The sequence below is a fragment of the Cryptomeria japonica genome, chromosome 2 (assembly GCF_030272615.1).
Source record: "Cryptomeria japonica chromosome 2, Sugi_1.0, whole genome shotgun sequence".
In the NCBI taxonomy this organism is placed as follows: domain Eukaryota; kingdom Viridiplantae; phylum Streptophyta; class Pinopsida; order Cupressales; family Cupressaceae; genus Cryptomeria; species Cryptomeria japonica.
Window position 1 is genome coordinate 377113297 of NC_081406.1, and position 144179 is coordinate 377257475.

The following is a 144179-nucleotide window of genomic DNA, read 5'->3' on the forward strand; positions in this document are numbered from 1 at the left end:
TGATTGGAATGCCTTATAGGTCGTGGACATGCAACTTTCTTTGGAGCCTGTGCGCATTGTTGAATGTAGAGAGATGTCCCTCAAAGGTTGAGGAATAGAGCATGTAAGGGTCCAGTGGGACCCGAATGATGACACATCAGCTGCTTGGGAGGATGCAACATAGATGAGAGAGTTGTACTCCTACTTGTTCTCAGGCTTCTAGGAGTAATCCTAGGCAAGGGGGGGGGGGCGATGTAGTGCCCACTCTTCAACAAACTTATTTTATTTTGGATTTACTTGATCAGACCTTTATTTTGTGTGATGTATATGATGGATATGATTTGATTTATGAGATGCATGGATATTGTGTATGACTATTATGCTCTTAGTCAATGATTTTGATGATAGACATTACATGACCTTATAGTATTGATTTTATTGACTGTGCTCGTGACTAGTTATGATTTCTAGATGGTTAGTAATGGTATTTTGGTTATCACGTGCTTTGATAGATTTTATGGATCATGCCTCATTTTGGAATGGATATACTAACCCTAGTTTGATTTACTTATGATGCGATGTTTCATGATTTATATGTTCACTGTATGGATACTGTTTATCTATCTTTGTGGGGTGATCAACGTCACATCACTCATTATGAGTGGGATGTGTCATTGCAATGTCCCTCCACTTGCCTATCTTCTTTGTATTTATGTATATGTATATGCACATGTATCTTTGTTGTGGTTGCAGGGTTGTAGATAATAAGACATTCATTCCTCTCAGGCAACTAGGTGCGAGCTCCTCTAGCTTTATAGGTACAAGGGTGTCTCTTCCCGATGGAAAATATGTTGTTTGAAGATGTTGTTAGTTACCTACCCACACCCTAGGTCTAGGTTGTCATTGAGTACTTGTCGTCACTCTTGGCAAATTTTGCCATGTCGAGTCGATAGTCATGATTTGTTAGTATGCAGCAAGGTGAGTTTGATTATTTAGCTCATTTAATTTATTTAAATTATGATTTATTGACTATAGTAATAGATTAATTATTTAATCTATTTAATCGTGATTTATTGATTTAGAACGGATTGAGTGTTTAATTTATTTAATTATTGGTGATAAATGAATTTTTGTGAGTTAGTATTTATTTAATAAGAATTTATGATTTAATTAGTGGCAGTGTTATTTTAATTCATTATGATTTAACATTTTTTGATTATATGATTATTCTCGCGATTGAATTTAAATTCATGTTTAATTGAGATTTTATTTAATAATTAATGTCTTTACTGAGTTGATTTATTAAATTATTTAACTATTTCGCGTTATTGATTTTATTTAATTATTTATTTGTTTATTTTAATTACTTTATTTATTTAATATTAAAATTTAATCTTTATTTAATTATTATGGGTTGATTATTTAGATGATTTTAATAATAGTGATATTTTGAGAAATCGGAAATAATAGAAATAATAAGGGTAAGTAATAAATAATTACCCTACTCGTTAGATTATAATGTTTTGATTATTTTGATATATATATATATATATATAGATAGATAGATATATATATGCCATAGTTGTAGAGGGAAATGAAATATTTTCATTGGTGGATTGGAAGGCTAGGGTTTTTCATTTTTCTCTTTAGCTTTTATATGCATGTCGTGAATTTCATTTGTCTTCTTCTGCACTTTATTTCTGCTGGCATTTTTGGCAATTTTTGGGGGTTTTTGTTTGCAAGCTCGATTGTGGATTTGGTGGAAGTTGTTGCTGGAAGGAGTGAGCAGGATTCTTCTACCAGAGGTTCTCTTCTATCACTCAAGGAAGAGGTTGGTTTAATTTTTCCATTCTTTCATTTTTGCTTCAGATTTAAAACTTATGTTCTTTCTTCGTGTTTGGCTCTATTTGAAGGAAATGTAGAAATTGATTCCTGTAATATGATTTGGAATTCAATAAGGGTTTTGGGAATTTTTTTTTTAGCTGTGTATTTTCAGTTACTTCAATGTAATTAGAATGGGAAATCTGTTTGTGAAATTGTGAATTGTTCATTGTCAATATGATATTTCTCTATGTAATTGGGGGCATTTTGTATGCAAAAATCATATTTGGTTGGGGTTGTTGGCTGGAATTATCGCCCCCATACCTTATCTTTTTTCTAGCAATCATGTTTTTTATTGTCACTCTCCTTATTATTTTGTTCGCTAGTATATTTTATTTTTAGCCACACCACAATGGAGGTTATAAGCACCATGATGTTAATGTCGTGACCTACAACATATAACCTCTTTTTGCTAGGTGATATGCTTTCCCAGTATGCAGTGTCCATATTATTTGGTATTCGCCATATGATGGGTAACCATGAAAAAAGGGTTTTCCCATTTGAAGAGTTTGTTATTGCAGTGTCATAAAATTGCAACCCTAGCAATTCACAACTACATTAGGGTCCTCATGCATGCAAACTCAAATCCTCTAGCCTGATCGGAGACCAGAGAGTGCTCAGCTTGTGAAAACTACTTCTTCCTTGGCCTCTGTATCACTTTGTCCACACTCTACCCTAGAGATAGGGATATAATAGGAGTGTGGCCCCCTTTTCCTCCTAGGATAGGGGTGTGGTGCCCCTGTCCCTACCCTATTTTGGGGAAGGACCTTTATAGAACAAGCATTGTGGGTTGTGCATTGAGTGGGAAATATCCCCAATGTCAGCCCATGATGAAATTCAAATCCTTCAAACATGTATTTAAGGGGTATTCATCCTCTCATTTGCATAAGTTTGATAAGTTGGATAGGTTGAAGTTGGATATGTTCAAGTGATCAAGTATTCAAGCATTCAAGCATTCAATCATTCAAGCATTCAAGCATTCTTTTCCACCATTGAGCATTCTCAAGTCTCCCTTCAAGGCTAGGTGTTGCATACAATTCAAGGATTAAACCATTGAAGAGGAGATTTATTTCAACATACAATTCCATACAAACATTTCTATCAACATTGCTACTACAACCTCCCTTGAGGTGATTTGCAATTCAGTCTTTCATTTACATATACTTACAAGTAGTTTCTTTCATTACTTGGTTAATTCCAAAACTAGGGTTTGACCTAAAGGCAAACCCCAAATCCCATCACATTTCCTTCTCTTTTCTATGTGTAGGTTGCAGGTACCCAACTATACTTTTGGATTCGAGCTTCATTTGTAGAGGCGGAAAAACTCTTTTAATTTCACAGATTTTTCAGAGGATCGTGTACATTCCCACCACGGTCCAGACAAATTTTCATCAAATTTGCAGGGCAACTTCATCTCGACATTTTACTGCCAAATCTAGGTGCACAACTTCATCCCATATTCAGATCTCAAGTTATAATTGATTCTTTGTTAGTTTTGCACTACATAATTCAATCAACTTCCTTTCTAAATCAAACAAAGGAATACGAAGATCAACTTAACATTCTTAATTCATTCAGAATTCAATCTATGATCTTTGTGTGGAGATTGAATCTAGTGAATTACCCTTTATCTCCCTAATGTAATGGTGAAAAGTTCTTGAAGGGTAATCAATAGTGAAACTTTCATCTCTCTTTGAGGGAAAGGGTTAGTTATCCTCTTGATCTATCGCTCATCATTTTCCCACCATTACATTTTGGTGAACCCGGCATCTTGCATGTTATCCTTTGAACAACATTGCATATTTTTCATTTGCAAGTTTAAATTTTCTGCAAACTTAGAGGTTAAATCATTAAAACCCCTAGTTTTTAAAATTAAAATTGAACTTGTGACTTGTAAAAATTGCTTGTGGTTATCTTAGATCTGAAAAATGTTTTGTTTTTCAAATTCAATTTCCTCATTGTCTTGTTCAATTTGTAGATTAAAATTTACAAAATTAAGAGGTTATTTGTTTAAACCATAATTTTCAAAAATCATCTTGAACTTGTGCAAAACTTAGATTTCCATTTAATTTTCAGATTTTTTATTGTTCTTAGATTTGTTTTCAGTTCTACAATTCAAAATTTTAATTTCCCCCCTTTTTTCCAAAATTCACATTTCAAAATTAAATGGTTAGGTCATCAAACCCTAATTTTTAAAAATAATTGGATTTTGTGTGAATTTCAAATCAATTTCATTTACATTCAGATTCTTAAATATTTTTGAAGGTGTCCCCATCCATTATGTTTCACCCTTTTCCAAATTGCAATTCAATTCCTCATTTTTCTTCAAAACCCTAATAGGATCCTATTTTCACCTTTGTGCCTTTATTTGCCCATCTAGAAATCATAAAATTCGCCAATTTTGGGGGGTTAGCTTTAAAATCATTGTAATATCCATCCCTAAAAATTTTGAAAAATGTTGGTCAGACCATGTGCATTCCCGCTATGGTCCTCGACTTTTTTTTCAAAATTTTGAGAGACTATTATGACTTTATTTATTAGCTGAAATCTGAAAGATTGGCTGATTTTATCGATTTTTGAACCCTCTAGAATCAGAAATACCTTCAAAAATCAACATTTCAACTTCCAAGAAAATTTTTAAAATTAAGAGGTTAATTATTATCTGCCTTGATTTTAAAAATTTTGATTTTAAAATTAAGTGGTATTCCCTTGGCCCTAATTTTAAAATTCCAATTTCCTTTCCTTTTTTGAAATTGTGTCATTTCCTTCCTCCAACAAAGTTCAAATTCTGTAATCATTATTTTTTTTAATTTTGCATTACTCAATTTTTGCAAGCTTTGTTCTACAATTCAAAATTCAAATTTTCCCTCTAGTGCAAGAGTTTTACCACTATTAGTCCTACCTATCCTATCCATGTTAGATGAAGCATTAGAATTAAGGCTTCCCAAGGTTTAATTACCAAGGAGATGGAGCCTAATTTGGGTGACTTCTTTAATGAGGATCATGCTAATTCTTCCCATCCTAATCATGTGCCTATCCACCCCATTGATGGATCTCATGATGAAGAAGAAGATTTAACTAGGGTTTCTTTAGATCAACTTTCTATATTGGATAATCAATTTGATAGCTTTCAACAATGGATGTCCCAAGAATACCCTAATATTGAAGCTCTTCCATTAATTGAAGGTCTTAAGCGCATGCTTCAAAGTGATAAGAATGGAATTGATATATTGTGGGGCATTGCACATATTGTTGATTCTAATGTCATGCCTATCAAGAGTTGTGCCGAAACCCTAGGTTACTCGCAACCTTCAACACAAGTCAATTCCTCTATTCCTTTGACCAATCCTATGACTAGCATTTCTACTTTCACATCTAACATCATGGCTACTTCAACTCAAAATATCATTCCTACAACCATAGGTCATGGGGGAAATACCTCTTCTTCATTTAATCCTCCATCATTACCTATATCTTCCATGAGTATTCCTCCTATTCCTCAACCAATCAGTGTGACAAAAGGGGGAAATTCCTTCAACAACTTTATTTCTCCTTTAAGTGTCCATATTGCTACCCAATCATCACCAATGCCTACTTATCATAGTGTCCCGCCACCTTATTCTCAGCCCATGCCTCCTTTCAACAACATCACACCACCTTCTCAATCACCTATGTCTAACCTGAATTCTTCTACTGAAATGACAATCAACAATCTTTCCCAAACTGTGTCTTCCTTACAACAACAAATTGCTTACATGAGTCAATCCAAGTTTAGTGTGCCCACCTTTGATGTTGCAAGCCCACTTTCTCTTGATATTTTTAAATTCATGTCACCTAAACATGTTGAGATCCCTCAATTGGAACTCTATAATGGAAAAGGTGATCCTCTTATGCATGTCAAAACATTTCAAACCTTGTGTACTAGTTTTGCTTATGATCAACAATTTCTTGCAAAACTGTTTACAAGAACATTAAGAGATAAGGATTTACAATGGTATTGCTCTCTACCTTCTTATTCTATCATTTCTTTTCAACAACTAGAAAATTCTTTCATCCAAAATTTCAAAATAATATTGGTCCTAATATCACTTTGACTGATTTAATGTATTGTAAACAAGGCGTTAAAGAGAAAGTGACTGATTTCATTGGTAGAAATAAGAATTTGTGTGCTCAAATTTCTTTTCATGTGCCTGATAATGATATTCAAATAATTTTTATTTCTAATTTATAAAAAGATATCAGGGAAAAGAATCTTTTGTTTGAGTTTACTTCCTTTCCGCAGTTGTGCGCAACACTTCACAATTATCAACTAGCTGTGAGTCAAATGGAGCAATCCACTCCTATGGCTCCGAGTGATATGGAAGAGAGTGTTCAACAACTGTTTGCAAAGTTCAAACCAACAAAAAGATTCATCAATTGTAGTGATCCAATCAACAACAACCATGCGAATGCGACAATAGGTGTGCCTCCTATTTCTAAATTTTTCCAAAGAGAAAGACAATTTACTCCTTTTAATGAATCTTTGTATAGTATTATGTCTCAATTATTGCATAGAAATGTCATCAAACTTACTCCTATAAAATAAGTCAATCCTTCCAAACTTGCATCTCCTCATTTTGATAAAAATTACTTTTGCCAATTTTATCGTCAACCTAGTCATGATACTGAGAAATGTTTTGCATTAAAACATAAGGTTCAAGACTTGATTGATATTAATACTATATCTATGGAGGGTGTGAATGATAAAGGGAATAAATCACTTGCTCCTCCTAATCAAAATCTTAAGATTTTTACTGATCCCTTGCCATCTCATACCTCTAACATTATTGAGATTGTGCCTAATTCTCTCTCTTTTGAAACACTCATTTGTCTTGCTCCAAACTTGGTTAATATGGAAGAAACACAAGATATGCCTAAGGATCCTTGTATTATATTTGACCCTAGTGAGACCATTAGAGCACCTGATGGCCCTTTATACATAGTGGTGAAGGTTAAGGATATCCCTTGTCGTGGTGCCCTGATTGATCCCTCTTGCATGGTTAATGTCATAATTGAAGAGTATATTTTCACTTTACAATTTCATAAGCCATTATATGATGCATCTAATGTAGTTGTGAAGTTATTTGATGGTATCTCTTATCCTACCCTTGGTTCTATCACTCTTCTTGTTGAGGTTCATACTAAATCCATGGATGTTGACTTTGTTATCATACCTTCCTCTGAGCAATTCCATGTGAAGTTGGGCTATCCCTGGCTATATTCCATGAAGGCTATTGCTTCTCTAATCCACTAGTGTCTAAAATTTCCTCACAATGGATAAATCATAACTGTGAACCATAGCTTATTTTGTCCATCTGAAAGAATGCCTTGTGTTCCTATTGATCTCTTTTGGCATAGACAATTTCAATCTCTTCCATCAAGGAGCGATGCTCTTTTTCAATCTTATAAAAAATGGAAGAACGATATGATATAATCCTTAAGTCAACCTAGATTTCCAACACTTGGGATTCCTATTATTCTTCAAGATGAGGTTCTTCCCCTCTTGGATAGAACTAATCTCCCTCCTATGGAAAATTGTCCACCTACTCCTATGGATGTGACTTTACCTTCTCTTAAGGAGAACACCAATATTCTTCCTAAGGTTAGACCTATACCTCCTCCTCATGATGGAATTGGTCTCCTCCCTACACCTAATATTCCTCCTTTCTATGGCGCAGTTCCACCTCCTTCCTCTTTTCAAGAGAAGAGGTTGTCTTCTCATATTGTTTAACCAAAAAGACCTCAACCTAAACCTTCCACTATAAAGGAGCAAGCCATTCCTCCTTCTTCAAATGTTCTTCCTCATTCTTAGACTTCCACTAAGACACGATGAAATCATTATGTGAGAGAACACTGATGAAGATGTCGCGATTGAGCTCATGAAGCCATCCCTCAAAATACTCAATCTCCTCAGACTTCGACAATTGACATGATTCCCTTTTCTCCTAAGTGAGATTTTCAACCAACATCTCCAAATCATAAGTTGCATAAAACATGTGATGGTTTTACTCCTATTTGTGTTCTTGCTCCTCTTGCTTTAAACTTTGATGAAGAAATGGGTGAAAAAGTTATTCATAATGGAAATACAACTCCTAATGCTTCTGACAATGAGCATGAATATATTGATGTAGACAAAAATTTATTGGATGAGTTTTCACAAACTTTAATCCTAGCTCCTCAAATCGAACAAAGTGATTTACAACATGAGCATAGTCCTTGTTTGGATATTGTGATAGTTCCATCTGCTGTGCTCGATATCACTCCTCTGGTATGTTGCTCGCCTTCCTGAAATAGTGATAAACAAGATCGAGAGGCGGATGTCGTGCTAGATCAGCAATATTAGCACTGCAAATCTTCTCTCTCTCTCTCTCTCCTTTCTTTCTCTTTTGTGACCATTCTTCTATATGTATCCCTATTCTTCTATTGTTCCCTTAATGTCTACTTGGGGATGATGAAAAGCATTGAGATCTTTTCTTGGTCTCTTTCATGTTGACTCAAAAGACATCCTCTCTTCCCTTTATTCTAAGGTAGTGTCCTTATTTAGGGAATGAAGATTATTATATGCATATACATACATGATATACATGAGTTATCCTACAACATACTAACCCAGAGGAAAGCGACACTACCTCATGTTTTGTGTTGATTATCCTTGGGTTTATACCTTGATTGGGGGCTAAATTCTTGCGATAACATTTTCCCTCTCTTCTCTCTCTCTTGGGTGTATCCTACCTTAAAGCAATTGCTTTTGATAAGCTATGTGTGATCACTTTAATGTGGGGGCATACACTCTGCTCATACTTTCCTTCTTGTGATACTTAGAATTACCTAGTGAACTTTTCTTTGTAATCTTTTTATCCTTGTTTTCATGACTCATAGTGAAGGGAAATTTTCTACTTGCAGTCATGGTTCTCCCCTTCTTGATCTTCCCTTTTACTTTGTCAATCGAATTCGTAAGATCCTATGTCCGCTGGGGGCTTGGTACATCTTACCTCCTTGATGCAGTAAAAGTCTTTCAATCTTGTTTCCTTGTACTTTACTAGCAATATTGGCATGCACTTATACTCCCGCTAAAGTGGGGGCTAAATGTAGTGTCATAAAATTGTGACCCTAGCAATTCACGACTACATTAGGGTCCTCCCGCATGCGAACTCAAATTTTCTAGCCTGATCAAAGACTGGAGAGTGCTCATCTTGTGAAAACTACTTCTTCCTTGGCCTCCGCATCACTCTGTCCACACTCTGCCCTGGAGAGAGGGGTAGGATAGGGGCATGGCGCCCGTGTCCCTACCCTATTTTGGGGTAGGACCTTTCTAGAGAAAGCATTGTGGGTTGTGTAGTGAGCGGGAAATCTCCCCGATGTCAGTCCATGACAAAATTCAAATTCTTCAAACATGTATTTAAGGGGAATTCGTCCTCTCATTTGCATAAGTTTGACAAGTTTGATAAGTTGGATAGGTCAAAGTTGGATATGCTCAAGTGATCAAGTATTCAAGCATTCAAGCATTCTTTTCCAGCATTGAGAATTCTCAAGTCTCCATTCAAGGCTACATGTTGCATTCAAGTCAAGGATTCAACCATTGAAGAGGAGATTGATTTTAGAATACAATTCCATACAAAGATTTCTATCAACATTGCTACTATAACCTCCCTTGAGGTGATTTACAATTCAGTCTTTCATTTACATCTACTTGCAACTACTTTCTTTCATTACTTTGTTAATTCCAAAACTAGGGTTTGACCTAAAGGCAAACCCCCAATCCCAACACATTTCCCTCTCTTTTATGTGTGTAGGTTGTAGGTGCACAGATGTAGTTTCATATTTGGGCTTCATTTGCAAAGGCAAAAAAACCCTTTTCATTTCATGGATTTTTCGGAGGACTGTGTACATTCCCGCCATGGTCCGAAGAACTTTTCTTGAAATTTGCAGGGCAACTTCATCTCAACATTTAACTGCCAAGTGCACAATTTCATCCCATTTTCATATCTCAAGTTATAATCAATTCTTTGTCATTTTTGTACTACATAATTCAATCAATTTCCTTTCTAAATCAAACAAAGGAATAAGGGGATCAACTTAACATTCTTAATTCATTTAGAATTCAATGTATTCTCTTTGTGTGGATATTGAATCTAGTGAATTACCCCTTATCTCCCTAATGTAATGGTGAAAAGTTCTTGAAGGGTATTCAATAGTGAAACTCTCATCTCTCTTTGAGGGAAAGGGTTAGTTTTCCTCTTGATCTATCACTCATCATTTTCCCACCATTACAGTTATTATACCGATGTTTAGCATATCCCAATTTTATTAGGGAATTGTTGAACCAAAACACCCATTTCGATGGGTCTGGAAATAAATTTATACAATTGGGACTATGTTGTTAGTGTAGGGTTCTATCTGGTTTAGTATGTGTTTCAGATTTTCCTTAATGTGAATCCCTATTTCTGGGCGATAGAAAGTTAAGTGTATAAAGTGTTGTAGCTATTTGGTAATTATATTTGTTGTGTGAGTCTACACATTGTGTTGTCCATGAGTCTTAGATGTTAAATGTAAAGTCCACTTGAGGTTTCAAATGAATCATGTGAGTTATAGCACGGGCCAAGTGTATTGCAAATGCTGCCCCAACTTAATTTATTGTCTTCTTTTGTGGATGTCATATTGAGTAATGTGTTATGTTTCATTTGGGTACCAGAGGCTGTTTTGTGTGTGTCATGTTTCAGATTGATTTTAATTTCAGTTTTGACATCATTTCTTGGATGCAAGATTTGTATTGTTATTTGGATATGTATCATGATGTTTTTCCATGGTTAGCTTATTTATGTTGCTGATTTTAAGGACAACAAATGTGTAGACCTTGCTAGGTTTATATTTAATTAGTTGCAGCTGTATTATGATTTGATTTGCACACTTCATTGGTCAAGAGGCTCATTTCTCTTGTTTATTGGTGTTAAATTTCATGAGTATGTGTTATGAATGGTTTGGTACTGCATGATGTTTCATTCAGATTTACTTGTTTAATTTAGAGCCTCTTGTAATGTTGATTTTGGGTCCATGTAAGGGAGTGGGCTCCTTTGTGACACCCGGGGTCACGAGAGATGGACTATCATGAGGTTCCTTGTAAGGATGAATGAAGTCTAGACCTCTTGGGTGTAAGGGAGTTTACCTTGTTTTAATTAAGTGATAACTAATAAATAAAAGGGAATGGGTAGTTAAATAATTAAAAAAGATAATAATTGATAGTGCCTCATGACTCAGTCATAGGGAGGATGTTTTAGGCTGAGCATGAGAAGACCGTGGAGATAGTAAGCTAATATCCCTTGGTCTCTCATAGGTTGAGGTGGATTTGCATGCCCATAGGCTAGTGCCTTGTTTTTGGTTTGGCATGTAATAATACTCCCTTGTACATGTGTTTCCTTGTGTTTTAAATTTGCATTTATGCCTTGATGTTTTGTCGGCCTCTGGGAGTTATCTTGGTTGTTGATTTCTTTGGTGTTTGGTCCATGTGTATTGAAGTATTTCTTGGTGTTAGTCCCTTTGGTCTTAAGAGTCAATCTATGTGTAGTGTGTGTGTTGGGACCTAGCGACATCTCCTAGCTTGAGGGATGGTTCCTTGTAGGTTCCATATTGGTCGGGTGGTCGGAGCATTTTTCCATTGGAGTTTTCCCCTTCTTATTGTTGTGCTTCTTGTGCATGGACTTGGATCTTTGTATGTGATGGCTATGGATTCTATGGAGAAGATTTATGTACTGAATCTTCATGTCATTTGAGATGTACTTGTTATGTAATAGTGTATGAACCATTTGAAAGGATGAGTAAACCTCATGTAAATATGATTATGTAATAGTAGCATGTAGTTTATTCATGATTATACATTAGACTTAGGAATTTAATGGATCTCATCTTTTGGTTTGTTATGTAATGGTTCATATTTATCATTATTTTGGAAATGGTTATGCCACCTTTTGGGCAGCACTATAAACCATGTGTAAAGACACAAACACTTATGTGTAAATTGCCATATGTTGTAATGTACTCAATAAGTTGTATCTTATGTGTTTATAATGGAAATAGCTTTGGGTAGCAAGTTAAACATTTATGTGATATTATCATGACATTTAATGGATATTTATACATATAGATAGATCCATGTTGTAATGTAGAAAGATGTAATTTTTTACTCTCATCATGTTATATTCAAAACTATGTAAGGAACCTTGTATGGAAATGATGTACTTTCATGTATATGTGAATGCGATATACTTAGATGTTAGATCATGTTTATGGGATGCTAAAACTTATATAGTTACTATTATCAAAGACCTTGTCAAACCATCAATGTTAGAGCAATGAAACTCGACATACACAATACTAGAATTAGATAGCATCATAGAAACTAAATCAGCCATGAGATTGTAATCTATTATAAAACATAGAAGTCTGAATATGTATAGAAGCACAATTGATTATGAACTCATTAGTAACATGGCTACAAAGAAACATTTGATGCATGGATGATTCAATAATCATTAAGGAGCATAAGTGGTTATGTATGAATTAGTAAGGTGGTAGTGTTTAAATAATCATTGTGTAGACAATGCCAATCTTCATAATGAAGTATAAATAAGTTAGTATGCATGCATTTTATGACAACAGTAGCTAGAATGGCTTATAGGTAATGCATTATGTGTATGGGTAGCAATAGCATAGTTGTCATCATAGTAACATTAGGTTTTATTTCATTTAAGTGTTTCATTTTTCTTGAGGGTGGAGATAAGAATATTATGATCATAGTGGAAGTATCTTGTAACATGTATGTCGTTGATTGAGAGTTGATGGTTTTGCATTGCATTGTGTGATAGATCATCTAGTTGAGTACATTATAATCATGTAAGCATAAGGATATGTAATCATAAGGATGGTGCATATGATAGAAGCTCTCATTCAAATTCATGCACTTTTAAGAGTATGAAGTGCCAAGGAATTAGATAGGATAAGGCATGTAAACTTGTAGGATTGATGGTTTGGGCTCTTAGAAGGAGCTAGTGCATAGAGAGGTTTACTTCTTGGTGCAGGAGCACCTCATGAATAAGATAATAAGAGAAATAAAGGCTAAAGGATACACATGAGAATGTGACCTTTCAATCTATGTAATAGGGTAGTCTTGTTTTTCTGATGTTTGATTTGTTTGTAATAAACCCCACCTTGTTTCCCAATGACATGGATTTGGCAGATTGATAAGCCATCATGGGAATATGGGCCTAGAGGTATTTGGTTGAGTATTTTTATAGGTGTTTATGTGTTGGATATTTCTTAGGAAGGTGTAGGACATGTTGAAGTACCTCTAGGTAGTCGGATTTAACATATGTCAAAAGTTGCTCAAACTTGACAACTTTGTTGGCAACTTTTAATAATAACTTTTGGTTGCAAATAGAAACTTCCTTCCAATGGTCACCTCAGTTCAAAGGTGGTTGATAATAATTGAGGAAGGTATAAATGTCATCCCCAGTCACCATTCAAGAGAGGAGAGAATGACTTTGTAAACCTTTGGCATCATTGAAGTAATATATTTATGAGAATTTCCTGTAATTCTGTTATCCTACATGGTGTGTCATACTGTACTATCATTTTTTAATTAGGAAATTAGTGAGATGTGTTAGAGTGGCCAATCACTTTTCAGATGCATCAAGTCTGAGGTCCTAATTTGCTAAGATAAGGAAGAAATTGATATATTTCTGGAAGTGTTCTAGATTTGATAGTTTTGTCTAGGGTTTTGCAAAGAAATGGCCTTACCTTGCTGATCCTTCATTGGTGGTTCATGGCTATGGAGGGGATGCAAGTATGGCCAATTTATTTTAGGATTTTAAAGGCCTTTTTCAGGTTAGGACTAGTTGGAGGTGAGGGTTTGATGCATTAAGTTGGGCAACTCCATGTGGCCACCGACAAGTGTAAGCAAACATGTCTCACATGAGGGGTTAAAGGGTCCTATCATGGCCTAAGACTTAGGAATTGGTGTCTCGGCAATGGATTAAGAGTATTCCTTGAATTTTTTTGGTGATTTAAGGTCTGTGTCTACATAGTCCTTTGTAAAATAGGCCTAATTGGGTTATACCGGTCTCCTAACCAAAATAGGGTTTGGATTCTTGTGTTCCCTATCAGTAAGAACTCTTAGGATATATTTTGTAACTCCCAAAAGGGTACCCAAATCCAGGGTTTGTTGTTTTTTCTTTTGGAGAAACAAAGAGTTAAGCTTAGACAACCGGTATGGCAAGGCTACTAGGATTTGTAGGCCTTGTTGCAGCAATTACCCAAACTGGTAGAGGGAACCTAAATTCAATGATTGTAGGAGGTCTCCCTGACCTAGGGGACTTCAAATAAAACCTTAATTAGCCATTCTTGCATTGGATAAGGGAACAAACCATTGCTGACCATAGAGACTTTGTACCAGTAAATCAAAGAGACCTTATATCGGTAGTCTTTTTTTTTGAGAAAGGGATGTGGGACTTGTAAAATAGATATTCCTTAACCCTTGAGAGTGTTGTGTGATTTCTAGGGTCCTTGGTGTTTTCTTGGATTAGGGTAACCTATCATATACCAGTGATGGGACCTCTACATCAGTTTTGGTATCAGAGCATAGGAGGAATCCTTTTGAGAAGAAGAATAGTACATTTCAGTAGAAGAATTAGAGGACGAGGCTAGAAGAATGCCTCCAAAGATGAAAAATGTGGAACTTGCCAAGATGGTGCAAGAGAATAGAGAAGACAATGACCGGCTTAGAAGATTGATTGAGAACTTGGAAGGTAGGCTGGAGAGATGACCTGATGGCTTGGAGGAAGTGGGAGAAGAAGAGGAGAACCCACAAGGGTAGGAAGAAGAGGAAGTTCCTACAGAGAATAGGTACCTGGTCAATGCCTTGAAGTCTGTGGAGAGGAGAACCATGGACCAGAAATCAAAATTTCCTATTTTCAATGGGAAGATGGATGTTGATAGAGTGATGGACTGGATAGAGTCCTTAAATAACTTCTTTGAATGTGAAGACATTGCTGACAACCAAAAGATGAAGATTGCCAAGTCAAAAATGCAGGGAGCAACCTTGACATGGTGGAATTTTGTGCAAGGAGAAATAGTGAAAGAGGGAAGAGGAATGATCACCTCTTGGAAGAAGATGATTATAGAGATCAAGGGAGTATATGTACCAGAGGACTATGAAGTCCAATTACACTAGAGAAGGTAAAATCTCAGACAGAAAGAGATGGATATGTGTACCTATATTGAATAATTTCAGAAATTGAGTATAAAGCCTAAGAAGGTTGAAGATGAAAGTGAAAGAGAAGCAAGGTATCTAAATGGCCTAAGGCGAAACATACAAGAAGAGTTGAACCTCTTCTGCCTTGACATTGTTCATAGATGCTATCAATTAGCATTAAAGGTAGAGGAGAATCTTAAAAGAAGACAAGAGAAGAGGAGTAGAGGAAGGGGTAAGCAACCAAGAGGAAGGAGAAACTTCAGAGGAAGAGGATCAAATTTTGAATTCCAAGGAGAGAGCAGTCAAGAATCCTCAAGAAATGATAGCAACAACAAAGGAAACTTCAGAGGTAGAAGGCCAAATTTCAAAGGAAGATCATCAAGAAGAGGAGAAAGACCAATAAAATGTTTTAACTGCAACCAAGAGGGACACACCAGCAGATGCCCAAAGAAGATGGGGTCTATTTCCCAAGGAGAAAGGAGATCCAATCTAACCCAAGAATTAGATTACCAAGGAAGTAGTAAACCATATTTATATGGTTATCTAGAGATCGGAGAGGCACTAATGTTGAGAAGAACCCTCTTGAAGGTACCAACACCTATGGAGCCACCTCAGAGGAGGTCTATCTTTCGCACCACTTGCCAATCAGGAGGAAAGACATGTAAAGTCCTAGTTTACTCAGGGTCTACTAAGAATTTTGTGTCAATAGAAATGGTAGAGAAGTTGAAATTGAGGAGGATACCCCATCCATACCCCTATAAGGTGTCTTGGCTCACAAAAGGGCAACAAACTCTTTTAGAAGAGAAGTCATGGGTAGAATTCCAGAAAGGAGCTTATAAAGATAAGATTTTGTTTGATGTTGTTAACATGGATGCTTGCCACCTCTTGATTGGAAGACCATGGCAGTACGACCTCAAAGCACACCATGATGGCTTTAGGAATAGCTATTCCATCACAAAGAATGGCAAGGCCATAGAGTTACTGCCCCTAATTGAAAATAATGAAGAGCAGAAAGAAATTGAGTCCAAAGTGATGATGTTGGAGGGAAAGCCATTCCTCAAGGAGATAAAGATGGAAGAAGGAATATGCTTTGCATTGCTTCCAATACCAACCTCAAAGAGGAAGTCTGTTGTAGATGATAGGGTAGAAGGAAAGGACAAGGATCTCAGTTTGAAAGTGAAAGAGATCATTGGCAGATACCAAGGAATAGTTGTAGATGGAGTGCCAAGGAGTTTTCTACCAATGAGAGAGATCGGTCACTGTATTGACTTGATCCCAGGGGCTACATTGCCTAACAAGGCTATATACAAACTCACACCAAAACAAAATGAGGAGATGGCAAGGAAGATTCAAGAGTTGCTAGACTCTGATCTAATTGGAAAGAGTCTTAGCCCATGTGCAATACTGGTAGATAAGGCACCCAAAAAGGATGGAACATGGAGGCTTTGTACTGACTCAAGAGCTCTCAACAAGATCACCATAAGGGATAAATTTCCAATGCCTAGGATAGAGGATTTGCTTGATTGTTTAGGGGGTGCAAAATATTTTTCTAAAATTGATTTAAAGAGTGGATACCACCAAATTAGAATTAGGCCTGGTGATGAGTGGAAAACAACCTTCAAAACAAATGAAGGGTTGTATGAATGGAAGGTTATGCCATTTGGGTTGTCTAATGCCCGAAGTACATTCATGAGACTAATGAATGAAGTTGTGTGGGGGAAAAAGTGACACTAAGCAAACATGCCCTAATCTCACTTTCAACCACACACTTGTGGAATACGAAAGAGCCTAGAGGTATCACACAATTGGCTACTTCTTTTTGTGGAAGAGAGAGCCACGGGCTACCTAGTAGGATTTCTATTCCTTTGTTGTAATTGAAAGATAGAATGATGCAAGTTCAATCCCTAACCCCAAAGTGCAAGTATGAACTAATAACGAGATTGCAGAATTGAACTTAAATAATGGAAAGCTGTAAACACAAGGACAAGGCAAGAATGCAAATGCGTACCCAGAGTTAAAATCTGACTGAAAATGTTCGGGACGGGGGCGCGGGCGCCACTGTCCTGATTCTGCCCCTGAAACTGCTCCGAAAACTGCTGTTTTGCAACCTGAAAAAGCTATCAAAATGCTGAAACTTGCTATCTGTCAGGAGGACCAGGGCACCCAGCGCCCCTGTCCCAGGGACTAGGGTGCCCAACGCCCCTATCCTGGCAGGACCAGGGTGCCCCATGCCCCTGTCTTGGTCTTTTGCTTTGAGATTTGGTGCGGAGTGCTGTCTCGACCTGCTATTCCCGGATCTGCAACCTGCGGCGTCTTCCGAGTCCCAAAACCTGCACTTATATCTGAAAAAGTGTTTGGGCGGCTATATAGGGTTTTGCCTTAGTCAAACCCCCACTTCGGTGATTTCCACCTCCATGAATAGCCAAGTTGTATTGTAAAATGTATTGTGTGTGCAGACCTAGTGTGTGTGCAAGGTCCTAAAATGCAAGAAAGCAAACTAGAGCAACCTAGAAAGTAAACCCTACTTGCTTGTAAATGATAATGTAAATGCTCTAAATCAAGATGCAAAGTGATCTAAAGCATGAATAAACGATATATTGAAGCTTATGCAAAGACATGAAAACAACATGAAATCATACCCAACCCTCAAGGGAGGAGTACAAGCCAATCTTCAGTCGGTAATTTCCTATTGCTCTTCAATGTCTTCAAAGCCCTAAATGCATGAATGAAATTGATGAATGCTTGATGGATGGATGTTGAATGTTGTTGAAGTCTTCAAAGATCTTCTCTTTCGCTGCATATGAGGTCCTCAAAACAAAAATCAGATCCTTTCTAATGAAGAAAGAGAGCTCTTATATATGAAACCCTAGGTCATAATTTCAACTTTTAGCTGACCTAGAGATTGAATATCCCGCCAATTTCTTGGGGTTAAGCTTTATTTTATGATTGGATCGTGCTCCTAAAATTTCGAGAAAAATGTCCGGGACCATGTTGCACTCCAGGCGCCATGGTCCTGACAACTTTTCACCAAATTTTCAGGGCCGTCGGATATGATGATTTTAGAGAGAATCCCGAAGTTACAGGTGATTTCGAGATGTTTTGACCCCCGAAATCAAGCCCCCAAGTTCGAAATAGGACCTAATTAGGGTTTTTGATTAAATGATGTATAGGAGGAATAAAATGAAAAGGGCACACTTTAATGAAAGGGCCCAACTTTATGATGTGGGAGATGATAAAATAGAACCTTAGACCTAATTAATTTAATTAATTAAGTGCTAAAGGGGAAATGCAATGCAAAATACAAAATGCACCAAGGCGGGTGCTAAACTAGGTGTGAAATTGTACCACCCTAGCAAGTGCGTACAATTTACGATGCTACATTTAGGCCCCACTTTAGTGGTCATATGAACACTACGTGCATATGCAAGCTAAAGTACAGAAAAGTAAACATTATTTGAAAAAGGATATATCCATAAGTCTGTCGAACGAAGCCCCCAGCGGTATCTGCAGTACACAGTTAGGAACCGCACCCTACAAAACACACGTTAGATCACAAAATCACCTAATGCTTACTAAGGAAGGTGATGAAAATTAGAGGGTAGCTATATGCCCCCCCCTGTTTGGGCTTGCTAATTTTAGTGAGTTGAAACAGGGTATCATGTTTACCACTTCGAATTGTTAAAGAAAATTGATGACAAATGCTCACAAGAAGATTTGATATGAGATCAAAAACTAATGGAGAATCATTTGTTAAGAAAGAGGACTAAATCTCAATTCCAACAAAGAGTGTGAGGATTTGAGAGTTCTCTAACACAAGATGAAGGATGTAAATGGAAACAAAATGCAAAGAGAAGAAAAGAAAGGAAAAAGGAATGAATACACACATTGGTGATCCATGAGAAGAATAGTGAGAGAGAAAACATGGACTTCTCGCCCCTAGATCTTGTCTAGGTGATCCATGGGAACAAGGACATGGAAAACTAGCCCCTAGAGTCTGTCTAGGTGATCCATGTAAGGGAGGAGAGTGAGAAAGTCTAGCCTTATGCCGCTAGTTCCACTCAACCTCGTGCATGTGTGTGTAAGTGAGGTTAGAAGCACCTCATAGGAGTCTATGCTTGAGTATGCTACAACCTGTATATGTATAGTAAAAAAAGCATGACATCTCGCTCTAAGAGTCTGTGCTCTGGTTCCAAGAATAATCACCTTGCATAAAATAAAAATGGAGACATCTCGCTCTAAGAGTCTGTGCTCTGGTTCTGAGAATGACCCATTGCTCAAAAAGTGTAATGTTTATGTCATAAGCAAAGTAGAACAAGGATACCTACCTTCATCACAAAAGAAGATACCCCAAAAATGCAACAATGTCATAGATCCAAGCAAGAGAGTTTTGCACTCTTTAAGCAAGGATAAGATAGTTGAAAAGGGATATCGTGTAGTATGTGTAAAGGAGATCCTTAGAGGAAAAGAGATCTTTGTACAAAAGATGCCTATCCCCAAGAGGAATTGTCTTAGACAAATATAACATCTTCTAGAATAAGACAAAGAAGAGAATAAGAATGCAATACTTCCATCTTTTGCGAGGTGAAAGTGATTCTTAATGAAGGATGACGCTCTTTTTAACCCAATTGGGAGAGTGAATTCATTATGGATGTATTTTACCAAGTGCAAAAGAGGTTGTAGTTAAGGACTTACACCTCTTGTAAGAGAGAATCCTTGAACCAACAACAACAAATGCATACAAGGAATAACATCAAATAATAAAGTTCACACCATCCACGGAATAGGAAAAAGTGGATCCTTAGATAAAAATAAGGAAAGATCATTGCCTCAATGAGGACTTACACAATCTTCTAGGAAGAGATTTGGACATAAGAAAAAGAAGATATGTATGAAATCACTCTTGTCCCCATAGGAACAAGAGATAACATAGAAAATTAGGCTATTATGTTGCTTCAAAAATATGATTGCACTTGAAATTGTACCATCATGAATGACAATGAGCCCCCAGTAAATGAGCTACCAATGTCACATAATGATGAGCAACATAATAGCCATTAATGTTATTTAAAGACATGATGGATTGAATGAGGTATTTGAATATGATATGCTAAATGCTCAACTATAAGTGAGATCAAAAACATGTGTAAAATGATAAAAATTGAACAAGAAAAGTCACAAGAAATCTTAGGAGAGGGATGAGTGTAATTTATTAGAGCCTTATCCTTGGAGGAAAGGACTTTATGATGAATAGGAAATAAAGATTCATAAGTGGATTTAGAAATTTGAGGGGAGTCATAAAGAGATTTGTTCATTGCCAAGATTTCCTTATGAGGGGAATGAGAGTTGATAGAAGTAGAAGATGATTTAGTTGAAGTGAGATCATCATCACTACTAAATATAGCATTCACATTGAGAGATGGTCGTTTAGATGCTTTGGTATGTTTGCGGGGATTATAGCCGAGTCCAAAGGCATAATTGTGAAAATTAGTCTCTAGAGGAACTTTTATCCCTTGTTCATGAGCACCACAACCATTTCCATGATACCCATGCTTAGCAAAAATGCGAAAACCACGACCATAACGATTAGCCATTTCAGGAAGAGAAGGTGGTTTTTCATAAGACAAAGAATCAAACTCTTCATAATTAGAGGTGTGAGGAGAAGAAGTTTGAGAAGCAGCCACAAAATTGTTGTTCATAAGCTCAGGTAAGACTGATTGATCTCTAGTTTCTTCCTTCTTTTTAACTTTAAGCTCTCTAGGAGGAACCCTATACTCACCTACAAAGGTGGGACTAAAGTCAAGAGATCCCCAATCATCTTCTGCGAGAACCTTCTCAAGATCAAAAGCCTTTTCATGTGTAGACTCAAGTCGAGAGGGATCTTCTTCAGGAGCTTTAGACTCATCCAAAGAATTTTGATTATCAGAGGGTGATGATTCATCCATAGGTATCTTGTTCCAAGAGTCATTACTAGAAGAGGAAGGCTTAGAAGAACTCCCTTTGGAAGTAGAAGTTTGCAAACAAGCCTGAAGTTTAGTATCACCTATCAAGGTATATGTCTTATTGTTATAAATGAATTTAACTTTTCTATGCAATGTAGAGGGGACAGCTTGCATACTGTGAATCCAAGGTCTCCCTAATAACAAGTTGTATGATAGATTTCCCGACATAACATGGATAGGAGTAGGCAAAGTAACAGGTCCCACTGTGATGGGTAAGGTGATAATACCTAATGAAGACTTAGCCACATTATCAAAGCCTCGAATGGGACGAGAGTCAGGCTCAATAAGGGATGTATCTACATTCATCTTATGCAATAGAATAATGCTACACACATTAAGGCCAGAGCCATTATCTACCAGTGTTCGTCTTATAGCAGTGTCATTTATGATAACCACAATCATCAAGGGATCATATTGTTGTTGAATTTCACTAGTAGGCAACTCATCTTGAGTAAACACAATTTGAGTTTTAGGATTCATCACAGAGTTAACCAAAGACACTAAATTACTAGATGTATTAGGTGGAGGAACATTCAAATCTTTCAAGGCATCTTGTAACATTCCATGATGAACAGAAGAAGTTTGGATGAAATCCCAAAGGAATATCTTAGCAGGGGTAGCTTTAAGTTGTTCTATGAGATCATATTCCTTACCAAGAACTTGTGAAATTCGTGGAGCTTGAGGAAGAATAGGTTGAGAAGGAGGAAGTGAAGTTGGGATAACTAGAGGAGGATTAGGTTGCCTATTGTTTCTTGTGTTATAGGTATGAGCAACCGCATGATAACTCTCTCTAGTCAGTTGCTTAGCATACTCATAAGGGCTCTTAGTAGAATAACCTCCTTGCACGGTAATAATAGGTTTCTTAGGCGTACAAAAAGAATCATTAGCATAACCACCTTGAACCACTAAGATAGGCTTATTTAAAGGTTGAGACTTTTGAGAAGGACAAGCACCTTGGACAGTGAAGAGAGGTTTGTTAGGTGTCTCATTCACATGTATCAAATTGATTGAGGATGGTTTAGAGGAATGAACAAAAGTGTTGGAAGAATTATTGATAGTCTTCTCTTGCACTAAAATCTTATCATGGATCAAATCAATTTTAGGAGATAGACAAGGGATAGGAATTGATGTTCTAGTAGGAAGAGTAATACTAGGAAAGGTCATATCATCCTTTATCATCACAGGGTCTACATGGGGAATAAACTCTCTAGGAGAAGGATCAACACTACTCTCTAAAGTCTCACTTTTGAGAGGGAGATCTTTGAAAGAAATGTTAACCATCTTGCTTTGAACTAGGGTTTCCTTATGAGTAGAACCAGGTTGAGGAGAGGGAGATGCTTTATTTTTAGAGGGAGAATAATTGAGATTCAAGGAAGGTGAGAAGCTATCAAGGGAGTTTTCAATCTTGATTTCATCCCCTTTGGCTAGGGGTAGAGAATAATCTATACCTTCTTCTAATGGTTCATCCCAAATAGTGAGGTTGTTGGAAGGAATGTTTGAAGTATTATCAATTTCGGGAGAGGAGTTAACATTGTTTATTAATTCCTCATCCTTAGGAGGGAGAGCATCAATAGATGTGTTAAACTCATCCTCTTTCCTCAAAATATTTTCAATATGATCTTTAGGGGAGAGATAATTAAGGAAATTGCTTATTATTTCATCTTCTTTCTCTAAGGGATGCTTATGTGTAAGACAGACTTTAGGAGAAGGGTAAGCATTTATCATTAATTCATCATCTCTAGTGGGAATCTTGTTGGAAAAGGAAATACCATCACTAGGAAATGTAGGGATAATGTCATCTTCTTGCACAAAAGGATCCTCATGAAGGGAGTGTTTTTTAGGAGGAACATGAACATATTTCTCCAAAGATTCATGCTTAGGAAGGAGATCTTTGAAAGAAGTGTTCATAACCTCTTGTTGCACTAACATGCCCCCATTGGAAGGACCAACTTTAGGAGAAAATAATTCAATGTCCATCAATACCTTTTCACTTAGAGAGGCATCATGGAGGGAAGGTGAAGTAACATTAAGAAAGGTGTTTATGATATCATTCTCTTCCTCTAGGATAGCTAAATAGGAAGGGCACATTTTAGGAGAATTATCAAGATCATTCTTAAAGACTTCATCCTTATAGCATGGGAGAGTCTCAAAGGGATTGGTAGAAACTCTTTTAGGCACTAAAATGTTTTTATAGATGGGGGGGGTTCTTTAGAAGAAGGAAAAATTGAAACAAGGGAAGCTAACCCATTATCACATCTATGGAATGAATGCATCATGACAACAATTTTCCTCTTTCAAATGATAACACATGCAAAATAGAAGAAAATGTTCAATTTTAACCAATGCAAGTACTTAGAATGTAGATTTAGAAAATGAAATTTATGATTCAAATGAGTTCCTAAATCAGATTTGAAATTATTGATCCCAATTAAGCTATCCACAAGTTCAACTTTGAATTGAAAAATTAGGGTTTTAGCAAAAATTTCCTCTAGATTTTTGAATCTTGCAAGAAATTAAAACTTTTAAATACAAATTTGAATTTGAAAACACTCAAATTTGAAAACATAAATCAGAATTAGAGAAGATTGGAGTTCACGTCGGGTTCACCAAAATGTGTGGGGGAAAAAGTGACACTAAGCAAACATGCCCTAATCTCACTTTCAACCACACACTTGTGGAATACGAAAGAGCCTAGAGGTATCACACAATTGGCTACTTCTTTTTGTGGAAGAGAGAGCCATGGGCTACCTATTAGGATTTCTATTCCTTTTTTGTAATTGAAAGATAGAATGATGCAAGTTCAATCCCTAACCCCAAAGTGCAAGTATGAACTAATAACGAGATTGTAGAATTGAACTTAAATAATGGAAAGCTGTAAACACAAGGACAAGACAAGAATGAAAATGCGTACCTGGAGTTAAAATCTGACTGAAAATGTTCAGGACGGGGGCTCGGGCACCACTGTCCTGATTCTGCCCCTGAAACTGCTCCGAAAACTGCTATTTTGCAACCTGAAAAAGCTGTCAAAATGCTGAAACTTGCTGTCTGTCAGGAGGACCAGGGCACCCAGCGCCCCTGTCCCAAGGACCAAGGCACCCAACGCCCCTGTCCTGGCAGGACCAGGGCACCCCACACCCCTGTCCTGGTCTTTTGCTTTGAGATTTGGTGCGGAGTGCTATCTCGACCTGCTGTTCCTGGATCTGCAACCTGCGGCGTCTTCCGAGTCCCGAAACCTGCACTTATATCTGAAAAGGTGTTTGGGCAGCTATATAGGGTTTTGCCTTAGTCAAACCCCCGCTTCGGTGATTTCCACCTCCACGAATAGCCAAGTTGTATTGTAAAATGTATTGTGTGTGCAGACCTAGTGTGTGTGCAAGGTCCTAAAATGCAAGAAAGCAAACTAGAGCAACCTAGAAAGTAAACCCTAATTGCTTGTAAATGATAATGTAAATGCTCTAAATCAAGATGCAAAGTGATCTAAAGCATGAATAAAGGATATATTGAAGCTTATGCAAAGACATGAAAACAACATGAAATCATACCCAACCCTCAAGGGAGGAGTACAAGCCAATCTTCAGTCGGTAATTTCCTATTGCTCTTCAATGTCTTCAAAGCCCTAAATGCATGAATGAAATTATGAATGCTTGATGGATGGATGTTGAATGTTGTTGAAGTCTTCAAAGATCTGCTCTTTCGCTGCATATGAGGTCCTCAAAACAAAAATCGGATCCTTTCTAATGAAGAAAGAGAGCTCTTATATATGAAACCCTAGGTCGTAATTTCAACTTTTAGCCGACCTAGAGATTGAATATCCCACCAATTTCTTGGGGTTAAGCTTTATTTTATGATTGGATCGTGCTCCTAAAATTTCGGGAAAAATGTCCGGGACCATGTTGCACTCCGGGCGCCATGGTCCCAACAACTTTTCACCAAATTTTTAGGGCCGTCGGATATGATGATTTTAGAGAGAATCCTGAAGTTACAGGTGATTTCGAGATGTTTTGACCCCCGAAATCAAGCCCCCAAGTTCGAAATAGGACCTAATTAGGGTTTTTGATTAAATGATGTATAGGAGGAATAAAATGAAAAGGGCACACTTTAATGAAAGGGCCCAACTTTATGATGTGGGAGATGATAAAATAGAACCTTAGACCTAATTAATTTAATTAATTAAGTGCTAAAGGGGAAATGCAATGCAAAATACAAAATGCGCCAAGGCGGGTGCTAAACTAGGTGTGAAATTGTACCACCCTAGCAAGTGCGTACAATTTACGATGCTACAGAAGTTTTGAAATTATTCATAGGGAAGTTTGTAATAGTGTATTTGGATGACATCCTAGTATTCAACAAGACAAAGGAAGAACACTTGAGGCATCTAGACATGGTTTTGAAAAGGTTCAGTGAAGAGGAATTGATGATCAATATGGAGAAGTCTTTGTTCATGCAGGAGGAGCTCATCTACCTAGGATTTATGATCTCCAAAGGTCACTTGAAGACGGATCAGGATAAGGTAAATGCAATTCTTTCTTGGCCTACTCATAAGACTATTGGTGAAGTTAGAAGTTTCCATGGATTAGCCATATTTCATAGAAAGTTCATAAGAGGTTTCAGTCAGATATGTGCTCCAATGTTGGAAACCATAAAAGGTGGTCAAAAGTGTAGGTTTTCTTGGACAAAGGAGATAGATGACACATTTGAAACTCTCAAGAAAAAGGTAGCTCAACAATCGGTACTTGCTTTACCTGATTTTAACAAAGTGTTTCAGATTTAATGTGATGCTAGTCATGTGGCCATAGGAGTAGTCATAAGCCAAGAGGGAAGACCTATAACATTCTTTAGTGAAAAACTCAATGAGGCAAAGAGAAAATATTCTTCTTATGACCTATAATTGTATGCATTAGTTCAGGCATTGAAAAAATGGAGACACTATCTGCTACCAAAGGAATTTGTGGTATAACTTGACAACCAAGCCTTCAGTTTCATTAATAGCCAAGAAAAGTTAATCCATAGGCATATGAAGTGGTAGAATCCCTACAAGCGTATACCTTTTCCATAAAACACAAGAAGGGAGTAGCCAACAAAGTGGTTGATGCACTAGGTAGGAGAGTGCTAACCATATCTGAAATCCAATTAGAAAGCAATGGGATTGATGCAATGAAAGACATGTATGCTATAGATGAGGACTTTAAGGAGATTTACAAGATGTACTGAATTTGGTGAAAGGTATCATGTGGAGTTTTCTGATTTTCTAATCCAAGATGCACTTCTTTTCAAACCTTGGCGATTGTGCATACCAAAATGCTCAATGAGGACTAACATCATCAAGGAAAAGCATAGTGGAGCTATGGCAGGTCATTTTGGTTTGGACAAGACACTTGAATTGGTAAGAAGGTGCTACTTTTGGCCCAAATTGCAGATTGATGTAAGAAAGTTTGTAGACACATGCAATATTTTCCAAAAGGCAAAAGGAAGAAGTACCAATTTTGGTCCCTATCAACCCTTACCCATTCCCTCAAGACCATGGGAGAGTGTGTCAATGGACTTTGTAATGGGTTTACCTAGGACCCAAAAGGGGTTTGACAGTGTATTTGTACTAAGAGTGGATAGGTTTAGTAAAATGGCACATTTCTTGCCATCTAAGTTCACTAGTGATGCATCTTATATAGTAGATTTGTTTTTCAGAGAAGTAGCAAGGATTCATGGACTTCCATTGAACATAGTGTCTGACTGGGATGCCAAATTTGTTGGCCATTTTTTAAGAAATCTATGGAAAAAACTTGGCACCAATCTGTCCTTCTCATCAGCCTATCATCCACAAATGGATGGGTAGATAGAAGTAGTAAACTGGTCATTAGGGAATTTGTTGAGATGTCTTACAAGGCAACATTGTGAAAAGTGGTATTCAATCTTACCTTAAGCTGAGTTTGCCTATAATGACATTGTAAACATAAGCACAAGGAGGTCACCATTTCAGATTGTGTATGGGTTGCATCCAAGAGGGGTATTGGAGTTGAGAAAACTACCACTTATAGATCCCATGAGTGTAGATGGTGAGAGGTTTGTTGAAACCATAAAAGAAGTTCATGAGAAGGTCAAAATACAACTTCAAAAGTCATCAGGAAAATACAAAGAACATGCAGATTAGAAAAGGAGAGAGGTACAGTTTCAAGTTGGAGATTTGTTTTGGGAAAATATGAAGAAGGAAAGGTTACCCAAGGGAAAACACACTAAGCTCATGCAAAGGAAAGTAGGACCATGTCAAATCTTGAAGAAGTTGGCACCAATGCTTATGAAATTCAATTACCATCAAACCTTGGCATATGTCCTATTTTTAATGTTTGTGATCTAACTCTTTTTAAAGGTGACTCTAATGTAGGTAACTCATTGCAGATCCTAGAAGAAGCAACAGATATAGATTTTCCCAAACATGAGCCACCTAAACTTGAAAAAGTGTTAGACACCAAGATTGTAAAGAAGATCGGGAATAATGAGTAAAAACAATACTTGGTCAAACGGAAAGGAAAACTAGACTCTAAAGCCATTTGGTTGGATGAAGATCAGATCAAGAAGCATGGCACTACATTACGTGACCTCATCTCAAGTAGACTTGAGATTCATTCACCCTAGGAGTATGGTGCAGGAGCACATCATGAATAAGATAATAAGAGAAATAAAGGCTAAAGGACATACATGAGAATGTGACCTTTCAATCTATGTAATAGGGTATTCTTATTTGTTTGATGTTTAATTTGTTTGTAATAAACCCCACCTTGTTACCTAATGACATGGAATTAGCAAATTGATAAGCCACCATGGGCATATGGCCCTAGGGGTATTTGGTTGAGTATTTTTATAGGTGTTTATATGTTGGAGATGTCTTAGGAAGGTGTAGGATATGTTGAAGTACCTCTAGGTAGTCATATTTAATATATGTCAAAAGTTGCTCAAACTTGACAACTTTGTTGACAACTTTTAATGACAACTTTTGGTTGCAAATAGAAACTTCCATCCAACAGTCACCTCAGTTCAAAAGGTGGTTAATAACCATTGAGGAATGTATAAATGTCATCCCCAATCCCGATTGGAGAGAGGAGAGAATGACTTTATAAATCTTTGGCACCATTGAAGTAATATATTTATGAGAATCTCCTATAATTTTGTTATCCTACACGGTGTACCATACTGTATGATCATTTTTGAATTAGGAAATTAGTGGGTTGTGTTAGAGTGGCCATTCACCTTTTAGATGCATAAAGTCTAAGGTCCTAATTCGCCAAGACAAGGAAGAAATCGACAAATTTCTAGAAGTGTTCTAGATTTGATAGTTTTGTTTAGGGTTTTGCAAAGAAATGGCCTTACCTTGTTGATCCTTAATTGTTGGTTCATCGTTGTGGAGGGGATACAAGTATGGTCAATGTATTTTAGGATTTTAAAGGCCTTTTGCAGGTTAGGACCAGTTGGAGGTGAGGGTTTGATGCATTAAGGTGGGCAACTCCATTTGGTCACCGACAAGCTCAAGAAAACAGGTCTCACATCAGGGGTTAAAGGGCCTGATCATGGCCTAAGACTTAGGAATTGGTGTCTCTACAATGGATTAAGATTATTCCTTGAGTTGTTTTGGTGATTTAAGGTCTCTGTCTACACACTCCTTTATAAAATGGGCCTAATTGGGCTATACCAGTCAACCAAAGTAGGGTTTGGATTCTTGTGTTCCCTATCAGTAAGAACTATTAGGATATGTTTTGTAACTCCTAAAAGGGTACCCAAATATGGGATTTTTTGTGTGGTATTTTGGAGAAACAAAGAGTTAAGTGTAGAAAACTAGTCTGGCAGGGCTACTAGGTTTTGTAGGCCTTGTTGCAACAATTACCCAAACCGGTAGAGGGAACCTAAATTCAATGATTGTAGGAGGTCTGCTTGACCTAGGGGACTTCAAATAAAACCTTAATTAGCCATTGTTTCATTGGATAAGGGACCAAACCATTACTGACCATAAAGACTTTGTACCCGTAAATCAAAGAGACCTTGTATCGGTAGTCTTTTGTTTCAAGAAGGAGATGTGGGACTTGTCAAATGGATATTCCTTAACCCCTGAGAGTGTTGTGTGATTCTAGGGTCCTTGGTGTGTTATTGGATTAGGGTAACCTATCCTATATTGGTACCGGGACCTCTGCATCACATCCACATTTAGCTAGGTTGTTGCTAAGAATTATGGATAGTAGAATGCATTAGCGATTATAGGACAACCTATATAATATACCTTTGTGTGGGGGCGTTATGTTAGCTAGATCATTAAGTGCATATATGCATTTTCATGTTGATTGTGAATCTAGTGTATGGATTAAGAATCATAAAGTTAGTATGTAAGTATGTGGTGGCGTCAATACACCCTAGGGAGCTATAAGAGACTATGTAATCATGTCTCTACTTATGTCAATAACATAATTAGACAATCAATGTTTAAGATTCAACACTAAAAATAAGAAACAATGTATTAATTCATAATCACATTGCCTAGATAATGTTAAATGGAAACTTAATTAGTAAACAAAAAAAAAATTACTCAATTTCTAGGTTGTTAGTGTGAGTTCACTGGGGTTTGTTCACAAGCGCTATGAACCCCACAAGGGGAATTGCCCCTTGAGCCCGTCTTGGGGGCTTTTACCCCAAACCCCCGTGAAAAAATATGGGGCAAAACCACACCAATAGAAGTAGGAAAAATTTAACCTCTGAGTCTAATTAGGCTCCATATAACAACAGTGAGAACTTGGATGAGATTGAAGTAAACTTTGTAAGAAGGTTGAAGCAAGGAACTAGAAAGTAAAAAGGTATGCTACCCTTGAAATTTTTTAATTGTGGAAGAATTGTTCATTATGCTTCAAAATGTACATATAAAGAAGATTATAGAAAATCAGAGGATGATGAAAAGAAAAGTAGGTTTAGAAAAAATGACTTTGAGAGAAGAATGGAGGATAAAGGGAAAATAACTTTGTATTCTACTGAAGTACACTCAATAGAAGAAGAAGGTAGTAAATATTCGAGTGAAGAATCCCTATTTCTAGCAATTAAAGAGGATTATCAGTAATGTATCGATAGATTTGAAGAGAAGTGTGCATTGCATACTAAATTTTAACCTAGATCATGGATCATTGATTTCAGATGCTCAAATCACAAGATTTGAGACAAAGACAAGTGTATTACCTTGAAGAAGTATGAAGATGGATCTGTAAAATTTAAAGGAGAGTAAATTGCACTGATCTACAGGATAGGAAGTATCTCTATTGATGGTAAGCATAAAACTAATGGTGTTTATTATGTAGAAGGTTTGAGACATATCTTGTTGAGTGTTAGTCAAATGTGTAATAGAGGTTATGGAGTTGTGTTCATATAAACTAGATATATGATTAGAAAAGGTAAAACTAAAAAGCTGGTAGCAAAAGGAATCAGGACAAAAGTGTAAATGCATGTTATCTAAGTCAAAGTAATGAATGCTAGTTATGGAACAAGAGAATGGGACATGTTAATTTTTCCAATATGATAAAGATCAATAACAATAGAGTAGTGAGATATTTACCAAGGATTATTAAACCTATTGACATTGTGTGCAAGGAATGTTAATTAGGAAAGAAAACAAGGAGAAGTTTCAAGAACAAGGAGTATTCTACATTACACCCATTGGAAATAATTCACATAGACTTATGTGGACCTACAAGGATATGCAGACTCAATGGTGAAAGGTATTTTATACTACTCTTTGGTGATTTCTCTAGAATGACATGGGTTACATTTTTTAGGGAAAACTACAAATCTTTTGAAAGATTTAAAGTTTTCATCAAGTCAATGGTAAAGAATTAGGTTGATGCTAGAATCAAGTGTTTGAGATCTGATAGAGGTGGAGAATTTACTTTAAATGACTGAGAAATTTTTTGTGAGAGATATGGGATTATGAGACATCTTTTTGCTCTGAGAAACTCTTAGCATAATGGTGTGGTAGAAAGGAAGAACAAAACTATTATTGAAATGGCTAGAACTATGATGAAAGATGCTAACTTGGTTAACATTTATTCGAAACAAGTTGTGCACACTAATGTTTATATTTTTAACAAATTTTAGATAAGAATAGATCATACAAAGACACCATATGAATTATTGTATGGAGACCACAACTATGAAGTACTTCAGAATATTTGGAAGCAAGTGTTATATTAGAAGAGATGACAATGATCTTGAAAAGTTTGATATCATAGTAGATGAAGGGATATTCTTGGGATATGCAATGAACAAAAAGGCTTACTAGTGTTGTAATTAGAGATTGAACAAGATAGTGGAGAGTACATATGTGAAAGTATATGAAGCATGGAATTAGATTGCCCTGGAACCTATTCAATAAGTTGAATTTGAGATCATACCTACTGTTGTAGAAGAAAAGACCCCTCTGAAAGGAAGCAATGAGGAGAAAATGATGAAGTAGAAGAAGAAGACACAAAATAAGTGGAATAAGTGATCAAGACTCTAAAGTATGTGCATAAGAATCATTCAGAAGATTAGATAATTTGAGGCAAAAATAAAGGAGTTCAAAGAAGAAGTGTTTTAGAGGTAAATGAGAAAACTAATTGCTTTTTTGTTTCACTTATTGAATCAAAATCATATGAGGAAGAAAGAAAGGAAGTAAGTTGAATTAAATCTATAGAAGAAGAACTAAATCAGACACAAAAGAATAAAAATTGGGAACTGGTACCTAGACAGTGGACAAGAATGTGATAGGAATAAAATGGGTGTTGCAGTGCCCACCATGAAACCTTAGAGAAACTTACACATAATCTAGGAAAATAGATATATATTTTTTTAAATATTACAACACACCAAACTTCATTAACTCATTACTCATTATAAACTTCATAGACAAATTAAACATGAACATATGAACTAAAGTACATAAGTGAAATAATCATATAAATAGTTAAACATATATACATCCTTTTCTTCCTTAACTTCATAACATTATTCCAACCTTTCAATTTCCCTAGGGTATCATAACATCATTAGTGAATTATATATATATATATATATATATATATATATATATATATATATATATATATATATATATATATATATATATATATATATATATATATATATATATATATATATATATATATATATATATATAAAACATCCATAAATGATCAATGACTAATTTTTTCCTACTAACACTATTACTTATTTCACCACAACAACATAGGAAAAGTATGGTGGAGATTGTTGATAGTATGTTGCAAATATGTTCTTGAGAGATATTTGAGGATGTTTGAAGGATGTGTTGTCATTGATGTCAACATATTTCTTTGTCCGTGATAGTGATGCAGTGAGTTCAGTTAATTGGTTTATTCTGCATGTTGATGATCAGAGTTTGTGGATTAAAGGGTTTGTAGAGGATTGTGTATAGATGATTCAGTATGATTTTTTAGAGGTCTGCATGAAGATTTGAAAGAGTTATGGTTATCTGTGTTGTGGCTATTTTTGTATTGTTCAGTATTGCTAGAGTGTTTAGTATTTTGATATGCATTGCTCCACATTGTATCTTCATTTGTAGATCTGGAGGAATGTTTGGGACTTCTATTTGTATCTTATATTTAGATGGTTTGTGGTTTGGAGCTCTGCAAGTTATTTTTCTAGGTTGACAGTCATTCCTATTAGTGTTCTTGAAGTTCGATATAATGATAATGTGATTCTAGTAATTTGAGTTGTTATGGATGTTGTGGTGGTGATTCATGATGCTTTTGGATGTTTCTGTAACATGTGCCTTTTATGTTGCTGGTTTGTATTGATTGGTGTGCACATAATTGATGATTTTCCTTGGTGTGTTAGTGTTCTTCATTGTTTTGGTCAACCAGATTCTTGTAGCATGTTGTGGATGTTCAAGGCATAATTCTTGGAGGTGTAGCGTGTTCATGGTGATTGATATGGATTTATGCTATGTCTTGGCTGACATTGTTTGGCCCGCATATGATATTGTAGCGTATGGTTATATTTAATAATTAGGTGGTGTGTGTTGAGCCACCCTTGTTGATCTTGCCAAGGTTGATGTCATGTATAAATAAATGTAATATCTTTTTAATTGAGTATACCATGCATGAGTCTATGTACGAATAATGTATTGATCTTTTAGAGGCAAAGCAGAAGTGTGAGAAGAAGGAAGTTGTATGTCCTTAACAAGAACTGTAACTAGGCACTAGGTGATGCCATTTTCTTAGTTCATGATCTTTTGGATGTAATCCAAATGTGTTTGCAAGACAGTGAGTCCTTCGTGGGTTGTAGCCCTTTCTTGTTTTTGAGTAGTGAGCTCTAGGCAGTGTGCATGAAAGCATGTGCATTCCCTATTGTAATATTTCATATACTTCTAACAATGTATCATCATATTGTGGGTAGGTTCCCACCATGTTTTTGTTAAGACACAATGCACCACTGAGAGGGGGTGTGAATTAGTGGTTCTCAAACTTTTCCCTTTAAATATCCTATGTGAGCTTACCGGTTATTAGATATAACTCAGAATAGATTTATCGGTTAATGGGGAGACCAACTCAAATGCAAACACACACAAAGGAACAACACATAACACCAGTATGTATGAGGAAAACCCAAGATGGGAAAAACTTTGGAGAGAAATGTTGTTGGAGTCTACTGCTCCAATCTAGCCTCACAATCAAATTTGTTACAATGTTTTAGGGCTACAACCCAAGGATCACTAACCCCTGATTTAGGGCACCAACCCAAGGAGCACCAACCCCTATCTAGTTTATGGGCTACAACCCAAAGGATCTTACAACCCCTGCACCAACCTACAACTCAGTGATCTCAATGAAAACTTCAATTACAAAAGTAGTTATTCTATTACAAGTGAATCTTGTAACCATTTTATATACCTTACTCTGTTGGTGAGACACCTTCTCTGCTACACCGGTACACCTCTTCTACTGCTCTCATCTACTGCTGTAATGTCGATAAACTCTACCAATTCACCTTTCCTCTATTCTCCTCTACCAAACCTCCTCCTCACTGCTTTTCTCTTTACCGGTACTAAACTCGGTTGGTCCTATATCTTCTTTCTCTGTAGCTTCCTTTACTTCTGCTCTGCCGATATGGACACTACCGGTTCTATACTACTATCGGTTGAACACTTCTACCTGATTCTCCCTCACTCTCAGTCTCTTCTTAGATACTTGTTGAGTACTTAGCTGATTTTATCTCACATGCAAAAATGACACTCAATCACTTCACAACAACACTCTATTCTTCTATTCAACAACAACCTTCAATGATTTTGGCTTCCTTATTTATAACCTGGTTTTCTCGCCAAAAGCCAATTCAAATCTTAGGCAGATAGGGTTTCCTCATCAACCTCGAGGAAAACCAAATCCAATTAGATCATATACGATATGATCACCCAGACAACCAACTGTAAATCTCCGCCATTGTCGCACCTTCCAATACATGTTTTCCAAATATTGAAAACACGCCCTTTTTCTTGACTTGCATCTGCCAAACCGCCATTAATACTTTTATTGTTTCCTTCTCGAGGTCTTCTCACAAATTGATTTTCTTGATTCGATCCAGATGCCACCAATTCCCTGATTTGTCTCTATCACTCATTCTTCCTTGAGCCACACTCTTCTAATCTGATCTACAAATCACGGGATCCATATTAAATACACTCCTCTAGAGACACCTATCTCTACACGACACTCAACTGACCTCTACATGCTTGCCACTTCATCTCTTTGTGGCATCCACATCGACATCCACCTTTGCTACATCATCTATGTCATTATGAATAGGATCAACGACCAACTGCATTACCGGGTTCATCTTTTCTTCCGGTTTAGTAACCCTAGTAGTATCTCATGCTTTACCAATTAACCTTCATGTCTACCATTTGTTGAACTGCTGATGGAACTTCAAAACTGGTCACCAGACATGTCAATCCAAAGTATGCTCATTCTCACCAAGTAGAGTCACATCTCTTAGCTTCTTCACTTCTTTACTGGTTCACATTCTTTCCGGTAGCCATCCTAATGACAAAATGTCATCATCCTTCAATGGTTTCCAACTAAGGCATCTGCATGTTAGTTTCATTATCTATTTTTAGCTGCACCACTTTGCCTCCTTCATCAGCCTGAATAACCTCTCTGCCAGTTTGTCAAGATGAAAAAATCATCACACTTCATTTGTTCCAGCATCTCAACATGCCTTCTTAGTCATTCTAGTGCATATCTCTGATTTCATGCACTTAAGACCTTCCTTTCATTCACCAGTAGATCTGGTGTGAGCCTTCAAAACACCTACCTTTACCTCATCTTCCTTATCTAGGAGTTAAGCTCCACTTACCAGTGGAGTGACACCTTGTCATCTGCTTCCTGTAATGCACTCATGTGACTTCCCTATTTGTGTGACACATCTTGAAACAAACACATGTGATCCAGTGTGGGCACATTCACTGTCAGTCATCTCTTCACATGGTGACTGCACCTTCATCCAGTGGGAGTCATGTTGTTCTACAAACTCACAACATACCTGTGACCTGTTCCCTCTTCTCTTCTAGTGTTGATGTGATTTAGGTAATATTCTTCCTCTTCATCACAAACAATAGCTCAAGCACCATTCTCATCCTTCTTGTTCACTAGTCATAATCTTGTCCATTGACAACCACTCACTTGACTGAGTTGTCTTCTCCATGTCAACACATCACTTACCTATTGACATCCTTTCCTTACCAGTGATACACTATATTGGTAACCTTTCCCTTTCATCCATACAAGTCAAGCACTAAATTGTGTACCGGTAACAACAGTGGTCATCCATCTGAATGAAATTCTCTTCCTTACCTTACCAGTGTTCTTCCAACACAAGGTGATATCAAAGATATCTCATTCTATACTCCTTCATGATAGTGTTGCACATACATTTCTCATACCAGTAGTCATCCCATACTGATTGACATTAATGACAACACAATGCAAATAATCTCCCTCTTTGGCATTAATGTCAACTCATGTAGTATCCGACATACTACAAAATTTCTCTCCCCCTTTCTATAATCCATGGATTCTCAACACATGTAGTATGTTTTATACTACTAAATCCTTCTCCCCCTTTGACAACAATGGCAAAAGGCACTATCAGGGTATCATTCGTCCTTTCATTTACCAGGCACTGACAAAATTCTTTCTCCTGCATTGATACCGATTGTTACAAATTATTACATCTTCTCAAGTCACAACACTTGAGATGGAGGGCTTAACTTATCAAGTGACACCAATTGAGCATGCAAATTTTATACCATTTGTTAAAATACTCAATTGCAGAGAGATGTGTTAGTGAATACTACTCACCTACTCGTCAAACTACATCAGCTCTTGTTTGATCCCAAATTTCTTTAGAATCAAGTGTGATTGTACTATCAATACAACTAGCCAAATGACAAGTAGATACCCATAAAAATGAACCTCTCCTGGGTATTCCTACTGTAACTTCCATCATCTATATTTTGGGCAACCAGTGCACTTACACCTTCAAGTTCAAGCATGTCGGCCTTGCATCATAACCAATTGAACTCCCCCTGAGTCATACATCTCAGGTGTTGGCATTTTGGCACTTAGTTGTCATTGATGTCAACCAGTGGAGATTGAGCATGGTAGATGGTTTCTTGGTTAATGATGAAGAGGTAGAATGTTAAGATGTGCAACCGGTACAGGATGCTATACCGGTCAACAAGAGAAGAACACTCTACTGTCAAAGGGTTTTTTCAGTATGTGTTTTCCAGACCAACTGAACATTGGAAGGTTGTATCTTGATCGATGTAAAGCCATGTGAAGCTGAGGTGGCAAGTAGGGTGTGGTTGGTGAAGCTTCATCCACATGGTTAATGAACCAGCTATTCGCCATTAATGAAGGAACCAAAAATCAAGGGATTGCATCAGACTAAATGTGACTCTAGGAAGAAGGAATGACAAAGGAAGATCAGGGGAGTAGTTGGTGCCCAGATAAAAGAAAGAAGATCAGATTGAAAGAATACCTTGAGAAGGAAACAACAGAGGTATTAATAGCAGTTTGACAGATGTAGATCTATATAAAGGATTGTGTTTCCTTTGTTTGTAAAACATGTAGAAATGATAGAGATGAACAGATGGACTTCAAGGTGATCAAACTTGCAAGATCTAATTGGAGTTGATTTGCCTCGAGGATGGTGAAGAAACCCTAACCACCTGGATTTTGAATTTCTTTTTGGTAGGAAATCATCTGATAAGAAAAGGGAGCAATGAACAGAAGGTGTTGATGTTGTTGTGAAGATTGTGGAAAGGAGAGAAGTTAGAAGGAGAAAAATTGGGAAGGGGTTTCGATCAAGTTACAGTGTGAGTAAGCAGGCAAACCAATAAGAGGATTCTACCAGTAGTTTCATAGTCAAGAAGTTGAGCCTAACCGGTAAGGCATGGCAAAGAAGGCAACATCCTAGTGTGACATAGTGTATTGAGAGACTATGTGTGAAAAGGACATAAAGATAATAGAGAGTTAATTGATTCAAGAGCTATAGAATTCATTTTTACTAAGAAGCCTTAATTGCATTCAAATAGTATTTCAATATACATCACCAAGTCGGAGCTTGGTGCTCCTTGGGTTGGTGCCCTAAAATCTTTGTAAATCTATGTTTTACCTGTGAGGCTGGATTGGAGTAGTAGACTTTAGCAGCTTTTCTCACTGAGGTTTTTCCCATATTGGGTTTTCCTCATAAATCTGGTGTTGTGAGTTGCTTGTGTGTGCATGGTCACTTTGGATTTATTTCTTATATTATTGGTTTGACTGTTTATGTGATTAAGTACATAATTGATATTCTCAAGTTAGATCAGAAAAAGAAAAGACCTAGGAATCACTCATTCACCCCCCCTCTCAGTGGTACTTTGTGTTCAACAATTGGTATCAGAGCGAGGTTCTCAGTTATCTCTAAACCTTGGGTAGATTATGGACTTTGAGCCAATGACAAGAAGTGAATTTGCTTCCTCAAAAGCCCCCCATGTTTGATGGATCTAACTATGCCTTCTGGAGCAAAAGAATGGAGACATATATTTCATCTCTTGGCTTTGATGTATGGATGTCAGTTGAGAATGGGTATTCTATTCCTAATACACCTCCCACTGATTCAGATGTAAAGGAGTATGAAAATAATCCAAAGGCTAAACATGCCATCTTGAGTGGACTATCCAATAATGAATTTGTCAGAGTCATGCACTGTGTTTCAGCAAAGAAAACATGGGATAAGTTGCAGAGGTTGTTTGAGGGAGATGCAAAGGTCAAGGAGGCCAAACTACAAACTGTAAGGAGAAAACTTGAAAGTGTCAAAATGAAAGATGATGAAAAAATTACAGATTACCTTCACAGATTTGATGAAACTGTGAATGCTATTAGAGGACTCGGTGAAGAGATTGCAGATGAAATTGTTATCAAAAAGATACTTAGATCTCTCACTCCCAAATTTGATACTAAAGTGTCAGCCATAGAAGAAGCCAAGGATTTGAATACTTTTACTATGGATGAACTATTTGGTTCCCTGACAACCTATGAGATGAGAACAACTGGTGAGACTTCCTTAAGAAAATAAGTTGCTTTCAATACCACCAAAAAAGGGAAAGAAGTTGTTACTCATAAAGAATCTAGTGAAAACTCTGATGCTGAAGTAGCAAACTTTGTCAGGAAGCTCAAAAGAGGATCAGGCCAGTACAAAGGAAAGCTACCACTTAAGTGTTTCAACTATGGGAAGGTAGGATACTTCGTTGTAAGCTATCCTCACAAAGAAACTGGTGGAGATGAGTCAAGAGAGTTGAGAAGATCTATTGGCAAAGATAGAGAAAGGAATAACTATCAGTAGGGAAGAAGAGACTACCGCAACCAAAACAACCTATATACCATTGAGGATGACACAACAAATGACGAGAATGCATCAGAAGATGATGACCATGAGAATCACAAAAAAGTAAATCTTTTCATGGCATTTGACAGACCTTCTATTGAAGATTAGGAAGAAGAGGATGTTGAGGTTGAAGTGGATTTGGAGAGTGAACTTATCAGTGCACTTGAAGAACTAAGAAAAACAAGAAGAGAACTCAAGAGAGTTAAGCTTGTTGTAGTAGATGAACAAGATCTCTCGAAGTAGTCTTTGGAAGAATCTGGTCAAATCATATCTGACTTGAAGCTGCAGCTGGAAGAAACTAAGAGGATCAGTGAAGCTACAGCCCTGACTTGACAAAGAAATAAAAGGAGCATCAAGAGCTGGAAGAAAAAAAATAAAGCTCAGAAAGGATTTTGAAGAAAGCAAGGAAGAAATAAAAATAAGAAGCAAGTATGAAGGTAATACTGAAGCCTTAGATAAGATGTTAAGCAAACAAAAGCAATCCAAAGACACAGGTAGCTTAGGCTTTGAAGTTGGTCAAGGATCAACCCACAAAGGAAAATCTGACAAAGAGATAATGTTCACTTCTTCAATTGAAGGAGAAGAAAAGAAGGTATTCACTATAGGCAAGGAAACCTACAAAAAGACATATGCTGATGCTGTTGGAAATCGGCATCCAAACCGGTATACAGAAATGAACCGGTGGTCAAATTTCATGCACAAATTTGCAGATCCAAAGAGGAATGCCAGGATTGACCAAGAAGGATTAACGAGATTCAACAACATGAATGGAAGACCCCCAATGAGGAAGTTCTATTCAGGACCAAGACATCACAAGAGTTATGTATCAAATTTTTATGGTTACTATTACTGGTGTAATAAATTTGGGCATAGAATAGCTGACTATAGGTTAAACAATAAACCTTCTAAGAACTTTGAAAGTAGAAATTCATTTAATGCACTATGAGATATGAATTTTGTTTGCTATCAGTGCAATGGATATGGACATAAGAGTTTTGATTGTAGGAAGAACCAACCGATATCCTACAATAGAATTAAGGATTCTTCCTTTATTGAAAACATAAAATACTATAACTGTCAAGAATTTAGACACAGCCAAATTATGCAGAAAAAAGAAGATCAAGCAAGTGAAGGAAAATCCTGATCAAAGACCGATATCTAAACCTAAGCAGAATACAGGAGCTGGCAACAAGAAGGAAATCAAACCAGTTTGGGTTGAGAAAGAAAAGGAAAAGGCAGAATCAAGTCTCATAGTGGAGACTACCTTGCATGCTGAGAGGAAAAATCTATGGGTGGTAGATAGTGGTTGCTCAAACCATATGACTGGTGACAAAAGAAAATTCATTAATCTTGAAGATTGGAATGGTGGATCGGTAAGGTTTGAAGAAAATTCCTCCATCAAAATAAAGGGAAAAGGAACACTAAGCATTGATGGAAAACTGAAGGCACGTGATGTATATTATGTGGAAGGCCTCAAACATAATTTGCTAAGTGTGAGTCAGATGTGCGACAAAGGTTACAAATTTACCTTTGACTCAACCGGTTGTCAGATAAAGAAAGACAGTACTAGTAAAGTTGTGGCAGAAGGAAAGAGAATTGATGGAAATGTTTATAATCTGAAGGAATGCTATGAGTCCCAATGCATGTTAGGAAAAGTAGATGAGAGTTGGTTGTGGCACAGAAGATTAGGCCACATAAATTTTGATAACTTAGTTGTAGTAAGCAAAAAGGGGTGTGTGAGGAATATTTTACCCATCATCAAGCCAGTTAATATATTTGGTGATGAATGTGTAAAAGGCAAGCAGACAAGAGTAAGTTTCAAGACAAAGGAGCACAACACCTCAAAGCCACTTCAAATTGTGCATACAGATCTATGTGGTCCAACTAAAACAAGAGAACTTACCAGTGAAAGATACTTTATACTTTTCATCGATGACTACTCAAGGATGACATGGGTCACTTTTTTACAAGATAAATCACAAGCATATGAAAGATTCAAGATCTTTCAAAAGATGGTGAAAAAGGAAAGTGGGTACAAATTAAAATGTCTAAGATCAGATAGGGGTGGAGAGTTCACATCAAATGAATTTGAAGATTATTGTGAAAAACATAGAATTAGAAGGCAATACTCTGCTCCTAGAACACCACAACAAAATGGCGTGGTAGAAAGGAAGAACAGGACAATCAAGGAGATGGCCAAAATTATGTTGAATGAGGCCAGTCTGCCAGATACCTATTGGAAAGAAGTTACTACATACACCTTGAACTGGGTTCAGTTAAGAACAAATAGTAAGATGACACCTTATGAATTATGGTATAACCGGAAGGCATCAGTCAAATATTTCAAAGTTTTTGGAAGAAAATTTTTCATTAAGAAATATATGGATAGTTTGGGAAGTTTTGACTCTAGAAGTGATGAAGGGATCTTCCTTGGTTGCTCATCAAACAACAAGACCTACAAATTCTACAATAAAAGACTAAGAAGAATTGTTGAAAGTGTGCATGTAAGAGTTGATGAGGATATGCACAAAGAATGTCAACCACACATTAACCGATATGATGACTCTGATGATGAAAATATTGAAGTTCAGTCTGACACTGAACTAGAGGTAGCACCTCAGAAGGTTCCCAACTGGTATGTACAGTTGAATCATCTGGAAGAGAAAATTATGGGAAATAAGAGTGATGGTGTGCAGACTAGAAGAAGACTTGCTCAAAATGATGAACAAGTCATCCTATGCCTCATGACTGAAGTTGAACCCAAAAAATTCATTGAGGATAGCAAGAGACAAGAATGGATGGCTGCCATGGAAGAAGAAATGCACTAGATAAAGAAGAACAAGACTTGGGAATTAGTCCCTAGACCGGAAGACAAGAACATCATTGGCACAAAGTGGGTCTACCAAAACAAAATGAATGAAGAAGGTAAGGTTGTGAGACATAAAGCTAGATTATTATGCAAAGGATACTCTCAGGTAGAAGGGATTGACTTTGAAGAGACATTTGCACCAGTGGCTAGATGATAAGCAATTAGGATGTTTCTAGCTTACTCTGCCTACAAGGGCTACAAAGTGTACCAAATGGATGTAAAATATGCTTTTCTAAATGGAAATTTAGAAGAAGTATACATGGAGCAACCAGAAGGATTTCTGTTGCATGATGATGAAACATTTGTATATCAGTTAAAGAAAGCTTTGTATGGTTTAAAGCAAGCCCCCAGAGTATATTACTCAAGATTGGATCTGTATCTAAAGGAGCAGGGATTCAAAAAGGGAAGTGTTGACAACAATTTGTACATAAGGAAAGATGGGAATCACATGATTATTGTGGTTGTGTATGTAGATGACATCATCTTTGGCAGCAATAAGAATACTCTCTGCAAAGAGTTTGCTGATCAAATGCAGCCAAAATTTGAGATGTCAATGCTTGGTTAATTTACTTACATCCTTGGTTTGTAGATACTATAGAAAGATAAATGAATATTTATCTCACAAGTTAAGTATGCAAAGGAGATGCTGAAGAAATTCCAACTGGAAGATTGCAGTCTAGTAAGTACTCCCATGGTGATTGGCAGCAAATTAAGTAAGAATGATGAATCACTGGTAGTCGATCAGACTTTGTATAGATCCATGATAGGAATTCTACTATATCTAACTGCTTCAAGACCAGATATTGTTCAGGCAGTATACATGGTGGCTAGATTTCAAGTTGCACCAAAGCAGTCACACATTAATGTTGTTAGCAGAATTTTTAGGTATCTACAAGGAACACTCAGCTATGGTTTGTGGTATCCTAAACAAGGAAATTTTATTTTGGAAGCATACACTGATCCCGATTGGGCAGGATGCATTGATGATAGAAAGAGCACAAGTGGTGGTGCATTTTTTTTGGGCGACCAATTGGTTTCATGGCATAGCAAGAAGTAGGATTATCTACAGCTGAAGCTGAATACATTGTTGTTGTTACATGTTGCTCTCAGGTGCTTTGGATGAAGTAGACTCTCAAAGATTTCCAAGTGGACATCACTAATCCCATTCTCATCCGGTGTGACAATTCAAGTGCAATCAACATAGCAAAGAATTCGGCCATACATTCTAGAAAAAAACACATTGCAATCAAATATCACTTCCTTAGAGAGAAGGTTTACAGACAAGAGGTAAGAATGGACTATGTTCCCACTGGTGAACAAGTGGCAGATATTTTCACCAAACCACTACTAGTCAGCATTTTCGAGTACCTCCGACACAAGTTGGGAGTTTTATCATTTGCCTAGGAAGATTTGTGTGGCTCAGAGGGAGCATTGTGTGGATCAAAGGGGGAGTGCCCAAGTACCCTTTGTCATTATGTCAAAGGGGGAGATATGTACCGGTATGGAGTGGATTGTGAGAAGTTGACGTCAATGCCAAAGGGGATATTGTTGGCATTTTGGCACTTAGTTGTCATTGATGTCAACCGGTGGAGATTGAGCATGGTAGATGGTTGCTCGGTTAATGATGAAGAGGCAAAATGTTAAGATGTGCAACCAGTATAGGATGCTATACCAGTCAATAGGAGAATGCTCTACTGGCAAAGGGTTTTTCCAGTATGTGTTTGTCGGACCAACTAAACATTGGAAGGCCATGTCTTGATCGGCGTGAGGCCGTGTGAAGCTGAGGTGGCAAGTAGGGTGTGGTTGGTGAAACTTCATCCACAGGGTTAATGAATCAACTATTCACCATTAATGAAGGAACCGCAAATCAAGGGATTACATTATACTAAATACGCCTCAAGGAAGAAGGAATGACAGAGGAAGATCAAGGGATTAGTTGGTACCTAGATCGAAGCAAGAAGATCAGATTGAAAGAATACCTCAAGAAGGAAACAACAGAGGTATTAATAGCAATTTGACAGATGCAGATCTATATAAAGGATCATGTTTCCCTTGTCTATAAAATATGTCTTAAAAGGCATAGAAATGACGGAGATGAACAGATGGACTTCAAGGTGATCAAATCTTGCAAGATTTGATTTGATTTGATTTTCCTCGAGGATGGTGAAGAAACCCCAACAGCCTGGATTTTGACTTGCTTTTTGGTGAGAAATCATTAGATAAGAAAAGGGAGCAATGAACAAAAGGTGTTGATGTTGTTGTGAAGATTTTGGAAAGGAGAGAAGTTAGAAGGAGAAAAATTGGGAAGGGGTTTCGATCAAGTTACAGTGTGAGTAAGTAGGCAAACTGGTAAGAGGATTCTACTAGTAGTTTCATAGTCAGGTAGTTGAGCCTAACCAGTAAGGCGTGGTAGAGCAAGCAACATCCTAGTGTGACATAGTGTATTGAGAGACTGTGTGTGAAAAGGAGAGAAAGATAATAGAGAGTTAATTGATTCAAGAGCTGCAAAATTCATTTACAATAAGAAGCCTTAATTACATTCAAATAGTATTTCAATATACATCACCAAGTCAGAGCTTGGTGCAGGGGTTGGTGCACCTTGGGTTGGTGCTCCTTGGGTTCATGCCCTAAAATATTTGTAAATTGGTGTTTTACTTGTGAGGTTGGATTGGAGCAGTAAACTTCAGCAACTTTTCTCACTAAGGTTTTTCCCATATTGGGTTTTCCTCATAAATCTGGTGTTGTGAGTTGCTTGTGTGTGCATGATCACTTTGGCTTTCTTTCTTATATTACTAGTTTGACTATTTATGTGATTAACTACATATTTGATATTCTCAAGTTAGATCATAAAAATAAAGGACCTAGGAACCACTAATTCACCCTCCCTCTCAGTGGTACTCTGTGTTCAACATCAGGTTCTCAACTCCGGTGAGGTCTAATACTGGGGGCTCCAATCATCTCCATGTACCAGTTGAGCTATGCATATGTGATTATATGATGATCTTTAGCTCCATCATATCCACCACAGCCTATGACATGATCCTAAACCCACACAATACCATACAAAGACATCACCATGCCATAAATTAAACTGATTAGCCCAAGAGTATGCATTCCAGATCAACCTTCAGGCCAACATATGTCATTTAGATATTTTCCAATACCACCTGAGACATAATCTTCACATTCCATGTTATCAGGACTATTGCAATGATCTCGAACCTCATTGTCTTACATAACCTGCAAGTATCTGATATATTCATGCTAGTAACATCTTGCACATACCGGTTTCATGTATCGCTCCACCATCACTACCAGAGAACCTCCCTATGACTCATGACATTTTGTGTCACTCTATTTCTGATTCCAATTGTTAATCTCCATTCATTGACACAAGTAGTAGTGATCCAACTTTCATTTATAGGTGTGTAGTCAAGGCAACCTCTACACACTTTATCACCTCATTTTCTTCTTTCATGCCGACAACACCTTATTCTTCCCATTGTCCTTCTTCACTAAGGGGTGAATGATATAGTTCAATATACTACTCCCTTGAGCATTTGCATCTCCTTTAGGCCTTAGGAGATATCACTTGTGCATTGAATGCACAATGTTAGCCCATGTTCTTCTTCCCATTTTCAGACTTGGGAATAGGTCTTTCCTTCTTCTTTTGATGGGTCCTTCCATTTCCTGATTCTGCTTCAAAGCTAGAAGTAGTGTTATAGTAGCACATAACATGCATCCCAACTTCATGATTGGGGAATCTCTTGATATACCGGTTTGATTTTCTTCTTCTGGTCATGTTGCAATGACTGGAAACCCAAATCGGTGGACCTCTTTCTCTTGTTGTGAGATTTCTTCTCTAGTTCTATGCAGGTCTCTGACTTCCATATGCTCTATATCCACTTTTTTGCAAGAATAGTTGCAGTTTAGGCCTCCATATGACTACAAGTTCCTCCTCTTGCATTCAAACTCTCTATGGCCAAATCCATTGCAGTTATAACATACAACATTTACATTATTAGGAACAACAAATGGATTGTTTCTAGCATAATCGGGAGAGGGGACATGCATGTATCTACTCTTGGATACATTTTGCTCATATGCAAGATGTCTATGAGATCCTAGATTATTCCTTCTAGATCTCCTTCTACATTCTTCTTCCCTATGGCCATAAGAATTACATGCAAAGCAATAACTGGTAAAACATGGCCTATGATTTACAAATTTATTCTACCATGCATGGGGAGATCTTACTGGTATAGAATCTCCATTTCTTCTTCTTTGAGGATGGATCCTTGGTTGTCCATTCTGTGAAGCTCTTTCATCTGATCTCTTCATCTCCCATACTTTCTTTGTCCTATGGGCAGTAGAATTCCTTTGACCTCTACCGGTAGGAGATCCTTTTTGTTGTCTTCTCACATTCCTACTTCTAGTGAAGTTGTCTTCTCCCATCTTCCCTTTTCCTTTGGGATCTACATTGTTCCTTCTTCTTGCAGCACAGGTCTTCATTCTCATCTGCAAGTGTTCACTGGTTGTATTTAGATCAACCTTCTTCTAGGGAGCATTTTTAACTATGAAGGTCTGTCCCTTGTTTTTTCCATTCGAGGAGACAAACAAAATTTCATTGTGTGGGACATTCTTGCTGGTGGAGCATTCACCCGCATCACAACCTAAACCTTCAGTGTCTTTGGCATGCTTTTATTTCTTCAACATTTTGTCCAAGGTATCACTACTGCCATCAAAACGGATTCTTACCTTGAGTTCATCCTAACATTTCTCAAGGTCACTTTAGAGAGCCTCCATTTCTCCAACCAGCTGCAGATATTGTTTATCCTTAACTTCTAGCACAGATGCTAGATTATTACACTGACACTACTTGGTTCCTTCTTCTTGAGTCCTCAACTCTAAGAACAGATCTTGTTAGGAATCTAGATCTCTATTAGGAGATAAGTCCTATTAAAGACTACCCACTAGAGGATTTAAGATCCACAGTTGTGAACCACCTTGTTAGAGGATTTACAAAGGCTTTGTTGAGCCTACCCGGTTAAGGGCTTTAGACTTGTCGAAGATGTGAGTAATCAACAAGTGAATGATCTAGATAATAGCATAGTATGTTTAATTAGATCCTTGACAACTCCTTGTTAATGCATTTCAGAATTACTTCAGTCTTCTATATCTGCACACTCTAACTCTTCACACAAAACTAACCTTCTCTTCAATGATCGCACATAATAACCTTCCCTTTTTTGTGTCACCTACAAAACCTAGACATGAATTCCTTATAAAGGAATCTGATTTCATGTCAGTCCAATAAGATTAGACTACAAGTTCCTAGGTATAGTGCATCTACACACATTTGGTAACATGACACAAAAACATTGTGAAAGGGTCAGTGGATGATAACTCATCACACATTACAATAATACTAGTTGGTAACTCATCATAGATATGTGTCGGTTAATACAATATATTGATTACCGGTTGTCAAAAATGAAGACTGGAAGATCATAGTGTTCCGATAAAAAATTGACTACCGCTTGGGTCCTTTGTTTTGCTTGAGATCCTCGTACCGCTTGGGGTCTTCATTGAATCTATGACCGGTAAACCATCTTCTACAAAATACCGATAGTCTAAAGACTACACATTCAATGACATACAATACCGGTTGGAACAACTACTAGTTGAGTATAACTCATACATCAAGTAAGTGCATGTCCATCAATGACAATCAAAACATCATCAAAATACCAACAATCTCCCCCTTTGGCATTGATGGCAACACTTAGGAAAATTTTGACATCTTACTGCTTTACAAAAATGATGCCATAATCAAAATTACTGCCCCTAAGCATATATACTCTTCCCTTTGCAAAAATTACAAGTAAGTGAATAAAATGGTAACATTCACCAAAATTTTAATGTACACTACTCCCCCTTTGCCAACAATGACAAAGTAATGCAAAGTATCCCTTTTATAAAATAAAATAGAGTAGATGTTCTTGACAATAAGGAATGAAATTTCTCAAAAATAGATTTGAAGTTCTGCACAAAAGTCTTCATGTCCGATGTCCATGAATCAAGTAGCAAGGTAGCAATCTCACTTTTAGTCTTCATCTAGAATGCTAGTTCTTCCATTGCATCGATGGTACTCATCTCTTGAGTTACCGTGATAACTTCCAAGTGGAGAAAACATCTTTGAAGAACCTGCAGTTTTTGCAATAGGAGCAGTTGAAGCTCCTATAGATCTTGATTCCAGTTGCTAATTTCTAAGTCCATCTTGGCAGTCTCATGCTGAAAATGATGAAAAAATTGTCCATAGATAGTGAATAAATCATAGGGCATCTTGAAGTTGCAGATGTATTCCTGTAACTCTGATTGGAGTTGAGCTTTCTATTTGAGCACATCTTCACAAAATAGATGGGGTTGGCAAATTTTACTCAAAAGTTATTTACTCTCACCCATAGAAACACTGATATCATCCTTCTACTTTAGTAGTTATATACTGAGTTCATTCATTTTCATGACTAAGGAAATATTGAGTGCCTTTTCATGGTTCTTTCTTGCAGTTGCTTGAGCAACATCCTCCAAGCATTGTACTTGGTCCTCCACTACGGTACAAAGAATTTTGAGCTTGGATAGAGAGGAGTCAGTACTAGGGAGGTTAGTACCAGGAATTAGACTGGTAAGGGTGTCAACAAAAAATTGTATAACATCTTGTTCTTTCTTCTTCCACAATTCCTCCAGTCTCTCTTGTGCAAGTTTAATGCTTCATAGCAGCTCAGACTCATCTGCTGATTGAGTTAGACATGCAAGAGTTAGATCAATAGGATTGGTGGAATCAACCTACTTGGTTTGATTACTGGTTGCCTTAGGAGTCTACCCTCCTTCTTTGCCCTTGATCTCTATTTGTTTTCTCTTCTTTGCTTCTTTCTCCTCTTCCACTCTTTGCTTTTCTTCTTCTTTCTTCTTCTCTGACTATTTCTTTTTCTCCTCTTCTTGTTTCTTCTCCACTTCTTTCTTCTTCTTATCCCCTTCCTGCTTTTTCTTCTCTTCCTCCTTCTTCCTTTCTTCTTCCTTCCTCTTTTCTTCTTCTTTTCTCTTATCTTCTTCTTTCCTCTTCTCTTCTTATTTCCTCTTTGCTTCTTCTTGCCTTGCTTTTTCTTCTTGTTCTTTCTCTGCTTTCTTGTTGTCCTGTTTCTCTTTCTCATCTTTTTCTTTGTTTGGAGTGACATCCTCATTATCTAATGCATCAATATCAATAGGGTCATTTTGTTCTATCACTCTTTCACCTTGACTATCAAATACCTCATCCGGTTTGACTGAGGATAGGTCAGGTTCTTGATCAGCCTGCCTAGTGGCTTCAGATACTTGGTGCATTTCAACAACAACTTTAACCTATATATGTGTATCTTTTTCTACTTTAGAGGTTTTACCTTCTAGTAACCTGAGTCACCTTCTTCTCATAAAGAAAATGCCTTTGTACTTATCAATAATTTCAAATAACTTAGAATTTGAAGCATCAGGAAAGTACTGTGCAAAAATTTTCTCCCTGATCTCTTGTTTTCTTTCAATGGCAATGTGCCATTTATTATCCAAAGAATCATACAAATAATTTGGAGTAATAGATTTAATCTCAAAAGGTGAGAGATCATTAATACATAAATATTTAATGATCTCCTGTTCTACATCCTCTTTCTCACTATCATTTAAGTAATCAAGCACTTTCCTCCTAATATTCTTTATTGTCCTCTGACAATGTGTCATTGGTTTATAAGAAGTAATATCTATATTTACTAGTGCAGAAGTTGCTAGTACGTTACTAGTAGACTTTGGCTTTTTGCTTGATTGCCTTGACTTCTTTATTTCAATCTTTGGTTCAATGTCTTCTGATTCTGGTGAGTGAGTCCTAGATTTCCACTTCCTTTCAAATAATTTTGCCTAAATAATCTCAAGTTTCTTTTTGGCTGGTAACCACTTGGTCACTTTTGGACTGGCAGATGTAACCAGTGCTGATACTGATGGTACTTCTTTGCTCTTTTTCTACTTTGGTTCCTCAATCAGTGTGACCCTCTCCAAGTAGGTATCAGTTCTTTTCTTCTTTGCATCCAGTGGTGAGGCAAGTACGGTAGAGGCATACCCGATGAATATGTCATTCACCACTTCATACCCCATAGGGTCAACTATTTCCTTTCTAGGTTCCATTGCTTCCATTATGCAGTGATCTGTCCTTATTGTGAAGCAGATGTCATCTTCATACTTCTTCACTAAATCACCAGATATCCTCATTCTCTGGTTCATCTTTAGTTTGAATTCATCAAAATACTTATTTAGAACCTTAGGATATGCAGTTCCCACTACTTGTAGACTCTCCTTAATTTGTTTGGAAACCGGTAGGTCAATAGACCATTGATCATCACCGACTCTAGGGAAATAACCTTGAAAATAGAAGAATAGACTGACCAGAAGTTGGCCAAACTTAAACCTCAGTGATTTGTCATGTTTGATGGACTTCAGATTCTCCAACAATTGCTTCCATAAATAGGTACATAGGTCATATTTAGTATCTTCCTTAATCATCCTATAAGCAACATTTACTATAGCAGTAGGGACAAAATTCATTCTGTTGACATAAAATATCCTGTAACCAATCACCATGCAAGCATATTTCACCACATCATCATTAATGGTGTTGATGGTTATTGCCCCTTGGTGACTCATAGAACCGGTGAGCTCTGTCATTTTAGTTTTGGTGACCTTCTGTAGAACTGGTACTTCTCCAACATTGTAGAATCTAATGATGACATGAATTGCTTCCAGTGTGATGTCATGGGTCCGCTCGAGGTACATCTTGTCACCATGCACTCTGTTGAGGATAATACGAATATGTTCTTCTAAGAATTCTTCCAGAAAGTATACCGCATTGTGCAGTTTCATCTCTTGAAGGATGCTATACTCCGGTTTAATATTCTTGTCATCTCCATAGAACAAACTTAGTTGGGAGTGAATTACTAGGGATCCTAGGTCTTCCAACTTACAGTCTATATACCCTAAAATATCACCCTCGACAATAAATCTGATGGGAATTTGAGATAGGGCATTGTATCTCATTTTCTTCTAAAGAAACTCAGGTGTATCTATGGGTGCACTAGAACTAGAGTGTGATGCAAAAGCCATAACTAAATGATAAGAATGAATTTTGAAAAATACCTTCACAATCTAAAATTTAGGTTTTGCCAATATCATGCACAATACACCACTTCGGTCGCTAGTTCACCGCTTAGTGTTCTTCACTAATTGCTTGAAAATGATTGCAAGATTTCACACAAGATTTCTTCAAATTCTAAACAAATCGCTCTGGTTTCTCTGCTCTTGAAAATTCTTCTTCCGAAAATAGATGAGTAAAAATGACAATGAAAATCCTTTTTAAACAAACTCTCACCTACCATAATAAATACATCACCGCTAGGGTACAAACCCTAATTTTCCCTTTTACCGCTTCAGATCTTCTGTCGATTGACAAGTAACATATACCGATAAAAACTGGGGGTTCAAAATATTTCACCGATATGTTCCCCCTAAGATTTTTTGAAGCTCAGTTTGCTGGTTCAGAGACTTCCACACTAGGTGCAAAAACAGGTTTATTCTGTGACTCTTCTTCTGATTTCTTTTTTCAAGTTTTATGCATTTCCACTTGAATGGTTTCAACATCAATCTTCCCTTTTGGAGTGATCAGTATATCACCTGATATGTTCTTTCTCAATCTGCAAGTTTTGGTAATGTGTCTCAATTTGTTGCAATGATAGCATACCATTCCAGGTGTTCTCCATGGTCCGTCATTCATACTTCCATTCTTCCTTCTGCATGTTGTAGGAGTGTGACCACTACCATGACAAATCAAACAAGTTTCTCTCCAACTAGTTTCTGCTTGATAACCGACTGATCGATGGTCATAGGTATTGTACCGGTTGGGATTCCGGTTCACAGAAAGTTCTAGGATAACTCCTTGAGTTCTTGGAAGATATCTCCCAATGTTGTGCAAAACTGACCTGCATTCAAATGCTCTATGTCCAAACTTGTTGCATGCATAATAGTTTCCATTGAATCTATTGGATCTAGGAACATTATTTTGAAAATAAGGAAAATTGTTGTAGGCCTTTCTTCTACACACATTGGCAATATGTCCCTCTTTGAGATAATTAAAGCAAATAGGTTTAAATTTTTCCTTACCTTTACCCTTGGATGTCGGTTTCTTCTTTGATGCTCCATCTTTTGTTCTAGAGGTCTCACCTTCCTCATACCCAGAGAAACCAAGTCCAATGGTATCCTTTGTTGGCTTTGCCAATTCTAGCTTTTTCTCTAGCTTAGCAGTACTCTGATTGAATTTGGCAAGTATCTCCTTTGACTCAGTAAGTTCCTTGGAAATAGCAGCATTGGATTCCATCAAGGTTGCATTCTTATAAATAGCCATGTTTAGTTCACCTTGCATTTCTTCTTTTTCCACTTTATTCTCCTGGAGATGAGCGGTAAGGGTACTGATTTCTTGCTTAACCTTGGAGATCTCATGATCTTTGTCTTTTACCAGATCTTCAGCTTTCCTTCTGTTCTCAAGCTCCTAACTCATTCTGATAGTCAGTCCTTCCAACTCCCTTCTCAGGTTGGCTTTAGATTCTTTCAGTTTTTCAACTTCTTCAACTAGGGCATCCATGTCTACTTCATCAGAAGAGCTATTTTCAGTAAGTTCCATCACTTTCTCAGCATGCTCTCTTCTCTTCGCCAAAGAGGCTTTATACTTGACTTTGAGTTCATCATAGGCTCTCTCAGTCTGAATGAGATGATGAGTAAGTTCCCTCACACTGTATTCCCCCATATCTCCTTCCAAGTGGCTAGACTTATAGAAAGGTTGGCTCTGATACCAATTGATGAATACTAAGAGGGGGGGTGAATTAGTATGCCAAAAAATACTGTAAGCAAACTCTTAAATAGTTTAGCAGATAACCGGTGTAGCAGATTCACCAATAAACCGGTTAAGATAAATGCAAACCAAATAGAAAACAAAACATTCACCCACAAGAGCACAATCACAATAACACAATATATTTGATGTGGAAACCCAAATGGGAAAAACCATGGTGAGTAGAAACTCACAAGTAACTATTTGTAGAATAGTAACTAGACTGGTTAAGGTTAGACCAGTTAAGGTCATACAATGTTCTTCACCAGAACAGATCCTGTTAGGAATATAGATCTCTGTTAGGAGATAAGTCTTGTTAAAGACTACTCATTAGAGGATTTAAGATCCACAGTTGTGAACCACCTTGTTAGAGGATTTACAAAGGCTTTGCTGAGCCTACCCGGTTAAGGGCTTTAGACTTGTTGAAGATGTGAGTAATCAACAAGTGAATGATCTAGATAATAGCACAGTATGCTTAATTAGATCCTTGATAGATCCTTGTTAATGCATTTCAGCATTACTTTAGTCTTCTATATCTGCACACTCTATCTCTTCACACAGACCTAACATTCTCTTCAATGATCGCACATAATAACCTTCCCTTTTCTGTGTCACCTACAAAACCTAGACATGATGTCCTTATAAAGGAATCTTATTTTATGTCGGTCTAATAAGATTAGACTACAAGTTCCTAGGTACAATGTATTTAGACACATTTGGTAACACGACACAAAAACACCGCCAAAGTGTCAGTGGATGATAACTCATCACACATTACAATAATACTGGTTGGTAACTCATCACATACAGGTGTCGGTTAATATAATATACCAATTACCGGTTGTCAAAAATGAAGACTGGAATATCATAGTGTTCCAATCAAAAATTGACTACCGCTTGGGTCCTTCGTTCTGCTTGAGATCCTCATACCACTTGGGGTCTTCATACCACTTGGGGTCTTTAGTCAATCTATGACTGGTAAACTATCTTCTACAAAATACCAATAGTCTAAAGACTACACATTAGATGACATACAATACCAGTTGGAACAACTACCGGTTGAGCATAACTCATACATCAATTAAGTGTGTGTCCATCAATGACAATCAAAACATCATCAAAATACCAACAACTGCAACATTATTGAATAACTTATATTCATTTCTTACTCTACTGAGCTCCTCAAGAGTATTTACAATTTCTCCTTGAAGAACTATTTATGCTTCCTCTTCATCTTCTGATTCACTATCACTGCCAAACACATTGTTTCGGTGGGATCTATTATCCCTATCACTTTTAGATGTGTGCTTCTCATCTTCAGATTCTTGAGCCATGAAGAGGTGGGGTCCTTCTTCATTAATGTTGTGGATTCTAGTGGATCTGCTTTCATTATCTGCACATGTATCTGCTGCATTTTTCTTACCATTCTCACAAACTAATCGAGTGGTGCATGGTTCATTTCCATAGAGCTTCCTTAGTATATCCCATAGAATCTTTGTTGATTTTCACTTATCCACCTATGAGGAGACATCACCAGTGAGCCCATTGAATAGAGCCTTCATGGCTTCTTCATTGCACATGCATCTTATTTCTTCTTCAGAGCCAGTGGGAGGACTGACATTCCTAGGGAGACCATTAACAACCACCATCCAAACATCATATCCTAGGGAGGACAAGTAGACTTTCATTCTGCAACTCCAAATGGCATAGTTTGATACATTAAACATTGGAGCAGGGATTGACACTAAATAGACCATTGTGTCCTTAAGCTAGAATCTACCCAAGCAAGAGAAACATTGATAAACAGGGTACCTATGCTCTGATACCAATTGTTAGACACAATGCACCACTAAGAGGGGGGATGAATCAATGGTTCTCAAACTTTTCCCTTTAACTATCCTATGTGATCTTACCAGTTATTAGATCTAACTCAGAATAGATTTATTGATTAGTGGGGAGACCAAATCAAATGCAAACACACACAAAGTGACAACACATGACACCAGTATGTACGAGTAAAACCCAAGATGGGAAAAACCTGGATAAGCAATGTTGTTGGAGTCTACTACTCTAATCTAGCCTCACAATAAAATCTGTTACAATATTTTAGGGCTACAACCCAAGGAGCACCAACCCAAGGAGAACTAAACCCAAAGGATCTTACAACCCCTGCACTGAGCTACAACTTAGTTATCTCAATGATAACTTCAATTACAAAAGTAGTTATTCTGTTACAAGTGAATCTTGTAACCATTTCAAATACCTTACTCTGTCAGTGAGACACCTTCTTTTCTACATCAGTACACCTCTTATGTTGCTATAATGTTGGTAAACTCTATTGGTTAACCTTTCCTCTTTTCTTCTCTACTGGACCTTGTCCCCACTGCTCTGCTCTTTACTGGTACTAAACTGTATCAGTTCTATGTCTGCCTTCTCTGCAACTTCCTTCACTTCTTCTCTGTTGGTATGGACAATACCAGTTCTGCACTGCTACCAGTTGAACACTTCAACTTGATTCTCCCTCACTCTTAGACTCTTCTCAGATACTTGTTGAGTACTTGACTAATTTTCTCTCACATGCAGAAGTGACACTCAATCACTTCACAATAACACTCTATTCTTCTATTCAACAACAACCTTCAATGATTTTGGCTTCCTTATTTATAAATTGGTTTTCCTACCAAAAGCCAATTCAAATCTCAAGCGGATAGGGTTTCTTCATCAACCTCGAGGCAAACCAAATCTAATCAGATCCTATATAATCTGATCGCCCAGATAACCCATTGTACATCTCCGCCATTGTCGTGCCTTCCAATACACATTTTCCAAATATAGAAAACATGACCCTTTTTCTCGACTTGCATATGTCAAACTGCCATTAATACCTCCGCTATTTCCTTCTCAAGGTCTTCTCACAAACTAATTTTCTTGCTTTGATCCAGGTGCCACCAACTCCCTGATTTGTCTCTATCGCTCATTCTTCCTCAAGCCACACTCTTCTTATCTGATCCACAAATCACAAGATCCATATTAAATGCACTCCTATAGAGACAACTATCTCTACGCGACACTCCACCGACCTCTGCATTCTTACCACTTCATATCTTTGTGACATCCACATCGGCATCCACCTTTGCTACATCATTTATGTCATTATGAATAGGATCAATGACCAACTCCTTTATCGGGTTCATCTTTTCTGTCGGTTTACTAACCTTGTCGGTATCTCATACTTTACCGGATAACCTTCATGTCTGCCCTTCACTGAACTATCGGTGGAACTTTGAAACCGGTCACCAAACATGTCAATCTAAAGCATTCTCATTCTCACTAGGTAGAGTCACATCTCTTATCTTCTTCACTTCTTTACCAATTCACATGCTTACCGGTAGCCATCCCGATGACAACATGTCATCATCCTTCAGTGGTTTCCAGCTAAGGCATCTACATGGTTGTTTCATTCTCTAATTTTTAGTTGCACCACTTTGCCTCCTTCTTCATCAGTCTAAATAACCTCCCTGTTAGTTTGTCAAGGTGACAAACTCATCACACTTCATCTATTTTGGCATCTCAACATGCCTTCTCATTCATTGCAGTGCATATCCATGATTTCATGCACTTAATGTTTTCCTTTGATTCACCGATAGATTTGGTGTGAGCCTTCAAAACACCTACCTTTACCTCATCTTCCTTATCTCATGGAACTATGATGCATACTATGCATAATAGGAGATAAGCTCCACTTACCAATGGAGTGACACCTTGTCATCTACTTCCTGTAATGCACTCATGTGACTTCCCTATTTGTGTGGTACATCTTCAAACATGCACATATGATCCAGTGTGGGAACATTCACTGTCAGTCATCTCTTCACATGGTGACTGCACCTTCATCCGGTGGGAGTCCTGCTATTCTGCAAACTCACAACATACCAGTGACCTGTTCATTCTTCTCTTCCAATGTTGATGTGATTTAGGTAACATTCTACCTCTTGATCACAAACAACAACTCAAGCACCTTTCTCATCCTACCTTGTTCACTGGTCATAATCTTTTTGGTTGACAACCACTCACTCAGTTGATTTGTTTTCTCCTTGTCAATACATCACTTACTTATTGACATCCTTTTCTTATCAGTGATACAATGTACTAGAACCATACAAATCAGGCACTAACTTGTGTACCGATGACAATAGTGGTCATCCATTTGAATGACATTCTCTTCCTTACCTTACTGGTGTTCTTGCAACACAAGGTGATATCAAAGATATCTCATTCTGTACTCCTTCATGATAGTGTTGCACATACATTTCTCATACCGGTAGTCATCCCATACTGGTTGACATCAATGAAACACAATGCCAATAGTTTTTTCCCTTGACCATGTTTTCCATGTCAAAAATCTTGGTGTTATGTGTGTTCTTGATGTGGTTGATTTATGCTTTCTTGCTTTATAATCAGATCAGATATTAAGTTTAATTTGTGTGAGTTTGTGAGACAACTGATTCACCCACCTCTCAGTTGTCTGTGTCAAATCAGACCTATTTCTTCAAAGTAATCATATAAATTCCATTAAACACCTCTAACACAATAAATCCATTAAATGCCAATTTATCAAATAATCCTAAACTAATATCCACGTTTTCCTAATCAACATTACATATTACATCATGTACAAGTATCCTATCATAAATATGCATCATCTGTTGCAAATAGGTAATCGTGAAATACAACTACTTCCAAAATACAACATTTAGAGAAATATAAATATCCAACACACTCACGAACATCCAATGTAGAGAAAATATTCCAATGGAAGAAAAAGGCATCAACCACTCGACCATGTGGAACCAAAAGGAACCACCCCCCATTCTAGAAGAATGATATAAGACACCACACACATTAGGATTAGACTAACACCTAACTCCCAAATAACACAACAAATGAAACATACAAGGACTATCAACACAAGACGTAGGCTCAAATCAAATACATATGCTAGAGACTTCCATTAAACAAGGCTAAGACTAAGGACACATACATAGGGAAAGTGTCATCACATGCTACCATCTAGATCTACAAGAATCCTTACAAATAAGCTCTTGGTAGGTGACACCCATGCAGAACCAACTCAGCCTCTCATGAAAACAAGGGAGTACAATCATACCATCAAGGCCTTCCCAATCTCATCCCGAGCCTGTACTAGCACTCTAGGCCATCATTGGGGAACCAAAATATATCATTTGTTAGGATAACCGGTGGAAAACTGAGAGGGGGGGTGAATCAGTTGTCAATAGATTACATTAATCAAACCACTTTATAACCTTTAACTAGAGCACATAAAAATTGAATACTAGAATAACAGAAATAGACACCGATAAGAAATAAAACTTAAGAATGAAATAGAGAATTAACACAATGCAACCATACCACATAACACCATGATTTTTATGTGAAAAACTTTATAAAGAGAAAAACCATGGTTGGAAGCCTACCCACAATCAGATGATACAAGTATGTGATACAATGAGGGGCCTGCACATGCAAGAAGGCACACTTCCTAGACCGTAATTCTCATTACAAAAGAGTCTCACTAACTAAAGAGAGGTTATAACCACCTCAAGATAATTGGACAATAATCCAGAAGAATGAACTACTAGAGATAGCATCTACCATGCCTGATTATAGTCCCAATTAAGCTCAATACTAGAGGCCTTTGACCTCTTACTTAAACCCAATTCAACCACCTATGATAGACTAGATCTCCTTCACATATGATATTTCATTCCATGACCATGACACATGATGTACAATGAGATTTTACATTAATTTATACAAACCCTAAGGCCTAAACCAATTTGATCGGCCACCTAAAAGTTATTACAATAAGATCATTATGCTAGGATTCCCAAAGATACTGAGAGGGGGGGGTGAATCAGTATCTAACCGGTTTATTGATTTTCTTAACTTATTAAATGAAAAGCATTCCAAAACTGTGTATCGGTAAACCAAAATTAATGCAGTAAATAAGAACAATAAGCACAACATGAAAAGCACACCATAACACAATATTTTTAATGAGGAAACCCGGTGTGGGAAAAACCTCAGTGGGATTTGTGCCCCACAATATTCGTTTACTGGCCAATAAGAGAATATTACTATTACAATAGGGGCCTACACATGCAGGAAGGCCAAATGCCTAAAGCTCACTGCTTACATACAAAAAGAGAAGTCTCACTGACCTACAAAAGTGGATTGTAAAAATCCAATGTAATGTACTGCTACAAAAGGGCATCTGCTATGTCAGATCCAGTACCGGTTTAAGCTTTGCAACTTCCAAAACCTTATACCAAACTCTGCCTTAATATTCTCATCAATAATATAACCATATCCACATCTAAAAATGATTTACATGAACTCATACTTATATGAGTCATATTACAACTTTCCTTGCCATCTTACAAAAAGATATTACAATTAATTACATTTTGCAATAAATAAAATCTTGTCGGCCAGGGTGCCGGTAATCAATCTTTTCAGTGTTGGTGAATGTATGCTAGTGTAGAGTCTGCTGGTGCCGGTGCCTGCTAGTGTCATATGATTGTAAGGTTGACATCAATGAAAATACCTTCAATCACCTACAATTTATCATTGGAGTGTGCATTTGCCAACAATCTCCCCCTTTGGCATTGATGGCAACACTCATGAGAAAAATCCAAAAAGTGTCCAAAAATGTTGTCCAAAAGAATCTGCCAAAACTGTCAAAACCGTAAATGTGTGCTCCCCCTTAGTTGATGATGTCTCTGATGATCATTTTTCTCATCTCCACTACTCCCCCTTTGGCATCAATGACAAAGGTTATCATTCAATGTCAATTTGAGTGTGGTTCCTGCCTAGTTCCTTGTAATCTGTTTATTACAATCTGATAAATTTATGTTAAGGCAACATTCAGACTGTTGTAAAATCTCTCATTGTCTTTTAGTGCTACTTCAGTTCTTTGAATTGTACTGGTGAGAGAGTGCATTTTCTCTTCTAGTGTCTTAAGTCTTGGAACAAGAGCCTCAGAAATCTCTTTTCTCAAAGAGACAAGGATATCTAGTTTAGGACTTAGTCTGCACTTAAGTTCTTTTGCCTTAAACTTTATTTTGTCCTTGTCTTTCTCAAGCTTTTCTATTTTCTCTTCAAATCCTACAATTTCCTATTCAATTGTTGATATTGAGTTTGATGAACCTATCAAGTTGTTAGCAATATCATTTATTTCCTTCTGGGCTATGTCAATCTCTTTATCTATGTCTTTAGTCAAAATGTTTGTTTTACATGCATCTCTATACAATTTCTTGAAGTCCAAAATTGTTTTACCTAATACCGATAATAAGGTTTCCATATGTTCCTTATTACTCTTTACTGTCTCCTCAAATAATTTTTCCTTCTCCTTATTCATTTTCTCGTTGAAGGTGTCTTCATTTATTTTGTCTAGGGTTATTAGATTGTCGGTAATGTACTTAGACAATGTGTCTAATTGGCTCAAGGAATCTTTATTCTCTATAATACACTTTGGAGCTATCATCTTCAAAATTGGTAAAGTGTCATCTATAGCCTTATACACTTGTGCATTACACTGTGTTATTTTCTTTATTGAATCTAAGAGTACCTCAGTTACATTGGTTGGCCTGAATTCAGTCATAGATGTATTGGATGACTGTCCAACTAATTTTACAATCTGTAAACCACTGATGGTTGTGATAGCTTTGCTTTCCTCTTTTTCTGGAGGATTTGTTTGTGTTTGCATTTCAGCTACCAAAGGCTTAGGCTTGTCAAATGTAGCCGGTGGTACTTTTTGTGAAGGATCCTATTGCTCTACCTATTTCTCAGTGTTCTCTCCCGATGGTGTCTCTATTTGTGTCTCTGAAGATTTCACTGTAGTGTCCACTATCGATTTTTCTTTGTTTACCTCTATGTTGTCTACTGCCAGTGACTCAGTAGGTTTTTCAGTTTCAGTGGTTGTCGGTGGCTCAGTAGATGCATCAGTATGCATACCTATGGCCTCTACCTTTCTGGTGTCCCGAGGTTCATTTGATCCTTCATTTTGTTGTTGTTCCCCAATTCCAATGTTTCCTACTGGTGGCTCAGTTGCCACATCCCTCTTCTCAAATGTTTCTTTATCTACCACAATATTGACTTCCTGTGTGTTAATATTCATTGTGTACAACACCTCAGAGTTAGGATTCATATCCTCCTATGAAGTATCCATACTCTTTGTTGCCGATTGTGTGTCAACAGTTTGTACCGGTGGAGTATCAGAGGTTGGTGGGGGTAAATTATCTATTATTTTTAGGCTTGGAGGTCCACCTACCTTACCTTTCCCCTTATCCTTTTGGTAGACTTTGATAATCATTGGTCTTTTTAGCTCTTCTTGTTTTTCTTTTTCAACAAAAAATATATCCCACTGATCTGTGGTCTCTTTTATTATTTCATTTACTCTTCCTTCCATTAGTGCAACATACCGGTGACTAGTTGAAAATACTGTTCGGTTTTCTTCACTGATCAGCTCATCAATTTCTTGTGTGGAGTGCACTGGGTGAACTGCAAGTATCTTTTCTATTTTTATATTTTTGTCTAATTCCACAATGGCTACCCTTTTAGCTTCTAATCTTTTGTACAAATCATTTGGTATCTCATCCACAATTTCCATCAGAAATTTCTTATAGATGTCCAAGTGTAAGATTACACTATTCTCTATGCTCTCCTTTTCATCATTTGATAGTGTGTTATATAACTTACTGATGTTTTTCAATTTCCCATCCTCAGTTATTTCATTCAGAAGTTTGTCAAATGGTGGAATAACCTATCTTTCTTTTCTTTTCTTTGGTGTCAATTTCTTAGACGGAGGGCTAACTGCCTGTTGCTTTTGTCTTGTCCTTCTGGGTGTAGGTGAGGATACTGGTGAGGGTTTTCTTTTTCTTACTACCCTTTTGAACTCAGTGGCTATCTCATTGTTTGAGGAAGTAGCAATCAATGAGAGATGTGTCTCTAGTTGTAGTCCTTCCAATTCACTCTCCTTAATACCAGTTTTCCTCAATACATCTTCTTTTATTGCTTGTGCCTACCTTGAACCTCTCCTAACTATCTGCTCAATTTTATTAACTCTTTTCTAAGATTGAATGCCACTTTCAATTGTTTCAACATTGCCAAATACTTTCTCTTTCGGTTCCTTAGGGGCTTCTAAGAGGGCTTTTGCATAAGTTTCAACTATGTTGTCATCTACCTCATATCCCATCTCTGTAACCCAAACAGTTCTAGGGATAACTGCCTCCATCTAGATTTTGTCTTTCTTGATCACAAAGCATATCTCTTTTTGATACTTATCAACAATTGCTTGAGATAGCCTTATTCTTGTCTTCATCTTTGCTTTCAAGGTTTGGAAATGTTCATTTATATTTTTCTCTCTGTCATCTCTCATGTTGTTCATTATATCAAGAAGTTGTTTTCCTACCAGGATATCAAAACCAAAGTCTTTCCTACCAATACTGAGAACTTGCTTGGTAATGTACAATATTAAACATACAAGAAGGTTGCCAAATTTGAAAGTTCCTTTCTTATCACATTTGATTTTCTTCAAATTGTCTATCAGTTCATCTTTAAGCCACTCACATACATCAATCATAGCATTGTTATTCACCATGTCATAAGCACTTTTAATACATAAGCTAGAGACTGAGTTTAGTTTGTTTGCATGTGTAGCCTTATAACCAAGAATCATACTGACAAATCTAACATTGATGTCCTTCACATCATTGACTCTTAGGGATCTTTTGTCAAAAGTTACATCAGTTAGGGTCATCACAGTGTCATTTGAAACCTTCTTAGTTCTATCAGGCCTGCTACCGATGGAAGGTAAGCTTGTCACTGCCCTAATGGCCTCTTTAGTAATCTTATGGATGGAATCCAACCAAAAGAACTCTCCATGTACTCTTCTCAAGACAATTCTTATCACATCCTTAGGAAAATCAGGGATACTAAGAATGTTCGTAAAGCCTAGGGTTTCCACTATCTTGTGTTCTGGTTTAACATTACCATGTTCATCACAAATTATACTCCTATACATGTTCATTATTTCTTCTCTTCCTAGTTCCTCGATATGAAAATGTGTATACATTCTAGGATCCTCTGTATAAACTACTCCCTTAGGTATTTTCGAGAATGCTCCTAGGGTATCATCTTTCTTCGCAATTTTGGGAATAAGTTTGAACATGGGTCTAGGGTGCTTAATAACTTCAATCATAGTAGGGTTTGCAATGAATTTAGGTGCAAATGAAGAAGCCATAGTTATAAATACCTTAATTTCCCTTTTGGATGAAATGCTTCACTTTTCGCTATGGATGCCTTCGCTTGGGATTTTCACGCTCTCTAGAGATTTGAATGCTCCGTGAATGAAAAAAGAACCAAAACACTTGCTTTATAATGTTATTTCTTTGAACTACCACATTTAATGCCTGCCGGTTAAGTCAAAACTTAACTCATCTGTCGATAAAGAATTAATCCAACTTGTCACCATCAACCAAGGGTTAATTAGCATGTTTTCAATCAATTGCCAAACCCCCAAAGGATTATTTCTCAGTTAGATGAAGAATCTCCTGCTAGTGGAGTGATACTCTGTTCTATCGATGAAGAAATTGCTTCACTAATATTCATGTCAGACTTTCTAATCCATTGTTTTGAAAATTCTTGCTTTATTTCTTCAACCTTTTCTTTACCTTTCAAGTTGGGTCCTTTGTTATTTGCCGGTGATGCTTTACTTCTACAAAATTTTGCAATATGTCCAATTTTGTTACAAGCATAACAAGTCACATTGTTTTTCTGAAAAGCTTTCCCATATCCTATGTTGGTATGTATTCTGCATTGATTAGATAAGTGTCCAAATCTTCCACAAATATAACATCTTACATTCATTCTGCAATTTTCTGAATTATGACCAACTTTATTGCATTTAGAGCATTGACTAGTGGGTGCATTATTATTCTGATAGTTTCTAGATCTACACTGATTTTCTCTATGACCATACTTGTTACAGTTAAAGCATTTTCCATTGAATTTATAAGCATTAGGTTGTCTTACCTGTTTGTTGTGATCATGTTTGTTTGCAGTACTAGAGCTTTCACCAACTTCAAAGCCAAGGCCATTTTTATCTCCATTAGGTTTCTGATTCTTTAGCATGTCATCAAGTTCTTCTAAACTTTTCTTGAATTTCTCATTGTGTTGATTTGCAGTAGCCAGTTCATTCTCCAAGATTCCTTTCTATCTCATGAGTTCATTTGTGTCATTTTGTGTATGCATCAAATCTGTCTTTAACATATCATTTTCATGACTGAGTCTTGTGTTTTCATTTCCAACATCATTGAGTCTTCTAACCAAGTCATCTTCATTCTTATTTCTATCTTCAATGTCTTTTCAAAACTCAATCATATCTTGCATCTCATTCTTCATTGTACTATTTTCTTGTCTCAGCTTGTTCTCCAGATCATTAGGAGTTTCTTTCTCATCATCATCACTCTGCATCTTCTCAGAAAGTTCTCTTTTTTGTTCCTAGAAATAGTGAGATTATTCTGAAGTCCTTGAATGAATTCCTGTGCAGCCTTCAAATCATCTTCAAGTTTGATATTTTTCACTTTTTCTGCATCATAATCTGCAAGAGATGTTTCTAGTTGCTTCCTCAAGTTTTCCATCTCTACCAGTGTCAGAATCTTCCTCAAGCTATTAGGCTTTTGAAAATAGAGGACCAGACTCTGATACCAATTGTTAGGATTTCCAAAGATAATGAGAGAGGGGGAGGTGAATCAGTATCTAACCAATTTATTGATTTTCTCAACTTATTAAATGAAAAGCATTCCAAAACTGTGTACCAGTAAACCAAAATTAATGCAGTAAATAAGAACAATAAGAACAATATGAAAAGCACACCATAACACAATATTTTTAACGAGGAAACCCGGTGTGGGAAAAACCTCGGTGGGATTTGTGACCCACAATATTCACTTACTAGCCAATAAGAGAATATTACTATTACAATAGGGGCCTGCACATGCAGGAAGGCCAACTGCCTAAAGTTCACTGCTTGCATATAAAAAGAGAAGTCTCACTGACTTCCAAAAGTGGATTATGAAAATCCAATGTCATGTACTACTACAAAAGGGCATCTGTTATGCCAGATCTAGTACCGGTTAAAGCTCTGCAACTTCTAAAACCTTATACCAAACTTTGCCTTAATATTCGCATCAATAATCTAACCATATCTGCATCTAAAAATTATTTACATGAACTCATACTTATATGAGTCATATTACAACTTGCCTTGTCGACTTACAAAAAGATATTACAATTATTACATTTTGTAATAAATAAAATCCTCTCGGCCAGGGTGCCGGTAATCAATATTTTCGGTGTCGGTGAACGTATGCCAGTGCCTGTTGGTGTCATATGATTGTAAGGTTGCCATTAATGACAATACCTTCAATCACCTACAATTTCTCATTGGAGTGTGCATTTGTCAACACATTACATATATCCATATTACAATGATATGCCATGTTGGCTTAAGTTAAAAATAATAATAACTAATCCATAAAACATCCTGGTAATGTGTAGAGAACACGTTAGCATGATACCGGTCCATAACCTATGTAGGTACTGGACCTAATCTATTTCCACCACGCCAAATCAATGTTGCCAATCAGTCAAGGCATGATCAAGGATCACCTTCTATATCCTGAATTCCATCTAGAAGCCGCACCAACACCACTTATGCATTCTGTCAAAGTTTCTCAGTAAAATCTCTGCCGGTTAAACCTTAAACCCTTACCGGTAACACAAGATCTTCTACTGGTAACCAAAACCAATCTTTTGGTAGCCAACAAAAATAGCTATTGTTGACATCAATGACAAAACATCAATGCAACACATAATCAATTCATCCATATTGCCAATAATCTCCCCCTTTGGCATTGATGGCAACACTGGATGTGAAAAAGAAACATTTAAGTGCCAAGAACTGCCAAACATTTCTCATAGAAGATATAACAATGAAAAACTGAAAAAATGTTGTTGGGATTTTTACATAAATATTATTTTTTACATAACTCTCCCCCTTTGACATCAATGCCAAGGATATGACATGGATATCAAAAATTATGTGAATCTCAAAGCTGACTACTCCCTTGAGTAGTAGCACTACTACATCAACCCAGAGAAAAGGATAAAGCTGATGATGCATACCAGAATGTTTGTATGTTCCATCAATTAAGTTTATGTCTTAGGGGTAGATACCCCTAGCTTGTCTCTCAAATACTCAAATGATTCCTTAGATAATAGTTTAGTGAATATATTTGCAATATGCTCTTTAGTGTTTACATAAACCAATTTGACTTCCTTTTCTTCCACCTTGTCCTTCAGAAAGTTATATTTTATTGATATGTGCTTAGTCTTAGAGTGAAATACTGGATTCTTAGATATGTCAGTAGCTGCAAAGTTATCACAATAGATAACTACCAGTTCACTACAATTTACCTTGATATCCTTCAACATTTATACCATCCACAAGACTTGAGTGCAATTAGTTGCTACTACAACATATTCAGCTTCTGTAGTAGATAAAGAAATGCATGAATGTTTTTTGCTAATCCATGAAACCAATTTCTTTCTGTTGGTGTAAATAATTATTCATCTTGGATATTATTACACCTTACTTAAGTTTACTTAGGTACATGCATTTCATAGTAGTTTGGGTATGAGACACTTGGGTGTTTGTGCCACATTGGGATAGTGTGTGTAGGAGAATTTCCACCTTTTATGATGTTGATCTTGTTGTTACACTCCACATTCAGTGGGTGATCCACCTCATGTGGAATATTATATTATTTCGCCTACCTACCCACACCTATTTCCTACCTACCCTTGTTTTTTATCGAGCCACATGTCATGTTTGTGTGCTCACATATCCATAAGCCTTGCCTATATAAGAAGGTTCATCTACATTGTTTGTACAAGCAATCAATCTATATCTTGTAATGATCCAGTTGATCATATTTTGCATCTTGATAGAATACAGTTTATTCCTATCATCTATTTGTTCTCTCTCATTTGTTCTTTCCATTGCCTCTTGATCTTGGTAAATTCTCATATGGTATCAGAGCCATTAGAGTGTCATTGGCTTGCCAATTGAGATAAAATTGATATTATTTGGGGTTTGCATTTTGGAGATTTCTATTGCAAGTTATTATTGAAGCTTGATGAGTCAAATCTGAGGTCACGATTGGATTGAGGAGGTCCAAGAAGGTCATTTTTTCCTTTTGTTTCATCCAAATCAGACTTCAAAGGCCAAATCTAGAGGCATTTGAAGTTTGAAGTTGTGGCGAAAATTTTCCAGAAATTATAATTTTGCAGACAATTCTCATATAGCGATATCTCACTCATCCGGACTCTTTTTTTCAAACAATTTTTTTTGTTTTGGGGTAGAATATAGTGATTTGTACAATGGTGCAGGATTTTTTTGATTTTCGGATACAGGTTTTTTGAAAATCATGAAATCCTAATTTTTACAACTTTGGAGGCTTCATTTGGGCTCATATTGACTCCTTTTCAGGTGCCATTTTTTTTTGAAAGTGCATATTATTTGTCTACTTTCATAATCTGCCATTTGTTTGCAGTGATTTTAAGTAGAAATTGTACTTTCAGTATTTGGCCATTCTTGGCATATTTGGTACTTGTATTTTGCTTGGATCTCAGTTTAGATCACTAGCAGTATTTGTTGAAGTCTCTTATATCTCATTTTGAGAAGTTGTAAAGTTCAAATTAGAAGTCCACTTTGCCATTATTTGCAAGTGCCAACATGATCTTTTTTATGGGGGGTCAATGGTTCATTTATATCTCTTGGTGAAATTCCATTCAGAGGCATCTTCATCTGCAGTATTCTACAGGGCTTCTTGGTGGCATCATCTTCATGTTTCCAGATTTGCACTATCATGTTGTATGCTCTTGCACAAGCAATGTTGCACTCGCACTATCATAAAGTGCCACACCTATTTGTATCTTGTCATTGTTGACTATTTAATGTAATCCTCTTGTACACTTTGATTAGGAATATCTTGTGAGAATTGGTGCATAGCTCCAGTTGAGACTTAGATTGTACACATTTGTGCATGGCTCTCATGAGTCTTAGATTGTACCAGTATTTTTTCTATTTCTGAGTATCCAAATGATGCTCACAGTAGATTGTCTCCATGCCTGATCTTCTTTTTGTTGCAGCGAGTGATTCATCGTCATAGACTTGGTACTTGGTTTTGTCGTACTTTGAAATTATTGGTGCAGCATTGGCTCTCTTTCTTCCTTATGGGGAGGTATTTTGGTCATCATTATTGGACCATCTTTGCAGGAGATTCGACATTGAGGGGGGGCTTCATTGTCTCTTCTTCTCTCTTATGGGGGGGACATAGTTTTGTTCTTCTCATTCATCATTGAGAGCATTGTGTGCTTTCATCATCTCTCTTTTGGGGGAGGGTTTTTTCTCATTGGGTTTTTCTCTCTTTCCTCACTTTGTGGGAGATTGCATTTGCATTTGTACATGGGTACCTAACATGGTCATGTAGTAGGGACCCATATTGCATTTCTTAGTTTCATTGTAGACTTAAGTGCATCCCCTAAGTTGCACTTAAGGTGGGGTGTTGGTGTAAATAATTATTCATCCTGGATATTATTACACCTTAAGTTTACTTAGGTACATGCATTTCATAGTAGTTTGGGTATGAGACACTTGGGTGTTTGTGCCACATTGGGATAGTGTGTGTAGGAGAATTTCCACCTTTTATGGTGTTGATCTTATTGTTACACTCCACATTCAGTGGGTGATCCACCTCATGTGGAATATTATATTATTTCTCCTACCTACCCATGCCTATTTCCTACCTACCCTTGTTTCTTATTGAGCCACATGTCATGTTTGTGTGCTCACATATCCATAATCCTTGCCTATATAAGAAAGCTCATGTACATTGTTTGTACGGGCAATCAATCTATATCTTGTAATGATCCAGTTGATCATATTTTGCATCTTGATAGAATACAATTTATTCCTATCATCTATTTTGTTCTCTCTCATTTGAGCTTTCCATTTCCTCTTGATCATGGCAAAATCTCACACTTTCCAAGAAAGAAGGCTCCACCAGAAGTGCTCTTTCTGTCATCAGTATCTGTTACCCAATCTGAATTTGTATATGCACATAAAGTGAAGTTATCATCTCTAGAATACCACAAGCCATATTTTGTTGTTCCTTGCAAATACCAGAATATCCTCTTTACTGCACATTCATGATTTTCTTTAGGATTACTTTGACATCTTAAAACAATACTTACTACATTCATAATATTCGATCTAGTCTGAGTTAGATATAACAAGCCACCAATCATAGACTTATACCTTGTCGAATTTACTGGTGCAGATGTGTCTTTGATAGATAATTTGTCACTTGTCACCATAGGAGTACTTACTGGTTTGGAATTATCCATACCAAACTTCTTCAACAATTCCATTAGATACTTAGTTTGACAGACAAATATGCCTTTGTTAGTTTGAGTAATTTGTAAACCTAACAAAAATCTCATCTCACCAATCATGGACATTTCAAATTCAATCTTCATATTATTAGAGAATTCCATGCACAGTTTATCTTCACCTCCAAAAATGATATCATCAACAAATACTTCAATAATCAGAATATCATCATTAGTGATCTTATAATATAAATTAATATCATCAATGCCTTTAGTAAAACCAAGATTCAAATGATATTTATCCAACCTTGCATACCAATCTCTAGGAGCTTGTTTCAATCCATATAAAGCTTTCCTTAGCCTATAAACCATATATTTATCATCTGTCAGTGAAAATCCATGAGGATGCTCAATGTATACATCTTCCTCAAGTTCACCATTCAAAAATGCACATTTAACATCCATTTGATAGACCTTATAGTTCTTATATGCTGCATAGGCAAGAATCAATCTAGCCTTGTTTCTTACAACTTGACCATCTTCATTTAGTTTATTTCTAAAAACCCATTTAGTTCCAATAACATTCTTTTTTTTAGGTCAGGGAACTAAAGTCTAAGTCTCATTCTTCTCTATCTGATCTAATTCATCTTCCATAGCCTTTAACCAATGTTTATCTTTACAAGCTTCAATAATAGATGCTGGTTCAATTTGAGAAATAAGACACACCTCTTCATTTTCTAGTCTTCTTCTTGTCATAACTCCCTTGTTCCTATCTCCAATGATTTGATCTTCACACTAGTACATTCAGAGCTGATTTTTGACGGCAGCTTGTCAGATTTGCGACGAATTTTTGTTGGAGTATCGACGAAATCCACCATTGAAGGCTCGGTGTCAGATTGGTCGACGATGCCATGCCCATTGGAAATTCGACAACCAATGGACTCTGCCGATGGTCAAAGAAGTCATCGGTCGAAAGCTTGGTATTTGTTGTAATTCCGATGATGATAATTTTTATCAAAAAAAAAAAAATTATTATCATTGATTATGTGTTTTCATCGAAAGAATAATATTGATCAAACAAAAGTAAGCTACATCGATAAAAGATATCGATGAGACCCAGCGATGTCTCATCGATATAAAAGAGCCATGAAAGGAAGGAAATGTTGATGAATTGCAAAAAGGACTCACCGAAGATAATAACTTCATCGACAAAAGATATCGAAGAAAGCAGAGAGGGTCTTCATCGACGGGAAAAGTTCTCAAGGAAATAATACTATCAGTGCAACATAAAAAGGACCCACCGAAAGGAGCATTTTCATTGAAAGAATAATATCGATCAGACAAAAGGAAGCTACATCGATAAAAGGTATCGATGATACCCAGCGATGTCTCATTGATATAAAAGACCCATCAAAGGAAGGAAATGTCAATGAATTCCAGAAAGGACTCACTGAAGATAATAACTTCATCAACAAAAGATATCAAAGAAAGTAGAGAGGGTCTTCATCGATGGGAAAAGTTCTCGAGGAAATAATACTATCGATGCAACATAAAAAGGACCCACTGAAAGGAGTGTTTTCATTGAAAGAATAATATCAATCAGACAAAAGGAAGCTATATTGATAAAAAATATCGATGAGGATATAGGTTTTGAGGAGGCTAAAAGGCATGTTCTCGATATGCATGGTTTTGTCGAAGTAACTTTATCGGTGAAGAACGATAAGGGAAAATAAAGAAAAGCTTCGGTGAGATAATAGACTCATTCATCAACGAGGCATAGTGATATCGATGAAAGAAGTATTTCTAAGGAAAAATAAAGGACAACGATGCCTAGGTTTCTTCGACATAAGACCCAATGGATATCAGATATGTTTCAATGAGGAGACAGCCATACTGACCGAATATAGTATTTTGATGAAGGTAAAAAATACTTGATCAAAGTAATATTTGAAACAAAAGTATTGTCGATAGAAACAAATGATTGAAAGACATCCTCATCGAAATGATTATTGATTGCCACAAAAATTAGAAACAAATCCCACGAAAGGTCACATCACCATTAAATTCGAATGTGTGCCCAAGTGACCATTGTCCAAAATGACCATTACTAACTGATTAAATACACCATAAGTAGTGGATCAACATCAAAGGACACAACATTAAGGAATTCACAGGCGATGAACTGAAAGTAGGAATTGGGCGAATTCATAGATAAAGCTCAGTAATTCCAAGTAAGTTGTTTGCACATAGACCTCTTTTTTAAAATTCAAATGGAATCATCATCTAAAACTAATAAGACCATAAAGGGAAAAGAACCTATCGCTATAGAAGAAAAACCTAAAAGATAGAAAAGGGAAGGGTGTTCTTTGGCCTAGGACCTGAATGACTAGTGCCCATCATCCAGTTTGAGGTCCAAGAAGATTAGAGCTGATGAGGAAGGCCTGGAGGACTAGTTTGAGGATCTTGGAGACATATGGATAGAATTAAGAGGGTCTGAATTATTCATATATGGGTACAAAAGAAGAGTTGCCCCTCAACCTATCAACAATTTATGGCGATTGAACTTAGGAAGGTTAGTTGTGGCTAATGTATTCGTGAATGTGGAGCTCATGAAGGCATTGTCAAACAATTATGACCCTAAAACCAAGACCATATATAACTACATGGGTGAGACAATTCTTGCAATAAAATCAGGACCATATATAACTACATGGGTGAGACAATTCTTGCAATCAGAAAGGAGGTTATTGACACCGTGTTTGAGTTGGATAGGGGATTTGAAGAATTGATTGACCTCAAGAAGTTAACAAGTGAATATCTTAACCTAGAGCACATTTACAAAATGTGGAGACTCCCTATACATAGACCTAGGAATGCAGGGTCCTTAGTGCCACTAGGTCAGGATGACAAAGCTCCATATGATGTCAACTCTTTCCATCCATATTTCAAGTATACCTATTACTGTGTTGCCCAAGTGCTAGGGATAAAAGCCCATCCTTTGATGGATATTGCAGCCATGGTCATTTGTGTCGATTTACAGTCTAAGGACCCCTGCTTCATTGATTTTTCTACTTATTTGATTGAGGTTTTGAATAATGGGTTAGAAACATTAAAGGGGAATGTCATCAATGTTCATTTCAAGCATTATTCCTTACTTATGCATATGCTATTGTATGTGGGCCAAGATGAAGGGTTATGGCTAGAAGAGTTATGTGTCAGGACATATGACAATGTTGGGATGAGAAAACCAGTGCAACTATAGGTTTCTTCATGAGACCAGAGGTATGTGAATAATCAATATTAGCATTTTGAGGAGTTCTTTTTCAAGCCATTATATAGACTGTTGGGATGCCCGTGCGATCATGCCCTTGCACTAGAGGTTCAAAGATTCCTAAGTCCAAAAGATTTCACTGAAGATCCCTCAATTGAACATAATTGGGGAGTTTGGTATTGTTTTTCAGACTGCACATAAGTAAGGGTATATGGGTTCGAAGGGAGACCATACTTACTACCACTTATAGTCCCTAACAGAGTGTCTTGTTTAGAAATTGTGAGGCAACTATCAATAGTGAGTACAGAACATCTGACAAGCCATGGGAAACAATCAATTGTACCTAGGTTGTTAATATTTTCAGATTTTATTGTGAAAAATTCAAAGAGTTATGGCGTGGCTATGGGGGATCCAAGGCTCAATTTTGATCTTGAAGGATACATAAGGATAGCCCGGTCATCACAAAAGCTGAAGGCTGGAGAGCATAAATCTTACCTACCGGATGACCTCATTAAGAACATTGGCAGAGAAGAGGCCAAAGTGAAGCGAATAAAGTTTGAGAAAGCAATGCAGGCTTATAAATGGAAGCTTTTTAGAAGGAAAATGGATGAGAACGTGCTACAAAATATTGAAGACCCCTTGGAGTTGGCCAACAAACTTATGGAGCATGAATTGGAAATACTTGAGGGAGTCCCACCTCATGTTTTTAGGGATTACATTGATACTATTAGGAATACAGAGCCTTTGGCTCATATGTCTCCTACTTCCACATCTGGCATCATTTCATTCACTCCTCGAGAGGATTACCCCCCTGGTTATGCAGAGGATACACCAATAGACTTGGCAACAAGACAACTGAATGTCCGAGAAGTGGCTGACATTAGATTCCTGGAGTGTGAGGATTTCATTGTTGATAGTCACTTCATTGCTTCCAAGGAGTTCACCGCATTCCTCTATCAACATAAAGGATCTCAAACTAGGAATAACATGAGAAATAGTGAAAAAGAGCAGCAGCTTCAAAAGTTACAAGAGGAGATGGATCTTGTGATGAGAGAAATGACACCTGAGAAGGGAAGACAATTGCTTAAGGAAGTTGGTGTGCTATTATACTCTGGATGGGACATGAACTCTACCTTGTTGTTTGATGGATTCCTCAAGAAATAGGACCCAAGTAAGAAAATGATGCCAAAAGAGAATAATAAACTCTTTAGAGGATTAGGATATGATCCAGATCAAAAGGCTCTTCTACAGTGGGCTATCTATCCCAAAGATAAAAGACCTATATTGGTTGATACAGAAGAAGCTTTTGGACATTTGATGGTGTAGCAGGTTGGAAAGACTAACCCTAGAATGATTGCCAAACTAAATTTGGATGTCGCTAAACTGAACCAAGATCAGATAGAGTTTCTGGTCCGAAACAATTCTACATACAAAAGCCTATATGAGAAAACCGATGAAGAAAAACAGAGGCTGGAAGCAAGATTGCTTTAGATTGATACAGGTACTAGTTAAATAGGGATGACATATGGTGTTGACAGAGTTGCCATGGATGCCTTGACAGATGCTATGTATTGGAGGAACAGGGTCGAAAAGACATCTCGGCAAGTAGAAAAGGTACAACAAAAGATAGATAAGTTGATTTTGGATATCATTGAACATAGGTTCAGAAGTATGATGCAAGTTGCAGAAATATATTGGAAAACATACACTGGAATAGTCAGAGCTTTGAAAGAGCATGAAAGGCTTAGGTCTCGGTTGGAAGACATGATGAATGACAACAATCTGATTAATCCAGGTGAGAAAATTGAAGTCGAGGCTTACTTGAAGTCCCATGATGAATTGGCAAATCAATTAAGGAAAGAGCTTCAGAGGCTGGATGATGGGAATACCCCTAGGGTGCCCTCTTTTTATAGTAATGGTGAGTTAGTATTGTTCAAACAGTGGAAACAAGAGTTCATTGATGAGAAGAATCAAGCAGTAGCAGAGTTGGATCAGGACAAAGAATTGTCACTTTGTGTTAACCATATTCTATCCAATCATTTCCAGAAAGAAAGCGACATGAGGACACTAAAAAATGACGTTCTAATGTATAAAGATGATAAGTACATTCAACACATAGGAATGTTGAACTTTTTTATCTTCCAGTTTGCTAACAAAAGTGCTAATTAATAGTTATGTGCTGAAAAGCCATGATGCTTGGTGACAATGTATACCCTCATATAAATGAGGGAACTTTTGTAACAATAAGGATCATTAGAGAAGAAGTAGAATATAGCCTCAGGCTTACTATTGTACCATTTTGTGAACATACATAATATAATCAATCATCTTTCGTTTGTGTATATGCTGTGGATTACCGCATATTTCTGTAGGTAGTTTCTTGTGATATTATCTAAAGGAGATAAGGTTACTTGTGTTCTTCCAGTAAAACTCTATGTTTCATATTGTGGATTTGAATAAAAGATTTACTTGTGAATATAGTTTTGTATATAGTGCGCCTGCATATTATCTCAACCATGGTGTGCCTGCATATGTATATAGTTTTGTTTATAGGTGGAAAGCCTGAGGTTCAATGTCAAGCTTGGTTGCTCTGATACCATATGTAATATTCCATTAATTCTATACTTAAAGAAAATAAATTGTGATCTATATTAAGATAAAAAATTGAGCATTTCAAAATAAAACATAAATACTTCAGTTGAAGGAGAAAACTAACTAAATTTTCTTCAACATAATAAGAATCTAACTAATTTATCTAAAAGGAAGGTAATATTTTAACGATAAAAAAATTGAACAAATATTATTAAGCTAATAAATATGAGAAAGGAATTCAAATGGCTAGTTTCATCACTTAGATAAAGCATAACCATCTTGGCCAAGGTTTTAACATTGCAAGCACCAATGCGTTGTTAGTGTTCACCTCCCTTGCTCGACTTGTACATCCAATTCTTGAGCTCAACAAACTCACTAGTTACCAACCATCTAAACAAGCCATCTGCTTAATGTGTACTAACAATAATGGTTATTAACGACCATCATATGATAAATAGCATACACTTGAGCCAACTAACTCATTGGTTTACTAACCAACTATCTAGAGAACTGCTTAATGTCTACTAAGAATAATGGTCATAAATGACCTGTTAGGCCCAATATGGAAAGCTAATGTACAGAGAAGGGAGGGGTGAATCAGTACTCCAAAACTTTTCTTGAATAATAACTTTACTATTATGCATAAACAAAATAGTGCAGTAACATAAAATAAAATTAAAACAAATAGATAACAACCATACATGATTCACTCCATAACACATATATTTTGGTTACGCAGAAACTCTTGGTTAGAGAGAAAAACTGCATTGGGGATGGCACCCACAACTTCACTACTGCAATAATAAAGAATGCTCGGTTAGAGCTACATTTTAGCTATTTCTGATAGATTACCCTGTTAGGAGTAACAAGATCTGTTAGATCTACCTTGCTAAAGGATTTTACAACATTTATTTTGAATGCTGCACCTGGTTAGAGGCTTTACAATTTATAGACTTGATTAGAGTCTTTTACCCTGTTAAAGGTTTCTCTTTCAACTTCACAATATTACAATAAAATCATTACAAATATTTGCAACTTTACATTTGAAATGTTATAGCAGATTCTATGTGCTCAAAATAGATTACCTTGCTTATAGCATACCTTGGTAACCCATATAGTAACTCGGTAAACCCTTTTGTTTACTCTTTTCTTTGACTATTCTCTGAAAACCTTCTTAGTGACCTCTGTGTCTCTATAACATTCTTCTTTCATTCATACATACACTTCACTCATGCTGTATAAATAGATCTCTTAAAACAGTGATCCAATTCATTGCTTCGATCTTACAAACAAGATTCCTTGAATGAATAACTAAATAAAATATTTTATTGGTTAGATTGATCTCATAATCATACACAATCTTCTAGTACAATTTCCAATGTAATAACGATTAGATGTGCCTCGATCTTGTAACACATTTTCATATGCATGTCTAGGTTCAATGTATTTGGTAACACATTTCACTCGGTGAATATCAACTCAGTGTGTCATCTTTACTGCTCGGTAGACATAAAAAGATACTCGATAGACAACTCGGTGTGTACTGTGCTCTGTGACTGCTTTCTTCTGCAACCGACTAGACTGTGCATACCGACTTCTCTATTATACCAACTAGAATATATAGTATGACTTTTAATATAAAAAATAATGGCAACTTGATAAGTAGTAACATGACCATCATAATATAATTAACATACACTTGAGTTAGTTGATTCATTGGTTACAGAACTTCTAGGTTTAGCTAATCCAATTCGTTACATAATAGTCTCATGTCTACTGACATTAACGGTTTACAAGGACCTTCATGGGATTGTGAACAAGCCAACTGCTACAAATCCCCTATCTCTAACAAGCTTCAACTATCATCATGGAATTAAACCTAATACAACATTGGTTCCCTTATTTAGCTAAATTAACACATCATATCATGACTCAACAAAAAATATGGTTCTAATCTATATTCCCAAAAGTATGCATCTAATTGATGATAAGAATCCTTCTTCAGGTCTTGCAACCATGGAGACTGGTTATAATCTGATTATAACCAATGTGCATTGATTCCAAGATGAACCATATTCGGTTGAACTATGAGTTAAGAGTGGAAAACAAATAAACATAGAAAACAAATAAACATAGAATAGCTACAAATTATAGGAAGGTATTGTGACTATAAGATAGAAACCATCCTAGGAGCCTCCAATATATCAAAAGTTGAGAAAGTAGCAAGCTTATTGTACAAAGACAGTGATCACTATAAAGTTGCAGTCAAGTTCAAAGAATTGATTTGTGGGAAGAAAGGGTTTCATATGGGGATAGAGCAGTCTCATGAAATATCATGACAGTCATAATTATAATCTAAAGAGTAGTCAAATCTTCAAGATAGATTGGTGATAGTGTAGTCATTCTGTTGAGCATCAAATCTGAAATAAGTAAAATATATTGATTTGAGAAATTAAATCATAGAAGCCATCTCTCTTTGGAAGAAATCACCATTTTCATTGATATCGTAATAACCCATAAGTTATCAAACAAGTCTAAAAGCATTCTATCAAAGTATCTAAGATTCAAACAGTATCTATGAGACCCAGCGATGTCTCATCGATATAAAAGGGGCAACGAAGAAATCAAATGCCGATCAACTTCAGAAAGGACTCATCGAAGACAGTAACTCCATTGATAAAAGATATCGAGGAAAGTGGAGATGGTTGTCATTGACAAGAAAATGTCTTCGAGGATATAACACTATTGGTGCAAAAAGACTCACCAAAAAAGATGGTCCCACCAATAAAAGGTATCAAAGAAAGTAGAGGTGGCCCCCACCGATGAGAAAAGGCTTTCGAAGAAACAATATCATCGATGCAAGATAAAGAAGATTCACCGAAAGAAGCATTCTCATCGAAAAAGTGATATCAATAAAACAAAAGAAAACTACATCGATGAATGATATCAATACGGATATGAGTTTTGATGGGAGGACAAAAGAAGTCACTGAAGTCCAAAGTCTCTTCGACATGAAACCTGGTGGACAACAAAAAGATTTCGATGAGAATATGAGTTTCGAGGAGACTAAAAGGCATGTCTCCAATACACATGGCTTCATCGATACAACTTTATTGGTGAAAGATGACAAAGAGAGGATAAAAGGGGCTTTGGTGAGACAACTGACCCATTCATCGAAGGAGCATAGTGATATCGATGGAAAAAGCATTTCGATGGAAAACTAAAGGAAGTCACCAAAGCCTAGGGTTTCTTTGATATAAAAAGTGACTGATGGATACTAGATAGGTATCGATGAGGAGACGACAATACTCAATTTGTTTATCTTCTAGTTTGTTAAATAAAAAATGTTGGTTACCGGTTATATGCCAAAAAGCCACAGCGCTTGGTAATAATGTATACTCTCATATAAAGGGGGGAGCTTTTGTAACATGAAAGAGAATTAGAGAAGGAATAGATTATAGCCTCAGGCTTACCATTGTACTATTTTGGCAAATATACATAATAGAATCAGTCATTTTCCTTTGCATTTATGTTGTGGATTATTGCATTTCCTACAAGCAGTTGCTTATGATATTATCTAAAGGAGATAAGGTTATTCATGTTCTTTCAGTGAAATTCTATGTTTCATATTGTAGATTTGGATCAAAAAGATTTACTAGCGAATTGTAATTGTTCCTGGTATTTCTTCCTTGGATGGTCTCTTAAAACCTAGGGCTAAATTCATTCAAGTGGTTTACAATATAGACATTGAAGTAGAGCTCATAAGAAATAGTAATTGACAGACTCATCGAGAGGTGGTGGGTTTAAAAATTGTCTCATAAGTTTACACAATAAGTCCTAAAGAAATATAAAGACTCTGTAGCCCAAACAACGAAGAAAGGCACTGGTCATCTATAGAATACAATTCATCAGTTCACATTTCATTTTAAAGCAATAGGAGTAGCTGAGTAGGAAATATAGAGTAGACTATAAATAGTGTATATACATAAATTTCAAGCACAAAAATTGAATAATTTCTACAACAACAATTTTGAACTCATCTGCTATATCTCCATCCTGGCAATTTATGCAATTCTGAGATGCATTAGGTTAGTCTCAGTCACTAGAACACAATTTGCAACATGCATTAGGAGTTGTCCTCCTTACAAATAGTGCAACATTAAAAAGGTATTATCAAATCTACAACCACAATTCAAAGAGGAAGCTTACAAAGATAGGACAAAGCTAGGTACAGTCATATGTCAAGGCAAATTCATAGTTGAAACTTAGTCCAAAATAGTGAAGAAGTGCAACAAATGACATGAGAAGTCTAAAGAAGTATTATAACAATCATGAGTCAAGGATTAATGAAGAGATCTTTTGCATCCATGATACAATCCTTAAAAGAATCCATGATACAATCTCAAACAAACTTTTTACCGTTCTCTTGGTGATTGTGCCCAATTGTGTATGTCTTGCTTATGTATGAAAATGGCATTTTGCAGCTTTCCACCGACCATGTATTTGAGATGTGTTTGATTTAGATATGGCATGAGCTTAGTCGTAGAGTGAGACTAGGGAGTTGGACCATCTCAACCATGGTATGCCTACATATGTATATAGTTTTGTGTATTCATTAAAGATTTTCATTTAATTTTAATCAACTAAAGAGAAATATTCATGACTTACAAGTAATAAAAAAACCTACAAGGACGAGGCATATTCATTACTTACAAGTAATAAAAAAACTTACAAGGATGAGGCATATTCATAAATTTTGTAGTCCTACCTTGGATATCAACACTAGAAGCAACTCATATTGTTCATGTATAGACAAGACAATATGGGAGTTACCTAGCAACTTGTGGTGTTGTTGTTCGTGTTGGCTCTGTTGGACCCTGCAATTAAGATTAAATATACATTATTCAATAAGATTAACTGTGCAACATAATGAAATATTGAAAAGTGTGTTACCTTGTTGAGCTTCGCTTGGTTTCGTGAATAGTTTAATATTCTCTACTTAACAGGGCCAACCACGTGAAGGTGGAAGCTCATTTGGCCCCTCCCCCCCACTAACATCACTCTAAATTCCCCATTAACATCTTATAACATTCATTCATTAATTCTTTCTACCATTAATAAAATATAGCATTCATTCATTAATATCACATAACATTCATTAACACATAACATTGATTAACATTAATTAACACGCAACATTCATCAATATTAATTAACACATATCATCCATAACCATTAATTAGCACATAATTACATTCACTAACACATAAAAATCAGTCATTATCAAATAATTTAGATTACAATCATTTATTTCTTTGTTTTTTCTTTGAAGCTATGAAAAGACTAAGTGGAACATCGGTTTGTTCATCATTTCCCCCCTCTGCAGATGTTCTGCCAGCTGCTCGTGATCTCAATGTATGCCTAGTCCTATACTAAGGACGAGGACACTGAAGTGAAGGGGGGTCCTCTGCAATAACAAAGAAATGGGTTAAATTCAAAAAAATAAATTATTATTGTTACAAGTATTTCATTAATTTAGAGAGCATAATTATTGTGCTCTTTACTTGATGGGGCCACATCATTTTGTGTAGCCTCAACCTCAACATGTTGAACACCCTCTAGATCATCTGGAGTTGAAATACTAAAGGTTACATTAATGTTGAACACCAATTGCAATTATATTTGTTTAAAGCAATAAAAATGGTCCTCTTTACCTGAGTGGGGAACATCATGTTCTTGAGGTTGTGTACCCAGATCATGCTCCACTTGCTCACCACCGACTACATGCTCTAAAATATTAACAAAAAAGGTTACATTAATTACTACTCTAGTTAAAAATTAAGATGTTTAATTGTATTAATAGCTAAATAAATAAATTTGAATAGCAAATGAATACCTCCAATACTGGGATGGACATCTGGACCTTCATGTGCAGGTGGTGTTTCACAATTAGCAGGCTACATTCCAATGACATGCACATTGTTATCTTTGCTTGCTTATTTAAAACAAATATAGTCACTTTATGTTGGAACTCAACATCAATTAGATTATTGGTAAAGTATTCAATTTGAAACAACTTCCATTTAGCATATTTACCTGTGTGATAGATGCACTCGAATGTTGTGTATGCCCACTCAATTCTCATAGCCGATCAACCACGACTGAATAGCCTTGCAGGTAGGCAATTCTCTTGTCATCTTCTGTGGGTGCTCTATTGAATTCAGAGCCCTACATTTTTGCTTGGTACCATGAATTTTGCTTGCATTGTTTGATAAAAATTTTTTTTTGCAATTTATTAATATTTTGATGCAATATTTCATTTACATGAGATACTTACAATTCGTGCAACAAGTTTCATGTAACCACCATAGCCGAGTTTGTGTTGCCTGTGCTTTTCTTGCCTTGCCTTGGTTGCCTTTGATGTGTCACTCAATCTATAAAAAGTTTAAAATATGTTAGATTATATAAATATAAAGAGTAATTAATTAGTACATAATTACATTCTTAATAGTATCTCGTACCTTCTTCTAGCGTCTAGTGGTGTATTTCCTTTTTTCCTTTCAATTCTCTCCTTGGCATCCAAAATCAGGTCCTTCCACTCCCTCTCTGGAATCATGGGGGGACGCTCATACTTTAGGTTCCTCTCAAAATGGGTCCTATATTGGTCCCTCACATACTTTAGATATGTGCCATCTTTTTCAAGGAGCTTGGTTTTGTCAAAGGTGTCATTTCCAAACCACTCAACCATTTGGTTTGTCCATTCATCTTTTAACCTTTTTTCTTGTTCATTCCACCTTTTAAAGCAAAAAAAAACCTATTAGATTCAGAAATGAACTAAAGCTACATTTATTACACTTCAAGAAATGGATCAAAGGAAAACTATTCTAGAAATGATATGAAATCAAAAGTGGATAAGGGCTAGTTCACATATGATGTACCACCTTTTACATATGGTGGGCCCAAATATCTGCAATGCAATGTCACTAAGATGTTTATAGAAAATATCAGTGCCTACAAAAAATTAATGGGATCATTAGTCCAAAACGAGTGATCATAAAGTAAATTACAATTAGAGTATAAATATATTGGAGTTGAGAAAATACAACACCACAGGAGCCTGAAGATCTTCTGCAAGCTAAAAAACCTGTTACAAGAAGAACTAATGAAGCAAATCACAAAAGGAACAAAAACACATAAAATATGCTAAAAAAGAGAGAGCTCAATATTCTCCAAAAATGTATTGTCAATAATAATCCTTCTTCATACAAAGAAAAGAATGAACTTAACCTTTAATAGGTCAAGAAACCCTAAAAGGGAAAACCTAGGTTTGCACATAATAATTAATACAAGAATTAATTATTATGCACCTAAAGTTAGCTTAAGTGTAAAAGAGATAAAGGGAACTTAAATAATTAAACAAATATTATTTAATTAATCAAGTAAATACTCGAATACTCTAACACCCCCCCTTAAGCTGGACTTAGGGAGAAGCTAAAACCTAGAACAACTAATGAAAGCATGAAAGATGGGTCCTAACAACAAGGTCTGATCAGGTACCCAAATACAATGAAATCTCTATGAACTAGAGAAATAGAGAAAACCACGTGGGAACAAAAATCTACTCCAAAAATAGATGGAAAAAAAAAATACCACTGAAGCATGAAGAACTTGCAAACTCTGTCGAAAAACAGCTGCTAATCTAAAGAACCTCCACTGAAATAGAACATGACCAGGTAGAGAAGACTATAATCTATATGAGTGCCCTCAAATGACACTACTCGAATCAGAAGGCAAATAAGACAAACAACTAAAATAGAAGATACAGATGGCATGAAAACACCAAAGCCTGAAGAGCTGATCAATTGAACCACGGAAGCATTAGAACCAACAGGACAAACCTCCCCATAATGCGGAAGTGGGAGAGGGATAGGAACACTAAAAAGAATAGCCAAGAAGAACTGCATGATGAAGAACTAGGAACATCAAGGTACTAAGGAAAGTACATGGTGTCATTGAAGGAACACTCACTTGACACACATCATGAGGTGAATGTCATGGAAGAAACACTCACTAGACAAAGGTAGATGGAAAACAAGGCAAACATCAACCCCTCATGGCACTTTATAAGTAGTGCATGTACACCAAGGCACAAGATATGCAAGATCCCAAGTAAACAATGCATGATGGCACTTTATCTTAGTATGTTTGCATAAATATAAGCTACAATGATAAGAAGACTGGAAATAGAAACAAGAACCAAAATAGAGATATCCGAACCAAACAAGAGATCCCAGGACCTGAAACAACCAAGATATCCACTAGAGTGCTAAAAAGAAAAAAAATTGAATAAAATATGTAGGGAGTAGAATTTGGAAATAAAAATCATATGTTTGGAAAGTACATAGCACACTCTTTCCAAAAATATAAACTTTTTAAAAAATGAAGGTCGGATGCTCATTCTATGGCTCCCAGAGTGCAAAAACTAGACCTCACTTTGACTGGAAAAAAACATAGTCAAATAGAAAAATTGGAAAAAATTACCAACATGATGAGGTCCGGCTTGGAACCATCTTTCTGATGATTATTTGTTTTTGGAAAAATGACTCCGTATTCCCAAGATAAGGCCAAAAAACTGAACCCGCCCTGAAAGAGGCAAAAAAGGTAGTCTGGTGGCTCTGGCAGGTGGAGGTGGCCAGTGAGAAGCGCATTGGTGGTGGGATGGTGGCACTTCGGTGGTGGCCGGGTGGAGCTCCAGTGGCTGGTGATTTCCTGGTGGCTGGGTGGCGGAGGTCTTCCAGCGGCGGCAGGGCCAGCAGGTGCAACAGGCGGCAGGTTTGGGCCGGGCGACGACGAGTGTCGGGGGCTGCAGCAGCAGCGGTGGCAGGCAGAGCAGCTGGGTCGGGTGGCAGGGCCAAGGTGCAGGTGGAGCCGTAGGTAGGAAGGCCAGTAGTGGGCATCAGGAAGTGGCCGGCGAAGGCAGCTGGTGCCGAGCAGAGCCGTTGGGCCGTCGGCGGTTGCAGGGAGGCCGGTAGGGGGCCAGAGATTGGTGGTGCGGTCAGAGGGAGTTGCTGGCAGGGGCCAGGGAAAGAAGTTGGTGGGGGCTGGAATAGTGCCTACGGTGACTATACGGGGCCTGCAGCATGGCAGGGGCCCAACGGTACCCTGCGTATCGTGGGAACCCCCCCCCCAAATTTTTGCCAAAAACAATTTTGTTTTTTTAAAACCCTATTCGTCTTTTTGATTTGTTGAATATATTTTTAATTTTTGTTTTCAAACAAATCAAAATCCAACCTGCATGCTGTAAAAAGGAAAAATATTTTTTAAATTTTTTTTCTCGATTTGCGTGTCAGGGTCGTACGGCCTATATCTGAGAAAAAAAAACTCCCAGAGGCTCAGGAACCAAAATAGGTCAAATTTTATATGATCGTAGGGGTTTTTGGGCCTTTTGAGCATGATGGTGAGGTTCGTTTAGGCCCAAAGTGCTAAAAAAAAGGCCTAACCCTAAGCACACAAAAAAATTGCCTGAAACCCCAGATCTGCTTCTAATACAAAAATTCTCAAAACAAGAATAGGTAGTTGCAGATTTGAGGCTCTAATACCATATTGGAGTTGAGAAAATACAACACCACAGGAGCGTAAAGATCTTCTGCAAGCTGAAAAACCTGTTACAAGGAGAAGCAATGAAGCAAATCACAGAAGGAACAAAACACAAAAAATATGCTCAAAAAGAGAGAGCTCAATATTCTCCAAAAATGTATTGTCAATAATAATCCTTCTTCATACAAAGAAAAGAATGAACTTAACCTTTAATAGGTCAAGAAACCCTAAAAGGGAAACCTAGGTTTGCACATAATAATTAATAAAAGAATTAATTATTATGCACCTAAAGTTAGCTTAAGTGTAAAAGAGATAAACGAAACTTAAATAATTAAACAAATATTGTTTAATTAATCAATTAAATAACCGAATACTCTAACAATATAATAATAATTTTAAAGTACCTAGAACCTTTTGTATCTTAAAGGGAAGCATTTCTTCATCGCTCACCACCAATGTGGCCTACAACGTTCCCATACTAGCAATACGAGAAGATCGAGGAAATGATTGTATGTTATCAGCAGTAGTCACCTCTGGCACATCCTCATGTGCATCTCCTCCTACAAAAAATGAATCCACTATGAAATGGCATTAGAATTCAAGAAAGAACACTTGAAGGGAAATAAACACATGACAGAAGATAGAGCAAAAGAGGGATCTACCAATAGTGGGCAGGCCAATATGACGTGCACTAGAGGATGTCTGCATGTTACATGTTGCCGCCATTGCAGTCAGCAATATAGGTGAGGGTGACCTCTGATGAGGCAGCGACGACATTTTCACAGTAACATTGACAACACCTAAAGAATAATACATTAAATATATCAAGCATTAAATATATGAAAAGTGCAAGAATTGTAAACAAGGAGGTACCTTTATTTTGAAAATTGACAGTATCAAGTATGATGTGTTTTGGGTACTTAGAGTGATAAGCCAAGCAAGTGATAATACAAGAAAATCGTCATCACCTAAAGATCCTGCAACACCCTGATCGTGGGAATGACTTTCATGAGGGCGGATAAATTGCTGTAAAAACAATACGTACATATTTTAGTTAATGACATAAAAGAGAATAAAATATAAACCATTATTGAGCTTTTGTTATAATTAAAGATTTCATTACTACTTACTTTCAAGTTTTCTACTATCTTAAACAATAATTCCACCCTCTATCGTATCTCATCAGTGGTAGGATGCATGGTTGCCAAAGCAACAATCTCTTTTCTAATTTTTATAAGAGGCATTTTAAAGAATTTCATAAGGTCTGTGGGATCTTCAGGGTCATCATTGCTTAACCCTAATGATTCCACATCCATAGAAAGGTACTCAGGTACTGCAACTCCCTTTCCCTTTCCCCAAACATCTGTCTATGTCAAGAATATCATTAACAATTACAAAATTAGTATAAATCACTAAAAAAAAGAACATAATAATGTAATAGTTTGCTTCTATCTAATTTGTACAATTACAATGAAGTTTACCTGTTCGGTAGAAGTGTCACACACTACATATCTGTCTGCGATATATGATGGATCCATGTCGGCTTGTGACAAAGAAAAAATATAAAAAACATTAGCGAAATTACATAGTACACAACATGGACAACATGAACTTTGTAGACAAAAAGAGTACTAAAAAATAAAAATATGTTGTCATCAAAATCATTGTAAATTTTTTAATTCCTTACCTTTACTTTATGTAGACTATGCAGGATCCTCAACTAAATGGTTGATGATGTCTATAGTCAACAACCTGTTGCCACCAAGGGTGACAACATCACACAGGGACTATACCTGAAATCAACACCATCAATTGAGCATCATAAGCATTACTACATTTGTAAGTTGATAAACAATAAATGCATACGTATCATAAGCATCAGAAGCTTCACATGATGTGTCATCATATATGTAATTGAGCATTAAAATTAGTATCACATATCATGTGTCATCATAAACATGTAATCCATCACATATGTATCATAAATCACCATCCATCACATAGGTAATAAACAATCCACATTCTATAAATAAACACAAAGTTCAAAAAATGTCACATGCATCATCATAAACATGTGATCCATCACATATGTATTTTAAATCAACATCCATCACATAGCTAATAAAAATCCAATTTCCGTAAATAAACACAGTTTAAAAATTGTCACATAATTAGTCACTCTCCCTATCTCCATCTCCATATTAAAAGGTGCATCATGAATTAATTATGTAATGGCATTAGAATTCAAAACATAATGAATTAATTATGTAAAAAAAATTCTATCAAGAAGTCAATATTAAATAGATAATATACTAATCACATATCTCATACATTTCATTCTTCATCATCATGAACATCAAGGTCATCATCGCCATCATCATCATCATCATCATCATCATCATCATCATCATCATCATCATCATCATCATCGTCGTCATCGTCGTCATCATCATCGTCATCGTCGTCATCATCATCATTGTCATCATCATCATCATCAACGTCTTTGCCATCATCATCACCATCACCACCATCACCATCACCATCACCATCACCATCACCATCACCATCACCATCACCATCACCATCATCATCATCATCATCATCATCATCATCATCATCATCATCATTATCATCATCTTCTTCTTCTTCTTCTTCTTCTTGTTCTTCATCGTCATTGATAAATTTTCGATCGTGATCATCATCCACTTCATCTTCTACTTCTTCGGTATCTTCTTCTTCCATCACATTATACTTTATCGGCCTTCCTCTTGGATCATGTCTAACAACAACTGACCAACCCGGTTTATGTGGAACCTCTGAGTAAAATACTTTCTCACATTGGCTTGGAAGAACATAAGGCTCATCCCCAACTAGTTCAAATGACCTTGTATTTAGCATTATAAAACCATTATCATGTTCAATAATAGTTCTATCAGGATCATTTTTATTCAATCGTAGCCTGTACCATTTGATGATGAACAAAACTAATTTGAAGGAATTAAAGTCACACTCAAGTATATCATCCAAAATGCCATAGTATCGATTTTGAGACTGTTGAGGATGAATGTCATTTCTCGATGAAATATTTGTCACCTCAAAGTCTGCAGTGATGCTAGAATCACAAGTTTTCTTCATGTCATCCAACTTTTCTATGTGAAATTTATGACCATTGCAGCACATAGCGTTGTGGTGTTTGACCTGCGATATGTCAAACATGTAAAATTTATTGCATTGTCAGTTGATAAACATATGGGTGATTAATAAATTAATACGTACCTGTTTATCTCTTAAACCATATGCTAAATCAATTTCCCTTTGTGTAACATTGGAATCTCCATTACGATGTGCTTCTTTAACCAATGAAGCCACACCTTCCCATGTTAACATGTGTCCAGAATGTTGACAACATTCAATCCATAGCTTCATCCAATCAAGATTTTTTCGAATATATAAATGTAGTGCATCCCACTCTCAACCAACTATACAAAAAATAAATAGACGTCTTACAATCGATTTATTTTGAAGATTAAGAATTAATTAACTAAACTAACATCTTATAATTACCTCTCACTTTCCTCAATCTACCTTTCCCCATCAAGTACTCCCCTTCAAATTTGTTAATGGTGTTGGGATCCCAAGTGTGATCCACGTGGATCTTTGCTGCAAACTTAGGAAGATATTTAGAAATGTACACCATAGTATGGTATACCATATATCCCTCCACCATAGAAACCTCAGGATGTGCTCTTTGTCGAACCAAAGCCTTCAAAAATTTCAAGTGCCTCTCAACCATCCACATTGACCTAGTGTGTACAGGTCCACACAATTCAATCTCCTCAACTTGGTGTATGAGGTAGTGTTCTTGTGCATTGAAAAAAGCTGGAGGTAGACACTTTTGCATTTCACACATTAAATGAGGAATTTTTCTCTTCCAATAGTTTATATCGTCTTTATGGATTTCTTTACATGACAACCACCTACAAGGTATTCAAGACGCAAAAAATATATTACATAAGAAGTAAAACAAATCACAAATATAATATCTATACAACAAACTAAACAAATATCACTACTTACCTCATGTATTTTCCAAGATCATATATGACTTGCTTGACATTATTGTCGAAGTCGTCTAGGAGAGATAGAGGTAGAACATACTGCAACAATTATAAAATTATCTTTTTATTTTTTTGTAACATAATGAAAAGTACACGTACGCGTAGTACTTAAATACTTACTACAAACACAAGAACATGAATTACCTTAATGAAGGTATGCCAATCATGCATTTTCATCCCTGGCCCAAATTCACTTTTCTTTGAGATGAGATTGTTTATGTTTGTAGCAAATCCTGTGGGAAATCAAATTTTTCGTATGACTTCTTTTATAGCATTGCTTTTCTGGTCCATTAATAACCAAGGAAGCTCACTTATATTAATTTGGTCTCCATGGCTATTTGATTGAATGACATTTATCATTGCATGATTGGAATCCTAAATGTCACTACATATTTTGACAATTTTTTCTTTGTCACACCTTCCATCCAATATTTTCCATATTGTCTCTGTTATATTCTTTCCAATATGCATACTATCAAACAAATGAACAATTTGTAACTACTCGTAGTAGGGCAACCTACTAAATTGTTGGGGATAACTTTTTATTCCCTTAGGAAGGTGGTCATTTATGCCTTCACGACCTTCATGATCATCAATCACATCATCAGTAAACAAAACAAAATAGAAAAGATGTTTTATGACAAACCAATAGATAGAATGGCATTACCTTGACGATTAATTCTATTATATTCCAACTTCCACAGGTGAGGTGTCATTCTTCGTGGCTTTGATGTATTGTCTTCTTTCCCATTGAAAAGATGTTTTTTAGTATTTCGATACTTATGATTTTTATGGAGAAAGTACCTATACTCATCAAACACCTACTTTCCTAAACTTTTTGAATGATGAGATTTCATCTTTGGACCACAAACAGGACATGCAAATTTTCCCTTTGTTTGAAGACCTACAAGATAATGTATAATTGGATTAAATATGATAATTTTTTGAATTATAATGTTCATGCACAACTTAAACACTATAATATACCACAAAAATGTGTTAGCCCCGAGGCATCATGTATTGTCCATAGAAGCATCGCATGGAATTGAAATTGTCTTTGTCCTATTGGTCTAGAGACGTCATACATAGTGACACCATTCCATAACTCCAGCAACTCGTTGATAAGAGGCTTGATATATACATTCATATATTTAACTTGGTACTTACCTAATCGAATAAACAAAAACATACATAATTATTATGACCATTTTACTGCAATATTTATAATTAAATTTAGACGACTATATTTAAATGATAAAATACCTGGAACAATCATTGCCAACATTATGTGCTCCCTCTTTATTGAAATCCATGGAGGAATGTTATTATTGATAACAAAAATAGGCCACACTAAGTAAACAGATCTCATCTCTCCAAATGGATTAACATCGTCTGCTGCCAATGAAAGCCTGAGATTACGAGGTTCTTCTTTAAAGTGTGGCCACTTTTCCTCTATGTCCATAAATGCTGAACCATCCACAAGAATAACGTCATATCAACTTCTATTATGTCAATGGTAATCCATAAATTGTGCCAAGCTAGTGCACTTGAATAATCGTTGCATATGTGGAATAATGAGACTATAGCGAAGAACCTTGCGAGGAACCCTTTTTGTTATTTGATCTGTTCAATATCTACTTATATGACATTCAGGGCATTTAGTTCAAAATTCATGTTGTTTGTGATATATAATATGATCATTGGGACAAGCATCTATTGCTTGATACTCCATTCCAATATCTTTCATAACGGCAGATAATTCTCGGTATGAGTGAGGTAGAATATTTGATGGTGGTGACAAAAACTCACCTATCAATCTACAGTGAAAAAATATAATTTATTATAATAAATAATATTAATGGTACAACATGATTCATAGTTTATTATGAGATATATGACATACCTTAACATACGTAACATTGTTATGTTGGATAAACCATTCATAACCTTCAAGTTCACCAACAACAATACAGCGGAGAGAAGAGTTGCCTGCGAGGCTTCGTAAATGGCCTCAGATGCCTTCTCAAGTAGAGGGACATCATGAAAAACATCAAGGTCATCTTAATCATCATGATCAGATGCAAGAGTACTAAATGAGTCATGGATCAATGTATTTGTACCATCATCTTCAATTGTGTTTTCTGGCTCATGATCATCATCTTCCATGGGATCATTATCTTTAGCTTTGATATTCACACCTCCATGTTTGTCCACTTCGTAAAACATATTCCAGGGTTGTGTTGATCCATACCATGTGCTCCAGGGTGCTTGACCTATATAAAATTGATAAACATAAATAAACTATGATCATGATCTCATCATCAAGTGATTTATTATGTATATAAATTGTCAAAATGATATAATGAGAAACTTACCAATGGATGATAATCATGTCCACCTTCAATGTTTCTTCATTGTTTTGATTAGAAGTCTTCTAGTCTTTAACCCCTTACAAATTTTTCACGGACAATAACATTTTCCATCACCTTTTCTTTTCAAGTTAGACCACAATCTAGCAATTGTCTCCTTATTTTGTTGTTCATTGATATTGTCTGACATGGTCTTTCTTTACAGTCAAGAAAATAGAAATTATCATCATTGAACAAAGCATCTTATTGAATTTAGATTTCTATTTTGCTTATGGTACATCACACAACATGGAAAACAAGAAATACTCAATAAATAATCTGCACTTGGCCTTCAATATTTTCTCCTCCTAACACTGTTTATCCATTACCTGTCAAGTACAGAACTCTAAAACCCATGGCTATTAAAATACATAAGACAACATTGTAGCATATTATAATCATCTATTATAAAACCAAAGCACTTGGAAGTGATTCTTTTTTTTGTCACAGTCTAGGAAAATGGTGTCTACTGGAGCCTTGAATAACTGACTAGAAAGATTTTTAATTCCTTTTCTTTTTCCTTCTAATTTTTTCACTGTCACTTCCATCCTTTGAGTCAGATGCCCTCGCCCTTTTCTTTCTTCTTGTTTTTTCATACTCATTGTCATGCTTTGAATTATTTTTCTTTCTTGGTGACTCCTTACTGCTCTCACTATCAGTTTCACTCTCGGGAATTTGAGTCTAATGTATCAGAATCTAATGAACCTGATGAACTAGAAGAATCGTTATTAGAGGTAGATTCATCTGACTCAGGAATAGACTTTTGTTGCTGCATTACAAGCCTTGGCATATTCTTCAAATACTCACGTAAACTCTCAGTGATACCACCAAGACCAATAGAAGTAAAGAAATTGATAGCAAACCGTGAATTTTTGGGATTGTCCTTTGGAGAAATTGAATCAAAAGACTCTTGCATTTTTGGATCGTTCAACATTTCATTAAGAAACAATATACCAAGCTGCTCCGCCAGCTCCTGCAAGAGAATCTTTATAAAAATACGGGAAGAGGAAGTAGTATCTTCCTCTGTCTCACATATATAAGCAAGGCAATGCCATGGAAGAGCATCTGTGCCAAGTAAGTGGGCAAAAAACTTTGTAACATTATGCAGTTTATTTGTTTCCAGTCTGTGTATCATAGAATATAGTTGTACAAAACACTTATCAAAAAATTACTCATAAATTTTATTGATCATATAGAATCTTTTCCCAAGAAGACCATAATAACGAAGGTATGTTCTCTCTTGACTAGGTTCAAGCTTGATCTTTAGTAGCTTATGACTAGCTTCCTCAAAATCAACACTTGACATGATTGTCAAATAAATTGTACATCTTAAATTGACCAAGTTTGTCTATGTCTCATCCTATATTCTCAGTGCTTCCTCACCTTCCTCATCATCATCATCATTATCATCATCTGAATCATCACCTGAATCATTCTCCCCTTTTGCTTCATCTGAAGAAGCATCTCCAAGGATATCTTTCTTCAGTTTTTCATAGGTTGCCTCATGCTCTAAGAAATCAGGATCTGGCTTGAAAACATCCAAACCAGCTTCTTGATCAATCTCATCTTCTAAGAAAAAATCATGTGTTAATTGATCTGGACGCATAGCTAGATGACCCTCGAACTTAGCTTTGCAAAATGCAAAAAGGCCTTTGATTAAAAACTGTACTCGTTTGTCAATTTCCCCCTCATGGAGAATACCTCTAAATCTTTCAAAAATCCCATAGAGACCTTTGGGTGAAAGGTATTGCAACAAAGAACCACATTATTTCATGAACCCAATAGCAACCTCTACACTGTCATCTGTGGGGTTATCTAGTAAAAGGGTGAGAATTTCCAAGGCAATGATCTCATGTGCAACTTGTTGATTCACTAAATGAGCTATGAATTTGGCTAGTGCTATTTGTATGTGGGAAAAGCAGGTTGATAGAACTCAATATGTGAAAATATTCTAAAAGACTTATCCACACACACACACAGGACTTCTTGGTGCAAGCTATGGAGTAATGAAGTATTTCTCAGCTTCCCAAGGTGGGTCCCATGGTTCTCTATCTTACAATGTCCCTCAAACCAATGTTTTTGCTCTCAGATCACTGAGCAAAATGGTTTAGGGATGGCAAATGCAAGAACGAGGGATGCTTTTGATAGATTTTAGAATGAAATGCATCCTAAGCTATGCATGATCTTAAAATGCAATAAAATAGATTATAAGATGACAAGGTTAGCATAAATACTATCCTAACATGATATATATATTAGTCTATGATTGAGCTAAATGATAAAGAAAGTATTCTAAACATGCATATTTAGATTAATTTCTATCGAAAAGAGAGGCTAAAATGATGAGCATAAAATGGTATGAAAGCTTGCATGTATTTGAGCATAAGTGTGATACTACAAATTTGGTGGATGTTTAAAATGGAGGAATGAGAGCTCTATTTATAGCAAAAACAGGGCAATGGATGGTTAGGATTGAAAGAGTTGATCAAGGGTTGAGTTTGAAAGTTGGGGATCCATGTTTGCAATTTGCACCAATGAAATGGTGACAAGTGTCAACATAGGGTTGGGTTGAGAGAAGGGGTTGGAGGCATTAAATGCCTGAGAAGATCTCATGGTTATCTAGAGGGTAAGGGTCAAGCTTAAGTTAGGCTTACCCATTGGATTAAGAGTTAATCCAAGGATAAACCCTTGTGCAAATGATTAAGAGATAATCATGGTCAAAGAATTAAAGGCTTGATGAGACCCTTGGGTTGGATGAAGGTTGAGTTAAAAGGAATTCTTTAACCATGTAAGAGGGTTTGAGTTAACCATTAATGGTTATGAAGACTTTGGGGAATTAAGTGGTTGAAGGCTTGAAGCCTTTAATGGTTATCAAAGACTTTGAGGATTTGAGAAGTGACCTCCCCTTGCTTAGGGATGTGACAAAGTTTAGAAGATGGGTTAGGCTAATTAGAAGTGATTAGAAGAGTCTAGAAGGGATTAGAAAGGGGTTTAGGAAGGCAAGTGGGAGATGTAGGATTTTGCAAGTGGATGGAGGGATAATAGGATTTAATTGAATAAAATGATTTATTCATTAAATGGGTATAGTGAATTTAATTGAGTAATTTATTTAATTAAATAGAGGAATGTGGGTAATTTAATTAAATTGGATTTAATTAAATAGAGAAATGAACATAAAATATTCATTTAGGAATATGGTCATTTTTATACGTCTACACTATGAACATGTGCTTGTCATTGCATTTGTATGCCCTCTTAAGCTGCAAAATAATTCTTCGCAAAAGGAGATTTCCAACTTCAAGAAATTTAGTATTTACCACAACAACCAACATAGCAAAAACATCTATAAATCCAGGGGATGCCATTTGGGATTTCATACAAGACCTACAAATTAGACCCCTCCAACGGATGAGATTCTCTACAAACAACTCTGGAATGATGTTCTTGATGTTAGATGCATTTACCTTGTTTACTAACCCATTGATACTCTTCCGAAGGGCATCCCATGTCATGTGCTAGTATTCCACACTGCTCTTGTCTTCCACATCTTTCATCCTTTGAGCCAGCTTAAATGGGGAATGTAAACACCCCTGCTTCTTCCAACACCCTTCTCAACTCCTCTTACAGCACCTTCGCCATTCCCATTCTGAGATGGAGTAGACACAACACCAGAAGTTTTCACTTCCACTGCCTCTCTATCCCTCTTGTTTCTAGAAGCCCCTTTACCACTTAATTCATGCTTATTTTTGTACATAAACCCATCACGAAGCATGAGTTTTTGCATATAAGCTTGCCTGAATATTTTACAGTTATTTTTCATCAATATTCCCTCAGGAGCTGGCAGATCTTGCTTCCATACTTTAGTTTTGTTTTCTCAAAGGACAATCCTAAAAATCCATGCATTGAAAACAACTTTTTACACCTTTGTTGGTTGTGGTGGCATCACAGAGAGTTTACATCAATAAATGAAGAACATGCCAATGCTTTTAAAGCAGCAGTAGAAGTCTATCTCTTATTCAATATCTCTAGTGAAACCCCCATGATATTTTGTTGCAGTAGAATTTGTTATATTCTAGAAAGGGTCTTGTCCTTTGTTGATGGGATATTCATCTACCTCAAGAAATAACTATTCTTTTCTCCAACAAGAAGTGGAACCAAATGAAGATCTAGCACCATGAAATGAATCCTCAAAAGGATTACTATAGTTAGTTTTGGTAGATAATGATCTGGGTAAAATACTAATGTGGCTTTAGGAAACATTATGTACTAGCTTAGCATACTCTAACAACTTTGGTGCGACATGCTACATCTAATTAAGTCTCCATCAGTATCTCTATTATGTTTATGGATTGGGATTCAATGTACTCTTTTTATACACAGATTTTACTTTCAACTGAGGAGGTTTGTATGTACTTACTTGTCTTTCGATTGTATCCCTATTTCAAGAATTTCTTCTATCAACAAATCATTTGTTGTAAGTTGTACAAGTGGAAGCTTGAACATGCCTTCCATGCTAGCCTTGTTGACACGTTCAACACCATCTTGTGCAACAAATCTTTAGAACTCCACTATTTCATTGAAGAGTGAGTAGTAGGGACAATCTAGGACACTTACAAAAGTTTTGCAAGAGAGATAAATAGACCTAAATATTATGGCTTAATAATTATCAATAGGTAAACAGATAAGAAACTCTCAATATCAAAATGACTTTCTCAATTGTCTTTACTAGAAATGGATAGGTCTGCTAATAATGGTTTTATGACTATATGTCAACTTTAGACTCAATCCAAGAAGAGGTAGAACTAATATGCGATATCTAGATTTATGATCTCTATAATATAACAATCCCATAATTATGTTTCCATGCATCTATACCACAACACAAACATCATGCTAGTGTTCAACCATAGCAATTGATATCCTAATTATAGAATGTGAAATATGCATATAACTATGAATAAAGATTAAGAAAAACAAAGAAAGATGCTTATTGCAAACATAAATGACTAATGGACAAGAATTGAATTCAATGTAGATAGTTTTGAATATCAAATTCACTTATTTGTGTGCATTTAGTAACTCATGTACTTGTGGCCAACCATTTATCTCTTTCATAAATTAAACACTTATTAATAACATTAAATGGATGAGTAATTATGTTTTAGTTGAAATTGAAAATAAAATATTTTATTTTAGGACAACTCACACTATTCTCTATCATATTTTAGACTCTGGATTTTGTTAGTAGTGGTTTGATGTCTTTGGAGCTGATCATTGCATTTCTTTAGTTACTTTTGCCAGTGTACTCCCAGCCTGTGCCAAAATGGGAGTGTAGACACTTAAAAATAATTATTTTTAATTATTTTTAATTCCTCACATAATTAATTATATTAATTCGAATTCTCCTCAATATTAATTAAATATAATTGATATTGTCACTATAGTATGTGACTGATTTATTTAATAAATCAATCCCTTTCTTTATTCTTCTAACAGATTAAATCCTCACAAATCTTCCTCTTGCCACATTAATTTCAATTAATTAGTTAACCCACATGATTCCTACAAACCATCTTCTTAATTCATCATTAACCTAATAAAGTCTTCTAGAAACTCCCTAAACTCACTTAATCTTATTCTTTTAATTTTTGAATTCTCTCCACTCATTCTCTCTCCTAGTCAAGTCCTCCTACAAATCCTAATCCCACCTAACATTTCCTCTAATTCCCCTCCTAATGAGTTTCTAATGGCTAATCATCATGATTAGCTACGAAGTCAACTCCTTGTCCCTTCCATCCAACCACTAGCTTTTAATGCTCTTTTCCTAGGTGAATGTGAGATCTTCAAAATCTCACAATCCTTAGGCATCTCCTCTCCCAAGGAATTTTTAATTCCTTCTTATTCCTCCAATCTCCATGATTATCCATTTTTGGAGAATTTTAAATTCCTCCTCCCCATTCTTCAAGGAATGTCACATCCCTTGCTCCTCTCAAGGCACATTGGGAAGTCTTCCCAATGCACTTTTCTCTTCTCAAGGTACCTTGGGAAGTCTTCCCAATGTACCTTGAGGAGTGTGGAGACAAGAAATGTCTTTAAGGTATATCTCTTGGTCTCCACACCCTCTCTTGGACCTTGTGTGAGCTCACAAGAAATCCTAGCCCTTCATCTTGAATCCATCTCAACCGTCCATTCTTCCTCTCCTCCTCTTATAAATTGAGGAATCCATCCCTTCATTTTTTCATCTCCAAGTTTAGTAATCTTATGTTGTCCTTTTGAGCCCAAGAAATCATCTTGGAAACCTTATCATGTTCAAATCATATCTCATCTACACTTGATCATCTCATCCTTATCATCTTCCAAATCCATTCCATTTGTGCATAACATTGGAGAGCCATCCACATCAAGCAAGCAAGCAAGAGGAGCACATCAAGTGGAGCATCACCAAGGGGTGCCTTCACTTCATCGAGCTCAATTTGAGGGAGAGGTATAAGGTTTTGTGAGGTATATGCATCTTATTCATGTTTTCATGTATTTTGGAGTTTTTTTTTTGAGTTTTTGTGAGTTGTGAGACGCAGGTTCTGGAATAGCGCGACTGCAGAAAAACAAAAAAATCTTTGGCGGCTCTGTATTTCAGGGCGAGCAGTCTACGCATTCTCCCATCTCTTCCTCATTCTTCTTCTTCTATCTATCTTCTGTTTCTTTTCTATTTCTTTTCTGTTTCTGTTTAATTTTAATAATCTGTCTGATCGAGGAATTAATTAAAAAATTATGTTTCATTTTTGTTTCTTTTTTGTTTCTATTTAATTTTAATAATCTGTCTGATCGTAGGAAATAATTAAAAATTTTGTTTCATTTTTGTTTCTTTTTTGTTCCTACGCGATCATCATTTTTTTGTAAAAATTCAAATTTGAAATTTGCTCTGTTTAATTATAATCTGTCTGACCACAGGAAAGTGTGAAAGTAGGAGAGTATGCTCTTGTCTATCTAGACAATCAAAAATTCAGACATTTTGCACTTTTCTATTCTGTTTAAGCGCGACTGTCTGCTCTTAAATTTAGAAAAAAAAAAATTATTTTGTTTTTTTGCCATATCTACTTTATCTTCACTCCATTTTCCTCCAAACTTCACTAGATCCTCCGCATTGCCATTTTGCACATTTCCTTCCTTGGGGCCCTTATCCCAAAATCCACTTTTTGAAGCCCAAAATCCCACATTTCTCTATTTTTAGGGTTTGCCATAACTCCTTCCCCTTTTATCCAATCACCTCCAAATTTTGCTTCTTTTTCCTCTTGGACAAATTTTTTCATTCCTTCATCTCTCCTATAAAATCCCCATTTTTTTGCTTGCTTATCCCTTGGAAAGTAGCAAAAACCTAGTCAAACACCATTTACCCATCAAATTTTCCTCCAAATCTACATTTGTCATTAGTAAAAAAGTTTTTATTCATGTTTTTCTACTTATTCCAAAAAATTCAAAAAAATTAATATTTTTGTCATTTTGTTGTCTTTTGCAGGATGCTTGTTGAAGACTCCATTTTTCAAACTACTAATCAAGTTGTTTTGTAGGTTGCCTAAGAAATCCGACCAAATATTGTGCATTTATTTAAATTAGGCACCTAGATATTAATTAAAATGGAATGAACCATTGTCTTATGTGTCTTTAAGAAAAGCATAAAGGTAGGAGAGTATGCTCTCGTCTAGCTAGACGATAAAAAATCTAGACCCTCAAACCTTTTCTTGTTTGATTGCATGTTTACCTCTAGCGGGCCGGCTCTCCCAACTTTCTCTTTGAGAAGGTAAGAGGGGAATGACCCAAGTGAGTACACTCAGACCTGGGGTTCCCAACTCACTATAATAAATAGGCCATTGACTACAAAAAGGTCAATGGTTGGGGCTCTATGAGAGTTCACCCTCACATTGGGTGCTTAGTAGGATCCTAGAGATCTCAATCACGCTTGCGTGACTACTAAGTTCTTGGTGCTTTGTTGGGCTATAGGCCTCAATTGCACTTGCGCAACTTTGAAGGGTAGCTCCTAATGGGAAGACTTACTAAACACCTTGTTCATAGTGGCCAAAAACCTTCTAGTCATTGGTGCAGGAGGTCAGACCTCTGAAGCCGCCCATATATTTACGGCCCTTAGTAGAGACACAAAGTTTGCCATGAGTTGTTTTCATGGAAATTGATGCTTGGCTGCCCCGAGAAGTGAGTGTCGTGGAGGGGATCCAGTGGGGTCAAGCATCTAAGTGTCCACTCTGGATAAGCGTAGCTGGGAAACCGATTGGGATCCAATGACTATTGTCCTTGCCAACCTTAAGAATGTTGTATATGAGCATGAGTGTCTTTTAGATAATATACATTTGATCATTGTGTTTGCTTTGTTTGATACATACTTACCAAGAGAAGACTAAAAATACATCACTATCCCCAAACACTTTGTAAAAACACTTATCAAGACACAAACAACTGTCCAAGTCATTACCCACACAGTCCAAAATTGCATCAAAACTCTGTCTATCCCATGTTTCATAAGCCCAAGAGAGAAGCTAAGACTTCATCCTCTCCATCAACATTCAAGTTTGTCCTTTGAAACACCAACTATTGTCCAAATCAGGGTGGTCGTGTCCCTTCATATAACTTGCCATTCGAATCTATCCTCCATTGAGTCATGTTCATGCCAAGAACAACCTAGTCATCAAGTTTCTTCTAATCCATCACTATCATACCTCCTCCATCAATCATCCTCAAATTTCCTAAGGACTTAGCACATTAAATCAATCTCCCACCATTATCAAATCAATTATCAAAATTCAAATCCAACCATCCTCTAATCCAATTTAACCTTGCGTTAAGGTTACATGCCTTGTGAAATTCCATTTAGACCTCATCATTAATCAATTGACTCTCGTGCTTGAAGGGGATTCATCTCCAAGTACCTTTTGCCTAATCCTTTTGAGTCGATCAAGACTCTTAACTCATGTCTTTACTTTTCTTAGGGTCATTAGTCAACCCTTGGTATAAGAGAGGCTTTTTAATCATCAATACAAGGTCTAAATTCTACACAACTTGGCCATCACCTTACTTATGGTTGCATCCACCACCTAAAATCCTCATCCAAGGACTAAGGTGTCAAATCCTAATCAAATCCGGGCTCTAATCCAAGAACCATACCAATCAACAAAATCCCTTGTCATAAAAGACAAAATCCAAAATTCCACAAATATCTTGCTAAGTCCTTTTATCACAAATTTCCCCCTCCAAACTTTTCCAAGGTTATTCATGTATGGTTACAACTCGATCCCAAAAGAGAAAGATGGCTGAATAACAATATGGCATGCCAGACATTAGTGCCCTATATGAAGATCCCACGCAAGATTCTACACAAAGTGGGCAAGCTAGCAATCAAGATCAAAGCCAAAATCCTAACATGGTTAGCCAAGATGAACTCTCTCCGGAAGTGCAAACTTTCCTAGTGGATTCTTATAACCAAGAGATGATGGAAAATTTTATTCAACACAATCCTACTACACTTCTGAAAACTCTCCTTGAGAGTGGAGCTCAAATTCCACCTGAATTTAATAGATCCACTCCCGTCCAACAACCACAAGGAGACCTCACTCCCACACAAAGTGTTGCACCTATTATCCAAGCTCAATCAATGACACCCGTGACACCTCCCATTGTGGTCTCCATGCCACCTTCTTCCTCCTTACCATCTATACCACTATCAAATCCAATCTCATCTATTCTCCAACACACTTATATACCACCTCCTTCCATTCAACCACATATCTCTATTCCACAAACTTCCCTTCCTGCCAACAATGTCGCAAATTTTATCTGGGTCATACTCAATCCCGTCACAACAGTTTGCGGACAGCAACCAACTATCACACAAATCCCTGTGACATTGGTCCTCACATCCCATGTTCCCACCTCCTCATCATATCAATACATTGGTGGTGGTGCACCTTCTTTGACTCATCCAATTCTTGGGGCAAATAAAATTCATCATTATCAAATTCCACAACAAGATCTCATCAAGGAAATTCAAGACATGAAAAATATCATCAAGGACATGAAACAAAGGACTAATAAAAGGAAAACTTACTCATTCAAAGAGTTTTGCCCTTGTCCTTACGACCCGTCTATATCAGTTGCACCCTATCCCTCGAGATTTGAGATCCCCAAATTCACCAAGTATGAAGGCAAAGGAGACCCCTGCGACCATGTCCGAGAATTCCACATCTTATGCCAAGAAGTCTCCTATAGTGACCTTTATCTTTGCAGACTCTTTCCCAAGAGTCTCAAGGGAGACGCCCTGGCATGGTTCTCATCTCTACCGTGAGGTTTCATTGTCTCCTTTCTAGACTTGGCAGAAAAATTTGTGGCCCACTATGCTTACAACATGGTTAATGATGTTTCTATGATGGACCTATGCAATACAAAACAAAGACCCGAAGAAACCTTTGCCAATTTCCTACAAAGATGGTGACATCTTATCAAAAAATTCTAGTGGGACATGCCAGAACAACATCAAATTGAGCTATTTCAAAAGAACTTGGTGCTTGAACTTTCGAGACCCTTAATATCCTAATGTATCAAATCCTTCCAAAAATTGACCGATAAGGGCCTCGCCCTTGAACGTGTCTTGTTGGAGGAAGGAACCTTGAAACATTACCAGAAATCAACAGAAATTTCTTTCTCTTATCATAACGACAAGCCAAAATTTTGGTCTAAGAACAAAAACGTGGTCAATGAAGGTGTAATTGATGCAAAGCGGGTCCAAACCATGGCCGGTCCCCAAAAATCTACCACCAATAATCATCAATTCAATAATCAAAATAATCAAAATCAATCCCAAAAACCTCACAACAATGTCTCAATCGAGGGACGACCACCCCGATTGAATAACAGGACCCCAAGAGACTTCACTCCTCTTGTTGAGCCTATTGAAATGGTGTTTCAAAAATTTGTCCAAGCAGGTGTAGTGGTTTTTCCAATCACTCACCCATTTGACCCCAATCAACCTAAACCAAGATGGTATAATGAAAATGAGTATTGTGAATACCATCGTATCAAGGGACATGATACATGAAAGTGTATGAAACTGAAGATCTACATACAAGATCTCATTGATAGAGGTGAGATTGAAGTAGCAAATGCAAAACCTGGAAATAATAATGACAAACTCCAAATGTACCAGGAACCCTTCTCGAAGCACGATAAAGGAAAAGGCTCATCATCTAATGCAATGGGTTACGACTACGCTAATCACATAACCGGCTTTCATTTTTTAGTAGGTCACATTGAACCTGCAGACACTCATGTCAATGTCATAACCATCCAAAGAGTTAATCCTCCTTCTTCCCAAAGCAGACCAAATCTTGCTAGGATAGTCATTCAAGGTGCCACGCCTTCCACCTCCCATTTCCAGAATGACTGCAATGTAACTACATGCCGAGGTAAAATCACCATCCAAGGAGTCCCTTCCCCACCAAACCCCCTGCCCATATCTTCCACCTGCCGATATGACCTCCTGGACCAACTTGGGAAGACCCCCACTCATATCTCCATTTTGGAACTTCTTAAAACTTCCTCGGTCCATAAAGAAATTTTGGAACAATCCTTTCTCGAATCATGCATTCTTGATAACATCAATGCCACCCAATTCCAAGCCCTCATTGGAAACCTTGCTGCCCAATAGCACCTTGTATTTACCTCCAAAGATGCACCCACAGATGAAGACCATAAAGAACCTTTGCACATCAAAGCTCTTATCCACAAGCACAAGGTCAAACGTATCCTGATAGATGGTGGATCGGGCTTAATCCGTGTACATACAAATTAATAAAACAATTGGGACTTTCTGAGGATCTGATAGACACATCAAGAAGGATCACAATAAAGGCATATGATGATGCGGAAAGAATTTCAAAGGGCATGATCACCTTACCTCTTCAAGTGGGCCCCATTACAATTGAAACCCCTTGCCAAGTACTAGATCTTGATCTCCCCTACAACATTCTCCTCAGGCGGCCATGGATTCATTCCTTGCAGGCCGTACCCTCCACCTATCACCAATGCATCAAATTCCCCTATAATGGAAGAGAGATAACTATCAAAAGTGATCCACAACCCTTCCAGTATTGCAAACTCCTAGAGGAAAACCATCCATATCATTGCCCATTAAATAGACCCTCGCCAACGCCTCCATCTGACATGTCAAATGTTGCCTCCACATCATCTCAATCAGATAATCAAATCAAGATCTTGGAAAATGGCTGTGGAGAATACAAATTGGAGGACGTCTTATTAATAGGCAACCTCCCTCTCTCCTAAGTCATTTGGCAAACCAAAAGAGCTCAAAAAGGACCCAAAACTAGTCATGCAATGCCAAAATACCACCTTCCAGCAATGGGGCCCACTTAATGAGGAGAGCCTTGAAGAAGAGGTCTCTTCCTGGTTGTATCGAGAAGAGGATGATGATCCAGCAAGAATATCCAAAAAAATGTACCCAAAAGCATCTGCCATAGTTGAAAGAATGGGTTACAAAGGACACGGCCTGGGACCAAAAGAGAAAGGAAGAAAAACACCCATAAATCCTATCTCCTACAGATACAATAGAGGCTTGGGGTACACCCCAGTGCCTAAGATTACTATCGCTGGTGCTCCTTCTAGTCCTTCTTCGGATATCGAAAGTGCTGACGAAGAGGAATTCAATGAAATGCCTTATGAATATGAGAAATATATCTTCCTTGACACTTACATTAATACCATCACCCCCATAACCCCTCCCACTTCACACGAGCTACATCTTGTCCATCCTAAACTCATTGATTGGGGCCAACGAAACAAACCCACTTTAGATATCTGCGCCGATGATAATGCTCTCATTTCTCTCCTGATGGCGCAAAACCTGGAAGATTGTAACAAAATCGAGGGTATTCAACTACACGAAAAAGGATACTTTGGTAGTCAGGTCAATGCCCTTAGCCACAAAAAAAATAATAAAAGGAAAAGACATGATTCCCTAGGTGAAAACCTCCTTGAGGCACCATTAGATGAACAAAAAATAAAAACAAAGGGCGTACCGAAAGTGAAAACTTGGAAAAGGCACTTGATGATGATGGACTTGAACTCCCTACCATTGGTTACCTTCCACAGGACAAATCAAATTTGTTGATAGAAGAAACAGACAGCATCAACATGGGCACCGAAGTCATTCCAAAAAATGTGCTCATTGCCAAATCCCTCACAAAAATAGAGAAACAAGACTTCAACAACTTCCTTACAGAGGTAAAAATCAATTTTGCATGGTCCTATTCTGATATGCCAGGGTTGGATCCTACCTTGGTGGTTCACAATCTCGATGTCCGCCCAAACACAAAACCTATAAAACAAAAACTACGCAAAATGCACCCACATATTTCTCTCCTGGTCAAGGCGGAACTCCAAAAGATGTTAGATGTAGAATTCATCAAACCCATAGACTATGTTGAATTGATCTCTAACATTGTACCTGTCGGGGGCATCCGCATCTACACAGATTTCTGAGATCTAAATAGAGCTTGTCCTAAATATGATTTCCTACTCCCCAATATAGACATGATTGTGGACCTTGTAGCAGGACATGAAATGCTATTGCTAATGGATGGGTTTTTCGGATACAACCAAATCAGGATAGCAAATGAGGATCAGCATAAAACCGCATTCACAACACCATGGGGTACTTTTTGTTATCGGGTCATTCTTTTTGGTCTCAAAAATGATGGAGCTACATACCAACGTGCCATGACAACAATTTTTCATGACCTCTTACACAAAATTATGGAGGACTATGTGGATGATCTGCTAGGTAAATCTAAGAAAAGACAAGAACACATTCACATTCTAAAGAAGATCTTTGAAAGATTAGAAAAATACAAACTGCACCTGAATCCCAAAAAGTGTGTGTTTGGAGTCACATTGGGAAAATTATTAGGATTTATTGTTTCCTGTAGAGGCATCGAGGTCGATCCTACAAAAGTAAAAGCTATCATGGAAATGCCTCCACCAAAAACTCTCAGACAACTGCACAGTCTCTAGGGAAAACTCCAATCTGTTAGACGTTTAATTTCACAACTAGCAGATAAGTGTCATCCATTTGCACACCTCCTACACAAGGATACAAAATTCAAATGGGACTGCTTATGTCAAAAGGCCTTTGAGAAATTAAAAGAATATCTAGCATCACCTCCAGTTTTGATGCCACCTACCCCTGGAAAACTCCTCATTTTGTACATATGTGCTACTACAGTGGCATTGGGGGCATTACTGGTGCAAATAGATGATCAAGGGAAGGAACACGCCATTTACTACATCAGTTGGACATTGGTAGGATATGAACTCAATTACACCCCCATTGAAAAAGCATGTTTGGCATTAGTGTTTAGCACACAGAAACTATGACACTATATGCTAAACAACAAGACAAAATTAATTGCTAAAATTGATCCACTTAAATATCTCCTGTCAAAAGTTGCTCTCACTAGTAGAACCACCAAATGGGTCATGCTCCTAAGTGATTTTGACATCGAATATGTGGACAAAAAGACAATCAAGGAACAAGTCATTGCAGATCAGTTGGCTGAAGCTCCACTTCAAGGTGACCATCCTATTCTCACAGAATTACCAGATGAGTTCATTATGACTATTTCCACATCCTCCACTTGGCAATTATACTTTGATGGCTCCTGCATCCAAAATGGATCGGGGGTAGGAATATTATTGGTCACACCTCAAGGAGATGGCATCCCCAAATCATACAAGATAGCCTTTGTATGTACCAATAAAATAGCAGAATACGAGGCACTCATCACAGGTTTGCATCTGGCTATCCACTGGAAAATAAAGGAGTTACAAGTTTATGGTTATTCTCAGCTCATTATAAAATAAGTCAATGATGAGTACCAGACAAAAGATGATAAACTCCTTCCTTACCATACCATGGTTGAAGATCTTAAGAAACATTTCACAACAATCACATTTAATCAAATCCCACGAACAAACAACAGGGTTGCAGATACAATGGCTACCATTGGCTCCCTCCTTCAAATGGCAACACACAGTCAGAAGTGCGAGTTCTTGGTCGAGCAATTATTTATACCAGCATATGACCTACCAGAGTTTGAAATGGTGTGTGTTCTCATTGGTTCCGAGTCCCCTTGGTACCAAGAAACCTTCACTTTCCTTAAAGACAACACCATTCCCCCACATCTCACAAAAACCCAACAACAAACCTTCATTTGCCGATGTGCTCATTACACCATCCTCGGAGACACTCTATTCAGAAGGCATTTTGAAGGTTCCCTCCTAAGGTGTTTAGATAAACAAGAGGCAGAATGGGCATTATGCGAAGTACACAAGGGTATCTGTGGGGCACACTCAAGTGGGCTCACATTGGCTAAAAAGCTTTTGAGAACAAGATACTATTGGCCTAAAATGGAGGTAGATGCATATAATTATGTGAAGAAATGCATCACTTACTAGCAACATGATGACAAAATTCATGCACCGTCACAAGAATTGCAGCCATTTATAACACCATGGCCTTCTCACATTGGGGGCTCGATCTCATTGGGAAAATCCACCCTTCATCTTCCAATGGACATAAATTCATTATCACCACCACCGAATACTTCACCAAGTGGGTAGAGGCTATCCCTCTTACTTTCACCACTAGCAAGCAAATATCCAAATTCATCCTAAACTATCTAATCTGTCGGTATGGCATCCCAAAAGTTATTATCATAGATAATGGCAAACAATTTAAAAACTGGGATGTCAAAGAACTCTACCAAAAATTCAACATCCAACATCGCTTCTCCACCCCATATTATCCACAAGGCAACGGCCAAGCTGAGGCTTCTAATAAAACCTTAATCAAAATCCTCAAAAAGACAGTCAATGAAGCTGGCCGTGATTGCCATCTCCAACTTGATCCCAATTTGTGGGCCTACCGCACCTCCATCCGCACCCCCATAGGCGCCACCCCTTATTCCCTAGTCTTTGGCTCGAAAGCCATCCTTCCCCTTGAGATCGAGATCCCCTCTCTAAGGGTATCACTGCAAGACATCCTACTAGAGGAAGAATACAAAATTGCCCGCTTACAAGAGCTAGAATTGTTAGATGAAAGGCGCCTCAAGGCCTTGAACCATCTTTGGGTATATCAAAATCACTTGCGGATGAGTTATCACAAAAAAGTCAGAACCTGGGATTTCCAAGTTGGTGATCTTGTCCTCATGGAGAATCAAAAAAATCTACAAGAAAGAGAAAAGAAAGGCAAGTTCGAGCCTAATTAGCTTGGACCATATGTAATCACAACAAAATATGGATCATGAGCTTATTAGTTGGCTACTCCTAAAGGTGATCCTTTGGATGATCCAATGAATATCATGCACCTCAAAAGATTTTATGCTTAGTCCTCAGAAAGTCTTAAATTGTCAAAAAAATTAAGAAAATAAATAAATAAATAAATGAGAAAAAGATCCTGAAAAAATTGTCACTTTGGTGAAAACCTGGCAAACAGGTTCCTTATGACACAAAAAAATTAAAAAATCAAAAATGGAAAGAAAAACAATTCATCCACCAGTGAAAGCCACTTTGTGGCTCTATGGACAAATACCTTGGTGAAAACCTCTGTGTAGGTGCCAAGGTAAATATCTGGATCCACTATCTAGCATGTCAATACTACAAATCATCCTCCATCTAGCCACCCATGCACAACATTCCTTCTTTTCTGCCTCCCAATAAAACATACGTATGATGATGAGTCTTCACCTGAATCATGAACAAGGAATGTTCCATTAAAAATGAGCTTTTATGCCTCTGTGTAAGCTTGAAGAAGTCTTGAGAAACAATCCCAAATCCACTAGTCACTCTCCAAAACCATAGAATCACTTGCCTAATCCAAAAGCCCACTTTGCCCTAGGGATGACCTCTTCCCTCGCCTGAAAACCTAATCCTTCATCCTAGTTCTACTCTTGGCAAGATGTATCATTTGGTCACAAGGAAGTGACTTGTTAGATTTTGTTAGATCTTTTCATATAGACTTGCATCTTTTGCCCTACGATTGCCACTATTTACGACTGCTTGGGTTCTTCCATATCTAGGTACGTTATGATAGGCACATACTGGGGCATATTTCATAGTATGGCATGTTTTGGATCCCTCTTGTATAAATCGGCGACCTGGTACTAGTGTTTATCAATACTTACCTTCTCGTGTACAAGAGGTATCGGTGTGTTTGAGGGTTTCCTTTCACAAACCCACAACTTTGTATTAGTGTTTCTTAACACTTGCATTATGTGCAAGAAATTCCCATTTGTCTATAGAGTCAGTCCATGCCTTGGGTTTCTCATGGTATCATGATTTCTATAATCAGTGGTGCAAGCCACTCAGGGAAACATTAAACTAAGTTGGCTCTCCACATTTGTTGTGCACAAAATCTCACCATCATTCCATCAAATCCTAAACTCAATATTCCCATAGAGTTCTCAATTTCCCCCACTGCCCATCTATTCCACATTCTTCTATCTAAGATCATTGTGTTATTATTGGCATATTCCCTTTTTTTCCTCTTTTTATTAATTCATTCACATCATGTAGAGTGCATTTCTTAGACAGTCATTTTTTTTTCCACAAAACATTTACCATATAAGATTGCATCACATAAATAAAAGATACACTCGTGCATATAGCATTACATTTAGACTGCATCATAAATCATTCACACATGTGTATTTATACATGAAGCATAAAAAACACTCATCCTGCATCCAAAAACTATGTCAGCAACCCATCATAAACATACATATATAAGCATCCACTTTGCATCACAAAATAGGTTACCATAGCACATCCATGATTGCATCCATATAGGACATCATAAGACAAACAAAAATAATCCATCACAATAAATGCTACACATCATCTGTCACCAATCGAAACATGTATACATATATATATATAAAGAGGAAAATATGTCCGTCATGATACAGTGACCCCTCATTGGGTTCATTGTGGCGTATATGGGCCCTCGGGAGGGCCCATCTTCCCCCGTAGTCTCGCCTCTCCTATTCTTTTTCCAAATTCTTCACAACTGCTTCATATTTCTTCCTCATTTATCCCTTCCACCCTAATTCTTCTTCCTCTCTTTTTTTGAGAATTTTTCATCCTTTTTTTTTTGAAAAAATTCTTGAGGGGGCATACACCTCCCATGCTTTACGCTGGGGCATCCTTTTCTTCTTCTATCTTCTACACATGACCATACACCTCACATAATTAATTATGATTCTGATCATGTCTTATACAAGATAAATCCTTCCTGAAACCAGACATTTTGCTCTGATCATGTCTTATACGGGATGAATCCTTCCTGAAACCAGAAGTTGCGATCAGTCATGTCTTATACGGGATGAATCCTTCCTGAAACCAGACGTTGCGCTTTGATCATGTCTTATACAAGATGAATCCTTCCTGAAACCAGATGTTGTGATCAATCATGTCTTATACAGGATGAATCCTTCCTAAAACCAGACATTATGATCAATCATGTCTTATATAGGATGAATCCTTCCTGAAACCAGATGCTTTGATCATCTTTGTTTTATACAGGATGAATCCTTCCTGAAACCAGACTGAATCTAGATCTTATCAATCAAATCAATATCATCATCAAAAAATCAAGATTATTCTTTGAATCAACGCGTCATCACACCTCACTTCAAAGAGGGGCAAAATGTAGACACTTAAAAATAATTATTTTTAATTCCTCACATAATTAAATAATTAATTATGTTAATTCAAATTCTCCTCAATATTAATTAAATATAATTGATATTGTCACTATAGTATGTGACTGATTTATTTAATAAATCAATCACTTTCTTTATTCTTCTAAAAGATTAAATCCTCACAAATCTTCCTCTTGGCTAATTAATTTCAATTAATTAGTTAACCCACATGATTCCTACAAACCATCTTCTTAATTCATCATTAACCTAATAAAGTCTTCTAGAAACTCCCCAAACTCACTTAACCTTATTCTTCTAATTTTTAAATTCTCTTCACTCATTCTCTCTCCTAGTCAAGTCATCCTACAAATCCTAATCCCACCTAACATTTCCTCTAATCCCCCTCCTAATGAGTTGCTAATGGCTAATCATCATGATTAGCCATGAAGTCAACTCCTTGTCCCTTCCATCTAACCACTAGCTTTTAATGCTCTTTTCCTAGGTGAATGTGAGATCTTCAAAATCTCACAATCCTCTAGACATCTCCTCTCCCAAGGAATTATTAATTCCTTCTTATTCCTCCAATCCCCATGATTATCCCTTTTTGGAGAATTTTAAATTCCTCCTCCCCATTCTTCAAGGAATGTCACATCCCTTGCTCCTCTCAAGGAACATTGGGAAGTCTTCCCAATTCACTTTGCTCTTCTAAAGGTACCTTAGGAAGTCTTCCCAATGTACCTTGAGGAGTGTGGAGACAAGAAATGTCTTTAAGGCATATCTCTTGGTCTCCACACCCTCTCTTGGACCTTGTGTGAGCTCACAAGCAATCCTAGCCCTTCATCTTGAATCCATCTCAACCATCCATTCTTCCTCTCCTCCTCTTATAAATTGAGGACTCCATCCCTTCATTATTTCATCTCCAAGTTTAGTAATCTTATGCTATCCTTTTGAGCCCAGGAAGTCATCTTGGCAACCTTATCATGTTCAAATCATATCTCATCCACACTTGATCATCTCATCCTTATCATCTTCCAAATCCATTCCATTTGTGCACAACATTGGAGAGCCATCCATATCAAGAAAGAAAGCAAGAGGAGCACATCAAGTGGAGCATCACCAAGGGGTGCCTTCACTTCATCAAGCTCAATCCGAGGGAGAGGTATAAGGTTTTGTGAGGTATATACATCTTATTCATGTTTTCATGTATTTTGGAGTTATGTCTTTGATTTCATATGATTATAGATTTGAATTACATGATTATTAACTAATCCACCTCACAGGTCTTTTCCACCTCTTCAGGGAGCTTTGGAACAGGGTATGGACATCCATCAAAGCATAAAAGATAGAGGCATTTTGTCAGATGTAGTTGCAACTACTTTGTTAGCATGTATGCAAAATGTGGAAGCATAGACAAGGCACAAGAACTGTTTAATGGATTTCCCCAAAGAAATGTGGTTTCCTAGACTGCAATGATTGCTGGATATGCACAAAATAGATTTGTTGAGAAGGCTTTAGAAACTTTCAATCAAATGCAATCGACAGGTGTAAAGCTAAATTCCACAACCATTGCTACTATCCTCCCTTCCTGTGCCAAAATGGGAGATTTGGAATAGGGTATGGACATTCATCAAAGCATAAAGGATAGAGGAATTTTGTTAGATGTTGTAGTTGCAACTACCCTGGTAGACATGTATGCAAAATGTGGAAGCATAGACAAGGCATGTGAACTCTTTGATAGAATGCCTGAAATAAGTGTTGTCTCATGGACTGCAATGATTGCTGGATATGCACAAAATGGATTTGTCGAAAAGGCTTTAGACACTTTCAAGCAAATGAAATTGGAAGGCATAAAGCCAAATTCCACAACCTTTGACAACATCCTCCCTGCCTATGCAAAAATGGGAGCTTTGGAACAGGGTTTGGACATCCATCAAAGCATAACGGATAGAGGAATTTTGTTAGGTGTTGTACTTGCAAATGCCCTACTTGACATGAGTGCAAAATGTGGAAACATGGACAAGGCTCATGAATTGTTTGATATGTTGCTGCAAAGAGATGTGATCTCATGTGAACAATCAACATGTGCATATATGGGAGGAAGGGATTGCTGCTACAAAATTGAACGCTCACTCCTCAATCACAATTCTATGGTTTTATGTGATTGAACTAGGGAAATTAACCACTGAATGTATATTTTTTGCAACATGAAATTAAAAACTAGGGCAATTTTAATGTACCTCCTGTGCGAGATTGCAAGCAATGCCACAAATTCCTTTGACGCGAGTTTGATGTTCTTGGGGGTTGAAGTCACCACGGACACCTACGCGGGAAATTTGCAATACAAATGAATTCCCCTCTTCTTTTTTTTTAAGTAATGGTGTTTGTCATTAGAATTACGACGAACTTGAGAAATTTTTTGGAAAAAAGAAAATTCTCATTGCTAATGCCTTCTTCGTTGAAACCAAATAGGAAATTTTCATCAGAATTACGACGAATACGGGCATTTTTTCAAAAAAAAATCAAATTTGGCCACAATATACCTTCTCTGTCGGAAACCTCAGTCGGATATCTAGTCCAAATGTATTAGTGTCAGAATGATTTAACCTTACATACCTTGGTGTTTTCTGAACTTCAGGTTCACTGTTCTGATCATCAGTCACAGTTGAATTTTCTGATTGTACTGGTGTAACTGTCTCTATGTCTTGTACTGTTGTAACTGTCTCTATGTCTTGTACTGTTGTAACTATCTCTATGTCTTGTATCGGTTGAGGTATTGCCAATTCAGTTATGATCATTTCCATTGTTGGCTCCCTTTCATATGATATAGATTAATTTTTTCATTGCTCATCCACTTTCACATTTGTGCTTTCAACAATTTTCATCAATCTTTTGTTATAAGATCTATATGCTTTTCTTTGAATTGAAAATCCAAGAAATATCCCTTCATCACATCTAGGATCAAACTTCCCAAATGAATCATCCCTTTTGATATAACATTTACTTCCAAAAAATCTAAAATATTTAAGAGTAGGTGTATGTCCAAACCATAATTCATAAGGGGTCTTACCGGTTTCACCTTTGATGTGAACTCTATTGAATGTGTAGACTGTTGTACTCATTGCTTCTCTCTAGTAGATTTGAGGCAATTTGGCTTCTATCATCATAGTTCTTGATGCATCCAAAATGGTTCTATTCTTTCTTTCCACTACTCCATTTGGATGAGGAGTCTGGAGTGAAGATAACTATCTAACAATAATTGTTAAATTCATGAGAAGTGAACTCACTACCTTGATCTGATCTCAAACTTTGATTTTCAATCCAGTTTGTGTTTCTACCTTAGCTTTAAAGATCTAGAATTTCTCAAAGGCTTCAAACTTCTCCCTAAGAAAAGTCACCCACATCATTCTAAAATAGTCATCAATTATTAGCATGAAATGCCTATCACCTTGAAATATTCTAGTCCTTGCTGGACCACAAAAGTCAGTGTGAATCAAATCAAGTACATCATTATATTTATCATGTATGCTCTTAAAATAAGTTCTAACTTGCTTTCCCAATTGACATTCCTTACATACTGGATTATGAGGCTTTATAATCTTAGGTATATCTCTAACTGCCTTTGTTGAATTGATCTTAACAATATAATCAAAATTAACATGACACAACCTCTTATGTCATAACCAACTCTCATCAATATAAGAAATCAAACATGTTTTATTACCAGTGTTCAAGTAAATATATTACCTCCAGTCTGAGTACCGGTTGCAATCTCCAAACCAGTTTTGTTAATGATTTTGAATTTTCTATCTTTAAACTAAAGTTGGAAACCCTTGTCCACCAATTGACCAACACTTAAAATATTATGCTTTAAACCTTATGCATAATAGACATTATCAGTATTATGCTTGTCATCCAGAGAAATAATACCTCTACCTTTGATCATACATTCTTTGTCATCTCCAAATCTGACTTGACTGCCATTGTATTCTTACAAGGACAAAAGTTTTCTTTATCTCCAGTCATATGATGTGAGCATCCACTATCAATTACCCATTCATTCTTGTCTTCAAATTTTTCTACCAAGGCCTTTTCTTCATTCTTGATAGCCGGTTCCAATTCTTCTTCCTTTAAAGCATAGAACACCCATTCCTTTCCATTGTCGGATCCACTAGAAAAGCCTGTTGTCAGTTCATCCTCAGAGTCATCACTTACTCCTTCCTCATCTGCTATGTAGCATTGTTTGTTTTTCTTGAATCTATAACTATTTTGATTAGGTTTAAATTATTTCTTAACTCTTTATTCAAATATTTCATTCCTTCGAGGACATCTAGATGCAAAATGACCAATCTTATTACATGCAAAACATTTAAAAGGTGTTTTTCATTCATACTTACTTCTTGTGAGTCCTTTAGGTACTCTTCTAGCAAATAAGGCTTTAAGTTGTTCAAATTCTTCCTCCTATTTCCTCATATCTTCCAATTCTTCTGCATATAAGGCTTTCCAATCACTTTTGCCGGTAGATGATGATGCATGAAAAATAGGTCCAAATTCTTCAAGGTCAAAAGAAGATAATTTCCCAATCAGAATGTCTCTGTTAACTAAAGTGTTTTCCATTGTTCTCAATTCATTAATTGCAGTTGCCTTCATCTTGTAAGCTGGTGGAAGGGCTCTCAAGACTTTGGAAACTATTTCATCTTCACTCAGAGATCTTCCACAAAATTGAATTCCCATGACAATCTTATTTACTCTTTCCATAAATGTAGCAATTCTTTCATTATCTTCCATCTTCAAGTTCTCATATCTTACTCGGTAACCATCAAGTTTAGCAATTTTCATTGTAGGATCACCTTCATTTAAAGTTTGCAATTTATCTCACATAACATTTTCAGATGATTTATCAGTCAATCTCATGATTTGTTGATTAGTAAGTGCACACAAGAGAGCTTCTCTAGCTTTGCAATCATTTTCAATATTCTTGTCTAGGTCTGCAGGAGCAGGATTGCTAGATGTCAGATCATAAGGTGTCTATCCTTTCTCAATGATCTCCCAAATATCCTTGCCAATGTTAGGATTTCCAAAGATACTGAGAAGGGGGGGGGGGTGAATCAGTATCTAACCGGTATATAAATTTACTTGACTTAAAACATGAAAAGCATATTAAAACTGTGTATCGGTAAACCACAAATAATGCAGTAACTAAGAACAATAACAACATGAGAAGCACACCATAACACAGTATTTTAACGAGGAAAATCGGTGTGGGAAAAACCTTGGTGGGATTTGTGACCCACAATATTCGCTTACTGGCCAATAAGGCAATATTACTTTTACAATAGGGGCCTGCATATGTAGGAAGGCCAAGTGCCTAGAGCTCAATGCTCAATTACAAAAGAAGTCACACTGACTTACAAAAATGGATTATACTAATCCAATGTCTTGTACTACTTCAGATTAGCATCTGCTATGCCAAATCTAGTACCAATTTAAGCTCTGCTACATACATAAACCCTTAACCAATAATTCACATATTAGGTCTGCATAATTTTGCATCCTGCCTCTTTTTCTCTCTCTCTCCAAAATGATCTACAATGATCTCATACATATATGAGTCATATTACAATCCACCATGTCAGCTTACAAAAGATTTTACAATTAATTACAAAATATAAATACACAAAATTCCTGTCAACCAGGGTGCCGGTGTTCTTCCTTTTTGTTGTCGGTGTTCTGTGTGCCGGTATCATATGATTGCAAGGTTTCCATCAATGACAAAACCTTCAATCACCTACAATTTCTCATTGGAGTGCATTTTCCAGCAATCTCCCCCTTTGGCATTGATGGCAACACTCATGAGAAAAATTTCAAGAATGTATCCAAAATTGAAGTCCAAAAAGCTTTCCAAAAACTGTGCCAAAAATTTTACCAGATGTGTTCTCCCCCTGAGTAGATGATCTCTACTTTTGGATTTTTCTCATCACACTACTCCCCCTTTGACATCATTGACAAAGGTTGTCATTCACTGTTAGTGGAGTCCTGCCTAGATTCTTGTAACCGGTGGGTTACAATCTAAAAGATATCTGTCAAAATCAAATTTATACCATTACTGAATGTTTTGCTGTCTTTTATTGCCTCTTGTGTTCTTTGCACTGTACCGGTGAGTATGTGCATCTGCTCTTCCGGTGTCTTCAGTCCAGGAACCAGAGCCTTGGATATTTCTTTTCTCAAAGAAATTAGGTATTCTAGTCTTGGACTAAGTCTGCATTTCAAGTCCTTTGCTTTATCCTTTAATCCCTGTTTGTCATTCTCTAGTTTCTTGATTTTCTCTTCTTGTTCTGCAATTTTCTTCTCTATCTCCAAAAATGAATCCGATGCACCTATTAGATTGTCAGCAATATTATTTATCTTATCTTGTGCTTTGTTGATCTCCTTGTCAAGGTCTTCTGTTAAGACATTTGTTTTACAAGTGTCCTTGTACAGTTTCTTGAAGTCATAAATTATTTCTCCAAGTTCTTGTAAAAGGGTATCCATTTTCTCCTTGTTCTTCTTCACAATATCCTCAAAGAATTTCTCTTTTTCCTTTATCATTATTTCCTTAAATGTATCCTCATTTATTTGATCAACAGTCAATATGTTTCCAACGATGAACTTAAACAATGTGTCTAGTTGACCTAAAGAATCCTTATTATCAACAGTGCACTTTGGTGCAATCAATTTAAGAATTTGTATTGTATCATCAATAGCCTTAAAGGCTTGTGCATTGCATTCTGTGATCTTCTTTATTGAATCTAACTAGACCTCTCTTACATTTGTAGGTCTGAATTCTGCCATAGATGTACCAGATGTTTGTCCAACAGTCTTGACAATAGCCATGCTACTGATTGTGGTAATTACCTTGCTTGATTCGACCTCTGGTAGGTCAGTCTATGTTTGCATTTCTATAAGTAGGGGTTTGGGCTTTTCAGTTTGGGCTGGTGGCACTGTTTTTGTCTGAACTTGAGCTTCAACCTGTACCTATTTTGGTTTCTCTATCTGTGTCTCAGAAGGTTTTTTTGAGCTTTAAACTATTGGTTTCTTAGATGTAGTATCAGTTTGTACCTCTGAACTCTCTTTTGCCGGTTCTTCTAATGGTTTTTCAGTTGTATCTATTGGTTTCTCTATGGTATCCTCTGTCGGTTTCTCTGCTTGTGTAGGTTTTTCTATGTTTATCTCAACCTCTACAGCTGGTGACTCAGTAGTCACATTTTTCTCCTTATCCTCAGTGGTTTTTCTATCAACCACAACATTAACTTCCTGTGTGTCTACATTTACCATATACAAAATTTTAGATTCAGAGTTTGTATCCTCTACCAAAGTCTCCATACTCTATGTGGCCGGTTGTCTGTCAGTAGTACCTATCGATGGAGTATCTGAAAGAGATGGGGGCATATTGTCAGATATTTTCAGGCTTGGTGGTCCACCTACCTTACCTTTCCCCTTATCTTTGTCCTTTGGATATACTTTGATAGTTTTTGGTCTGAGTAATTCTTCCTATTTTTCTTTTTCCACAAAGAATATATCCCATGCATCTATTGTTTCCTCAGAGACTTTATTTACTCTACCTGCCATTAGTGCTACATGTCGGTGAGCAGTGGAAAATACTATTCAGTTTGCTTCACTGATTAGTTTGTCTATTTCATCAGTTGAGTTGACTGGATGTACAACAAGTAATTTTTCAATCTTACTTTTCTTGTCTAGCTCAACAATAGCTAACCTTCTAGCTTCAAGTCTCCTATACAGATCATTTGGAATTTGTGAGGCCCCACCCCGACTCAGTCTGACATTTCAGTGGTTTTTATGTTGAGACTATTATGGATGCTTTATTTTTATGCATTTTGGATTTAGAACTTATATGATTCCATGATTGGGATAACCTTGCTATATGTTGATGCTTCATTTATATGCTTTATGATATAGAACACTACATGATTTTTGAATAGGATGAATTTGCAGTGATAAATGTCGTTATTGAATTTGCAGGACTTTACTATGATGATAGAAATAGGATGTATGTTTTATGTGTGGATCAAAATTATGAGAATTAGGAAAATTACTTATGTGAAATTACTTGGATCTAAGATGTATTAAACTGTTCGGATGTAAATTGTATGCAAGTGTTGATGTGTATTATTATTCTTGTGATTATATTATATGAGGTTATTTGAAGTTACTAATATGTAATTGAGATGTGCAGGAAGTTATCCATGTGACCATGGAAATATTACGGAGAACCAAACCTAGACCTATGTATGTTCGTAAAGCCAAGGTTTGTCTATTTGGAGAGACAACACCCCGTTTGTGTCGTACTTTATTTGTAATAGTAAATGATGCATGTTTGTTAAATACTATTTAATTGATTTATGTAAATCCCACAAGAGACATGATTTCATGTATAATTTTGTAAAAGTATTTTTCTTGTGTCACTTGACACATGTGTGGATTTATGTTTGAATTTTTAAATTTGTCTCTCGGTGGGAATTGCTTAACTATATCTTTTTCAATTAATGTAATGTGATGCCATAAATGCCTTGGGTAAAGAATCTTTGGGGATGGTCAACATAGGTTTGACCCGAAAATAAACTTCAGAGGGGTTAAAAAGGGTTAAATGGACACCTAGGGGTAGTTTAATAAGGTTTCCTAAAGCCCATAAGGTATACCTAAGGGTTAGGGATAATTTTATGCAAGTTTCTCCTTCCATGTGACCTTTTAGACACCCTAAAAAGTGGCTTTTCTAAGTTGTGCGAAAATTGAAATTAGAAGAATTGAACTAAGTGGTAAACCTTCCTTTTCGAATAAGAGTTCCCTTTCCCATTCTACCTTACCATCCTTTTTAGTTTTTAGAAACTTGTGAGAACTCTCACAATGGGCTTCTTAAGCAAGAACTAGAAAATTAGTGGGTAATCACCCACTCTCCATTTTTTGGAGACAAAAGAATTTTGAAAAAAAAAAAAGATAGATTTGGGATTGGAGAATTTGGCTAAGGGTAGAAAGAGAAGACTAGTGCAATTGGGCTACTCATGCTCAACAAAACTAGCATACCTTTGGGTAGTTTAAGGTTGGTTCTATTTTTCTTATAATGTTTTCTTATTGCATGTTGTTTTGAAAGAAATGCTTGTGTACAAGACTAGTTTTCGTGCATGTATTTCTTGGAAATTTATTTGGTGTTTTGTGCTTATGCAATGTATGTGTTTTGGGAGTAATCAAGACCTCCTACTCTTGGGAGAGAGGATGGTCTTGTGGGTGGTAGAAATGACAGCCCTCGAGTGAGAGGCTCTCGTTACGAGAGTGATCACAAGGGATTTTATGTGACCCTTGCTGCATGACTTGTTTATGCATTGGGGGTCATAAGGAGGGAAATAAGACATGAATGCCTTGGGGGGAATAAGGAATATGGGGTTGTTATACTTGATGTATTTGGTTTGCCATGAGGTGGCTATATGTTTTTCCATAATTGCAGTCTCCTCAGGGTACTTGGTCCACTACCACCCTTGAAAAGACATCACAAATATGTGGTGTAGTGTAGCCTAGGTTGGGGTTCTGTTTGAGTTTGTGTATTTTCTGTCTTTTGTGTTTGCATGTGTGTTACCTGTCTAAGGCTTGGATCTCTGAGCTCGGGGGTGGCTACTAGTTAGCCTAGGCTGGGAGGTGAGCTCTCTATGGTCATAGTTTTTGATTTAATTGTAGGTTGTTAGAAGAAAATAGCAGGACAAGTAGATGTGGCTGGATTTAGTTGTTGCAGAAAAATGATGTAAATGTAATTTATGATCCTTGAAAGTCCTCACTTGATTGAAAGGAAGAGCTATTTGTAAAGTGACTATAAAAGTCTTGGGAATAAGTTTAAAGTTATGTAATAATTATTCATGCAATACTATAGAAAAGAAAGAAGTAACTTTGGTTTAGTTTTCTAAATTTCTGAAAGATAACATTGTTGTGTTTTAGGATATTTTGATAAGGAAGAGATTTGTTTATTCCTGTTATGCATTTAAACACAAATATTAGGAAAGAAATGAATTTGTTTTGCATGCAAGTAGAAGGCTGAAAATAAAAGCATTTAGATCAATCTAGGAAAATGTAAAAGTCATTTTATTTAATTCTGTGATTTTATTTTATCTGTGATTGTATTTTTTTAAATTTTAGAAAATAAGAGCAAAGAATTTATAGCCATCTCTAAGGGTTCTAGATTAATAAATTATAGCTATATTTAGTTGCTGTTAAATTTATTAAAATTTGCCATTTAAATAGTTGTTGTAGAATTTGTAAAGTCTGTCAAGTTATTTATTGTAGAAAATGAAACTCATAATCTATTATAGATTTATTTAAATAAAATCTAGATTTATTTAGTTGTTGGTAAATTTATTAAATTTAGTCATTGATATAGTTGAAATTTGGATTAATTAAAATACTGGCATTATTTATATGCAGAAAATAACACCTACAGTAGATCATTTAATTACTTTACTTTTGCTATAAGTGAATCAGAATTTTTCATAATCCATCTATTTGATTTTGCATTTAGGAAACTTATACATACTTGAAAAATCAAAATACTATAATCTATTCATTATATAATCTCTGTTATATAAAATATATTTATATATAAATATATAATTATATACATGCAATTTCATGTATATATATATATATATAAAATAATTTTATATAAATACCTATGAAAGCAAATATAAATATACCTACATACATATAAAAATGCATATATATATATATATAAATATATATAATTATATTTAAAAAATATATATATATAAAAAAATATAATAAATTTTTTTTTAAAAGCAAGTAAAAAGTAGAGGGGGCGGGTCGGGCTGAAACCCACTGTGCTTTCGCACAGTGGGCGGCGCCCAAGGCACCCCCACTGTGTGAGCACACAGTGGGCGACACCCTTGGCACCGCCACTATGTGAACACACAGTGGGCGGCGCCCCGGGCACCGCCATTGTGTGAACACACAATGAGCGGTGCTCCCGACACTGCCACTGTGTGGTCAACAGTGAGCGGCACTGGTCGGGGATAGGCCGTTGCTTCCCCCCCCTCCAAACAAACAGCCTCCGTCCTTCTACCATGGCCGCTGTCAGGATTTCCCATTCGGCCCTGCACCAAATTTTTTTAATAAAAAAAAAAAGTATAAAACCCTAGCCCGAGTAGGGCTAGGGTAATAATAATTGAAAATGGTAAAATTTTTAAATTAAGGGTATTTTATAATTGCAAAATCCCTAGCTAGGGTTTGTATGGCTTGGTTTTGTAAAATTTGGGAAATTGATAAAGTAATTAAATATATATATTTATATATATATATAAATATTTATAAACACATATATGAAAATATAAATAGATAGTTGTGGAAATTAAAGAATAAAGTATATCTTTAGATTTTAATATTTATTTAATGTTGTAAATTTTTAAGAGTATATAAAATCAAGTGGGCAAACATTATTTTTTTTAATCAACCTAAGGGTATTTCTTTTAAAAAAGGGGGGGTTGAGATTTAATTAACGTACTTGGATATAGGTTTTTTTGGAATTAAATCTTATAGGACATTTTTTTCGTCATGGGCTTAATTGTACCTTAGTTAATTTAATTTGAGCACATTTTAAGTATGGATTAAAATGAATTAATTTAAGCACATTTTAATTATGGATTAAAATGGATGCTAGAAAAATAATTTTAATTAGCTTTCTAAAATCAAGCAATGGCTATCCAAGATTAATTTTCCCTATGCCAATTAATTATCTGAATTAGTTGATTTATTAAATTTGAGTAGACAATAAAACTATTCACTTAGAATTCCGCATTTAATTTTAATTATTTTTGAATACTTGAGCTAGTAGATAAAGTTAATCTAACATAGTTAAGACAAAACATGTTGTAGCAATTTATATCTGTCGATTTAATGTTCTTAAAGTTATGTTTTAAAAAAATAAATTATTCCAATCTTGCCCTAAAATTTTGAGCATGACATTTTGGTATCAAAGCAAGGTTTCCACACTAGGAACCTTTCTCCACTTACGTTTCACTTTAGATTGTTTAATTTATTTTATTATATTGATTTTATAGGATATTTAAATTTAAATAATTAAATATTTTTCGAAAAGGAATTAGTTATTTAATTTATTTTATTTTATTTTCCTCTTAGGATGCCTTCGACTACACGACAAGCTGGCAAGCGTGGAAGGGGTCCTAGGTGTGTGCGCATAGCATGCGAAGAGGTAGCTAGGGAGGAGTCGGTTCTAGAAGAGGACCCAGAAGCACCTCCCAAACAGCTAAATGATCCTAACCAAAACCTCTTAGAAGCAATCCAGAACCTAATTGGCATAGTTCAGGAAAGGATTCTAGCAGAGAATCCTCATGTTAGAAATCAGGACTTTGGGAGTCATAGATCAGTTGATAGGGAATGAAGCAGGAGTCTAGCTCATATTCTTGTAGAGAGTCAGGGTGGAAATGAGCCAGAGTCTATGCACCTACCAGGACCACCTCCAGTGGTGGAGCCAATTTATTTTGAGAGAGCTCGTCAGGATCTAGGGGATCTTATCAGGGAGGTCATGCGCCTCCAGCCACCATCTTTTGGGGGTTCTACCGATGAGGTAGAGGCTGAGGCATGGCTTTTGAGCCTTGAGAGGTGCTTTGCATTGCGCTCTTACAAGAGCAACCTAAAAGCATGTGTCGCAGTCCATTTGTTGAGAGGAACAACCTCCACATGGTGGAGACAGGAGGAGTACAAGTGTGGATTAGTTCCTGATACTCTCACTTGGGAGATATTTACATAGAGGTTCCGAGAGAGGTACCTATCAGAACATTTTAGACAACATCGGATAGATGAGTTTCACAACCTCCAACAAAAGGGCTTGTCAGTAACCCAATACGAGAGAAAATTCTTTGAGCTCTTGCCTTACGTGGATTATCTAAAGGATGAGAAAATTCTCGTAAACCGCTTCATCAGGGGGTTGAATGCTGGTATAGCTGGGCCAATGAGGATGTCCACTCTAGAGAGCCTTCGGGTTGCCATGGAGAAGGCACTGATAGCCGAGGAGATTCAGGTCAGACCACAAGACACTAGGGATCAGTTTCAGAACCAAAACCCTACACCCCAGACCTATCGATTCCAGAAACCACAATGGAAGGGAAATAATTGAAACTTATAGGGGTTCTCCAAACCCCCTCCTCCACAATAGACACAACAGAACTAGAGGCAGAAGCCTCCACAGTATCAGCAGGGCACAAAGCCCAAGCAGTGGTAGTCTCAGGGTCAGAGGTGAGATCAGAGAGTGCAGGTGCCTTACACATCTCCAGCAAGGACTCAACAGTCCTCCAGGGGTGGTTATAGCGGATCCAGCAGGACAGGAGGATAGGCTTTCTCTAGGCCCTAGGGCGCCCAGTTTCAGGCACGGGGTGCTTGCTTTACATGTGGAGCCATGGGGCATATGGTGAGGGATTGCCCTCAAGGTCAGATGGAAGGGAATCAACATATGGCCGCTTCAGAGTTGACAGTTGGTGATATGGGCAGGTCCCATAGAGTATTCGCAGCGGTTGAAAACCACCAAGCTGAGCATCAGGCCACGGTCATTGAGGCAACAGGTATGATCAAAGGTAACAATGTATCTATTTTGTTTGATTCAGGAGCTACTGACTCCTTTATATCTCCATTGGTTGTGGAGCGTTGTGGGCTAGTGGCAACTAGATAGGGTGTCAATTGGGAAGTGGAATTAGCTTCAGGGGCTAGAGTGTCAGTGGAATCAAAGGTTAGGGAATGTTGGCTGCAGATTGGCAAGACCACCACATTAGTAGACCTTAGAGTAACACCACTTGGATCTTACAGTATCATACTTGGCATGGATTCGCTTTATGCCCACAGAGCCAAGATGGATTGCCACCTGAAAAAGATCTAGTGTGAGGATGATCATGGTTCGCCCATAGTTATCACCAAGATTCAGAGGCCCGTGTCTGTTCGTATGATCTATGCAATGCAGCTTAAGCGGAGCATGCGAAAGGGATGTCATCTTTTTTCTATCACTATCAGTGATAGAGGAGAAGAGGAAGAAAATGAAACATCGCTTGATGACCATCCTATCCTTAAGGGATATTCAGATGTGTTTCCTTTAGAGCTACCTGGAATGCCGCCCCGTAGAGAGATTGACTTTCATATAGACCTTGTACTAGGAGCCGAGCCAGTTTCCAGAGCACCTTATAGAATGACCACAAATGAGCTTAATGAGCTCAAAATACAGCTTGAGGAACTCCTTGAGAAGGGTCATATTCTTCCTAGCATATCCCCTTGGGGTGCACCAGTCATCTTCATTAAGAAGAAGGATGGATCTCTCCGATTATGTATGGATTATTGGCAGTTAAAAAAAGTAACCATCAAGAACCGATATCCTTTGCCCAAAATTGATGATTTATGCGACCAACTTCAGGGTGCCAAAGTCTTTTCCAAAATTGATCTGAAGTCAGGATACCATCAGCTGAGAAGAGTGGAAAGTGATATCCACAAGACCGCATTTCGCACGAGATATGGTCACTATGAGCTCACCGTGGTTCCATTCCGTCTTATGAATGCTCGAGCTATTTTTATGAGCCTCATGAATGGGGTATTCCGCACATTTTTGGACCACTTTGTAATTGTGTTCCTTGATGATATACTGATATATTCTCAGAATGAGAAGGAGCATGAGGAGCACTTGAAATAGGTATTGTAGTGTTTGTGGGATAATCAGTTGTTTGGCAGTTTGTCAAAGTGTGCTTTCTTTCGATCAGAGGTCAAGTACCTTGGGCACGTTATTTTCGGTGATGGGATCTCAGTTGACCCATCAAAGATTAGGGCTATTATGGATTGGCTAGCGCCAACTAGTGTGACAGAGGTTAGGAGCTTCATGGGCTTAGCATGTTATTACCAACGTTTTGTTGAGGGATTCTCCAAAGTCGCACATCTTATTACTTCTCTTCAGCGTAAAGGGAATAAATTTGAGTGGACAGAGAAGTGCAGGAAGGCCTTTCAAGAACTCAAGAAGGCACTTACTAGCTCTCCTATCCTTGTTGTACCAAATCCCTCAGTTGACTTCATGGTTTGTATAGATGCTTCACTAGAGGGTTTAGGGGCAGTTCTTATGCAGGATGGTAGGGCTATAGCTTTTGAGTCTAGGAAACTTAAGACTCATGAACTTAATTATCCTACTCATGACCTTGAGCTCATAGCAGTAGTGCATGCACTTGTGAGGTGGAGACACTTCCTTTTGGGTCATCACTTCGAGCTGCATTCAGATCATCAGAGTCTTCAGTACAAATTCACTTAGCCGAACCTTAATGCACGTCAGAGGAGATGGATGGAGTTCTTGTGCGAATATGATTTTGACATTCACTACATCAAAGGAAAGGAAAACATAGTCGCAAATGCTTTGAGTAGGAGACGTCACGAGGTTTACACCATATCTATGGGCATGGATTTGAGAGACTGTATACTGCAACATTTGTTAGAGGATGGATGGTATTCAAAGGTTTATTAGGTGTTATGGTCTCAGGATACTCTAGAGGGGAAATATGTGGATTATTCTTTGGAGTCTGATGGACTATTACGCCATAGAGGGCAAATCTATGTACCTTCCTTTGGGGGATTGTGAGAGTTCATTGTCACAGAGGCTCATAGAGCTCCCTTTGCAGTGCATCCCAGAGTTAAAAAGATGCATGCTGACTTGAGGCAGTTATATCATTGGCTAGGAATGCAGCAACTCATTGTTGAGATAGTAGCTCGATGCCTTGAGTGTCAGAGAGTAAAGGTTTGGCACCGCCATCCAGGTGGGTTGCTCTAGTCTCATGCTATACCAGAGTGGAAGTGGGATACTATATCCATGGATTTCATCATTGGTCTTCCTATGTCTTCTCATCGCCATGATGTCATCTTGGTGACAGTTGACAAGTTGACCAAAGTGGCCCACTTTTCACCAGTTTGGACTACCTTAATAGCACCAGCGGTATCACAGGTGTTCTTACGAGACATTGTCAGACTTCATGGTGTTCCACGCAAGATTATTTCTAATAGAGATTCCCTCTTCACTTCTTCCTTTTGGAAGGCATTATAGGGAGCTATGGGCACTAAGCTCAATTTCAGTACAACCTATCACCCGAAAATGGATGGTCAGACAAAGAGGGTTAATCAGGTGTTAGAGGATATGCTTTGCATGTACATCATGGATCATCACACCAGATGGGAAGAGTACCTTCCCTTAGTAGAGTTTTCCTATAACAATGGGCATCACACTTCTTTGGGGATGCCACCCTATCAGGCATTATACGGTAGGCCTTGCAGGATGCCGTTGAGTTGGGATCACATAGAGGACAGAGTTGCTATTGGTCCTGAGATAGTTTAGGATATGGAACAATAGGTGGATTTGATCAGGCAACATCTTAGAGAGGCACATGATAGACAGAAGAAATATGCAGATGCGAAGAGGATAGATCATAGCTACTTGGTTGGAGACAGAGTCTTCCTGAGAGTGCGACCGCATAAGAGTCCAATCCATTACGGAAAGGGTTCTAAGCTCGCACCTTGCTTTGTAGGACCCTTTGAGATCCTTGAGAGGCTAGGCCCAGTTGGCTACCGTTTAGCATTGCCACCTAGCATGTCATGCATCCACGATGTGTTTCGTGTATCAGTTTTGAGGAAATATATCTATGATGAGTCTCATATTTTAGATTGGGATGCCTTGCAGGTGGAGACGGATGGGCAGCTAGCTTTGGAGCCCATTCGCATTTTGGCACACCGGATGCTGGCCCTTCGAGGTTGAGAGCTGGACCAGGTTAGGGTCCAGTGGGATTGCTATGATGAGGTTACAACTTCATGGGAGGATGCAACACGTATGAGATCAGAGTACCCCCACCTTTTTGATGAACTCCAGGAGGAAGTTCATGCCTAGAGGGGGAGGGTGTGAGGCCCCACCCCGACTCAGTCTGATGTTTCAGTGGTTTTTATGTTGAGACTATTATGGATGCTTTATTTTTATGCATTTTGGATTTAGAACTTATATGATTCCATGATTGGGATAACATTGTTATATGTTGATGCTTCATTTATATGCTTTATGATATAGAAGACTACATGATTTTTGAATAGGATGAATTTGCAGGGCTTTACTATGATGATAGAAATAGGGTGTATGTTTTATGTGTGGATCAAAATTATGAGAATTAGGAAAATTGCTTATGTGAAACTACTTGGATATAAGATGTATTAAATTGTTTGGATGTAAATTGTATGCAAGTGTTGATGTGTATTATTATTCTTGTGATTATAATATATGAGGTTATTTGAAGTTACTAATGTGTAATTGAGATGCACAGGAAGTTATCCATGTGACCGTGGAAATAATATGGAGAACCAAACCTAGACCTATGTATGTTCGTAAAGCCAGGGTTTATCTATTTGGAGAGACAACACCCTGTTTGTGTCGTATTTTATTTGTAATAGTAAATGATGCATGTGTGTTAAATACTATTTAATTGATTTATGTAAATCCCACAAGAGACATGATTTCATGTATAATTTTGTAAAAGTGTTTTTCTTGTGTCACTTGACACGTGTGGATTTGTGTTTGAATTTTTAAATTTGTCTCTTGGTGGGAATTGTTTAACTATAGCTTTTTCAATTTATGTAATGTGATGCCATAAATGCCTTGGGTAAATAATCTTTGGGGATGGTCAAAATAGGTTTGACCCGAAAATAAACTTCAGAGGGGTTAAAAAGGGTTAAATGGACACCTAGGGGTAGTTTAATAAGGTTTCCTAAAGCACATAAGGTATAGCTAAGGGTTAGGGGCAATTTGAGGCAAGTTTCTACTTCCATGTGACCTTTTAGACACCCTAAAAAGTGACTTTTCTAAGTTGTTTAAAAATTGAAATTAGAAGACTTGAACTAAGTGGTAAACCTTCCTTTTTGAATAAGAGTTCCCTTTCTCATTCTACCTTACCTTCCTTTTTAGTTTTTAGAAACTTGTGAGAACTCTCACAATGGGCTTCTTAAGCAAGAACTAGAAAATTAGTGGGTAAGCACCCACTCTCCATTTTTTGGAGACAAAAGAATTTAAAAAAAAAAAGAAAGATAGATTTGGGATTGGAGAATTTCGCTAAGGGTAGAAAGCGAAGACTAGTGGAATTGGGTTGCTCATCCTCAACAAAACTAGCATACCTTTGGGCAGTTTAAGGTTGGTTCTATTTTTCTTATAATGTTTTCTTATTGCATGTTGTTTTGAAAGAAATGCTTGTGTAAAAGACTAGTTTTCGTGCATGTATTTGTTGAAATTTTTTTTGGTGTTTTGTGCTTATGCAATGCATGTGTTTTGGGAGTAATCAAGACCTCCTACTCTTGGGAGAGAGGATGGTCTTGTGGGTGGTAGAAGTGACAACCCTCGAGTGAGAGTCTCTCGTTACGAGAGTGATCACAAGGGATTTTATGTGACCCTTGTTGCATGGCTTGTTTATGCATTGGGGGTCATAAGGAGGGAAATAAGGCATGGATGCCTCAGGGGGCATAATGAATATGGGGTTGTTATACTTGATGTATTTGGTTTTCCATGAGGTGGCTATATGTTTTTCCATACTTGCAGTCTCCTCAGGGTACTTGGTCCACTACCACCCTTGAAAAGACATCACAAATGTGTGGTGTAGTGTAGCCTGGGTTGGGGTTGTGTTTGAGTTTGTGTATTTTCTGTCTTTTGTGTTTTCATGTGTGTTACCTATCTAGGGCTTGGTTCTCCGAGCTTGGGGGTGGCTACCAGTTAGCCTAGGCTGGGAGGTGAGCTCTCAATGGTCATAGCTTTTGATTTAATTGCAGGTTGTTAGAAGAAAAAAGTAGGACAAGTAGATGTGGCTGGATTTAGTTGTTGCAGAAAAATGATGTAAATGTAATTTATGATCCTTGAAAGTCCTCACTTGATTGAAAGGAAAGACCTATTTGTAAAGTGACTATAAAAGTCTTGGGAATAAGTTTAAATTTATGTAATAATTATTCGTGCAATACTGGAGAAAATAAAGAAGTAACTTTGGTTTAGTTTTCTAAATTTCTGAAAGATAACATTGTTGTGTTTTAGGATATTTTGATAAGAAAGAGATTTGTTTATTCTTGTTATGCATTTAAACACAAATATTAGGAAATAAATGAATCTGTTTTGCATGCAAGTAGAAGGCTGAAAATAAAAGCATTTATATCAATCCAGGAAAATGTAAAAGTCATTTTATTTAATTCTGTGATTTTATTTTATCTGTGATTGTATTTTTTTAAATTTTAGAAAATATGAGCAAAGAATTTATAGCCATCTCTAAGGGTTCTAGATTAATAAATTATAGCTATATTTAGTTGTTGTTAAATTTATTAAAATTTGCCATTTAAATAGTTGTTGTAGAATTTGCAAAGTCTGTTAAGTTATTTATTGCAGAAAATGAAACTCATAATCTATTATAGATTTATTTAAATAAAATCTAGATTTATTTAGTTGCTCGTAAATTTATTAAATTTAGTCATTGATATAGTTGAAATTTGGATTAATTAAAATACTGGCATTATTTATATGTTGAAAATAACACCTATAGTAGATCGTTTAATTACTTTACTTTTGTTATAAGTGAATCAGAATTTTTCATAATCCATCTATTTGATTTTGCATTTAGGAAACTTATGCATACCTGAAAATCAAAATACTATGATCTATTCATTATATAATCTCTGTTATATAAAATATATTTATATATAAATATATAATTATATACATGCAATTTCATGTATATACTTATATATATATATATATATATATATATAAAATAATTTTATATAAATACCTATGAAAGCAAATATAAATATACCTACATACATATAAAAATGCATATATATATATATATAATTATATTTAAAATATATATATATAATAAAAACAATTTAAAAGAAAGGAAAAAGTAGAGGGGGCGGGTCGGGCTGAAACCCACTGTGCTTTCACACAGTGGACGGTGCCCTTGGCACCACCACTTTGTGAACACACAGTGAGTGGCGCTGGCCAGGGATAGGCCACCACTTCCCCCCCCCCCGCCTCCAACAAACAACCTTCGCCCTTCTGCCATGGCCACTGCCGGTATTTCCCATTCGGCCCTGCACCAAATTTTTTTAATAAAAAAAAAAATTATAAAACCCTAGCCCGGGTAGGGCTAGGGTAATAATAATTGAAAATGGTAAAATTTTTAAATTAAGGGTATTTTATAATTGCAAAATCCCTAGCTAGGGTTTGCATGGCTTGGTTTTGTAAAAGTTGGGAAATTGATAAAGTAATTAAATATATATATTTATATATAAAATTTATATTTAAATATAAATATAAATATTTATAAACACATATATGAAAATATAAATAGATAGTTGTGGAAAGTAAAGAATAAAGTATATCTTTAGATTTTAATTTTTATTTAATGTTGTAAATTTTTAAGAGTATATAAAATCAAGTGGGCAAACATTATTTTTTTTAATCAACCTAAGAGTATTTCTTTTAAAAAAAAAGGGGGTTGAGATTTAATTAACATACTTGGATATAGGTTTTTTTGGAATTAAATCTTATAGGACGTTTTTTTCGTCATGGGCTTAATTGTACCTTAGTTAATTTAATTTGAGCACATTTTAAGTATGGATTAAAATGAATTAATTTAAGCACATTTTAATTATGGATTAAAATGGATGCTAGGAAAATAATTTTAATTAGCTTTCTAAAATCAAGCAATGGCTATCCGAGATTAATTTTGCTTGCGCCAATTAATTATCTCAACTAGTTGATTTATTAAATTTGAGTAGACAATAAAACTATTCACTTAGAATTCCGCATTTAATTTTAATTATTTTTGAATACTTGAGCTAATAGATAAAGTTAATCTAACATAGTTAAGACAAAACATGTTGTAGCAATTTATATTTGTCGATTTAATGTTTTTAAAGTTATGTTTTAAAAAAAAAAATTATCCCAATCTTGCCCTAAAATTTTGGGCATGACAAAATTTCATCAACAACTTCAATTAAGAATTCTTGTATATATCTAAGTGTAAAATTACACTGTTTTCTATGCTTTCCTTGTCATCTGCAGATAGTGTGTTGTATATTTTGTTGATGTTCTTCAACTTGCCATCCTCTGTCATTTCACTAAGAAGTTTGTCTATTGGGGCAATATCTTATTTTATCTTCTTCTTCTTAGGAGTCATTTTCTTTGTCGGAGGCCATACTGCCTGTTGTTTTTGTCTTGTTCTTTTTGGTGTAGGAGAGGGTGCCAGTGAGGGTTTTCTTTTCCTTTTTACCCTTTTAAATACTGCCAGTATATCACTCTCAATAGAAGTTCCAACTGGTGAAAGATGAGTTTCTAGTTGAGGTGCTTCCAACTCACTTTCACTTATGCCAGTTTGTCTCAAAACATCTTCTTTGATTACTTTAGCCTGTTGGGTTCCTTTCCTTACGGTTGCTTCAACCTTCTTAAGCCTTTTCCTTGATTGAATTCCACTTTCTATTGTTTCAGCATTTCCAAAAACTTCCTCAATAGGTTCCTTGGGTGCTTCAAGGAGGGCTTTTGTATAAGTTTCAATGATATTGTCATCTGTTTCATAGCCCATTTCAATTACCCAGATAGTTCTAGGGACAACTGCTTCCATCCAAATTTCATCTTTCTTGATCGCAAAACAAATTTCCTTCTAATATTTATCCACAATAGCTTGTGACAGTCTTACTCTAGTTTTCATTTGAGCCTTTAATGCTTGAAAATGTTTGTTTAGGTTTTTCTCCCGGTTCTCTCCCATATTGTTCAATAGATCCAACAGTTGTTTTCCTACCAGAATGTCAAAGCCAAAGTCTCTAGCACCAATACTGGGTACTTGTTTGGTTATGTACAACATCAAACAAACAAGTAAGTTTCCAAATCTGAATGTTCCTTTCTTATCTCTTTTAATCTTTCCCAGATTGTCTATCAACTCATCTTTAAGCGATTCACGTATATCTATCCTTGCATTATCATTGACCATATCATAGGCACTCTTGATACATAGGATAGAAACTAAGTTTAACCTATTTGCATGTGTCGCCTTATAACCTAAGATCATACTAATAAATTTGACATTTATATGTTTTACATCGTTTACCCTTAGAGATCTTTTATAAAATGTTGCACCAGTTAGGTTCATCACTGTGTCATTTGAGACCTTCTTTGTTTTGTCAAATCTGTTACCAGTGGAGGGTAACCCTATTACAACTTTTACCACTTCTTTTATGATTTTATGAATTGAATCCAACCAGAAAAATTAACCATGTACTCTGGTTAACACAATCCTTATGATATCTTTGGGAAAATATGGGACACTAAGGATTTCAATAAAACCTAGGGTTTCTACTATCTTATGTTCAGGTTTGACATTTCTAGATTCATCACAAATCACAGTCCTATACATATTCTTGATCTCATCATCATCTAATTCCTCAATATGACAATGTATATACATCCTAGGGTCTTCATCATATATTACTCCCTTAGGGATTTGAGAAAATGCATCTATTCTATCATCTTTCTTTGCAATTTCGGGAACTAGTTGGAATATAGGTCTAGGGTGCTTAACAACCTCAACAACAGTAGGGTTTTCAATAAATTCAGGAGTGGATGAAGATGCCATAGCTATAAATATCTCAATCTACCTTAAGGATGAATGCTTTGATGGATTGCTTCACTTCTTCTCTTAAAATGCCTTCACTCAGGAATTTTCGCGCTCTCAAAGATTTGAATGCTCGGTGAATGAAAAAAGAGCAAAAACACTTGCTTTATAATGTTATTTTCTCCAACTACCACATTTAATGCTCGCCATTTAAGTCACAACTTAACTCATTTGCCAGTATAGAAGTAATTTCAACTCTCACCATCAACCGAGGGAATAATAGCATGTTTTTTATTTTATTGCTAAACCCCCAAAAGAATTTTCTTCATTTAGATGAAGAGACTCCTGTCAGTGGAGTGTTACTCCATTCTTCCTGTGGAGGAGTATTCCCATCAATATTCTGATCTAACTTTCTGATCCATTATTTTGAGAATTCTTGCTTTACCTCTTCAACCTTTTCTTTACCTTTCAAAGTAGGACCTTTGTTATTTGCCGGTGAGGACTTGCTTCTAAAAAAATTAGCAATATGTCCAATCTTGTTACAGGCATAACAAGTCACATTGTTCTTCTGAATAACTTTCCCATATCCTATGCCAGTATGTGTTTTGCATTGATTAGATAAGTGTCCAAACCTTCCACAAATATAACATCTTACATTCATTCTGCAATTTTCTGAATTATAACCAGCTTTGTTGCATTTAGAACATTGACCGGTGGGTGTATTAGTGTTCTGATAATTTCTAGATCTACACTAATTTTCTCTATGACCATACTTGTTACAGTTAAAGCATTTAACATTAAATTTTTAAGTAGTAGGTTGCCTTACCGGTTTGCTATGATCATGATTGTTTGCAGTACCAGATCTTTCACCAACTTCAAAGCCAAGGCCATTTGTATCACCATTAGGTTTCAGATTCTTCAGCATGTCACCAAGTTCTTCTGAACTTTTCTCAAATTTCTCCTTGTGTTGATTTGCAATAGTCAGTTCATTCTCCAAGATTCCTTTCTGTCTCATGAGTTCAGTTCTATCATTTTGTGTGTGCATTAGATCTGTCTTCAGTATATCATTTTCATGACTGAGTCTTGTGTTTTCATTTCTAGCATCATTTAGTTTTCTAACCAAGTCTTCTTCATTTTTCTTTCTATCTTTAGTTTCTTTACAAAATCTCATAGTCATATCCTGCATCTCATTCTTTGTTGTACTGATTTCTTGTCTTATCTTGTTTACCAAATCATTAAGAGTTTCCTTTTCATTTTCCTCATTTTAGCATCTTTTCATAAAGTTCTCTCCTCTTGTTCCTTGAAATAGTAAAATTTTCTTGAAGTGCTTGAATAATATCCTGATCACCCTTCAAATCATCTTCTAGTTTGATATTCTTTACTTTATCTGCATCATAGTCTGTAATAGTTGTTTCCAATTGCTTTCTCAAGTTTTTCATCTTTACCGATGACAAGATCTTCCCCAAGTTGTTAGGCTTTTGAAAATAGAGGACCAAGCTCTGATACCAATTGTTAGGATTCCCAAAGATACTGAGAGGGGGGGGGGGGGTGAATTAGTATCTAACCGTGATATATAAATTTACTTGACTTAAAACATGAAAAGCATATTAAAACTATGTACCGGTAAACCAGAAACAATACAGTAACTAGAACAATAACAACAACATGAGAAGCACACCATAACACAATATTTTAACAAGGCAACGCAGTGTGGGAAAAACCTTGGTGGGATTTGTGACCCACAATATCCACTTACTGGCCAATAAGGGAATATTACTTTTACAATAGGGGCTTGCACATGCAGGAAGGCCAAGTGTCTAGAGCTCACTGCTCAATTACAAAAGAAGTCACACTGACTTACAAAAATGGATTATACTAATCCAATGTCTTGTACTGCTTCAGATTAGCATCTGCTATGCCAAATCTAGTATCGGTTTAAGCTTTGCTACATACATAAACCCTTAACCTATAATTCGCATATTAGGTTTGCATAATTTTGCATCCCGTCTCTTTTTCTCTCTCTCTCCAAAATGATCTACAATGATCTCATACATATATGAGTCATATTAAAATCCACCATGTTGGCTTACAAAATATTTTACAATTAATAACAAAATATAAATACACAAAATTCCTGTCGGCCAGGGTGCTGGTGTTCTTCCTTTTTGCTGCCAGTGTTCTGTGTGCCAGTGTAGAGTTTGTTGGTGTCGGTGCCTACCGGTATCATATGATTGGAAGGTTGCCATCAATGACAAAACCTTCAATCACCTATAATTTCTCATTGGAGTGTGCATTTGCCAACAACCAAGACATCTAAGATGAGTCTCTATTCAGATTTTCCATATCCCATAATTTGTTTCATCAAGCTTAGGGATCTCTCTTCTGAAAGTAGTTGCCAGCGGATTTGAAGTATTAGTTTCCATAGGATCTACCTCAAGAGGTTAAGCTTCTCCAAAAAGGACCAAAGCTCTGATACTAATTGTTAGGATAACTGGTGGACAACTGAGAGGGGGGTGAATCACTTGTCAACAGATTATATTAATCAAACCACTTTATAACTTTTAATCGGAGCACATAAACATTGAATACCAGAATAATAGAAATAGATACCAGTAAGCAATAAAACTTAAGAATGAAACAGAGAATTAACACAATGCAACCATACCACATAACACCATGATTTGTACGTTGAAAACGCGGTAAAGGGAAAAACCATGGTGGGAAGCCTACCCATATTAAGATGATACTTCTGTAGAAATTATGTGATACAATGAGGGGCCTGCACATGCAGGAAGGAACACTAGCTAGAGCATACTACTCATTACAAAAGAGTCTCACTGACTATAGAGAGGTTATAACCACCTCAAGATAATTAGACAATAATCCAGAAGAATGAATTGCCAAAGGTAGCATCGACCATGCCTGATTACAGTCCTAGTTGAGCTCAATACCGAAGGCCTTTGACCTCTTACTTAAACCCAATTTGATCACCTATGATTAACCAAATCTCCTTCATATATGATATTTCATTCCATGACCATGACACATGATCTACAATGAGATATTACATCAATTTATACAAACCCTAAGGCCTAAACCAATTTGGTCGGCCACCTAAAAGATATTACAATAATATCATTACATACATCCATATTACAATGATATGCCATGTCGACTTAAGATCGAAACAACAATAACCAACCCATAAAACATCTCGGTGACATGTAGAGAACACGTTAGCATGATACTGGTCCATAACCTAGATAGGTATTAGACCTAATTTGGGTCCACCATGCCAAAGTGATGTCACCCATTAGTCGAGGTACGGTCAAGGATCACCTTTTGTATCCTGAATTCCATCTAGAAGCCCCACCAACACCACTTATGCATTATGTCCAAGTTTCTCAGTAAAAGCTCTATCGGTTAAACCTTAAACCCTTACTAGTAATACAAGATCTTCTACCGGTAACCAAAACAGCTAGTGTTGACATCAATGACAAAACATCAATGCAACACATAACCAATTCATCCATATTGCCACCAATATTATTATGTTATTAATGTGAATACTACCTAATCCCCTAATTAAATTAAATAAGGTTATCATTTATTTAGAAAACAACTTCCAATGAGATCCCCAAGCATCCTTACAAAGAACCTCTTGGTAGTCCCCCAAGCATCCTTACAAGGAACCTCTTGGTGGTGACCCTAATACTCACTTGGAAGCCACTTTCCCTAATATGCTCCTATTATCCAAGGATAAAACACAAATCAATAATTACTTGTAATGCATAATCTAATGGATCCCATATTAAAAAACTGAACCATTACAAATAACTAATTTTCTCAGCATAATATAATTTCCAAGAGAGCATATCATATGCAATATCTAGAATATCACAAATTCCTCCAAAAGTCCAATAAATCAATTTTGGAAAATCATAACAATAATCTCAAGTCCACAAATAAGTCTCTACTCTGACTCAAACTGACAAAAATAAACCAAAATTCCAAAAATAAGTCAAATGTCAAAAATAGCCAGTTTACCGCATATGATAATTCTTCTCATGCATACGTTAATTATTTTCATGCATATGTTAATTATTTTTGTGCATATGTAAAAATAATAAAATACTAATTAAAACATAATTAGAATACATAAACAAACTCCAAAAGGTTCAAATAAGATCTGACACAGTAAAAAATAATCCGGAAAGAGACATCTAGCCAACCAAAACCCAAAATAGCAACTTCAAAGATAGAAGGATATTCTCACGGGAAGTAGATTCATGAACCTAATTCATACTCAGACATAGAAATAATAATACATGACTGTTAAGAATCATAAGTTGACACTTCTTAATACTTAGAATTAAATTACGAGTAATAAAAGATTCAAAATTATACAAGCATGGAGATTAACATGAGACAAACTCACAACCCAAAATCAACCAATATATCATATACTAAAAACAAGGTATCAGGAATAAATTTTAGAAAACAAATCTTTCAATACAACAAAAGCTCATACACATATAAATGTCAACATTAAACCTAAATAAATAAAATTCTAAATATAACATTTTCCCAATTTTTGCCCAAAACCCGGAAATTATTTTCAGACACAATGTAGACTTGATCTTTTCCTTTTCAAAAATAAAAATTATAAAACAAAATTTAGGAAATAGAAATCTCCAGCCTAGAATTTAGAAGAAAGGTCTAAATCTGATAAAAGAATTGAAGACACAACCATAATCTAGAAATCGCCAATGAAAATCCACAACAAACAATTGCACAGAAGATCTCTTCGAAAACCAAAAGAAAATCTCTCACCCAAAAATCCCAAATCACTAGAAATTCTCTAGAGAAATAATGCAAATCTTCTCCAAAAAACTCAGCCAATGCAATAATAATGCAAAACTCCCTTAAAAATTCTCTAGAAAGCCTTAAAATAAAACATAAAGAAAAAACCTTAAAATAATTATTAAATCCTCATGCATAAAACCCAATTAGAAATTTTAGTGCAAAGCATAAAGCTCACTCCACTTCCACCTTCAAAAAAAAGAGAAAAATAATTAAAATATCAATTACTAAACTCAACTCCCACTTAGCTAATAACAATAAAGCAAAAATAAATAAACAATTGAATAAGTAAATAATATTAAATTAATTTCCAAAATAAAATCTCTATAAAAATATAATTCATAAAATAACAAAATAATAAATGACATATCATTTAAAATAATAAATCGCTCAAAAAGAATAAATAAATAATAATAATTAATTCCCACTCAAAAGAATAATAAAATAATAAATCATTTGAAATCACAACTAATAATAGAAATAATAAATAATTAACTCCAACTTAATATAATAATCCACTAAAATAGAACTAATGGCTACACCCACTTAACTAGATAATATAATAATAATTAATTTCAACAAATAAAAAATTCTCACAATAAATAACTAATTTCCAAATTAATATAATAAAACAACTAGCCCCGCCAAGAAAAACAAAATATAATTTTCACTAAAAATAATCCCCACAATAAAATATCACATGCACAATAATAAAAAATAATAAACAATTAAATAGATAAATAAATGAATGGATAATTAAATTCATATATAATCATAAATGCTCTAATAATATATTTTCATAAAATAATTACTAGTATACCTATCTTGAGAGAAATATAGGTAAAGTACGCCGAAAGATATCATAATTATTTATTATTCCACTTAAAAAATTATTATATTATTATATTATAACTAGCATACCTATATTTAAAAAAAATCCAAGTAAAGATATGTCGAGAGATATCAAATAATGAAAATATATAATATTCATAAATAATAATAAAGAGTTTGTTAGTAATGAGTTTGAAGTGAATTGCTAAAATAGATTGTTCAGAGTCTTTCAAAGAAAAATCTAAATTGTATTGACAACATAGATGAATAGAATTGATAACAATATAGATTTATAATATAGATTTTTCCAACTCTCACATGAGGCCTTTTCTACGGCTAATTTCCCCATGTCTCTACCTATTTTTGCCTCCACGGTTTCAATCTCTGTGGTCTCCCCTAGCTTGACTCCATCTGCCTCTCCCAGCATGTCCCACTCCCTTTCCAAGGGTAAAGGTAAAACCCCTGTCAAACGTAAACGAAATGTCTTAGAGGACAATTCATCTTCCGAGGATGTTGAGAATGATAACCCCTCGCCTAACTCTTAGGGAATAAGGATGTCTAGCAGATTGGCCTCCAAAAGCTCGGTTAAAAAGAAGACCCCTGTGATTAAGACGATTGACTTTGAGGAAGACCCCATGGAGGATAAGGATGGGGGGGACCCTAAAAACACTATGGGGGCCCTCAGTAAGGATACTACCAAAGCTGACAAGGGAAGGGATCCTGTGGATATGGGCTCTATAGAAGCCATCGGTGAGGGCAATACAAATACACAAACCCTAGATTCTGTTGCCGATAAGGATAGGGTCCCTATGGATATGGGCACTGCGGGAGCCACCGGTGAGGATAATACTGATACTAAAACCCCAGATGATAATTTGAAGATGGTGGAAGAGGTGGTGGACTTTATTCCTCTGATGGGCCTTGACACTAGAACTAACTGTACCCCTATTGAGGATATGGCCAAGGTGATGGATGTGACTATGGATGAGAAGGCTACAGAGACCCCCTAGGGGGCCCCTACCTTGGAGAAGATGGAAAAGCTACGTACTGATGTGATGGACATCATGTAAAAGATTGAGAATTTGGGTCCTATGCTAGAACCAAAGGCCATCATGGATGAGGTCAAGAGGCTGTTGGCATTTGCATGAAGATTGGATTGATGAACTATTATGTTGTCATTGATGTCAATTATAACCAGTAATGATGTTGTTTTGCAACTGATAGGTGAGCTAGTGAAGGAAACCGATATTACTTGAGAAGAAGTGCGATCAACCGGTAACCCTACCTATTGATGTGCTAAACCCTAACCTATGGAGCTTGGTGAATCGATTGTATTGGCTTATGACCAAATGATGAACGATAATGATTATTCCATGTATGCATGTTATATGTAAAGAGTTTCAAATGGTTTTTGGCACATAGAGATAACGGTTTAATCTTGGGAATGAGCGAGTACATTGCATGGAGATGAAACCATGTGATGAGTTATAGGGATCGATGAAGTGGTGATCAAGGAGCGGTCAAGGTTGTCTTGAATCATGTACAATAATTGCTATGTAATCCAATGGTCATACTTGAACCAATTTGTTTGTAATCTCTATGAGATCTTAGGTTTGTGATGTGTTAGCGACCTGTTGTTTTACTTATAAGGTCGATGAGTTGTTTTGTTGTAGTGTTGGCAATTTTGGTTGAGTGTAAGAGTGATTGGTTGTCAAACCAGAAGGAGTATCTGCAGTATGTGTAAAGGTGGATAGGAGCATGAAAAGGATCTGATCAAGCAGAGTAGTGCTATTCACCAGATCAGCAAACCCCTGTTGTTCTCTAACAATTACAAAAGTCAAATCCCTTAACCGAGTAATATTTGATAGGCTTAGTGCTATCTAAATCCTCTAACCAAGTGATCCATTAGCTTGGATTTCAAATCCTCTACAGAGGTTACTCCTAATAGGGTATTGCATCTAATAGGGCATTATAGTCAATCCCTTAACAGGGTAGTCCCTAACAGGATCTGTTCTTAATAGGGCTTTTTGTAAAGCTTTAACAGGCTTGGCTCCTAATAGGGCAAACTTCAAAAGAGTTCTGAATACTTTTGGGTATTCATCCCCACCGTGGTTTTTCCCATTTGGGTTTCCATGTCAAAATCATTGTGTCAAGTGGCTGTGAATTTTTTTGTGGTTATGTTTGCTATGGTTAATTTGCTTAGCTATTAAATCCACTTAGATATGATATGATGACCAACGGTAATCTGAAATGTGCTTTTACTTTTGTCAGTAAAGTATTTGGATGTTTTGGTTAAAAGGTTTTGAGAGTTTTAGAGTTTTTTATACTATAGTCAACCGATATAATTGATAGTGATATTGCATTTGATAGTTTAGTTTTTGAACTAGTTAGTTCAGAGTTTGACTTGGGAGGTTGTTTTTGAGTTTTGGAAAAGGTTAGTCAGTTTTCCATCTACTGATTCACCCCCCCGCTCTTAGTAGTTGCCTAGATCCTTATTGATTCATCATATCATCAATTGGTATCAGAGCACTTCATGTCCTCTAGTGTCTAAGCCTAACAACTTTAGGTAAAGATCTAGAAGAACATAATGAAGAAAGAAGGTCCGAAGTTTAATAGGGAAAACTACAAAATTTGGAGTGATAGAATGAAAATCTATATCAAGAGCCTAGGTAGTCAATATTGGGAACATGTTGTTACTCAATATGTTGTACCTAGTGGGACTATGTCTGATGATCAAAAGAAAGAGAAAACAATAAAATAATCAAGCATTGGAGGCCATTATCAGTTCTTTGTCTGATTCAGAGTATGTTGATGTCCATGGTCTGGAGACTGCTTATGTGGTGTGGAAGAAACTTGACGACATCTATAGTGGTGATGAGCATGTGAATATTGTCAAAGAAGAGAGTTTGAGAGGTAAATTTGATGAAATGCAGATGGCTGAAGGAAAGAATATATAATAGTATGGTCAGAGGATCAAGGAGATAGTTGGTGAGATCAAGAGTGATGGTGGTAAAGTGGAGGATGTCATAGTGGTTAGTAAGGTGTTGAGAACCCTTCTACTGATCTATGCTATCTGAGTTGCAGCCATTCAGGAGCTAAAGTCTATTGTTAAAACTAAGGTAACTCTTGAGTCCATCATTGGTAAACTTACTGCATTTGAATTAAATGGTTATGATGGTAGTGCTCAGAAATCTGAATCTACATTTAGAGCTTCAGTTTCTAACCCACCTATGAGGAAAAGAAGAGATGTTAGTCACAGTTATGAGTCTAGATCTAGTAGAGAAGTTGATGATGAAGACAATCTGATCGAGCTTGAAGCATTGTTGGCCAAGTGGTTACCCAGAGGTACTAGTAAGTACATAGGTAAATTACCTTTGAAGTGTTTTGCATGTAACAATATTGGACACATTGCAGCTAACTGTCTTGATGGTGACAATGAGCATAAGCATGAGAAGTAGAAGAAGTACAAAGGAAAAGACAAAAGGGATTGTCTCATTGGAGTTGATGGTGGTATCACTGATGAGGAATCTAAGGGAGATGCTAATGAATACATTATCTTTGTTGCCATTAAAGAGGAAACATCTGATTAGAAGGCATTAGTTTCTTGCATGGATATTTCAAATAATTGGATCATAAATAGTGGTTGTTCACACCACATGACCGGTGACTGGAGTAAATTTCTTACTTTGAAGGAATTTTATGGAGGAGTTGTGAGATTTGGAAATGACTCACCTTGCATGGTGAAAGGAAAGGGAACCATTTATCTTAATGGAAAGAGTAGTGCAAATGATGTCTACTGGGTTGAAGGAATAAAGCACAATATTTTAAGTGTAGCTCAACTCAATGCCAGATGTTATCCATTGGAATTAAAGAATGGAATGTTCAAAATCTATGGGAGAAAAGGTGAACTAATTGCAACTGGCAAGCAAACAAAAGGTAATTTTCTTCACCTGAATCCTAATGTCAACAACTGTTTAATTGCTAAAGTAGATGATAGTTGGCTTTGGCATCGAAGATTTTGTCATATAAATTTTGATAACATTGTCAAAGTCAGTAAGTCCAAGTTGGTAAGAGGTTTGCCTTAGTTGGACAAATCGGTGAATGCTCTATGCAAGGAATGCCAGTTGGGAAAGATGACATCCTCAAATTTTAAGAGAAAATCTTTCTCAGCAGAACATTTGTTAGATTTGGTTCATACAAATCTCTATGGACCAATAAGGACTAAAAGTATTCAAGGTGATAAATATTTTATGATCTTCACTGATGATTGCTCAAGAATGACGTTGGTCACATTCTTGAAGGACAAAACAAATGCCTTTAGTAAGTTCAAGGAATTCAGGGCCTTAGTTGAAAATGAAAGTGGTAAGAAATAAAGTGTCTGAGGACTGACCAAGGAGGTGAATTTACTTCAGTGGAATTTACTAGATATTGTGAAAACAATGGAATTAAGAGACAACTTTCTGCACCGAGGACACAATAGAAGAATTTTATTACAGAGAGGAACAACCGGTCAATTGTTGAAGCTACTAGAATGATGCTAATACAAGGAAGAGTAGAAAAAACTTTCTGGAGATAAGATGTTAGCACAACTATCTACACTATGAACTAGATATTGGTAAAGAGAGGTAAGAATAAAACTCCTTATGAATATTGGTATGGTAGATCACCTAATGTCAGTTATTTGAAGATTTTTGGTTGTAAATGTTTTATCAAGAGAGGTGACTATGTTGGTAAGTTTGAGGCTAAGAGTGATGAAGGCATATTTCTATTGGGATCCAAGAACACTGAGAGTGGGGTGAATCATTGTTTTGCCGATAAGATATGATTTTACCCTTTTATAACATACACATATAAATCAGTAAATGAAGAAACATATAACTTGAGGCAAATAAACCATCCACATAAATGAAAACCATAACACACAGAATTTATACATGGAAAACCTGAAAGAGGAAAAACCACAGTGGGATTTGTGACCCACATTATCAGTTCACTAGCCATATGAAAGGATGTTACATAAAATGGGGGCCTGCACATGCAGGAAGACACACTGCCTAGAGCACACTACTCATCACAAAAAGAGTCTCATTGACTACAAGCTTCTGCTGAAACATAATAGTAATAATGAACTCACAAAATGCATCTACTATGCCAAAAAGAGTTCTGGTTATAGTTCTTCTCCGTACTAGTTCATAAACCCTGAACACTTCTACCGATATCTCTTCTCCTCCAAGAATGATTTTCAAACTATCCACAAATCATTGCATGATATAGCATTCACATTCAAATGATCTACATACATATACTTTGCATCATGAAGTTCTGCTACTATTCTCTTATATCACTATTTACAAAATGACCTAGAAGACTGACCTATATACCCTTACAAACAATAAGCCTTATGTAGGCTTACAATGTCAGATTTATACAATAATTACAAAATGATTTTATAAATAAAACATCCTTTGGGTCCAAGGCTGATGTTGGCTTCAGTGAAGTATGGGATGTCAGTGCCGGTGTCGGTGTCGGTGTCTGTCGGTGAATGCCTCCTAGTGTCGGTGTAAGCTTCCT